The 144,179-nt window shown below is 40.2% G+C and overlaps 6 protein-coding genes across 8 annotated transcripts; 2 read left to right on the top strand and 4 right to left on the bottom strand.

The window, feature by feature from the left end:
• The first annotated feature begins 7,552 nt into the window (after positions 1 to 7,552).
• Positions 7,553 to 25,043, top strand: BEST3 (bestrophin 3). Its single transcript, XM_054276201.1, has 9 exons — positions 7,553 to 7,704; positions 9,376 to 9,470; positions 9,993 to 10,226; positions 15,386 to 15,540; positions 16,240 to 16,317; positions 16,735 to 16,887; positions 20,150 to 20,230; positions 21,526 to 21,677; positions 24,044 to 25,043. The coding sequence occupies exons 1-9, from the start codon at positions 7,553 to 7,555 to the stop codon at positions 24,948 to 24,950; spliced, it is 2,007 nt and encodes a 668-aa protein (XP_054132176.1). The 3' UTR covers positions 24,951 to 25,043.
• A 4,499-nt stretch (positions 25,044 to 29,542) lies between these two features.
• Positions 29,543 to 39,528, bottom strand: LOC128936238 (cathepsin E-like). The gene is made up of 9 exons (XM_054275005.1): positions 39,473 to 39,528; positions 39,121 to 39,298; positions 36,413 to 36,530; positions 35,788 to 35,906; positions 35,121 to 35,320; positions 34,329 to 34,451; positions 33,236 to 33,380; positions 30,715 to 30,813; positions 29,543 to 30,626 (listed from the first exon to the last, which is right to left on the bottom strand). The coding sequence occupies exons 1-9, from the start codon at positions 39,526 to 39,528 to the stop codon at positions 30,447 to 30,449; spliced, it is 1,218 nt and encodes a 405-aa protein (XP_054130980.1). The 3' UTR covers positions 29,543 to 30,446.
• Positions 39,529 to 43,261: 3,733 nt separating this feature from the next.
• LRRC10 (leucine rich repeat containing 10) lies at positions 43,262 to 45,106 on the top strand. Its single transcript, XM_054277910.1, has one exon. The coding sequence runs from the start codon at positions 44,072 to 44,074 to the stop codon at positions 44,906 to 44,908; it is 837 nt and encodes a 278-aa protein (XP_054133885.1). The 5' UTR covers positions 43,262 to 44,071; the 3' UTR covers positions 44,909 to 45,106.
• Positions 45,107 to 47,133: 2,027 nt separating this feature from the next.
• Positions 47,134 to 57,859, bottom strand: CCT2 (chaperonin containing TCP1 subunit 2). The gene is made up of 16 exons (XM_054274122.1): positions 57,757 to 57,859; positions 56,965 to 57,039; positions 56,449 to 56,514; positions 56,244 to 56,355; positions 55,346 to 55,422; positions 54,528 to 54,640; positions 53,776 to 53,978; positions 53,479 to 53,579; positions 53,271 to 53,398; positions 52,756 to 52,859; positions 51,121 to 51,240; positions 50,434 to 50,562; positions 50,246 to 50,349; positions 49,144 to 49,243; positions 48,308 to 48,449; positions 47,134 to 47,669 (listed from the first exon to the last, which is right to left on the bottom strand). Exons 1-16 carry the CDS (start codon positions 57,757 to 57,759, stop codon positions 47,639 to 47,641), a joined length of 1,608 nt encoding a protein of 535 aa, XP_054130097.1. The 5' UTR covers positions 57,760 to 57,859; the 3' UTR covers positions 47,134 to 47,638.
• Positions 57,860 to 61,027: 3,168 nt separating this feature from the next.
• FRS2 (fibroblast growth factor receptor substrate 2) lies at positions 61,028 to 108,774 on the bottom strand. 2 transcript variants are annotated; one of them, XM_054274437.1, is made up of 7 exons: positions 108,728 to 108,774; positions 78,117 to 78,222; positions 75,669 to 75,760; positions 73,670 to 73,856; positions 70,498 to 70,656; positions 69,537 to 69,700; positions 61,028 to 67,202 (listed from the first exon to the last, which is right to left on the bottom strand). In XM_054274437.1, exons 3-7 carry the CDS (start codon positions 75,732 to 75,734, stop codon positions 66,252 to 66,254), a joined length of 1,527 nt encoding a protein of 508 aa, XP_054130412.1. In that variant the 5' UTR covers positions 75,735 to 75,760; positions 78,117 to 78,222; positions 108,728 to 108,774; the 3' UTR covers positions 61,028 to 66,251. The 2 variants fall into 2 exon arrangements, with proteins under 2 accessions (XP_054130412.1, XP_054130421.1); XM_054274446.1 differs by lacking the exons at positions 75,669 to 75,760; positions 78,117 to 78,222; positions 108,728 to 108,774 and adding an exon at positions 71,324 to 71,355 and having other exon boundaries at positions 73,670 to 73,725.
• Positions 108,775 to 127,855: 19,081 nt separating this feature from the next.
• On the bottom strand, positions 127,856 to 133,159 carry YEATS4 (YEATS domain containing 4). Of its 2 annotated transcripts, XM_054273881.1 has the most exons (7): positions 133,075 to 133,159; positions 132,864 to 132,983; positions 132,234 to 132,300; positions 132,049 to 132,143; positions 130,560 to 130,652; positions 130,395 to 130,482; positions 127,856 to 128,436 (listed from the first exon to the last, which is right to left on the bottom strand). In XM_054273881.1, exons 1-7 carry the CDS (start codon positions 133,123 to 133,125, stop codon positions 128,267 to 128,269), a joined length of 684 nt encoding a protein of 227 aa, XP_054129856.1. In that variant the 5' UTR covers positions 133,126 to 133,159; the 3' UTR covers positions 127,856 to 128,266. The 2 variants fall into 2 exon arrangements, with proteins under 2 accessions (XP_054129856.1, XP_054129864.1); XM_054273889.1 differs by lacking the exons at positions 132,864 to 132,983; positions 133,075 to 133,159 and adding an exon at positions 132,722 to 132,833.
• Between the last annotated feature and the right edge of the window lie 11,020 nt (positions 133,160 to 144,179).

Below are 144,179 nucleotides of genomic sequence, written 5' to 3'. Positions count from 1 at the left end.
GAATTGCTCCGCAGTTTTGTATCACTCATCACTGCATGGTGTTATTATGTTAAATAGTGCACTAATCTGGATCATCATTCTTGTAGGTGGATTTTCATAAACATAAACCAAAATATAATCCTATGAAGAATTTCTCCAAATATGCAAGGCTGTCCTTGTCAAATGGTAGAAGCAGAATGTCTCAGTTGTAGTGTTATGTGTATTGTCCATTTTTACATACTATTTTTATTGTTGTTTTATTGTTGTTATTATATTTCCATGCAGGGTACATGGGTCATCATTTGCTATTCTGAGATGTAACATCTCTCACTGAAAACCTAGGCCATTAAGCCATAAAGAGCATGAGTTTATGTGGCTTCCAGTGATACCTCAAAAATCTTGACTAAGAGCACAGAAATGCCTATTGAGCAAACAATGATGCATTATTAACTCTAATATTAATATATTAGGTGAATATTTGTGGTGCAAAATAAACATTTAAATGGGAGAAAATATTTGTCTTTCTCTAATTTAACTCCCTTAGAAAGGCAAGAGATATAAGTATTAAGTGCATATTATGAAGCACAGACTATCAACTATCAGTACTCTTCAATGTCCACAACAATACAAAATTTTGTTAACATAAATTCTTCATTAAAAAGAAATTACAGTTTTGCAGCATCAGCATGTTAAAAAAAAGAATGATTATGCAAATGGCTGTGCAATCAGCTGCATTTTTAGGTAAGTAAAGAAATTGTCTAATATCTAACATTTGATAATGTGCAAGAAGTTTTAAAACCCTGGTTACATTGCAAAGTACACTGACACTTCAGAATAGCCAGTTCATAGAGCAAGATCAAGCACCTCTCCTTCTGTGATTGCCTTTTAACCATTTAGCTTTCACTTAAACTGTGCTAGCACGTATTAAATAACCTACCCAGATTGTTTCAGATGTACATGATATGGAGCACTTTGGACACGCAAGTCTAAAGTCATGAGAAAGCTCTCCCAGTCAATCCAGGCCCTGGCTTTTGAATCCAGTTTCTGGACACCTTATTCCTGGGTGCCTTGTTGATCTCATCTTCTGTCTGATGAGTCCCATGGTGACATCGTGTGTCTGTGCCTTTTGCCAATAAAAGGATTGTTGAGGCTGATAAGAGTCACAGTAATAATATTTCTAATAGCAAACTCAGCACTGCTGCATAACAAATGATGTTTATTTCATTACAAGGAAGTTGCAAAGCATAGTATTTTTGATTGCAGTTTTACAGTACTCAGAGAATTAATCTGTCAGGACAGCAGGCTTTATCCTGCAGACAAATTCATTTGTAATCCTCTCAAGTATTCTACCATGTGACTTCAGGAGATAAAAGAGCCGCCTTTAAAGTATATTTCCATAACCCACATTGAGTGATGCTAAGTACAGTGGTATCTCTCCCACTAGATTAACTTTTAATTATTGCAATTTCTCTCATGAAAGAGACTGTTAGATAGCACAGCAAGTCTCTACACAGTCATTCTATGGGCAGAGGACATTTTATGTTAATTTACTGATTTATTTAAGACAGGAATTCCAGCAGCAAGTGACAGTAAGTAGAAAAGTATAGCAAAACTGAATATATTCTCATTTGTGAAAATCTGACAGCGGATTCTTTAATGCTGCTCCCTTCCCAACACTTAAATTATTCACTTCCTTTCAATAAGAAAATTCTTTCATGTTGTTCAGATCATATTTTAGCCTATTTTTTATGGCATTTCTTTCGATATTGGCATTATGTGATGTTACAGATACTGAAGTGCTTGCTCGAAGCTTCACTAGCACATGATATGTATTGATGTCTCTTCCAGAAATCTTCCAGTATAAATGGGCACAAAAATCAAGAGAAAAGAGAAGTCAAAATCATAAATATATTAAATAAGTTTTATTTGCTAGATTTCTATCTGTTACACTCAGCTGTCTTGTTAAACATCCATGGATGATACTAGCAGAAACCTGTCTAGTTACACAGTGCTAAAATGTTTTTGTCTCTTGTGTGTGTTCAAAATACATCAAGAGAAAATGAATGCAAAATACACCATTATCAGTGATCATTAGTAGAACTGCATGTAGAAAGGGACTTCTGAAAACTTATTTTTGTAGATGAATGTAGATGAAACTACATTTCCCTAGAAGGAAACAGAGGAAGAGAGGTAAAAACATTGCCTATCTTTGGAAATATCCGACAAGGAAATAGGGACACCTTAGAGATAAAAAAAGGAGTACTTCCTACAGAACCAGTCCTGATGGAGCAACACAGATGGAAACCTGTATTTATTTCTGCCTCTGAAAACACGGGAGCTCTAAATCTCATGTCTTCTGCAAAACAGCTCAGAGCCAGTAGAGCCATCTCAGCCACTCCAATCTGCAGGAATACTGAAGAGTCGCCAGGAAAACCACCTGACACCCCCTGACACATAGAGGTGCTATTATTTACCGCTCAGTAAGACCAGCAAACTATTATGCTCAGCAAAGAAAAATGTTTTAGGTCTAAGTAATAATTTTCCCAGTGACCTTAAAATATCCCTGTTGTTAAGAATTTTCCTTGCGCAGGGCAGTCTCTGTAATAGGATCAGGCAGTATGTTTCTCCATGCCAAGTCACTGAATGCTAAAATGATTTGTCATCTTTCGCCACAGGCCACTGCCTGACACACACATGCCACAGTCTAATATCTCGCCTGCTTTGACATCAAAGTGTCTTTCTTCGGCCATTAACAACAAGAAGAAAGGTAAACAATGGCAGAAACTTCCATTCTTTCTGGGAGAGTTTTAATTAAATAAAAGGCCTCAAATAGCTTAATGTGACTAAGGCAGGGGGGGAAATGTTTCATCATAAAATGAATTAAATCTATAAATCTCGCTTATCCTCTTCCCCTGCATTTTTTTAAATTTACTTCACAGTCACATTATTTCATTCTCTGCTGAAGTTTATGACATTATATGGTATCTCCTGGGCTTTCGCAGTCTATCACCTTTTACAGCTCACTCTTAATGCCATAGGTCATAAAAGACAGAGCTCATCTCATTTTACAAAGGGGAAAAGGGAAAGAAGTTCTATGCAAAACCTCCAGTTGCAGAAGGATTTTCACGTGCTGAAATATACAGTTGTGAATAGGTCCACTGAGGCTTTTCCTAGCAGCAACTCTGCCTGTTTTGAGGGATGAGTGATTTCTACAGCATGCCCTAGAGACCTGATTTCCCAAATCAAATCAGCAAAGCAGAAATGCAACAAATGCTGTGGTCCACGGCGGGACCAAGGTGCAGCTGGGGAACATTTTCAGGTTTGGTGGGGTTGTCTCTGGTCTTCCTGTTTAGACGTAGGTAATCAGTGCTATTCATTGATGTGTCTTCACAGGGCCGTGTTAGAGACACGCCACTTTTCAAGACAAGTCTCAGAACAAAAAACTCACTTCTTGTCCATCCCATTTTGGAGGAAATAAAATGCAAAAAAACTGTATGTGCCAGCCAAAACCATTGCAAGATTCTTCATTCAAATGAAAGAGGTCCTTCCGATGGCAAGTGGCGTTATAATTATAGACTAGAAAAGAGCAAGATCAGCAGCTGCTGCTGCTGCTGCTGCTTGCGTTTGTTCCCTGTGTAACTGACAGGACAGAGTACTTGGCAAAAACAGACTTCCAGAAGTGGAAAGACATTTTAACCCCTGTTCTTGTCAGTCCACTCCTCTCAGGGCTCGGCAGCAGCAACCCCTTGCTTCAGGTTAAGGGAAGAGCAAGGTGATTTTTGCAGATCTGAAGGGGACTTGGTTAAGGACATCTGAGAAAGAGGAAGGGTCCAGGATTTGCCTTCGGGCTTGGATTGCTGAATCAAAATAGCAGGTCAGTGGATACAGCGTAAGCTTAATATGTTTTTATACTTGGCTTAACTCAAATCTCACTTTCTCTTCTATGCCGTAAACTAAAACGTAAGGTGAACAATGACAAGGGGTAAGTCTGCATAGAGGTACTATTTATTTATATATTCTGTAAAGAGCCTTTCATGGTCAGTTAGGAAACATTGATGGCTGTTATTTTGTATTGTGGTTTGTCTCTGAATCCTAATGCATCCAGAAGTTCTAAGCCAGGCAAAAATCACATTTACAATTGGGTTCAATATTGACAGAGAGGACACACTTATATTTTTAGCTGTTTATGTCCAAGGTCTTCTAATGATCTTTGCAAAAGTGGAATAATATATAACTCTCATTTCGTTTGTGCTTGAGAGAGTTTCAGAAAGGAAATAAACACTGAGTAAAAAAAAAAAGCAGCATCATAGATATTAGTCAAGGTCTCTGCAGGCATCAAATGGGCATAACTTGTGTTATGTCCTCAAAACTCACAAATCCATACCAGCAAAAAGCCTAACCCTATATCTGCTAATGAATTTAAGGGCAGCATGATAATTAGGAATGTTTTTCATTACACTGGTGCCTGTGGTATCTGATCTAATGTACTCTGTCCTTCTTCAGCCCTGGCCAAAAGAGTGCTTAGGAAGGAATGTGCTGGGGGGCATCATTATGCTTTGCTCTTCCTGTCCATCTCAGTTTTAGCTTTTTAATTTCCTGTGGCCATAAGTAATGTAGGAAGGACTCTCTGCCAACATGCTGCCCATGAACCAAGGGCTTGGGACCACTCTGCAAGAGCCAGAGTCAGCCCAAGGCTTTACTCCAAAACCTCCTGTTGCAAGGGGAGGCCATACCTAAATGGTTGTTGTTGTCAGAAAAAAAAAATAATAAACCACAAATGCAGATTTAAATTTGTGTTTCCTGTGTTGAGAAATCTAACCAGACAAAAGCAAAGCTGTCTTTCATAGCTTTGTATAGTCAAAACTGTTCTGCAATTACCTAATCTGACCTAATGTATACTTTAAAACTTTGAATTATGTTATCCTGAAGTCCCTATATGAACCCAATGATAAATGTTTAGGAAAGCATTTACTTAGCAAGAGGATAAAACAGAGCATACAATAGGCAAGGAAAGGAAACCAAGGCACCAAATTTCTGTAACAGTCCCACTTTTCTTTGCCCCATTTCAGAGGAAGAAAGAATAAGAAGGGGCATCTAGTGTCTTCCAAGAATTTCTGTTCAGAGTCAAGGGCATTGAGTAAGGTGCTAAGAGATGGCTGGACTGTGATTAAATGAAATATAGTTGCTACAAGCAGACAAATTGCATTTGGTGGATAAAAATGTTCTCCCAGTCTAATGCATGTGGAAATATTCCTTATCTTGATTCCTGTTATTACTACAGCACTGCATTTGTGGCCAAAACCAATCTACTAGGCCTTGCAAGACAGGATTTGCTTCAGGTCTGTAGGGAAGGTAGACCCACTTTGTCCAGCTTAGCTACTGACCAGTTTTTGGCACTTTCCACTTTCTGATAGCTGGGAGACGGAATCTTTCCTGAACCTCCAATGCAGAAACTGAGAGTCATGTTTTTGACACTAATGGCTGCCTTTCTGCAGAGCTCCAGAAGCTCCAAGGGCGTTGCAAGCAATCTTTTTTCATCTGTGGCCCACAACAGATGCCCAGATACCAGGAGAGAGCAGCAGAACCCCTCAGCCCCTGCCTGTCTCAGTTATGTGAATTCTTCCCAAAGGTCATCTTCTGTACTACAATTTGCCCTCAGCTTAAAGATCCTAAACAAGAGGGTGACTGTCTAGTCCCCTGTTCTGATATTTGGCTGCCCCTACAGTTAGCAGGCTATGTTTTGTTTCATCCTGCATTTGTCTAACTTCATCCTCTGATTGTAGCCCTGTGTTGTGCTGAGGGTCTGGGTTCCTGCCAAGCTACAAGCCCTCCCACTATCAGACATCTTTCCTAGATCCAAGTCCCTGCTGGAGATTTCCTACTGGCGATTTCCATTACAAAGTGGATATTAATGGGGAGATAGAGGCACACTTGTTGGTGGCATGGCTTAGGCACATACTCCACACATCAATGGGCAAGATCTAAAGGCTCCTACAATAGTTCCAGGAAACACAGTATATTTTTAAGCATATCCTTTTTCCCCATTCCTCCCAGCCACAGATTTCTTTCATTGTTCATAAAGTCCCACTTTTGCGGGAGAATGGACATCTTTGCCTCCATTTTCTTAAGTATTGCATCCTAGTCATAAGATTTTTAGCAGACAGGACTGCATTTCCATGCATGCCAGTCAGACAAGTTGGCTCTTGCATTGAACTTCTTAGAGTACAACAATGACAACAAAAAATTTAAAGGTCTGTGCCAAGGCTCAGGAAAAGAAAAAGTACCATCTGGATTCTAAAGACCAAAACCCATGCTTTTTTTTTTTAAGAAAGAAAAAAAAAACCAACACAAAAAATAATCTTCATCTCCATGCTGTCAAATATCGAGCAATCGTTCTGCAGAGGAAAAGAGGCAGCCTGTCAGCAATACAAGGCTTATAGTGTCTTTTCCCTGCTGAGTCCCTTGGTGACTAAAATAAAAACTGGCACATTTACAGGTGAATTTTAATGGCTTACATTATGCTCTGCATCAGAGACACAGCCAAGATGCACAAAATATTTTCATCTATTAACTAGGAGTTCAGGTTTTTCTCCCCCATCCCCCCAATAAATTTGCTACAGTGGCATCACAAAAATATAGACAAGAATAATATTTGTGATACACAGTAACTTTCTTGAGATTTTGTGATTGTCTTAATTACTCTCTTTCTCGCATGCTGTATAAAACTGTTTTCATTCGCATTTGGAGCTAGGATTTGTTTTGTAAGCATATGAAAGTTCCTGCAGCATCTCCCTGCACTGGGTGAGCAAGTACCAAAACCAGCACAAAGTATTTACCTGTGTATTTTCAGTTGTACTTTAATTACACTGTGTCTCACACTACCTACCTGAGCAGCCTTAGGGCTTGTTTTGCATGGCCATGCAATGCTGAAGTATTGAGGAGCAGTCTAGCTGCCAAGGGGAGAAATAACAGCATTCCCCAGCTGAGTTCAGCTGCTGTCATAACTGTTAATGAAAGAGGCAGTCCCCAAACCTCATTTGTTTTTTCAATGATTATAATTACCACGGCCAACTAAAAATACTGGCTGGGGATGTACCTGCATTTGTGGAATTTAGCTTCACTGCTGTAACCAAGAAGTTGAAAATTTTGAAAAAAATGTCAAGCAAATTTGTTCCCTATTCTTTGCTCACACTAGAGTGGAGCAAACTGAGTGTAAGCAGAGACTGCAGAGGTGTAATATGTCCCAGCCACTGCCACCCAGAAAAGTGGCCACATTCAGTGCTAGCTGCTGGGTTTGGGTGGTCATTGACATAAAGCCCAAATACAGCCTCGCACCAGTCAATCTGCAGGTCTCAACAGGGCTTGTAACTGCAAGATTTTTATTTTTCCCTCTCTCTAGATATATGAATACAAACACCACGTATTTATGTATACATATTTTATATGTTTAAATTTACATGTATATCCATGTATCTATCTATACAAGGGTGCATTCAGGTTAGGATACGCTGTCTAAAATGCTGTTGGTGTCCTGCTTCTCTTCTACTGTTTCTAGGCCCAGCCTACCACGACGATGACAGTCACTTATTCCAGCAAAGTAGCAAATGCCACTTTCTTTGGATTTCACAGATTACTCCTAAGGTGGAAAGGCAGCATCTACAAATTGCTGTACAGAGAATTTATTGTTTTTGCTACTCTTTACACAGCGATAAGTGTATTATACAGGTACACTCTTTCCAATTCACATCTCATTAAATGTTATGCTGAAGTTTCAGACTTCCTGGAGTTAGGCTGATGAATGATGGGGGGAGGTTACTCTTTACTTATTATCTTTTCCTTGGACATTTTCCAATGTGCTTACCTTTCCATGTTTACTTTAAGGTTCCAGAGGAAATGCGTAGCGTGTCAATACCATTTATCATATTCAGCTGATTGTACTTTTAACCTAGCATTGAGCAACCATCCTACTGAAGTTAGACTAAATAAAAATTAAGAGCAAGCTTAGGTTATATAGCTTTTGTCATTCTGACATTGAGCTGTCAGTTGTGAGAGCGCCTCCCTGCCTTAGATCAAAGGTATAGACCTTTTGTTCTCCCTGCAGAACTCTGTCTTTGGTTGCTCAGTGAGAATTTAACAACACTGAGAGAATCATTTTGGAGTGAAGTTATATAGCCAAGAAAAGCAAAGTTTTTCTTCAAGCTAGGAAGGCATGCAAACTTGATTTTTAAGCTTGCAAAGAACCAAGTAAAACTGCATGGAAGCCAGACACTGTTATTATCTGCGTGTCACCCAGCACCTGGCACGAACATATTACAAGAATAATTGCTTTTTTCACCAAGGTGTGAATTATACTCCGTATGACAGATGCAATGCATCAATTAGTACAGTGAAACTTTTAATTGATGAAGTACATTACACAGAAGTATCAAAATTATGGTTCAGTTCTTACTGTGATCTCTAATTAGATCCCTGGTTTTTATTGGAAGCAAGGAGAAAATGAGCTTCAGTTTTTCTCTGATTAATCGCTATTTTTTGTTCAGTAATCTATACCTGTAAACAAAGAAAGAAAATTATAGCATTAATATGTAAAGGAACACCAAAGTCTCACAGATATTTAAATTAATCTAGTTTAATTGAAATGTCAGGCAATTGAAGACCATGGTAAATACACCACAGAAAGCTTTCTACATGTGCTCCAGTTTATTGCACAATTGTAAGCAAAACCCACCAAATATTTGTTATATGTTCCATTTATAAGAAGTCAAAAAATAACTCACCTATACAAATAAAAAAAAATTATACTGAAGCTCATTGTATGTCATTAGACTCCTTTTCCTGTGGGCAGAATCTACTACTGTGGCCCACTTGGTATCATTTGGTGAATATTTTCCTGATTGCAAAATACAGTTGTATTTTAATCTTGTGGAAAAGAAAAATGTCATAGGAGTAAGAATTAAAAAACTGTTGCAACAATGTAACATTTTCAAATCAGAGGAATTTTATTGGTAATCTTTTGCAATTCAAGCAGACCTGAGCATTTCCATTAAGTACCACTCTGGAAAAGGAGATTAAGCTCTGCTTGCAGACTTAGAGCTTGCTGTCATCTTTGGTCTGTATGGGACAGCAAAATTTTCCAGACATATTGATCTAATTAGTAGTACCATTCAGATTAGTCCTGAGAAAAAAACTACAAAAACCAGGGAATAATACTGTTGCTTCCTCCAGCTTCTTTAATACTTGCCAAAAGTGTTCGGACCTTTCCCTTTAAGAATTTGCTTGAAGGCATTAGCCAAGGTTGCTCCCCAGTGTACATATCTGATTATTTATACATGCTTGCACTTAGTAGCTAGTGCCAGAATATTGTGGAAGGACAGATACATTTTATTTTTGCTGCAGATTTTTTCTTACAGGTAGCCAAAAACGGTTCTTTGAAAAATTATCAATTTACTGTGACAAATATGCTGAACAAATCCCAGTAACTTTTGTGCTTGGTAAGTACCAGTTAAATGTGAAATTATTCTTCAACTATGTCTCTGTTCAGGCATTTTGTGAATGTTGGTGCATGGAAGCATTTCAGAGCTGAGGGGCATGTGGGAGGTTAGAGGTTCACAATTGTCATCTGTTTCCAACAGCAACAGGACTTCTCAAGTTCAAATTGCTTTTGTCACATCAACGTTTAAGCTCATGTTTTTAATATACTAACAAAAAAGGTTTCCATATATCTAGATCATGCCCACTTACACTGATACCTTGTACGTGATCTCCCAATGAAATAAATTTTCCCTGAGTTTCACTACACAAGAGGAAATTTGGAAATTCATGGGTATGAGATACTCAGCTGGAATGTACTGTTACATTGCAATGTCCATTAAATAATTAGTATTTATTGCATCCTGGGTTTTGACATGGGTTACTGCATTTATTCTGGGAAATATAGCAGCTTAGTGATATGAACAACACTCTGCAAACTAAAATTAAAGTAACTGGACTTTTTTTTCCCTTTTAACCCTCAGGGTTCTATGTAACTTTGGTGGTGAATCGCTGGTGGAACCAGTTTGTGAACTTGCCTTGGCCAGATCGCCTGATGCTGCTCATCTCCAGCTGCGTGCAGGGCAGAGATGAGTACGGGCGCTTGCTGAGGAGGACTCTCATGCGTTATGTGAATTTAACATCCCTGCTGATCTTTCGCTCTGTCAGCACAGCTGTGTACAAAAGGTTCCCCACCATGGACCATGTGGTTGGAGCAGGTACTGCCCTTTGCCTCCCCAAAATTGCTTTCCTTTCTCTCACAAGTGGGGGCTCAGGGAGGGAAGGAGCCAGCCTCATTTTTTCTTTCCTGTGGCCCCATGTATGCCTTGTACTAACCCACCTCAGAGCAACCACCTTTTTGTTAGTGATTTAGATGATATAACCCTAAGAGTGCATCTTTAATGTTCTTAAAGTCTTTAGCAACACTATAGAAATCAAACTAGTTTGACAGTCTTATGTGAATCTGCTTTCAGACTCCATGGAGGGGCCTGCCTCAAACACTCAGGCATATGGAACATCCTCTAAAGTACAAAAAACTCAAAGTTGCAATATAGTATGATGTAGTACGACAAATGGTGACTTGTTATATGGCATTGCCCCAATGTCTGGGGTATAACTTGGTCTGGTGTATGAGAGGCTGATCTCTGTAGGCACTTCACAAGTACAGCTTTATCCCAATTTTTATTCAAGTAGACTGCATTTTTAATAGATTGCACATTTTAAGTGTTGTGATTTACTTAAAAAACTCCTCAGCCCCAAGGGTTTTTTCTTTGTATTGAAAAACTTACTTTAAACTTAGTTTTTTCAATGATAACTAAACTAAGTATTAAATATGTCTTTGCTTTCTGTTTCTTTCAATAACACAGTGAGTGTAATGATGGTGAAGAGAGCTCAGTCGTGTAACACTTTAATTGTCTCTCAAGAACTGAATGCTCAGTATTTAAAGGCAAGGTGTGGCACTGTGCCTTCTGACTGGCATGGTCAGTGGCAGAGGCAGAACAGCAATGCAAAGACGTGGGGATCTGTTCCAAATAGAAGTCATGTTTTCTACTTACTGTCTTGAATTTCTTAAAATTATTTCTTTGGCAGAGATTAGTAAGCAAAGTTTTAGCAAGTTAAAATATGCAGTGTACTATACATATACACATTTCAAATATGTGAGAGAAGCTTTAGATATTAAAAAAAATGCCAGGCAGAATGCACCAATCTTACTTAAAAAAAACCCCAAACCATTTAGTAGAATTCATTGAATTTTAAAGCTCTCCTCCTTGTGCAGTGCAACAAAACTGTTTACCTGAGCCAGTGAGAGGTCAAGGAAGTTTCTGTCACTGTCCCCAGCAATCTGCTTCTATTATGCACTGGAAAATTACAACATTTCCAGGCAGCTAATCCAGCTCTGCCTCCCTATTGCTAAAGACAATCTGTTCCAAAGAGACAGAATGTCACAGCATCGTACCAAAATTGTAGACTGGAAAGCAAGTTTTGATTGTTGGTTTTTTTAACAGTGAAAAATCTTCTACTATAAACTGTGTATATAAGTATAGACAGTGGAGTCAGCTCTGCATTCTGGCACTTTTTTTTGGTAGGTTTTAATTCATATTGTGCTACAGAGCTTTTATTGATGCAGTATTGAGCTTTTCAGGGTACATTTTGCTCCTGTTAATATCCATGACTTAGACAATACTCTGCAATCATCCCCTCCCTAGCTCCCTGTGGCATGGCATATCAGACTGCATGGGAAGGAGACATTTAATATGAATATGAGCAGCACAAACCTGATACTTACAGCACAGTCATCATTGAAACAACTTATGATGATTTTGCATTTTGCTGTCAAACTGTGAACTGCTGTGACATAACTATTGCTACACACTTCTCTTTTCAGCAAATGAACTGCTTAAATTCATAGATTTTAAATTTGAGAACAGTGCCACAATGATCTAGTCTGACTCATCCATAACACAAAGCACAGAAGCAGCATCCTTTATCATGCTGCAGTTTCTGACTGAGCTGTAATACCTTCTAGGAATGTAATCAGCCTAGATTTAAAATTTGGATGCATGTACTGAAGACTACACTGCATCCTAGGTGACCAGACATTCACAACAGTAAACTTGCTGTTGAAGAGTGACAACTTATTCTCAGCCTGAACTTACACAGTGCTATCTTCTATTCACTGGACTTTGTAAAAGTTTGGGTCCTTCTTTATTTTTAATTAGAAGAAAGCATATTGTTTCCCTCAATAGCTACCTGTTAGCAGACTGCATAAAGGCTTGAATGAAACTGAGGAGCTGCACCAACTGCAGGCTCTTTCTATAGGATACAGTCTTGAGTGCTGGACCTTCCCTCTGACTCTTTTTCATGTTTTAACACTCTTTGTGGAGCTGTAGACAGTAGGTCCATGTGGATTCACTCCTTTATGGTGCTGACTGCTGGTGCACACATGCTGTAAGTGTCAAATGCCCAGCAGCTGTCCTGAGCACAGCAATCGTGTTGGCTGCAAGGTGCAAGGGGCAAGCTGGAACTGTTAAAAACAGAGTAATGAGTGAGCAGCTGAACAGAGAGCACCCCAAAAGAGCTGATGGGAAACACTGAAGAGAAACATGAGGTGCGAGCTCAGCAACAGGAGTATCTATGGGTGGCTGAAGAGTGCAGCCCCAAATCCTCTACTGGAAGGAAGCACCTGAATTAATCCTTCCCCACATAACACAGAAGCAGAAAATGAAACTTTTATCTACTTGATCATGATCCTTCTTTTCAAACCACTAGTATTAAAAATATTTAATATGAATTACCTGAACCAGTCTTGTCTCAAGCCATTGAGTTTTGACAGGGGAACTGAATACTCTTTGAATCACTCAAGGGAGAGCATGAGTGATTTTGTCCCAGTCAGGCTTGTGTTCTCATCAATAATTTTCCTGTAATATCTCTTTGGCTGACAATGTGATACTGCTCACATTAGTATCCTTTGATTGTTTATTGATTGCTGTCCATGTCACTCTTCTGAAACTTTCACAAGGATTCAGTGCCCTGTCATTCCTTAGGTCATCCTTCTCATGGTCCTGGCACAATGTTTGACAAATATTTCCCATTTTCTGGAGCTACTTCAGTCTTCCAATGCTTGTCAAAACCAGTATTCTTGTTTATAGAGTTTCTTGGTTAATTCTTTGAATACTTCTAAATAAGAATAGAATGACCATATTTAGAAACCATGTAATTTTAATAACTGAAATTTTATATCCTCCCTTATATTTAATGGAATATAAAGTGTTTCCTTACCACTGCAATAACAGTGAGCTATTCTTAAGTGCATGTTGTCTGTATTGCCAGCAGTAAGAGCAATCCAGAATTAGTATTTTCTGCAATAAGAATAGTAGACATTATTAATATTAATAAAATAGAATATTTAATCAATATTAACACAAAACTTCAATGCCAATTTGAACTTTATAATTTAAAAAATCAGATTTTGTTGAGCTTTCTGAACAGAAGGTGCCCAATTTCAGTGGAAAGCTGAACTGATCCTTGCTGTTCTTTGTGACCCATTCAGGCTGAGTCTTTCCAGAGCCTCCAAGTGACTTGCATCCAGTGTTTACTCCAGACTCAATTTTTTGTTTTTCTGTCTATCTGTTTCAGCCTGACAGACGTTTTCCTGTCCTGTAATAAGCAGACTGGCTGGACAAAAACTAAAAGCAGCCTGAAAGACTGAGTTTTAGGAATCAGGAGCCATGATTAGCAGGTTAATTTGTCTGGTTGCCTGATTATTTCAGTGAAGTTAATTATGAGAAATGCAAAATGCCCAGGGAACTTTAAAAAGCTTTATCTTATTCTGTTCTGAAATTCTATGATACTGCATGAGTACTGTCTCTTGCTGCTGTATATTTCCTCTTCCACAGTGTTTTCTGTCCTGTCCTTGCCTTTCTTCTCAGTAGTTGCAGTATTTCATACCTCCTGTGTAGTCTTGTTCCAACTGTACAATAGTGACATTTTCCTCAAAAAGAGAATATTTAAGATCACTGTATTTAGCAAATCTCCTTTTACTTAATTCACATTTCTATGCACCCCAATTGAGTTTATAATATTTATTTGTTTGCTGTGTCATGTGTCATTAGCAATGTTAGCCATAATGGACATATTCTTAGTTACTCATTGGAGTCTACTGTCAATTCTCTTACTGAATTTTCAGCATTCAGACTTGTAATTGGTTGGCTGGGCCCCCTGTTTTGGGGCTGTCATGTTACTAACTTTGTCTTGTTTCAGAGCTAATGTCAATACAACAAAAGAAGCTTTATACCCACATGATAGATGTCACATACCTGAGCAAAAACTAAGATCCTTCAAACATGACAATTGCCCCGATGCCAGAAAATACAGGATTTGGAGAAAGGAAAATGTGAATTTTCTGAGGTTGTTTTTGTCAAAGCCTGGGTGGGAGGAGGACAGCAGAGCAGAGCTTTCTTCCCCAGAGGGGTAGAGGTGCTGCTCCAAAAGGCAGCTGCTCCCTTGCCAGTCCCAGGCAGAGATTGGCTCTGGTGCAGGATTTGTCACACACAGCCCCGGCTCCCTGGTTATGTGACCTTGGACTTGCTTGCAGCGGGGGGAAGCAGGGCTTCACAAGGCAGGAGAGCTCTTCAGGAAACCTAAAACCTTCCCAGCTCCCCAGCAAGGCAAATTGCCAGGCAGAGAGCATCTTCAGCTTGCAGCCCCACAGCATGTCACCTGGCCCAGTGTCCCCTTAGCAGCGGGATTTCTGTGCTTGATTCCCTCTTCATCACTTTGCATGCCTTCATAGCCCCAAAGAAAACATCAAACCATCTGTCAGGGAAGTGTTTCACTGGCAGAAGGCACACACTCTGTTGAGCTTTGTTTCATGCATGCACTTGTATCCTCTGTTGCTTGCTCACTGCTTTGCAGATGCAACAAAAAATTATCAGAATCAGAAGGTCATGTAACTGCCCTTACAATATGTCCAAATGCTTCTGAAAGCTATCATTGGTGAAAAATGTGTCTTGACTGATATGTCCAGTTCCTTATTTTTCTGAAAGAAGCATATGAAACTAGAGAGTAATTTGTACAATTCTTAGTATTCTATGTATCTACTATCTGTCAGCAGTTAGATATAAGAACACAATAATAATAAATTATTGCCCATATTGGCAAAGAGGAATTTAGCATAGGTAATTAATGCAAAAAGAAGTTCTTTCAAGCAAGATCTGTCCTGAATTTTTTTAAGAGGAGGTTACTAGTTGAATTATAAGTTGTGTTTATCAGAGTTCTTTGCAAATAATACATAAACAGATAAAAACATATTCCAAATGTATAGAATCATGGAATAGCATAGAATAAATGAAGGTTGCTTTGTTTTTTTGGTAAATAGGTTTTATGACAAAATATGAAAGAAAACTTTTTGATGATCTTAAGTCTCCCCACCTGAAATACTGGGTCCCATTTGTCTGGTTTGGAAATTTGGCATCAAAGGCACGAAAGGAGGGAAGAATTCGAGACAGTGTGGATCTGCAGACACTGATGAATGTAAGTAAAAAAAGGAAATCTAGAAAAAACTAATCTATTGTTTTTGAAATTGCTATGGTGCGTTTCACTTACATAATTGGTTTTATTTAGTATGCACAGATCTCCTGTGTCATCTAAATGACCTTACTCAGGATTTATCCCGCTTTTCTTTGTGTACCAATGCACACTTAAACACACAGCAGCATTCACTGGGATTCTTTTTAATATGACTAAGAAGGTATTGCAAAAAGCAAAAAATTGATAAGTAAAAAATTATTGTAACATCACTCTAAATTTATACTTTTCCCATTGCTTAAAATATGAGAAATGAGAATAATTTGGCATTTTGAAGATTTTATTATCAGCTTCAGAGAAGATAATCTCCCTGAATATTTCATTATGTGGTAAAATATCATTTTTATGATGTAATATAATCTCTTTCATGTATCACTACACTGTGAATAAAACAGAAGCAGAAGATGAATTGTGAAGAAATACGAAGCATACTAAGCACTTCAACTCCATAAAGTCAATATTCAAATGGGGTGCTGGGTACAGTTATAGTATCAATTTATATATACTTTACCTTCTTTTCTCCCTGTCCTTTTATATGTGCAAAAATAAACTGCAACAAAATATTTACAATTCAGAATTGTATCCCATGCAATTTAATTTGTTGTGGTTTCTTGTTGGTTGGGTTTTTTTCTTTTTGCCTTTTAGGAGATGAATAAGTACCGGTCTTGGTGTAGCCTTTTGTTTGGTTATGACTGGGTTGGAATTCCACTGGTCTATACCCAGGTACTGAGCTATTATCCTGTAGAAAGTTCAAACCACAATTTCCATAAAAGGGGGGTTGTTACAAAACATTCATTATATAAAACATTCATAATCCCAGCCTGAGTCTCTGAGATACTGAGCACTGGTTCACTTGCACAGGATCATGGAGGCCTGGCTAACTGTTTAAGGCATATTTAATGCAGAGATGTTTTGAAGATCTTGCGTAATTTGGAAGAGGGGAGGGAAGCACTGAAACGTTCTTCTGTTTCCTGAGTGTTCTTCCTGGCCGTAATTATTCCTGTGGCCTCTGTACTTGCAATATCTCCTACAGGTTTATAAATTAGATGGCAAAAGGCAGACAAAGGCCTTTGGGTGTGGGTTGCCCTGTGCATAAGGTTGTATTGGTTCATTATTTCAATGAAGTTCTGTTCTTTGCAGGTTGTTACTCTTGCAGTCTATACCTTTTTCTTTGCCTGCCTGATAGGGCGTCAATTTTTGGATACTGACCAAGGGTACCAGGGACATGACTTAGATATTTACATTCCAATCTTCACACTGCTGCAGTTCTTCTTCTATGCAGGATGGCTCAAGGTAAGCTGGCTTTCTCCCTGGGGGGCAGGTCAAGGTGTCAGATCTGTGACACACGTGTAAAATCCCCAATGAATACTGAAGTTACACTAGAGGTGAACTCAGCCTGAAGTGCTCTGTGGTCATATAGAAATATCATGCAATGCATTTTTAATTCCACCTGACAGACCATATGGTAAGAAATGGTGGTGAATCTGAAAGAGCCCATTTTAGTAGCACCAATGCCACCACAACTCCAAGGGAGTATTACTCCCACAAGGTCTCAGGACTTGAATTATATAGTGACAGAAAAGAGAATTAAAAAACCCTTTCTCCCACTCCATTCTGCAGTGGGAAACTATGGCTGCAGACTTGGCATCACCTGAAAGGGACTGAATGATAATTTCTTTTTATGATCAAAGCTGGAAGTATCTGCTGTTAACCTCATCAGATGCAGGCAATTGAAGGTCCCCAGTTCCAGAAGGCTATGAAAGAGTGTCAGACAATATTGGCTAGAAACCCACTGCATAAAAATGTTCATTAAGAAGAAGAGTTGTAGAGGAATTGGATGCTGCCCATCAGCCTGTTGATGACTGCTAGCTAACATATCACAGTCAATCTGATCGTTGAGTAATTAAGCCACATACCTCAAGGTGGTTCTCTCCTCTGAAACAGACTTGCTGGAAAAAAATTTTCATTGGGGTCCATGTCCATTAGATTTCCTTCTGTGTTTATCAATCATGGATAGAAACATAGAGCTAACTTTTCTGTTAGAATATAATTTTTCTGTTAGAATATAGATTGAACACAGTTGGTCATATACATGCCTTCCCACAGCCAACTCTGAAGGGCAGAGTGGAGAAAACAGCACACCAAGCTGGCAGATTGTGAGGAAAAGTAAAGTGTGTGCAGGACAAGCTACTCTAGTGTTGTGTCCTAGGAAATGAGGGGGAAAGGGATTTTGCTGCATAGGGACCAGCCTGGATGGGAGCAGGACAAAGAAGAAGGGAGGCTGTACAGTGAAAGCAGCAACTTCTGAAGAAAAGTGAGGCTTTATCTGTAGGCAGTGTCTTCCCATTAAGCTAGAGGGTTAAAAACTGTAAGCTGTTCCTCTTGACTGCCCTGCTGGTGCCCCTGAAATGGGTTTTCCTTCTTCAGCACCCAAGGATGTTTATAGCATCTCCTCCTATAGTTAGGCTCAGAGCTTCCAGCCAACTCCTGACTGTGGCAGGTATGAGATGCCATTGTAACTGAAAAATATTCTGCATAAGGAAATGAAAGAGAGAAGAAGAAGTTTTTGAATGTTAATTTAATATCAGCAGAATTTCCTCAGACTGGGGGTTCATCCAAACCTTCAGTGCCCCGAGTCAGGATATTTTTGTCTTGAAGGTTACAGCCAGTTTCCTGCTGAGAGTGTTGGACTTTGGCTGCCAGGCACCAAAAAGGGCCCTGAGGTATTGACTTCCAGTAACTTGGCAATTCCTCAGAAATAATGGGTAAGCTGAGCTCATTCCTTGGCCTCAAGCCTGGTCTGTTATACCTATAATAAAGGGCCAAAGTTTCCCATTACATGAGACCCTTCTAAATCCCCATTTTCTTTACAGGGACAGATGAACTGCCCAAATACAGAGTTTAGTTGTCCATCACTATGTTATTTTCTGGAGAATAAAGTCATGTCTCACATGCCAGGATGAGGTCAGCAAAAAAAAAAAAACCACCACCACTATTTGCTCTGTCCCAGTCCTCACTTTTTTAAGCTCATTTGATAGGTTTTATGGTGGACTTTTAGGTGGTGGTCCACTGGCATACATGAAGCTGATCCATGTCTTCCCTGGAGAGCCACAACACAGACTGTGTTCTGGTTCCTCCCTTTTGCAGCACTTTCATAGCTGTACCCAGAATTTAACGCCATGTGAATGAGTGTGAGCAGAGGTGACCCCTGTGTCCTTTCGTTGCTCCCACCTTACAGGTGCTTTTGTAGTGTTAATCTACTCAGCAGTTCTTTTGTTGTGTGCCCATGCTGGCCTGGGAGGTGATGGCCTCAGAGAGCCAGCAAGTGCTTATCCACAGGTACAGCCTAGAGGCACACAGGGGAAATATGCAGGGAGCAGCTGCCTGACAGCTGTAAGTTATTTAGACATAGCTGTCCATGGTGAGGTTAATGAACAGGACTGTTTAATCATACAGTTGCTTTACCCATATCCACATTAAACCAAGGACCTACTGCTGCTCCTGTGCATGGCCCTGGTGATCACAAGGAAGTCTTGGAAGGGTTATCAAGAATGCCATCAGCTTCAAAACCAGGGCTTAAAAAGATAAAAAGAAGGAGAAAAGAATGGAGGGGAGAGGATATTTAATGTCAGTGTACCAAGAAACTAGGAAATAGAGAAGCACTCTGAATTTCCTAAACTTTTTTTTTTCTATTTAACCTTTTTTTTCCCCCTCCATCAGCAGTATGGTGCTTACTCTACACACAATGTACTTTAGTAATCATGGAGTGGGGGGCAGTCTCTGTGGACTTTTTCACTGGATTTGGGGAGCCAGAGAGAGTACCTTTCCAGACTAGCTCCCAGACTAAGATACCTCACCACAAATGTGTCTGAGCTCACTGTTTGATTGTGTCCTCCATGGGATGAGCTTCTGCCCTGCAGTTTAACCACTTCAGGTACACAAACCCAAGCCAGCAGGCTGAATTAAAGACAGGTTCTGTCTCTGGGATTTGGCTAGCATGATGCAGAGTTAACTTGAGTCAAGTTTTTTGTATGCTGCTTTTCCTCAAAAGCCCTGGAAGGTTGCCATTGGGGTTAATGCTGATAAAGAAGTAGGGGCTGAGGGCTGAGGTGGAGAGATGAGCCCTGCTCCCTCCAGCAGACTCCAGCTGCAAGGCTTGGGAATACTGACCCCATGGACTGGTGGACTGTTGCAGACAACAGCTCAATAACAGAGCCTCTAGCTGCTAAACCATTCCTTTAAATGAGCCAAAGCCAACAGTAAGGAAAGGTAATGACTATTGGATGTGACAATTACCTTGGCCCAGACATGTCTCAGTTCCCAGCAGGCCAGCAGTGACAATTGTGATTGACACACCAGCGAGGCACAGAGATATGAATCTATAGTGAAAGCAAGCTGCTCCTTGGCTAGGCTGGCAGAACAATCACACAGGAGCTCAAGCTGTGATTGCAAGTGACAGGCAGGGAGAGAGAGAAAAATCCAACCCTACTTTCTCTGCAGCAGTAGTCCTGACATGGCATGCCAACCTCTCTTCACTGTCTCGTTTTCTTTCCAGGTTGCTGAACAACTCATTAATCCGTTTGGAGAAGATGATGATGATTTTGAAACTAACTGGTGCATCGATAGAAATTTACAGGTTGCTGTTGTTTTTTCTCCTTCTAGCTTTACTCTACCATAGGTTATCATTACATCTAATGCTATGTCTTAAACTGAGGAATAAATCAGGGCAACAAGTGCTAGCAAAACATATTCTTTCCCTGAAGGATCACCTGTGGCTGTGATCCACAGAGTTTGCTTTCACAACCTAATTCATTGTGATTTTGGTATTTGGCCTTTACAATGCCTGACTAAACATGCAAACAGCTGACCTTAAATTATAAAACCACTCTGCTTGGAAAAACATGTAATGTAGGTCAATCCTGCAAAATCCAAAATTCATTCCCACATAGATAAGAACAAATTTTGGTAATCTGAATGTCTCGTGATTAAAATATTGTATATGAACCTTCCTTTAAAGAGAAAGGCAGCAAAAATAGTAAAAACACTAAGCAGGGCCCTGAACTAATAAGCAGGGCCAGTAGTGTGACTCATGTTGGGATATTGCTGTCACCCACAGCAGTATCTGTGGTCAGCACAGGAGCCAGTGTCCCCAGTCACAGGGGCTGTGAGATGACAAGGGTACAGTTTTACCCCTGATTCCCAAAGAGCCCTGGCTGTTTTGCTGTCAAGGAGCTCAGAGACATGAGGAGGTCCCACAGCACCTTGCTGCTCCCCCTGCACAGAGCCAAGCACAGGGCTGGCTGAGCTGCTGTCGGACTCCAGGAAACCACATCCCAGAGTTAGGGGGAGCAAGGGCCACATAAACCACCAAACTAAGCAAAGGAACCAGAGTAAGCCATGCAGGTATGTGCAAGAATGGGAAAGGACTTCACATGGACAAAGATGCTCTCTGGCTTAGCACCATGTCAGGATACTCATGCTACTGTGCCTTAGAGCCTGTTGTGTAAAATTTATTAGAAGAGTGTTCACATACTTCATTTGGAATGTCTTAAAACAGCAACGAAGCCTATCAGAAAGATTCTTGACCTCTGGACACTCCAAGGAGCACATGTGTAATACTTTACACAGATTTTCCATAGCACATAAGGATCCCATCTAACTCATTATACGTGTGGGAGGGACTTCAATCTGGCACAAATATCTTTGCAGTCCAGAAGATTCAAGTTATGATAAAATTTATTCTCTTAGGAGTATAGGCAGATATAGGGGGTTTATTTTGTAATACTGAGTCTCTCCTGATGCCCAGGCCATCATACACAGCTTATGTTAAAGGGTTTCTGAAAGAAATGTTGACCCAGGGAGTATAAAGTAGACTATTTCATATACTCCACTATGTTGAAAGTGATATGATTTATGCAAAAAAAATTTAAGGTTTCACTTCTGGCTGTGGATGAGATGCACATGAACTTGCCAAGGATGGAGAAAGATATTTACTGGAATGATACCTCTGCCCGCCCACCCTACACAAAAGCAGCTGCTGATTACTGTATTCCTTCCTTTCTTGGATCAACTATTGAAATGGGGTGAGTGGCACTAAGGGTCCTTAATGCCATCAGAAAGGTCACCACCCCCACAGCCTGCATTGGCTGGCAGACAGCCAGTGCAGGGATGTGGGCTCTGATGATACTTCCAGCGGAAAAGGTGGAAATGAGAAAAGCAATTAAGAGGGAGTGGACAGGCTGGTGATGGTGGGAGGGTGTCTCCAGTGGTCCATGTGTTCATCCAAGCTGTGCATGCATATCTTAAATTGTATAATCAATAAATAGAGTGTATTTGCAGGGAGAGTTTGTTGATAGTCTCTGAATATGTATGTTGATAGTCTCTGAGCACAGGATGATACCTGAAGACAGTGACTGGCTTATCTTAAAGATACTTGCTTTTCTACTGCTTCTTCATGCATCCCCAATTAGCAAAGCAGCTATTCCTTTGCTCATTTGGTTAGCAGATGACACTTGAAATCAGTCCAGATTTTTGTGAAGATCAACAACAAATCATCTTAAATATTTTATGACTTTTTATTGACTAATAATCCTGGCATGGAAGTTGAAATGGTCCGATTTTGTGAAGGTATTTATTTGCAGAGATCAGCAAAGAACAATGGTTACAAAGAATAGAGGGTACGGGATTGCCCCCTGTTGTCAGGATCTATATGAGGAATCTGTGACAGGCCAGTTAGCTTGGAAGCTGTTAGTTTAAATACTTGTGACATGCTGTAATACAGACTGATCAATAAGCGTAAATACCATCCTGACTGACAAAATACCAGGCAAGTAGATGTTCTCATGTGAAAACCTTTTTAAAAACTTTACAGAAGACATTTTTTTAACTTTAAAAAATATCTCAAGATATTTATAATTTTCCCATCGTTTCCCACCTTTATAAAAATAAAATGTCTTTAATTTTTTGTTTAATTTGGCTTTAAAATTGTGGTTTTCTCATTTTTTTTCTTCTTATTTTTTCATTTTTGCATGCATTCTACTACAAAGGACAATGGTTTTATCACACACAGCCTTTTTAGAGGTTATTTCCTTCTGGAAAAAATATAAAATGGCAAAAAGAAAGGTAAAGAAGGAAATAAAAAACTAAAGGAGAAAAATTCATAGAATATAATTTATTTTAAGGTAATTTCTAGGGGGAACAGGTGGCAAAGAAGAAACATCATTAAGTCTGCAAACAATTTTTTAATAAAAAAGTACTTCACACAAAAAACTTAAGGAAGGAGAAAATGAGAAATAGCTCCCTGATAGCTCCTGTGGAATGCAAACAGCTCTGATGTGTTGACTTTTTATTAATTATCTTCTCATGTGAACCGTTTCTTTGTTCATATTTCAAAAAATTATGGATAACTCTTATGCAAACTTCAAAAACAAGCTCTAAAAATTCTTCCAAGTCCAAAGCAATTATATAAAACTTGAGCCAAAACCCAAAGTCTTCTCCAGCCACCTCAAGCTAACATCTGGAACAAGTTGCCTAAAGAGGTGGCAGGTGTCCCATTCCTGTAAACACTCAAGGCCAGGCTGGATGGGGCCATGAGTGACCTGATCTAGTTGAAGGTGTCCCTGCTCATCACAGGGAGGCTGGATTAGCTGCCTTTAAAGGTCCCTTCCAACATAAACTATTCTATGATAATCACAAATGATAGATGAAGTTCCTCTGTCCCTCCAGGTTGGAGCTGCCTGCCTGTGCTCCATGCCTCAGATTTGGCCCACGCCCCTTTGCCATTCTTGTCCTTAGGACAAGTAACTGGGCCAGTTTGGCTTGCCCAGACTGCACTGTCAGTGACGTGCACTGAATTCACTGGCATGTGCAGCAATAGTTGCTCTCATGAAGCACCAAGCCTGTGCAGGAGAAGAGTACCAGGTACAAGTGAGACCTTCAGACACACTGTCATGCCCCAGAAGTAAGTGAGATTTGGCCATCTGAGTAATTTCAACCTTTTTTGAAACTGTTGTCCTCTGCTTCCAGCAGTAGCTTTTTCACTGTTGCTATTTTTCTTGAAGGATTCTCCTGAAAAAGTAACTACAGCACTGAGTAGGGTTCCTTTCTCCCCTTTCCCTCACCCTGAGCACAAGCCTAACCGTGTTAGAAGGTTAGGCCTAAGAAGGCTGCAGCTCAAATATGAAATGGTGCCAGATGCCTGGCTGGATGCCCTCCCAGCCTGTCTGTAGGGGAAGAGACATCTGGATGTGGGGAGTTCTTTGTGTGATCTGACTGATTTAAAGGCACAGACACTCTTTCCTGGCATCCTCATCTTTTTCTTCCTTCTCTTTAGGGACACACCCGGGCCTTGGTTCCTATGTCTTGGGTCCTATGTCTGAGACAGAGGGATAAATGTGTATTGATGCTTCCTATATTTAAGTGACATGTACTACCTGGCTTTACTTGGCAGGCTGGCTGATACCGAGTTTCTCTATGGGGAAGAGTGGCCTTGGGAAGAGGAGAAACACCAGAGACAGTATTCAGTCTTGAGAAGAGTCAAGAGGTTTCTCAGTGTCCATGAGGGTCCTTCATACCCCACTCACCAGCGCTACAGCCGGCAGACGAGTGAGAATTCGGTGTTTTTCCCAGCAGACGAAAAAGGGCACATCAGACGGCTGCAGGAGATGCACACAAGAGGGAGGCACTCCACCTTAAGCTTCAAGAGGAAACATGAAGGAGTTAGCAGAAGTAACAGACTTCATGGTAGCCGAGAGCTAGGACCCATAACAGAAACCTCCAGGAGCGAGGCACAGTTTGGTGACAGTGACACCTCATCTGACACAGCCAGGCCAGTTCCTGAGGTCATTGTTTCTGAAGCCCAGGAGATTAAACCTGATGTGCTGGACAAACCAGAGCTCCCAACAGAGCGCTCTGCAAGCATGCCAGAAGAGAAGCTCCAAAGGATCATAGCTGAGACAAATGTGGCTCTTCTGAACCAACACTTTTTCCCCCCAGAAATGACTCCATACCTCTCAAGTTCAGAGGTGCATCAGTCACTTCCTAGTGTGATAGGAGAGCCCAAACATGAGCCCCAGGTTAGTAACATAGCTGGTCTCATAACAGACCATGAGAGAAACCTTCAGCGATGGAGTTTACCAAGCTTCCATAGTCCTAGTACAGCATCAAATGCTGATGATGATCCACCTTCAACAGATTCTGGGACAACTTCACCACAAAGGACATTGAGTGATGGAAAAAATGGTACTTCTGCTTGTGCTCCACAAACATTTGAGATGCAGGACTTATGGGAAAACCTGGACAGTAAAGAAACAGCCATAGTAGAATTTTCTAATGAGGAGAGTGAAAGAAAACTTTGACCATTCTTCCTCTGGGTTTGACTGAACTTTTTGTCTTCTCTTGAACGTGGTTCTCACACAAATTTGCTGAAAGTGCAGAAGGGCAGACTCAGTACTCAGACAAGTTATGAACAAAATGCAACAGAGGATTTGGGCACCTAAATAGGAGGCCTTGTGGTGACATATTTTAAGCCTCTTGGTCACTGGCTTGAAATCTGTGACCCTGTGGGAAATACATTTACAGAGAGTACTGGGAGCCTCAGGATGTATATGGCAGTGAGCTGTGCAGACACAACTAGAGGAAACACTAAGGTTTTCAGAAGAGTGGGTATGGTTCTGTCTACTTTGGATATACACTGAACTCTGCTGCCTTTGTCTGCTCCGTCAGCTTAAAGTTCATGACATCCCAGTAAGATCCACCAACAGTTTTGGTTTCTACTCAGGTGGCTCAAAGGCAAGATGTGGGCTCAGTTCCTCTCTCAGCCTGGAGAGATTCAGCCCATCATCTCTCACTGCCTGGAGGAACACTTGAAAAATCAGGCCTCACATTTGTGTAGGACAGTATTCTGCCCCACGCCTGATGAAGCTATGCCACTAAAGAGTAGATAAAAGGATTAAATGTTTAATTTCATTTTAAGTAATGGAAGGTGCAAAATAGCTGATGAGCTGGGCATGGTATGTCTGAGCCCTGGAGCACATATGTGGCATGCCCAGTGACAGTTCATTGTAAAATGAGGCTCCCAGGCAGCTTCCCTAGGGATGACAGGGCAGCAGCACTCTCTCAAGAGGTGATGGAGCTGAAGGTGCAACTAAGCCTAAGACTCCACTCTTGTGGCACTCTTCAGCTGGAAGTGCACAGGCTGTAGTCATCCCAGGCAGACAACAGTGACCCATGACTCCTACCAAAACTGGTCTCCACTTCCGAAACCTCTCCCTCATTCCCATGCTAACCAGATGTACCACACACTTTCTTAATTAACCCAAACCTAAGTCAGCATTAGGTGGCTCCTGCTGCTCCAGAGATGACCAAGCCACCTCCCCAAACCTGCTGGTAGTAACCTGGCCTTTCAGCTATCACTCCTGCAAAAGAAGTCTCAAAGAAGGCCAGGAAAGCAGCCACAGCTCCTTGGGTTTAGCTCTCAGCCATGTTTACAAAAGTGCAGTCTGGAGCGTGTTGCCAGCGTTCTCCCATCAGTGAGTAGAGGACAGACAAGGGAGAGACAAGGTAGCTCAGGGACTGAAAGGACAGAGAAGGGGTGACCAAAAGTTATGAGTCTGCAACAACCAGCAAAAGCAGTATGGACTGCATGGACAGCAAGTCCACCAGCTCTCTTGCTCAGAAGGCTGCGCTTCAAAAAACAAACCAGCCTCTCTGCCATAGTAACTGGTAACACCAGTGGCTCCTGGGAGACTTTAGGACTCTCTGGACCTGGGAAGGGAATGAACAGACCTGCGGGCTCCTGCTCCTACAGCCAACAGCTTAGGTGAGGAGCCCTTCTAGCTGGTATCACATCCAGCAGCACCCTATCTCATCTGGGTAGGCTTTGAAAAAAAATCAACTGCCCTCCCCACTTGTACTTCTTCCAGCTTTATTTCAGCCTGGAAATTGGCTCCTGCTGCTGTTTGTTAGGCACAGTCTGAGCAGAGCCATGCTCTCAAACCCTCCAAAGACACTAGACAACAACACGTTTGTTTGTCCCGTCAGTTCAGGAAGCAGAGGACACCTGGCCCAAGGAAGCACTGTTTAAACTCATATTATGTGAATTCCAGCTATGCAGGAAAGCCATGCACAGATTTGCCAGGCACCTATGGAAGGACTTCTTCACACCATGAGATGAGGTGACACTGGTGTCTGACAGCAGCTTATTGAAATTTGATCACAGTTTGGAGTCAGGCGTTCCGGTGCAACCTCACACTTGCCACTCCACAAGTCTTCAGGCAATTAAGGTTGCTATGTTTAGGTTTGACCAACAAAATGAGAAACTCTGTGGAGTGAAATTATACAGCAATAAACAGCACCTTAGCCTAGCAGTCCAATTTTCTGAATGGCCCTTATGCAGGTTGTGGAAGCATTCCCTTTTTTGCTCCTGATTCCCTCTTTCTTGTAGCTGAAGCCACACTTTTCAATTCAATGTTTCTCAATCTAATTGCCTCTGCAGCTGTCAAGGAACTTAATTTACCAATGTGCTTAAATAATAATAAATGACTAATTTTAAGTACAAATAATAAATTTTAAGGACAGCCAGACAGCTCCAGTCACACAGTTACAAAGAAAGTAAAAGTAACTGCTGCTTTCCTCTATAGCACTTTTGTCAGAAGAGCAGTACAAGTTTCTGGGGAGTTTGGCCAGACATGTGTAAGAAGGGTTTTCAGCAGCTGTGAAGGAAGCCTGGCCCACAATCTAACTCTCTCCTCACAGTACATCAGCTTGAGGAGCTGTGCTTCACTCTGTACAGGAACTTAAACCAGAAATTAGAGATGACTCTCAAGTGTCCACCACAAATCTGCACTGAGAGTCCTGTCCCACCATACCTGCTCTCTCCAATCCTTCACACAGCTTTCACCAGGGCTTAAGGTATTGGACCAAAATGCTCTTTGTTCCCAACTCAGACATCAGCTTGTTTCATCCCAGCACTGCTAAGCGTGAAAAGCCTTCCCAGCTTCTCATCATCAAGCTCTGCTCATCTTCTTCTCAGCCTGGCTGCTGCCCAGGAGGCACACTGCTGCTTTCCACCAGAACATCATCACACCTCTAATCAGCAATGATTTTGCTACCTCTCCCACTCGCTCTGCCAGCACTCCCCAGCCCTGCAACAGTGTTCATTATTTGATGGAGGCTGAGGGTGCCACACAGCAGCCATTAGGTAGGTAAGAGCTTAATTAGAAATTACAGCTCTGAAGTCATGCAATGCAATCTATAACACAACCCAGTGGGGCAGCTCCAGGTCAGCTACAGCATTCTGTTCATTGCTTCTAAAGAAGCTAGCGCTGGGATGAGTTACCAGAAAAATTTCCTCTTGTCATTTAGCCTGTTATCTCATTTTGGCAAACATCAGCGTAATCTGATTTGTATTAAACTGTCTTTTGGGATTATGTGCTCTCTTACGCACTTCTCTCAGTAAGCTGTTTGCCTTAGCATGGTAAATGGAGTATTTTGGCAAACCCAACAATCTGCAATCCATGTTCACAGGTATTAGCAATCCTGAATTATTGCATGAATAAAGGCACTTTGAGACACACCATCGTCCTGGTTTTACTGAACTCAAGAAGAGTTTGACCTGACATGCAAATCAACTTGATGTCTACCAGGAACAGCAAGGCACAGAAGCTGGCAAAGTTGGACAAGGATAGCACAGGGCCAGGATAGATGAGTAGGTCAGGGCAACAGTTTGCTCCAATCAGATGGTGTTAATCTTGAGCAAGATCAGATATATCAGAACAAAGAGAGGACTAACCCCTGTGCATGCTGCCTGACTTTCCACCTGTTTCTAGGATGTGTTCCCACTCTGTGCTGGAATTCATAGAGCCAAGATGTCAGTGCTGGGAATGACTGGCTGTGGGGACATGTCCCAACACCCTGAAAATCTTCTGTTGTAAATAACAGATCTCTAACTCTGCAAACTCATATTTATGGAACACATACATACTGTATGTACAATGGAAATGTACCAGAGTGTTAAGTATGCTGCGTAGTAGAGAAAACAAAAATACCCTGCTGCTGTTAAATGGGGGATGGGGCTTTATAGATGTTTGTTTGTCTTGGCTCATGACCAAACAAATGACATTTTCTAGACAAATAAGTTAGCTCATGGTCAATCCACTGTTTAAGAGTGACATGGACAAAGGGGAATCAAGGCAAGATTGGCCTGAAATACAGGTTAACTTCACACAGCTCAGTCTCATCTGCAGAAAGAGACAGCTGGCAGCAGAGTCTCTTTTGCTAGAGGTTGATAGCCTGGATGCCAAATGTGTAACACAATGTGGCTACAAATAGAGAGTCATGGAAACAGGCACCAGGGAGAAAGATTATTTCATATTGGAAGGCAAGATCAGTATTTAGAGATACCTGCAGGAAAACCGTCCTGTTTTTGTAATACTTATTGAGTCTTACAACTGAAAACTTAAAATCTAGGGGCTGTGATTCCACCAAGGCCAACAACGGATATTGCCTTTGGTCTGTGCCAGGCACATCCAGACAGACAGACAGCAGAAAGTGCCTAGGGCCACCAACCTCTGTTCCAGGGACCACCCTGGGGTCAGTCTCCACCTGCCCATGGCTCTGCCCTGCTGGGAAGGTGCCCATGCCCATGGCTGGGACTGCAGACATTTGCAGGCTTTAGGAAGATACAAGCAGCCCCAACATGCCAACACACTTCTTATCCTCCAGGACAGAGAGCAACCTGAATTTTCAATTGTTGTTCCACCCTCGACTCCCCTTCCTCCCAGCACTGGAACCACTGTAAAGAAACAGAAAATGTAACTGAAACAGCACTAAGGTAAAGCAGATTTTGTTTGGACAAGTTTTATTCATGTGTATGGGGTTTAGCAAACAAATAACTCAATGGGTAGAATTTAGGTGACTCTTTTGCCAAATCAGCACAGCTACCTGTGGCTGTTCCATCTGAAACTCCTGCCACTGCTGACAAGAAGTGGCTGAGCAAGGGGCAGTAGATGTGTAGTGCTGGTGAGCGGGTCCCATAACTCATCTGAGGGGGAGGAACACTGGTATCCCTTTGCACAGGCTGCACTCTGGGTTTCTAATGTGAATGGATGCTGCTCCAGCTGCTCACACTGCCCAGGGGGAGAGGAGTCAGGCACTAAATGCAGCATCTGACCTAAGGCACAGACATCAAATGCTGAGACCCAAAAAGGAGAATTATCAAGGTATTATGAATCCCAGGGGAAAAGCAGGTCTGAGAGGTGGCGTAAGGAGCAGGAAACTGTGCAAGGAACAGTAGCTGAAATTAGTGGTGATGCCACACAGGCATCAGTCAAATTCCCTTTCATATAAGCTGGTTGGAGCAAGCTAATTTAAAGAGAATTTCCATGGCACTCAGGAAATAAAGTTGAACAAAACCTAAACCATGGAAAATCCTGATGGAAAGGAAAGCTGTAGGAAATGAGGTGGAAACTAGTGCACAAGAAGAAAAAAAGCCAGACCAGGCACGATTAGGATTAGTTTTGCCCACACACAGCTGCTGTCTTTTCAGCCTGGCACAGTTCAGCATTTTTATTCTTCCTGATCTTTTGCAAATCTGAGTGCTGACTGGCTCTGCTGCTTTATCCTGAGAGCTGTAGTGTCCATGAGTTACTCAGGAAAAATTGTTTCACTGATGTAAACATATAAATATTTAACCAAACTATATCATCTGGGACAAGGATCACTGCAAAGTCCTTAAAACTTAGAGAGGAACAACACAATGTGCATTTAGGTCCAGAGTTGCAGTAAAAGCTCTTCTTCACACATGTGTTAAAGATCATTACATTAACTTAAGACAGAATAAATGCTATTACAGCTTAGTAGTAATCCTTTCTGTGAACAGCTTTTGCAAATCCCACTCTGTCATTCCCACGGTCAAAAATACAGTAAAACGCAGACATGAAGACATCTCCTAAAATCCAGAGCGAGCCCGTGCGAGTGGGGATGTCGAGAGACTGAAAGCCACTCATGCAGAAGGTTTGGTCATCAATAGACTCCTGGAAGGGAAAGCACATGTGCCTGCAGCAGCCTGCTCCATGCCCAGCTCAGGGAGTGAGTGAGGAGCAGGCTGCTGCTGACACTCACCTTTATGATGTACTGCTCTGCTGCCAGCCTGTACTCGCGGTGTCCGATCGTGAAGCTTATGTGAGGCAAGCTCGACAGCCTTCTGCAGTCTACGAGAAACTGGACACAATGCACTGACTGAGATGGGATTGCTTTGTCTTTCTTCAAGTATTGCTCTTGGATTCAAGGCTTTTGGAGTAGGTAATAGTGAATTTACTACAGAGAAACAGCATCAGGCTGGCTTACAGCCTAACAGTGCCCTCCAGCTTTCGTGTACTCGGTCAAACCAGCCCAGCACCCCAGACCACTGCACCCTAGGGACCCCGGGCTGATGAAAATCCTTGCAAGTCCCAAAAGAAAGGAGGTGAAGGGGCTCTGATATCCTCCCTGTGCAACTCAAAGGCAAAACTAAGCATGTGAACCCCAGCCAGCCTACATCAGCAAGGTCTGCTGAGCAAAAGTTCTCCAATGCTCTGGCCTTGACAGGGCAGAGGGAGCTGCTCAAGCCACAGAGGGAGCACCCTGTGGGTGCAGTTCACCCCAGGTCCTCCCACATACCATCACTTTAGGGGGAAAATAGCTAGTGAGGAACACAGCGCTTTGTGCTTTTACTTTGCCCTGGAGTGGGATTTAAAGAGTTGAAGGACTAAACTCTGGCACGATCATTAATGTACATAAATAACATATTCAGTTACAGTAACAGAGAACATAATGTCCTGGCCTTTCTAGTTATTTCATAAAACAACTGTTGTGGGAAACAGAACTGTAGAATGCTCCAAGTCCCAGAGGAACCTTTGTTGTAAACTGTAGTTTTTTAAGTCACTTTTTAGAGGCTTCCTAGAAGGAAAAACCTGCTTTTTGCTGTTTTTCAATCTATTTTATGAAAACATAACCCTACATCTTGTGCACACTTACCAACTGTCATACCATTAGAACAAAACAAATCATGGGACAAGGGTACAAAAAGCCAGTAAAATGATTTGTAGGATACAAGAAGCAAGACATAATTCTTTTACATAGCTATTACAGAATAGTACATCCAGAACAAATCAATCCTTGCTGAAAAGAGATAGAAGTTCTGGTAAAACCCAGGGTGGATACACTCACTTTTACTGGGATAAATTTGAGTCAATATGTGCAGTCTGTCTGTGATTGCTAAAAATCTGTCTCAGAAACTCCTATTTTCAGGATGTTTTTTTGTGAAATCTGAGATACCAGATGAATGTTCTCAGGTCAGCACTGGTGTATATATGAACCTACACAGCAATGACCCATTCCTTGTTTGTATTAGGCTGGTATAAGTACATTGGAAATACATATTTTATCTGTGTTCATTAGCATGAACCACTATAAAATCAACTTGTTATCACAGCATACTCTTTGGCACGTATCTAAAAAGTTGAACAAAATCAAGATTAAAGGTTTGATTGAGAAACAATCAGGAGCCTCAGGAGCTACACAGAGGTCACTGCAAGTCCTCCTCTTAAAAATGAAAGTGAGTTAAGAGTCCACTTTAGTCTGCCCTTTGTCCAGTGCACTGGGCACTTGCAATACTCTTTATTTTCTTCCAAGAGTAGCTTTGGGTCAGGATCAAGACAAACTGAGATTAGCTCAGTTGGTTTGAACATGATGCTAAAAACATCAAGGCCATGGGTTGCATTCCTGTACAAGCCACTCCTGAGAGATGGACTTGATGATCCTTGTGGGTCTCTTCCAATTCAGAATATTCTGTGAAATGCAAAGTTAACAAAAGCCACACAGGGTTTGTTAAAAAAGTTAACAAAAACTCAGTTTTGCTTGAGCACTGGAGCTGTGGCAATGTGCTGGTGACCTGTGGGAGCCAGCCAAGGGCCAGCAATAGGCATGGTAAAATAAACTGGGTGTAAAATAAACTGCTCTTTCCCTGAAGGCAGGACAGGAAGGAGTGGGGAGGAGTGTCAGCAAGGGAGATGCAGGAGGCAGCAGCAGGGAAGAAAGGAAAACCAGGAAAGGGTCAGTGGGGTAAGGTTCAGGAGAAAGAGTAAGAGCCAGCAAGACTTGTCCTGTACCCTGCAAGGAGCCAGCATTGTGAGTGACACTGACGTGCATCTCTCCCAGGAGCTCTGGCATGACACCAACTGCTGACAGTGAGGGGCCCTGTCAGTGAAGCCACTGTGGGGCTGTCATTAAAATACCATTCCTGACATGGCGGGCCATCAGCACCAAATCCCTCCTGGCTTGGGAGAGCCAACAGCTAGAGCTGGGACCTCAAAAAGACTCCAAGCTTCCAAAAGAAAATTATCTCTCATGCAGAGTACAGATCCATTCCTCAGTTCCCATTATTTCCTTACACACCAGTATAGAAGATAAAGTGAACGTTTAGGAAAAGGACTGGGACAAGGCATATAGGTCAAAAGCAGCTTGGCTCAGAGCTCAGTGCTGTCCTGGAAACAAGGCCTTCGCTGGCACCTGTCCAAGCCATCATTTCTGTTATTTTTCAACCCTTTGCATCATGTACCAGTTTCTCTTCCTCTCTAGCTGTTTTCTGCTGCACAGTTTTTACCTCTCCAGTATTTGATGGGCTTGCCCCAATATATGCCTGCAATCGCCTGATTTGTGAAGAGGGGCCGGTGATAAGAGAAGTGCCCGAGTCAACGATGGCCTCGCAGCCATGGGAGCAAAATGCCACCCGGCCCTGGATCTTTATACTGCAAATGAAAAAAGAAAAAAGAGCAGCTTTAAGCAAATGGCATGTACACTGTGACTGAAACACTGTATTATTGCTAGCTAAAGTATCAGAATATGACTGCAGTTAATCCCAGACAACAAGTGACAGGACAAGAGGAAATGGCCTCAAGTTGCACCACGGTAGATTTAGATTTGATATTAGGAAAAATTTCTTCACAGTAAGCATTGTAAAGTGTTGGAACAGGCTGCCCAGGGAAGTGGTAGGGTCACCATCCCTGGAAGCTTTCAAAAGATGTGTGAATGTGGTGCTGGACGACATGGTTTAGTGATGTACTTGGTTGTGGTGCTGGATTGACAGTTGTACTCAATGATCTTAAAGATCTTTTCCAATCCTAATGATTCTGTGTTTCTGTAATTAAAACTAGCTGCCAACCTTTGCTAAAGACAAGAATGTCTGTGGATCCACTTTTCTCTCTTGAGAATCCTACAACTCTAACCATGTTCTTCCTGCTGATGAATTTGTCCTCACCCCCAGGTATGTGTTCTCATCAATTTAGGCAGAGTGCTAGAGGTGGGACAAAGGAACACTGGCTACTTTGACCAAAGTTAGCAGGACAGATGAAAGCAGGACCCAGAGCTGGATTCTATTCCTGGGTGCCTTAACCTCTTAACTGAACAGTCCACCAAGACTCACCTTGACCACTGGTGTATCATATTAAAACATACTAACATGCTCTCCCAGATACCAGCCACCCAGGTCACAGCAGGTTTACAGAACTAACAAACCCCAATCTCATCCTAGTGAACCCCTCTTTCAGGGGCTAGAACGCTGCAGCTGAGCCCTCCTGCTCCTGTGCCACCAGGTGTTTCTGTCTCTGGGGGTTTAGCTAGGGAGGTGAATTTCACCAGGTTTTTTATACATACATACATACATACATACAGACAGACAGACAGACATACATACATACTTGTTCATGTGTATTTGCCAGTAGCTTTTCTCAGTGACTGGGACCCAGTGGATTGAACCTTTGTAGAGAGAATGGTCTATTCCCCCCAGAATCAACTCACCGCCGTTCTCGGTGTCGTCTCCTCTGAAAGCAGAAAACAGGTTAACACAGGCATGGGAGCGTGCCAGTATGCACAATGAGATCACACTTAAAAAGCAGAAGTCAAATCACAGCCCTTTCTCAATTCAGATATGATGGCTGAAAGGGATTACTACTAAATTGTCACTGTATGTTTTCCAACTCATACCCTCCAAAAAACCTCTGAGAAGACTTAATGTGTACACCAAGGTAGGCATGGGGAGCAAGCTGAGCCAGTTGCTGCTCTCAGCTCAGAGGAAACACTAAAGAAATAGGTGGAGTTGCAGCTGGGTCCAGATTAGGGAACAGTATTTTTCTGAACTGTGGCTATTTGCGTGTAGCACAGCACTTCTGCTCATCTGCTTGGGCCAGAGGGAAACCTCTGGCAACTGACATGGTGAGTCTGAGCCGAGAACTTTTCTTTTATTTATGACCCGCTCCAACAAGAATAAATCTCTGTCCAAAAAGTCGTGGTCTTCTTCATAACATTTTTTTTTTCTTTTCATGCTATAATCTTCAATGTCAAATTGAAAACAAAGAAACAACACAAAGAATCAAAAAAATTGGGGGGAATGTCTTTCTAGGGTTGAAGCTTTATACAGATGCACAGTTGTTTCTATCAACAGTTAAAATAGATTTACTTCTTTTTTTAGCAGTGTTATTTTAAAGACAGACCTTTTCAGATAGAAAGAGAAGACTGGTTCCTCTACCAGCTGCTGGTTCATGATGCTGTCAAACACAGGCAGAGCGTTGCCCACTGCTAAGGAGGGGTAGCCTAAGCCCAGAACACCATCAAAGTGGGCAAGGACAAAAGTTGTTCCTGGCTCGAACACTGACTCGCCAAAGTCCTGTCCCTTGATGGAGATGTTACTTATCTGTTTAGTAAAAAAAAAGAGAAAACCATCAACCAAGCAAAGAAAAACCACAACTGACAGTAATGACACCACCAATAACAAGAAATTAGCCATATTTCTGATCCATATCAATGCATTCATTCAGTTTATAAAGCCTGGCTATCTTTGTGTGGCTTGCATCAACATAGCACCTGTCCATTTGGCAGGTAGGCAGCACTGATTCCTTAGAATGCCTTAATTATGTGGCTGCTTCTTCATTAGCCCAGAAGAGGATCCAAGAAGACAAGCAGAAATGAAAAATAAAATGTGATGCATTTGTGTTAGTAGCCCAAAGCTGAAGCAGAACCCACACCTCTCAGCTTGGTGGGACCTCACCCTGCCCTTGCCTAAACCAGGGAAGGTTTTCCGTGGTAAGGAAACTGAAGTGCCCTGCAAACAGCTGATGTGGAGGCTGACAGCCATTTTTGGTGGCTCACCTGGACACTCACCTGCAGTGTGTCTCTGCCAGCAATGCCCAGAAGCTGTCCTGAGCCATACTGCAGGGAGAAGGCTTCCCCTCCATGCTCATATGAATCTGACTTGAAGGACTTAAATTTCTGGTGTACCCCTACACAAAAAAAAATGACATCTCTTCACTGAGGGGAGGTCCTGGCAACCCACCCACTCCCCAATGCAGAACAAGATGAGATGTAGGAGAATGAGATTTTTCCTTCTCTCAAGAGAAAAGTGCTGAAGAAGTACTGCAGGCACCTCAGTTCCCCTGCAGACATACCAGTTTTTCTGTACCTGAGAGGTAATTTTGCATTTTAGAGAAAAACTAGAACAGAAATGGGCATTTCCACCTTTGTTGGCAGGTCTCCCAGGTCTATTTTCACACCTTTTACCTCGTGGTGAGTGCAGAGGGACTCTGGGCTGTTGCAGCCGCTGCCTGCCCTGGCTGCAGAGTGCCATGAGGGACAGAGCAGCAAACTGCGGAGAGGAGAGGAGCTGTGAGGGATGCTCTAAACCCTCCCTTGCAGATCCCTGCTGCAGGCAAGCATTTGGGAAAGGAGAACTGGGGAAGGTCTCTGCAGCCACGTCAAGAGAGGGGCCAGGGAGAGCACCATTTCTTACGGCAGGCCTCGCTGATGCAGTAGGCGGACGGGACCCAGAAGTTGGAGGAGCCGGTGTCGAAGACGACGGTGAAGCTCTGTGGCGGTGTCCCCACGCTCACCACCCCGTAGTACTGAGCCTGCGGGAGGAATGAGGCCCTAAGCCCCCGCAGCCTCCCGCCGGCTGCTCTGAGGAAGAGCCGGGATCAGGAGCATCCCACAGCGCTCCCTCAGGGCCTTCTGTGCAATTCCATTGAAACGGGAAGGCAGTCACACGGAGCGTGTCTGGAGCATGATGGAGTCATTCCCCTCTTAGCCCTCACAGCAACCACCTTCATAGGATATGTCCTACCATGAGGCCAAATGTCATTCTGAGGAGCTATAGTAATGACCAACCTATTCTCAGCAATCACCTACATTGGACAAACACTAGTTGAATGAGCCTGAGGTGGATTCTCTGTTGATAACCCCACATTAACTCGATTCTTTGCCCTTTGCTTCCTCCTCCCATTCGTCATCGTAGGCCTCACACTCGTCCATCTCACCTTCCTCCACGAAACAGGATCAAACAACCACTAGGCATCCCCTCAGACTGCGACAAAATCCTGGCAGATCCTAGGGGGTCAAATCCGTATTCGTATGGGGGTAGTTTTTCTGAGTCGGGTGTTATTTGGGCGAGTCAAAAGTTTAGTGCAGTTAAGAGGATGCTTAGGGTTAGTGATAGGGCCAGTATGAATAGGATTATGTTTATTACACTTCTCTGGGTTTAAACCAGATTCTAAGGACTGGAAGTCAAACGTAATTAGTGTACTAGAAGAGTAAGATCCTCATCAGTAGACAGAAATGTAGAGGAATAATCATACGACGTCTACGCAGCAGCTTTGAGCAGCAGGTTTTACTGCAGCTGAATGAATGTGTGGCATTTGTAAAGCCTTTTAAGCAAATATTCAGCTGGGTTCCCTATGGAGTCAGCAAATCCTCTTGCGCTGGCTTCAGAGGTGGCAAGGTCACCCTCAAGATGAAACTCTCACATGACCACACAGACTTTCAGGCTATTCCTTACTGATGTCAATAAGAAAACAATGTTGCAAAGTCAGGACGGCCTGACTCTGCCAGCTTCAGAGGGCTCTGACCAGGGGCACAAACACTGTCTTATGTGGCTGCCCTTTTTCCTTGTAATTAGCAACTATTGTAGCAAGTCAAAAACTATTGTGCTGCACAAACTGTGCCTGATGTACTGGACAAAGTTCAGCCAGCAGATGAAGAAACCACTGACCATCCCTGGATACCAATTGAGACTGAGATAATCTGTGAACACGTGAATGCTGGAGTGAAGTGCTTATCCACATCCCGAATACAAGTGTCTGAGTGCTCCTATCTGGCCCTGGAAGAGCACTTCAGCATTAAGAGACCTATTTTTAGGAAGAGGTATTTCTGGAATTCAACCACAGATAGAAAAGCAATAGCTAGTGCCAAACTTTTTTCAGTAATACAAGTATTTGAATATGTACCTTCAAGTGCACAGTTGTTAATTAATAAACTGATGTTTCTGACCCCAGAATAAGCAGTCTGAATGACACAATCTTGAAAGGGCAAGCAAGCATGCCATTTAAGAGAATATCCAACTATACAGTAGGATTCTATTTCTTCCTGCATTAAACAAACCTAAGTGATGTTCATCAAAAAAAAAAACAAAACACATACAACCAGAAACGCCACATACACACTGCAATAAAACCTTTCCTGGTGCTACCTGAATATGCTGGGGAAGTGGGATTTGCTTTGCTGTTTTGAGATTCTCATTTATCCCTCTTTGAAATAAGCTTTAGAGCAGGTTGAAGTGTTTCAGTGTCCTTTGTTCATTTTCACATACTTGTTTCTTTATTCTTTATGGCCTTCAAGTGTCAGTAAGTTCTTGCTGAATGAATTTGGCCTTCCCTTTGATTCCATTCCCTGTTCAGGTGAAGACTTCACAACATTTCTGCAGCTTAGTTTCCCTTCAGATAAGCATAGCAGAAAAACCAAATGAAACAGAAAACAGAGACCATCCAAATGGACAAAATTCTAAAACCAGGAAAGACAGCTTACAAAATGGTACACCTGCTGACTTGCCTGTCTGATATCCAGAGAAATTAACATTTTTTCCTTTTTCAGTTTAGATGGTAAATCCTCCAAGGTCAGTCTCCAATATTTAATACATATTAAACTCCAGAGATAAAAGCAGAAAAAAAACCAAACCTCTACTTAAGTCTTTGTCATCACCGATTTTTGATTCCACCTGATCAAATAAATGAGATTTGGGGGATTTTTTTATAAGACAGCAGCATCCAAGAGTCTGGTAAATAGAACATGACTAATGAAGCAATCAGATTCTGTTGTGAAAAACCCTGTAGTTTGCCAAGACTGATACAGGCAAACCTCCCATATTTCTTTGGGGACCCAACCAAGTCCACTACAGACCTGTAAAAAAGTAAAACTTGTCACAGGACTACCACTGCTACTCTACATCAGCTTTCTACTCAGGTCCCATGCTATCCTAGATCTAGACATGCTTTATTTTGCAGATTGCAACCTGTTTTTTTATGATCTAATATTTATAGCATAAAGCAACAAGACACCACAAGCTCTATAATTTCATTGACAGACTAGATTTGAAATGTGCTGGGAAAAGAACCCTGCCTCCAATAGAATGATGAGTCCTAATGATTGCATTACCAAAACTGTACTTACATTCATGTAATCATACAGCCTTTCTGAAGCAGTTCCTACTGATAAAGCAATATCTGCAGGGAAACAATGCAGATACCTCCGGGCAAAAACATCAGGGTGGTGATTCCTCCAAAATTCCTCTAATTCTCCCTTTTCCTTCAGCTGTTTCTTGATAGATTTGAATCGAATCAAAGGGATTCTATGCAAATAAAATAAACACACAAAAAAACCTGATTGTCCTTTCTAGAACTGTCATATACTCCATCTATTAAAAAAAAAGGTTTCTTTTTTGAGACCTCAAGTAGCAACAAGCACATGTAACCCATGAAGCCAGCTGAGATGTGTGCCAGTGAAGGCAAAAGAGTTTTCTTACCGTTCCACAGCCACGATGAGCGGGATGTAAACCACTGCCAACAGTATTGTCCTCATGGCTCCAAGAGGTTCAGAGTCTAATGACTCCTTTGCTCACAAATCCCTTTTTTATGGCCTGCTGTCAGCTGAGGGCTGCTCGCCAGGTCAATCAATCGCAGGAGGTCAGTGCTTTGGCAGAAAACTGATTCATTTACCCTCAGACTGGTTTGTGCAAATAGTGATGTCCAGTGGAGCTACTCAGATAACCAGGGCACAGTCTAGACCAAACAGACATTTAATCAACAATCCTTGATGTCTTTTACATAAATATCATTCATGGGTTGAGCTTGGTTCCTGCTAGAATGAGAAAGAGGAAGCTGTCCAAGCACTTGCTGCTTTTCAAGCTTGCTTTAGTGAGATGTTGCTCAGAAGTGCTCAATGCAGAGAAAGAGGACAAAATATACTATACATCCATTTCCCTTTTGCAGGAGACATTTCAGCAAGGCCGAGAAGACATTTGGTGGGCTTGTGACAAGTCACCTCCTAACAGCTGAAGTTTAATTCCCTATCTGTGAGAGAGTTCCAGTCTAAACAAAAATGTGCCATGCCATAAAATGGATCTTCAAAGTAAAAAACACAACAGTACAATACAGCAACATACAGTAAACACCAGCAATAATTTTGCACACATTTCAGCAAGACATTTGGAAGAGCTCTCTTGGATTTATTTTTGGGCAAATTTCCTGGGGTTAGTGGCTCCCACCCCTGCAGGCGGGTTCAAGTCTAGCCTGCAGAGAAATAATGGTGTCAAAAAGGGGCTGATTTGGCAGAGCACAACCCCCAGCCTGTCAGCTGCCCAGGAGGAAGCAGAGCACTTGCAAGACTTTTTGAAACTTTCCTCTGCAGAAGAAAGAGCAGTAAGCAACCACATACTGCAGCCTAGCATATACTAAAGCTAACTTTGAATAATCAGCCATTTTTGTTCAAAAGGCTGTGGTAGGATGCTGGGAAAAGAGCAACCACTTTTTTTTCTTCACAACACACCATGTATTTAAAATAAACTGCTCAGTATGCAAAGGTGAACTGGAACTAAGGAATTCTCCCAAAAGAGAGCAGATGTGCAACAGCACAGCAAGGAGTGAATGTCAAAGGACACAGAGGAGGCAGGAGTTATCATCTTCTGCTCCAGCAGCAATGTCAAGAAAAAATAGCAGAAAAACCCAATCACACAGCATTTGTGAGCCAAGAAGGGGTCTAAATGTCCATCACAGACTTCAAATAAATACAAAGCAAACAAAAATTGCTCCTTTAAGTCAGTTCCCTTGCTATGTCAGACTGAGTATGGGGTATGAAAGCCTTAAAATCATTACGTTTAGAGCTCTATTTATTAGTTGCCCCAGATTTTGAAATACAGTTTGCTTTTTCCAGCGTACATCCAAAATTGTAAGGACTAAAAAAACACAGCAAAGGCTGAGCCTGGTGTCATTACACAGCAGCAGGCAGAGCTTTGGAACTGAAAAAGCACCAGCATCTCTATTATAATATCTTGCTTCAAAACATAACAGAATCTCAAAAATGCTTATTTTCTGTTGATTTCTATTTTATTCTAATTTTTTTTCAATTATATATCTCTGAGTAATATTCCCCACTTCTCCTGAACTCAGAGGTTTTACACAAGTTATCAGCAAATGATCACATTTTCCGCCCCACAGTCATGCCAGCCACTGAGCTGCAAGAGCTGGGTGCTGGAAATGGGAATGGTGAGCAAAGATTTGTGAAATCTAGAAAGAAAAGGCATTTCTCAAGGAGCCCCCACCTGTCACTTGATGCACAGCAGAGCAGATGTCATGCCCTTGGGTAGGGCAGTGCTGCTTTGACAAGAGCAAGACAATGTCTGTGCCGAGTGCCTTTATCACTTGAACTTTTCCTCAAATGCTACAAATGCTTCTGGGAAGTCGATCATGTTCCTGTTGGAGGGCACCACGGTGACTTTGAAGACATGAAGCTTTCAAAACACCGCCTGGGTCTACTGTGAGGACTGCCTTTGCCTTAGTGGCTGATTCTCAGAAAGAACACAATTGTTCATTTTACTGCAAGTGTAGTCCTTTATTAATCCATACAGAGGTTATTCTTTCCCAAATTCTCTGATCTCACTCTATGTTCCAAGCAGACATTAATTTAGCTAACAGAGGTACAAAATGCAGCAACAAAAGGTCATTGTGACCTTTTTTGATAAGCTGGAATAATGATTAAACTACAGTGCAGAGGATCCCTAAGAAATAGTTATGTGCAGCTTAAAAGTTCCATTAAGGAGAAATAATTCAAGTAGGAAAAAAAAATCCATATCCATATCTGCAGACTTAGTACTTTGCTAAGTTATTTGTCTACATATGGATTATTGAGAAAAAATATGCCTAAACTATACCATTAATATATTCTTAGCTATGCTCTTGTGTTATTATGATTAGTAGGTTATCTGAAAAAATCTGTCTAAAAGACAAGGCTTTGCTGTGGATGTCTATTCATTATTAATTATGCCAAATGCATTTGGTTTTCCACAGCTTTATTCTATAGTGCCTTAAGGGGAGGGACACTCGCCTTCAAAAGGTGCCACGGCTGTTTAGAAATGAAAACAAATACAACAATCTGCTGACACATTCCCCACAGTGGTCCTCTGACAGGCCACAGAGCATCAAAGCAGTAAAGAAGTGTCTAAAAGGAGATTCTGATGCAGTGCAAACTGGCTTCTTGCTTCTGGGATGCCACAGACAGCACATCCCACCATCAGAGAGGGAACTTTCAGGCCCTCTATTCCACAGCACCACCACAGATGACTGTGCCATCATCTTTGTTCTCCAGGCTTGATGCCCTGCCCAGCTTCTCCATCTAAAACTGATTTTATGGCACTCAGGTCCCAGCACTGACTGCTCTCTGTCCTGTTGCAGTACTGTTCCCCAGGTGCCCTATTGTTCTCCTCCATACATTTCATAGCATCACTGCTGCATAGCACAGCCACTCATCTTGTGGGGAAAAGGCTCATAAACATCCTATAGCCTATACCCAATTGATAGCTAAGAGCTGCTTTACATTTGAAAGCAAGTGATAGTAGAAAGCTCTACATAACTAGATTTGACCAGAAATCCAGAGGCCACCTTAAGTGGTTCTTCAATTTTCTGTTGGCTCTGCTTTTCGTTTTTCAAGAGTGTGTGGCTCTCAGCAGTCACAGATTCTGGCAGTATAGCACCTAATACCCCAAAACCAATTGCAGATTGTTCAAAGAAAGTATACTCCCTAAATAATGGTAAGTGTGGGAAATTACAGCAGTGAGCTGTAGATATCAAAGCAAAGAGCCAAGTGGTGAAAAGGCTATTTTACCTTAAAACACTCTGCCAGCTTTCACAACCAAAGTTCACGGCAGAGCTATGGCCAACACACGGGCAGAACAACCACAGAATAGGTTGGGTTGGAAGGAATATTAAGGATCATATAGTTCTAACCTCCCTGACGTGGGTAGAGACAAATGAGTACCCTGGGAAAATAGCAGAAGCTCAGCATTTCAAACTATGCAGAGGTTCCTATACATGGGTATGCTCCCAGAAATTAGTACTGAACAGCAAAATGGATGATGATGCGACTAGAGCAGTTTACACTGTCACATCTAAATAGCCATAACTTTTCAAAATCAGACTTACTTCATTCATAACAAGTGAGAATCTTGATGGAATCCATGGGAGTTTCTTGACAGGTTTTGGTACAGACACAGGAACTGCAGTAGCACAGTTGGAAAGCAGAGGGAGAACAACCTTGGCAATTTGTGATAGCATATTACACTGAGATTCAGACAAGGAGTAAAACAATGTAATGAAAAAGGCCCTACAGACAAGAAGTAAAATGTAATGAAAAAGGCCCTACACAATCAAGAGTGCCAGAGGCTATAATAAATACCATTAAATTAGGAACATAAACAGTAGAACTGCTCAAGATAGCAGTTTGCCAAGTATTTGTGTTAAAGCTTTAAGGTAAGTACTGGGGTGGCAAATTACACTCTGAAATCCATGTACTTGGTGCCTTTCAAAATACATGCCTGAAAATGCCACCCATCTTGAAAGTCAGTCAAGTCTTAACAGGTATTTTAAACAACAATTTGATTATATGCAATATCTCTGCTGAAAGTTTCATGAAAGTTAAATATCTAAGCTTAAAACTTCAATCTGCTGTGGTGTTTGCTTTCTCAAGCCCATCCTTGCTGCCTGCATTGGCTACACAGACAGCACAGCTGCAGCAAGAAGTGAGGGACCAGGTGTGACCCTAATTTTGTCTGGGGCAAAATCAGAGAACATTTACAGTGTGCGAGAGGAGGAAAGAAGGAATGCTTTCAGGGGGAGGGCGAGCATGTGGGAGTGTGGGTGAGAGAGGGAGACCTGGGCCCTGAGTCGTCCTGCCTATAATCCCCGTCACCAAACACTCATTCAGTTATCAGAAGCATTTCAGAGCCCTCGAGATTAATGGCTGGTGCCATGTAAACAGAGCCTTATATTGGGAAGAACGAGTTACCAACAAGCCAGTGTGCAGAGGGAGACCGAGGCAGCCTCCTGTCCCTCGCAGTCCCAGCCATCCCGAGATGGGCAACAGTTTGAAAGCCATACTTGCTTTTGTGCCCTCTAACAAGTGCCAGAAGTACCTCCTAGAAGACCTAGAAGAGATGCCAGTGGATAAAATGGTCGATCTGAGTGGCAGGCAGATGAGACGGCTGCCTGTGCACATCTGCTCTTTTAGGGAATTGGTTAAGCTGTACCTGAGTGACAACAACCTGAACCATCTGCCCCCCGAGCTGGAGCAGCTGCAGAACCTGCAGATCTTGGCACTGGACTTCAACAACTTCAAAGCACTGCCCCTAGTTGTGTGCACGCTGAAGCAGCTGTGCATCCTCTACCTGGGCAACAACAAGCTGTGCAGCCTGCCCCTGGAGCTCCGACTCCTGCAGAACCTGAAGACGCTGTGGATCGAGTCCAACTGCCTGCAGTACCTGCCCGAGGTGGTGTGCGAGCTCAGCCTGCTCAAGACGCTGCACGCGGGCTCCAACGCCCTGCGTGGGCTCCCCCGGCAGCTGCAGGGCCTGCAGGAGCTGCGCACCATCTGGCTCTCGGGGAACCTGCTGTCCGAGTTCCCGCCCGTGCTCCTGGACATGCCCTTCCTCGAGGTCATCGACGTGGATCGCAATTCCATCCGCTTCTTCCCCAGCCTCGCTCACCTGCCCGGCCTGAAGCTGGTGATCTACGACCACAACCCCTGCAGGAACGCGCCCAAGGTGGCCAAAGGGGTGCGCAGGGTGGGCAGATGGTCAGAGGAGAGCCCGGAGCCCCGCAAGCGATCGGGGGCGGTGATAGATATCGCGCTGGACGAGAAGCCATTGCTACCTCCTGCCGCCAAGGCCGAGCCCGACGCCGAGCCCTGCTGACGCTCAGCTGCCCCTTCTGGCCAAGGTGGCAGCGCACTCCCGCCGCCGCCCAACCTCTACCTCTCCCTTGCTTGCTGGTGTCCAGGGAGCACCACACCGCACGGCAATCTCAGGAGTACGTGCACCAGCTTGGAGATAATGTGACAGCACAACTCTTGTACAGACACCTCTTTGTCTTTGTGCAGCACCCAGCACCCTCCCTAGAACAGACTCCTGTGTCCCACACTGGGACCACACAGAGTTCACAACAGAGATAAGACTCAGTTTAGATGTTTGCCATGGGCGGATTGCATGGAGCACATACGGACTTGCTGCTCCTCACCCATGGGCTCACTCTTCTCCCTGCCACCTTCTTGAGGTGTCCCAGCTCAGCTGAAACCCGCTGCTCAATGTGATCCCCACAGCTCTAAAGCAGCACTGGTCTCAAATTACTTTATCTGAAACACAGCAATACCTTGAAGGCTTCCCTGTCTGCTGAGTGGGAAGTGGTAGCAGAGTCCCGGCTGCACTATCAAGAAAACAGCACATACGTACAGGGGGCTCTCCTCTTTCTTCCTGCAAAATTTGTGACAACTGTTTCATCATTGCTGAGCAGTATTCAAATGATAGTGAGGAAAGCTGTAGGCTTTGGTGCTGGGTTTTGTTACTGACAGCACTGCCTCTAAGGACAGCTGTAAAGGAAAAGTTTTCATGCAGGAGCAAAGAAGAAAATCAAAGCCTGACTAAAAAGGAAAAGCCACAGGAGCTGCAAAGGTAAAGTTGCATGAATAAAATCCAGGCCTGTGAGCTGTCACTATAAGCTTGCACATAATCTGACGAGACAAACTTTACTCAGATGATTTCAGCTGGGTATTTCTCAAGCTTGCAACTTGGAGCAGTTCAGATCCCCTAAAAATGCACTTTTTTCCTAAGCTTTGCTTTAAGTGAGTAACAGAAATCTGGCTCAAAGTGACATTTTAAACTTTAGACTCCATAGCATGGTTGAATTAGGTGACAGGTTTTTTAACAAGGATGGAAAGCCCTTGGTGGCACACTCTTTGAGTCTGTCTCACCAGCACAGCCCGCAGAAGCAGCAGTTGACTTCCCAGAAAAGGTCTGATTCCATGCCAGTTCGTGACTGTTTAACGTCATCTACATGCTTGAAAAATTATCTGGAAATACACAGACTCTGCTAGCACTTGTTGTCTTGTAAAATGAAGTCCCAAATTTGCATCTGGCTGGCACCCACGTAGTGTGCTCCTGGTGAAATTAAATAAAAGTATACTAGCAGCTTGCCAAGTTAAAAAGTCCTTCTTTGGAATTAACAGCAAATTCTTTATCTAATCTTGTTCCAACAATTTCTTCCTACAAAAAGGAAAGCAGGACATGAGTTAGGGGTGCTATTCTAATATCCAAAGTCAATATTTTATACCCCACGGAACTGAGCTGGTACTGTATTTATCTGAGGGGATGGGGAAGAGCATGCTTTCACTGGCTTATCAATGGTCTGTGTTTCACAAAGCACTCACCACACAGCACTGTCACTTCTGGAGAGCTGAAGTCTCTGTCAAGAGTTAGGGGAGGATTCTGTAAGCATCTCATTTTAAGAAATCTAAGGCAGAAAAACCTTTGCACACATATTTGCTTACTTCAGCTTAATCTTTCTGCTTTGGCAGACTTGCCCTGCTGTTTGTACATTTGCAAGGGCCAGAAGGTCACAAGGCCTGTGGGCACCATTCTGGGCCCCCACACAGACAGGGCCCCTGCCTGTCTGTGCTCACACTCCTCACAGGTCTGCATGCAGACAGCTGCAGGCATCACAGGCTTCCTTCCAGCCTAGTCACAAAGAAACCTGCCCAGTCGAGAAACACGTTGCCTTTGCAGCAACTAATAGAATAGGAAAGTGAATATGAAGACAGGATTCAACAGACATGAAAGGGGTGGGGCAGAGGGCAGGATGTGAACATTATGGAGCCTGGCCTATTTTCTGCTAAGTGTCCACAATTTTAGGTGTTTGTCAAGTCAGCCCAATACTTTACAGATCAACACGCAGACTGTTTAGTCCAGAATGTTGCTCTCTCTCCCAAACTGCATGATCCTCTCAACTCTCCTGAGCAAAATGTAAAATTTGTGGTGTAAAAAGCTGTAAGATCACTTAGTCATAGTTCTGGGCATTGACTGAGGTTCCTTGTCCCCTCACTCTCTTCCATCATGAAAAAAAAGAGTAATGCTCTGTATCACTGGAAAAAGATACCATCTAACTGCAGAGCCTATTTCTAGGACCCCAGCTCAAAACCTATGCAGCCAGGACTGGAACACACCACTCATACTAACACAGCAGGTCAACACAAACCAGCAAGCCACAAGGGCTTAGTCACACCCGAAGCAGCCGAGGCCTGAGGCTGTGCACCACAGCTCTCCTCATGGATCTGCCCTTCCTGGTTCTACACAAAGAAATACAACTTTGGGGAATCTGAATTTTTCTTTTTTTATTACTGTGTATTTTAAGTGGAACCTGGAAGGAACAGAATGAATAGGGTTGTATAAAACCCCTGGTTTATACACCCCTGAAAGTGAATTCTTCCACACAACACACAAAAGCTCCAGTAAGTAAAAACCAACTGAAGACAGTGCCATTGATGGAGATCTGTTTGTCTCAAGCTTCTGTTCCATAACCTCACAAAAACTAGACCATTAAAAAAAATTACTAGGTGAGATCTGGTCCACACATCCTCAGGTACTGAAGAAAATTTAACAGGGGCGATGGTCTGGTACACGTTTTCTGGGGAGAAAAAGAAAAATCAGAAAATTCCCACCACACTGATGCCTATCAGCCCCTCCTCACCCACTCCCATTTTTAATCTTTAGTTACTGTTTCATGTTCAGGGACAGCTTTATCTCACAGCACAAAAAACAGTACCACCTCAAAGCTAACACACCACCCATGACCATGCTAAAAAAAAATCTTTTGATTCAAAAAGCAGTGAAAACTACCTGGTAGCAGGCCCACCTGCCTATGAGTGGCAATTCTTCTCAAACCTTTTAAGAAACATGTTTCTGTTTTAGCTGCAGATTCTACCTCGGGAGCAGCTGGACATTTCACTATAATTCTTGCCAAAAGCAAAAAGAAAGCATGATCCCTTACATTTTGGTCAGCCACTTGTGCAGATGTTTAGTGGTGACCCAGGATTAACTAGGCATTACTCAGGCACGGCAATTTAAGTTTGCTGATGGCTCTAAAGGCCTGATGATACTGCCAATGCAGTAAAATTATCTAATATGAACACCAGCATGTCACATGTCAGGTTCCCTTTCAAGTACAGCATTTTTAGACCAAGACTTTTCTGCACCCTTCCTCTTCCACAGAAGGAGGTTTACTTTACACCCCTGTGACTGACCATGCAGATACTCTGCCCATACCTTGGTGCTGCTTTAATGATGTCATCTACGCGAAGAATCATTTCTGCTGCTTCAGCGGCACTCAGCAACACTTGTCTCTTGACCTGGAAACTTTCTGTTACTCCCAAAACTGACATGTCCCCAATGACACCCTCTTTCATATCTGGAAGAAGAAACACATTAGGAGGCGTTTTTTTGGTTTTTTTAACTCAGCTTTTTTTTAAGGAAATTACAAGAAGCTGAGAGCACAGTAACTTACCTGCTCAAATGAACTACACTGATAGTTAGGGAAGTATTAAATAAAGTCTTCTACCTCAAGAGTCCTGATCAAAGTCTAATGTTGCAATTACATATGAGCACTTGATGATAATAACTTTATACACTGTGATGAGGAGACAAGATCCCAAGAGGACTCTCAGCACTATGTCCTTAGGTACATTAACTTCAGGGTTCTTCTCTACCACTCTGTGGTGGTTGTTCAGTTGGCTTTTTTGCGGGGGTGGGGGAAGGGGCAAAAGGAAGGATGTTTGGTTCTTCTGGGTTTTTAACTGGTTGCTGGTTTTAAAACAATGACTTTATTTTTAAGCTTCCTATAACTAGACTCAGTGTAAGGGAAGTGTTTTTTAGAGGTGAAAACCATGCATTTAAGAAATGAAGGTTTTCACTCTACTGTCAAAAGCCTGGTAGAACAAAAGGAATATCGTGCTGTACACAAAGTTCTATGCAAGGCAAACAAACCAACATACTCGGCTCTCCTTGCTGAATATATGTGACAGACATACATGAACAACTTTAATGAGCCCAAAGGACCTGGCCAAACAGCAATTCAAACACAGAAGTAAAACTCATCCCCTTACCCAGTCCATAAGTAGTCTTCCCTTCACTATGAGCAGCTCTGAGCTGAGCAACCAAATCAGCACTGTCATAGCCAGCATTATCAGCTATTATTGTTGGGATCTAAGGGGATAAACACAGGTTGTTTTTCATTAACATATGATTGTTAGCAAACATGAAACATACTTGGATGTTATCAGTTTACAACTGAATTTCAAGAAGATGCTTCAGAAACATGCCAGATGATCTGTTTACTGTGATAACTAAAAGACCCAAACTACCTCTCTAAGAATTTCAAGACTCTGTTGTAAGGAAGTACCTATGAGGACAGAAGCATGTTAGCAATTTGTACGCTCATTTTACATGGACAGAAGTAAAAAACCAATCTTGTCATTTTATCATTTCAGACTACAACTGGAGAAATGTTTTCATTTAAAAAGCACAAGTCTGCTGGTAAGCATTAGCCACCTGACCATTCTGTTCACTGTTTCCATGACAGCAGTGCAAACTCACATGCACTGACTGAAGAGATAATGCCAAGTGTTACTATGCACTTGAATTTATTTTTCTTGGGAGAAAGGTTTTCCCTAATTCAAATTGCAGAAAGTAATTTTTTTCTCAAACTGACAGTCTGTTTTCACAATTCTATTAATGTTTCTTGTGACACACTCATTTCCTACTAAGATGCAATCTCCAATGCAAGACCAGAAATTTGTAGCAAGTACTAGAGTATGAATACACTCAAACAGCACTAGAGCATCAATGGAACAAAAGGGCTGCTCTTTTCTAAATCAGCTGTCAGCTACCTAAGATGAGACTTTTATGTGCTATTTCTGCAGCACTTCTAACCAGCAGGTAAGGTGAGCAATAACCATTTAGAGGAGGGTTAGCATATGAACATGTACAAGCCTGTAACATGCAGAATTATTAAAACACCAGTACTTTTTTCCTAAGATAAAAAACCAATTTCTCCCTTTGTTTATCCAAGATGTGCTGCTAAAACTTTACTTCTTTACTTTGGACAACCAAAATTTTTTTAAAGTGAAGCAAATATCTGATGTCACAAGTTAGTAAACTTCATGAAACTTTGTGTCTTAGCCCAGCAATATGATTAAATAAACCTACCATTCGTAAAGCCTTAGCAAAGGACTCCATTGCAACAGACTCTTTGCCAGGTGTTCTGACAGCAAGTTCTGCAACAGCGTTAGCCATCAGCATCTCTGAACAACCTATTCAGTGAAGACACACAGATGTTACACATCCAACCTTCAGTAATACCAAAGTATGACAGGTACAAAGAGTCTGATATTCACCTCCACCATACACAGTTCTTGTGTCCTTCACAGTCTGGGCCAGGACACAGAGAGCATCATGCAGAGACCTCTCTGCTTCATCCAGAATCTGCTGGGTGGCTCCACGCAAAACTATGGTGCAAGCTTCACCTAGAAAGCACACATGTAAAAGGATTAAAAAGAGAAACCAGGACACAAAATGGGCTATCACAAAGCATTTACAATGGTTCTGCTATCACTGGAGTCAAGTTCTGTATTACTTAATTTTGGGAACAAAAGCAAACACGATGACATTTCAAAGACAGAATGAAATTATGTGCACAGTGCTATTGCTTTGGTTCCACAACACCTTATTTAATTTAAGAGAAAATTAATATTGTCTCAAAACTCCTTAGAAATTAGAGCATTGGCATTTACTAGAACAAGCTCTTTAAGTATGACACATTGCTACTTTTCTTGTCAACTGAATTTCCAAAAGCAGAAACCTGGGTTCCCATCCTTAAAAATGATTATATGTTCGTTTATGTAACACAAAACGTCCACAGTTTCAACCATGAAATTGTGCAGGACTTTTACTGAAAAGCAAGGCTTTAATAGAAACAGTTACATAAATCATTACAGAATTCCTATGCATTACTGGCAACTGAACAGCACTAGCAGAGGGTTAACATAAATGTTACAATACACCATTAGTGATAAAACACTTACCCATTGCTACTCCAGAGAAATGAATGAGTTTATCTTCTCCAATCATGACTTCTTCAATGAGCTTGCAGCTTCCTAGTTTTACTAGCTCAGGGTGATCAAAGGTTGAAGCAATTTCACCACCTGCAAGTGTAAGATCATAAAGAAATCAGAGCTCACAATGAAAGCATCCTTCCAGGCAAAGTCTCACCAAGGGCAGGGGGCGGGGGGGTTAGAAAAAAAGTCTTCATAATTGCCCCCAAATAAATTTAAACTAAAATTACTGATAAGCCAAGACTGTCTCATGTCAGCATGTGGTACCAGAAAATATCAACCAATGCTGATAAATCCTTAACACACCTGTTTTGTTTCACATCACATGGACTAAAATGCTTGTGAGCTGTGTCTGATAACAGAATAAACACTCATTTTTGCTAGCATTAAAATATCAGTATGTTTCAAGTTTTCACAGTATTTACTGATTATTTATAAAATACTAAATGAAGTCTCTTATGCTTTAAAACTTGAGCTTGTGACAGTATTCCTTTTGCCTGCCTGATGATGGCTGAGAACCACCATTCTCCTGCATGGCAAGTCTCATTCCATGCTGCAGCAGCAATACTGTGCAGGATCTGTAAACTGCTGTATCATAAACAAAACAAGCACTACAACGACCAAAATGTCTTTGAACACAACATCATTCTAGTTCTTGTTCCAGTTCTTTCCTCTTCCTATTAGAAAACTCTTTACATGCATGCATTCCCCATGTGTGCTCAATAAGCCCACAGTAGCTTGCAGCACTGTGTAGTTGCAGCATCACAAGAAAAACCAAGACTTGGAGCAGAGTTTGTGTATATTAAAAATCGTCCTTTTTTCAGCTATACTATTCAAGCCAGAGTGGTCTGATAAGGCCCATTTGCTCTGCATACAAGTCTGCTTTCAATTTGTTCCAGAATGTAAGCAGTGTTCTCAATCACACGTTTCCAGGGTCAATGTGCCTATTGACACTTATATGCAGTCACTACTTCAGTTTTGCTAAGATAAGCAAGTCAGTGTCTTTTCCTTTCTCCTGCAAAGCAAATTCATCCTCCTGATCACTTTCAAAATCACCTATGATGTCCCAGTTAACTATCTATTACTTCAGCAATGAGAATTATCTGTAGCATTCCAGAGGTCTCATTTCCATTAGTTACGAAAATCACATTTATGCTGACCACTACCCAAAATATCCAGGTTGTTGAGGTTATTTGAGATCCACCTCAATTCAAAAACCCAGGCCCACATTTTTAACAAAGGATGACTCCTTAGTCTTCTCTATCATTACAGTCAAACAACAGCCACTTAAACCAATTGTTATCACAGAATAAAGTACTGTTAGTATTAACTTGTGGAATTATTCTTTCTGTTGCTAAATTTCATCTTTTCTTTAGAAAACAAACATCAAAATCTTATCAAGCAGGAACTTAACTGAAAATATTTTTAAAATATGAAAGAAGGTTACCAACTGGCACTAACTTGCTAAATTGTTTCCCATGTTTTGCATTATGATCCTTTATTCACAGATGCTGAGGAAGTATGTTTAAGTAAGTTTAATGTTTACTAATGATCAGACAAATAATGTGCCCCTCCAAGTTTCATACAACCAAATACTCTGCACACCTGTGACAAGAGCCAGACGTTCTACACCTGCAAAGTCTGCATGTTCAATAGCCATGACACCAGCAGCTCCAAAGAGATGTTCAGGGTAGTTGTAGATCAGCTGCCTAAAATTACAACACATCCCACCATCACACACAGAACAAACCTTTGAAAATAACACAGTAACAAAAGACACCAGCTTCTCAGTAGCATGGACACAGGACAGATTTCTGAAAGCTACCAAAGCAGTCAATGGATGAGGCATCTGCCACACATGGAGTTTTACACAACACAGAAGCAAACGTAGGGACAGGAAAACATGCAAAGCTAAGGAAAAAAAAAATCAAACTATGTTTTTTGAAATATCCTTTCTCTGAAGAAACACTATCACACTAAGCACAGGCAGCCATATGCTTTAAGGTCTTAGTCCTTTGATCCTAAGTGCCTGCTGGGCACTTAACTGCCTATTCTAGCAGAATGAACTAGAACAACATGGAAAGTAATGTAACTCTCCCTTTTTCCTAAGGAATACATACCTGTTAATAAAGCAATTTATTCCATGTTTAAGAATACGATCCACTTTCTCCTTCATCTTTTCTTTTTCTGCCTGTTCTATTTCTGCCACTTTTGCTGTGGAGTCCACTCTAACACGAGAGCCAAAAATCTATATCAAAGAGAAAAGAGCTCAGTCTCAAAATTCCATTTACAAAAACACAGTTTCTCAACAGTAGTTCTGTCACATACCTTAATCTTGTCTGTATCCATACCAGTATTTGCAATAAGAATCTTTGCATTTTCAATTCTTTTTGGCTGATTTACACCAATCTTCTTGTCAAGCAGAAAGCCTGTAGTAACAGAAAGGCCTTGTAAAACTTCAAATTAAAAAAGGAGAGCAATTACTAGTTATTACAAAATCCCCCATCTTTAGTATTCAATTTAATAATAACATAACAGTGTTTCATACAACACATTTACATAGATATGCAACCTTTAGCAGCTTTGTTTCCCAAGTGCATACACAATCAACTCTCAAAGACTTACCTTCATCTAAGTAGGAATCAGCCAAACTTCCACCAAGTTTCTTAATGACATGGATAGCCTCCAAATTACCAGAACCTTTCAACCTAAGAACAGCTTCTACAGCTAGCTTGACAAAGTGATCCTTGTGGTGAGTAAGTAATTTTGAAGAAAGAGTTGTTCCCGCGATGTTCATCAAATCTTCACGGAACTTCACTTCATCATTACTAAAATAAAGACAGCTCAGTTAAAGTGGAGAGTCTGAAAGCCTTAACTACCACCAGCTCCCACCATGAGTCTTTGCCCACTTCTTCAAGCCTGTATCTCTATATGTACCATATTTTCTTTTGAGGAATGCTGCACAGAATCCCTCCACTGTCCCAGAACACAATCTTCCACTTGAAATACAAATTTTGTTAGGAGAATTTTTGCATTCAGCTTTAGAAAGTTTGTGCTCTCAAAGTGCTGGGCATGGGAAATAGTTATATTTAAAATGTGAGTACAAAATCTGAAGTAACAGCTCAGATCTTTGTTCCAGGGAGCAAATTACAGCTTATATTTCATTTCTGCACAAAATTACATAAGTAATTTTGAAGCTTCTTTAACTCATCAGAAAAAATACCCAATATTTTTTTCTCAACTGTTAAAATTCAGGAACTCAGCCTTCACACTGCTTTAAAAAGAGTGAAGAATTTACCAATGGACTGTAATTTGCACTGATGTTTTGATCTTGAGTAGTTTTTTATATAAAGTTACAGCAAATGGGCATTACTAACCCATGATCCACAGCTGCTTTCAAAAGCGCCTCTCTTGAAGCCTTTGTGGCTGCTCTCCAGCCTGCAATGATGGTCTGAGGATGAATCTTCCTTGCAATCAGTAATTCTGCCTCCTATTTAAATGAAATCAATAATTATTTCCCCCCCTAAAAAGTATAGTGACACTAACTAGAAAAGACATGTTCATTTATGGATGCAATTTAAAATGTAATTGAAAAAAGCTATCTTTATTTTTCTGTGGAACTTGGCAAGCTGATAGATCATTCCTTAAGATGCTCTTGATCCCAGTTACTGGCCCTGAGATGATCAGACTTTCTGACACAGCTCTGCAAGGAAGAATTATTCATTTCTCAAATCTCTTTCACAGTAATTTCAGGTTTAGAATTTGGCAGTGTAAATTCTTCCACAAGCATAAAATCCATACAGAGTTTAAATGAACAGTATGAATTCAGGCCTTGAGCAAAGAACAGAATTTAGCAGATTTTTTTCCTATGGAAATGGATTTCAGAGGACTGAGATTCAGAACTAAGCAGTGCTTTAGACTGCTCAGTGCAATAACCAGAAAGTGAGCAGTAAGAGTCAACTTAAAATACTTGAGAGTTTATAAAAAATAATATAAGGAGTAGTAGTCCAAAATACCGCTAAAAAAAATGATGTAGGAGGCTGGTTTTTTTGCCCCCTATCAATTTCACCAGCAACAGAGCAAGCTACTCCTTTCTATGCTATGGGAGCCCTTTACAAAGACAGGATAACACCCCTCCTACTGGAGGCACCACAGAAGTACAGTGACAAACATCTGAAAAAACAGAACACATCACCCTCAGTAATTCAGCTGCCAACACTGTGACAGATGTAGTTCCATCGCCCACTTCGTCATCTTGAACCTTTGACATATCTGAAGAAGGAAAAGACATTATTAATGCTATTTTTCTCATCCATTAATTTGGACAAAGAAACAGATCTTACTCTTTGTGTAAAGAGGGAACTCTAAAAAAACCCCAGAAAAACAAGAGATGCAAACAAAACTTGGCATCCTCCAAACTCCTGCTCTTTATTTGTAACCAGTTTCAGCCTGGTGATGGTCAGGATGCTGCCCTGTGTTCCCCATCCTAACACTGGTTATCAAAAGGACAGCTGGATAGAAGCTCTAAGGTACAGATACAGGATCAGAGACCATCATAACCAGGTCTGCTGCATGAACTGCTGATAAACTGGGCCACAGCAAACACAGAATCATTAGGAAACCTGACACCAAATAGATCAGGCTCCTGCTTGTCACCAGCAGTGGACCAGTGGCACAGTAGGACAGTCACTCACAACAGTAAACTCTGTACAGAAGTACAGTGCCCACTGAGTGCCAGAGATTTAAATCTGGGAGAAACACAGTGAACCTCTGCTGCTGCACAGAATTCTGTTCCAAATTTTCCCACTGCAAAACGAGGGGTATACAGCTGTCTTTTGTCCCTTCTGACTCCTGGGACAAAGCAGGGTTAAGGGAAAAGAAGATAAAAAAACAGTTTTGAAGAGCAGCACACACCGTAATTTTACTTTTGCAGAATGCCACACCTCTTGCAGTACCCTGCCCTTCTTACTTCAGGATTTCTGCTCCCCCTCCCTTCAATTTTTCACAGTATTTCAACAACACTTTTCTAAGAACAAATAAAAACACCACAACAGAGTTACAAATTAAGAAATATTGAGCCTTTAAGAACTCACCAACCAAGACCTTGGCAGCAGGATTATCAACTCCAATGGCTTTCAGGATGGTTGCACCATCGTTGGTAACTGTGACAGAGCTGTCTCTCCCGGTACTTAAAAGAATCTTGTCCTACAAGATGTGAGATTTAGCATACTGCTTGAAAAGGCACTGTGACTATTAAAGCTAAATTAATGGGCATGACTACCCATGCAGGTGTCTTACCATGCCTTTAGGGCCCAGGGTGCTCTTGACTAGGTCACCAATGGCAATGGCACCAACAAAGGATGACTGAAATGAAAATAAATATACCGCAGGGAACAATTTATTTCTACTCTAGTACAAGAATTACACACTATCACATAGCTTTCAATATTTTAACCAACCCTTCCACCTCTTTCATGGAGGCTTAACTGAACTTAAGGCAAGTTTCTTAACTGCTAAATTTTGATAACCAGCTCAAATATACCTAAACCTCCCAGAAACCATAAATCTGTCTCAAAGCCAGAAGAAATGCCACCAATCTTCTGAGCTCCAGTAAAGTACTTTGATTTTGACAATGAAGAGTTTCTCTAATTTTTAATATTAACAAAACTCCCTTCTGATCACAGACATGCAACAAGAAAAGTCAGTTACAGACAGAAGTTCCATATCACAATATAGTGAAAGTATTTTTAGTAATAGAAAAGACAAAGTTTAATTACCTCAAGTATTACCAGGTTCTTAGAGAATTAAACTTACCAACCGAGCTGTTTCTGCCTTCTCTTCATCTGCACCTGCCTTGAAAATGTTCACAGGAGCAAGGGAAATGGATGCCTAAAACACAGTTAATGTAAGAATATTGTTTTAGCTTCAATAAAACTATGTGTTCTAAAAGCAAATCCCCAACCCTAACAGCTTAAACAATGTTTTTTTATATAAAATTACTTCCATACCCCATTTTGTTGTGATAACAGATATATTTAAGAAATAGCCATGTCGCAGCGCAGTGCAGGACTCCAAGGCCGAGCGCAGCCGCGGGCACGCTGCAGCGCACACCAGGCCGGACCAGCCCATCCCTTCATGGCCGTGCGAGCGCTGCTGCTCTGCCCGCCCGCCAGCCGGCCCTTCCCCACAGCAGCCACAGCCAGCAGAGCCAGAACAAGTCTATTTACTGCCCAATGCCTTCAGCGTTTTGATACCTGAGCCGAACCCGCCCTTTTTTTTTTTCTTTTTTTTTCATATCAATGCAAATTAATCATAGCGGTAACCACTACACGCCTTTAAGGACCAATATCTGCAGAGCCCGCAAGGCCTTAAATGAAGAAGGATCAAATACCCGCACACAGCTACCACAGCTCTCAGAGTCGCCCCGCCCCGGCTCCAGAACCTTCGGGGCCGCCCCAGCCCCCGGCACAGCGCGGGGAAACGCAGGGCGCGGCCTCCAGGCCTCGCCATCCATCCCGCCCGCCCGCCCGCCCGCCCGCGTGGAGCGCAGCCCCGCCGGCCCCGCCGCACCCCGGCCCGGCCCGGCCGCCGCCGCCCGCCGCTCACCATGGTGCCGGTGCCGCCGGGAGCCGCCCGCCCTCCTTCAGCACAGAGCCACCGCCGCGCCGCAGCCCCACGAGCTCCCCCGGAATGGCGTCACTGCGGCCGCCACTTCCGGCGCGCGCGGCCTGCTGGGAGCCGCAGTCCGGCCCCGCGCCCGCCGCCCTCAGCGGCTGCGCCTCCGCCCCTCGGGCCGGACTGGGCTCTGCGCCCCAGAGCCCTGAGGGAGGGAAATTCCGTACGCTGGAACGGGCTGCCCGCAGAAAGCGTGCGTGCCCCATCCCTGGCAGTGCCCAGGGCCAGGCTGGATGGGACCCTGAGCATCCTGGCCGAGGGGAAGGTGTCCCCGCCCATGGCAGGGGGTTTGGAGCTAGGGGATTGTTCAGGTCCCTTCCAACCCAAAGCCATTCTATGATGCTGCGGTTCTGTGATACTCCTGGAGGTCAGTTCTCAGGTCAAAAGCATTTTTAGTCACTGCTTGTGGCCTCTAGCGCGCTTGCCAGCCCATCCCCGATGGCGGCTGTTAGGCCTCGGCTCCAGTGACAAGTCATGAACAGGAGATGCCCAGCACAATCCCACTCCATACGCTGCAATTCATACGGAAAAATTGGTGACTGTTCCCCTGGCAGCTTTGCCAGTGTGAGACTACACTTAAACTTTGCTTTGTCGCTGCTTTTCCTCTACACAAAGCCTGTTACCTGGTCATACAAAGAAAAAAACCCAAACCCAACCTGTATTATTTTGTATGACTCATCCTCAAGAATTGATTCCAGCTCATATCTCTCTTCTTGCTGCTAGGTACTAAACTCTTGGGATACATGGAACGTTGTTTGTTGTAGATTCAAACTGGCCAGAGACAGAAATCCATCCCAATGGAGACAGCAAAAAAAGAACATGACTAAAACTCTGCCAACTCTCACCTGTATTGCTAATTTTGTCAATACCTGGTTAGTATTAGTTCTTGAGTATGTTAGGCCTTTCATCCTGTTTTCTTCACAGAGTTAGATACACTTCCCTCCACAACCCTGTTCTAAAACTAGACTACTAATTTAATTTAAATACCTAATTTTCATCATAGTTACACCAAAAACTATTTCAGTGTTGGCAAGGGCAAATAATACAACTAAAACAATGGAAGCAGCTTCTCTCAGAATCACAGCTTTCATAAAGATGTGCACTGACGTAATAATTCATTTTAATTCACGTTTGCTGCTACTGTGGTGAGTTGGGAAAAAAAATATTATAAAATGCTTCAGACTTATCCAAGTTATGGCCTTTGAAAGATCCAATGCTCACAGAAAAACTACAGCAAATTAGTGAATTGGGTTTAAGGGGCTTTTGACCATTGCTAAGTCATGCTTTACAAAGTGTAAAGGCAGTGACACCAGACTAGGAAGAACACAGCAGCAGTGCTGGTTCTCCTCTCCCAGCTGTGCCATGCCCTCACCCCTCTTGGGCCAAGGGCAATTTTCCAAGCTGCACCGTATGTGAAGAAAAAAAGGCCTCGTTTAAAAAAAAAAAAAAATCACAATCTGCACGCATGACAAAGGTGTGACAGAAAACCAGCAGAAATGAAACAAAGTCTTGGAGATGAATTTACAGACTTCAGAGCACTGTGATCTGTTTTGGGGTTTTTTTTACTACTGAGCAATGAGTGGAATAGGGAGGCAGGGAGGAGAGCAGAAAGAGGTACATGAAGCAACGATTTAAAGAAAAGCAAAAAAGATTATACAAACAAAACAACACAGTGACACTAACACTGCAAACTACTGAAGTAACCCACAGACAACTTTTAATGTAAAATCAATAGTTTATTGCCATGCTACAATTTTTTTTTTCCAAATGAAGTTGGCACTGGTAAGGGGAAAAATGTACATAACACATTTTTTAAAAATGCACATTTGGTAAGCTTTCTCTATAACAACAGTTTAAAAGAAGTGAAATTATTATTTTTTTAAGATTAATGTGGAATGGCATAAAAATACACTCTTTCTGCATAGTATAAGAAATACGGAATGTTTGTAAAAACAAATTCACTGAACAGGGAAAATTACTTGAAATTTTATAAACAATTTGGCAATGGTACTCCCACTGTTTAGACTTTTTTATATAAAAGAAATAAAAATCTAGAAAGCTACCTTTATACAAAGTTGCTATATTTATGCCTTTAAGTAGGAAAAAACATTTTATAATGCAAATTAGGACATACAATAATCTTACAATATGATACAATGTAATGACAAGAAAGGAACATACAACATAAGATTTTGGCCTTTGTAGAAATGTCTATTTCTGCATTTAATAAATGCATTTGTGGCACACTGGTGACTACTGTATCACTCCTACCAGTCAGCTTGGACGCTAGTGCGGTGCGTTTGGCCGGGACACAGACGCTTGCCAGGAGACCAAAGGTGATGCTGCAGTGAAGCCAGATGTGAGAAAGGCAACGTGCCTGCTGGTCCAGCCATCTGGACTGTGGGACACCATACAACACTCTTTCCTCTCATACCAGAGCATTTCTTATACATTCAGGTATTACGTACCAAAGTCTTACAAGTGAGAACATCCGTGTTTGTGATTTGGCAAAATTTCAAAATACAAAGTTAGTACCAAATATATAATATATTATATATAAAATGTGGGTGTATGATATACACACATATTCCAATGCAAAAAAAACCTGCATTATTATGGAGTTAAATTCGCTGACATCCATTCCTAAATAACATTACCATTAAAAAACAGGTGTAATCATCATCTTTCACATGTTTTAGAATCACTTCCTCTTTCATACACAACAGTTAAAGCAATATATATGCAACTATGACTAAGAAATCAAAATTCCCATAATTATCTGAACTCTGACCACAACAAATAGGATTTGGTTTTCAGTACATGTAATTAAATATATTTATACTTTTACATCCTTTTAGACCATTCCTGAAGAACTTGACCAAGCAGGTCCTCAGGTGTAACAGAGCTGTTACACCAGCAGTACTTGATCTTGCAGGAGCATATCCAGTGGCCCTTGAAGTCAACAGGAATCATTTCTTTGTCTTCAAAGGACACTGCATGCAGACCGAACAAGCTCTGGAAGGGTCACCCCACTAACAAGGAAGATTTCCTGATGACATCAAAGCTCCTTGTCAGACTTCCTTTCCAGGTGCCAAGGGGCAGGAGCGGAGCAAAGGATGCTCTGGGCTCCCTGGGTCACTTGGCAGGCAGTGCTGGGGACAGCCATGCACAGCCCCAGCACCAGGGACTGGCAGGGGCACCTTTCACACTAAGGCTTCTCAGGGAAAGCAGGGAGCTGCTTCCCACACTCCTCACTTGGCAATTCGGTCACTACAGGTCTCAGACAGGAGCTCTGGCTGGGACCCCAAGGCATTTAGTACTTTGTAGACACAGAGGAAGATGGTCCCTGTTCTGAAGGGCTTGAGCATATTTTTTTTTGATAATTTTTACATAATCTCCTTTCTATATACACATATTTGCTACATAAAATAGAATTACGCCAAAGTAATGGATATAGCGGAAAACATTGTCACAATATATGTGTATTACCACACTAAATAATTACTAAAACTGCAAGAAAAATTTCAAAAATGCCCTTCATAACGTATAAAAATATAGAAATGTCCAACACTTGTTTCATCGACCTTATTTCTCATATTCTATTTCTACCTGTACACCTACATACTTCCAAACAAAATACTGCGTTAATCTGGAGTAAACACCGTGTTAGGAAAATATCCTCATAAGACATCTGACAGACTTACTCACATACCTTACAGCGCAGCACAAGAAATAATGTATACATGGTCAGAGTTGCAGATGCTAAGTTGCTCTTTTTTTTTCTTCTGATTCACTCATCTTGTCCAAAAGAGGAAGTAATTCCTAAAGATTGTGAAAGAACCTCAACATGACTTCCTTTTTCATAATCTTCTGTAAGAAGGACATCAGCAAACCTGACTCCAACTTAACGCAGTTTTTTGTGGTGGAATTTCTTCTGGATTTTTTTTTTCCTGGAGTGTATATGAATTAAAAATAAAGATATAATAAATGAACTTAAGTTTATATTAAGTAAATACTGTCAAATATAAATGCCTGAATTGCTACCTCAAGGAAGAGATGGGAAAGATCATATCATTAAATTCCAAAAACACCTAACTCTATCTATCACAATGAAGGACCAGACTCCTCTAGGGAAATAGGAGAATTTCAGATTTAAGTCCACTACTAGTTTCTACTCCATTAGTTTCATCTTCTTTGCAGCCATTAAATAAATTAGTACAGTGCAGAAATGGAATTTCACCATGGATCTCACCTTGCATGAAGCAAGGAATACTGCTTAAAAACAGACGTCCAAATCAGATACATCATTGTATGCTCAAACTACTAACATGAAGCAGAATTTCCACTCTTACTTCACCCACAGTGAATAAGAACAATCTGTTCTCTCTTGAATCCCTCTCATTGAGAAGCGGGTAAATATAAAACAAAAACAAGAACAACCAGATTTTGAGCCAATGCACAGTGTTATAAAACCAGCAAAATCAACTGCTGATCTGTCACTTATAAAAAGCAGCCCTGTTTTGACATTGGTTTGGAATTTGTACACTTTACACATTTCCATGATCCTTTTTACACCCAAGCCCTAGTCAGAGGTGCAAACACACACAAATATCCAGACATCAAGTGGGGGGGAGCGGTGGGGGGAAGGACATTTTATCAATTTATTATATGAAACTTCTACTTCAACACTTACATTTTCTATAAAAGCTCTGAAGACATTAATAGGAATAGTGCTTCAATGCACATCATCAGATTCAACCCCTGTTAAATTCAGAACATACTTATTGGGGGAAACAAAAGATGTTCTAATGAGTGTCATGGTTTTCAAAATGGCCTTTTTCAATATTGTTTTAGGAAGTTAGCAAAAAACACCACAAAAATTAAAACAATTGGTCCTCCTTCTGGCATGATTTTGAGGGAAAGTTTATTTTCCTGACATAACAATGGAATAAATTCTCATTCCCTGTATTTCTAGCACAGTATTATGTACTTTTGGTCACTTTTCTGTTTTCTTTAACAACTCAGCTTCCTTGTTTAAAAGATACAGTAACGTATGTCTTTCTCAAATCATTGCACTAAAGGAATACCCACAGTTAAAGGTTTCCCCTTGTTAAATGTGTTTGAAGGGCAGCAATGGACTGCACATTATGGATGAAAAGTAGAATTGGATGGAAATGCTACCATTTTTACAGGACCTAGTTTATGTAAACTTAACATGCCACATTTACTAAAGAAAATGGTTACATATTTCTAGTTTCTCAGTCTATACACCTGTGGGCCCAAAATAAATATGATCTAAATACCATGGAGAGATTTCAGCTGAAACCTGAATCCTAGATTACAGACACTAAATCTAACATCACAGCCTTTAAAAGAGACTGAATTGAAAAAATATTTACCAAGTCTCAAAGGGTAAAGTGCATTGCAACTGCATCTACTTCAAGGGGCAGAAAATAAGGAATGCTAAAGATGAGTAGTGTGGGTGACAGGGACTACCCAGCATGTTTGGAGTGTACACAAAACAAGAAAGCATTATCCCACCTGTGAAACCTAACAGGTTAAAAAGTAGTTCTGGAAAATATGTCATCAGACTTCTTAATATAATTAAGGCTACAGACAGTTGAAATTTCAGTATGTTCTCCATTCTGGGAACCAGAGCTAAGAAAACATTGTGAAACTTGCAACAATGTAAAAAATTTGCTCAGACCATTCTTTTTAGCTGAGACTACTCAGAATAATGCATAGGACAGTGCACTGGAACTAAGGAGGGATATGGCTGGTTGTTGAAACTTCAGCAGGTCACTTATGATCTACCCAAAGCCTCTGCTTCCCTATTTAGTAGTTAAGAATATTATTACTTCCCTGCCTCACAGGTGTGTTTTAAGGGTCCAGTTAATTAGTCCAAACTATACAGATGAGGACCATATATTGCTAAGCAGCTAGCTAGATCAAACAGGTTTGCCTCAAAACACATGCAGCTCACAAATTTAAGTGAGCTATATGCTAAGAACAATAATCACACCAATATTATTAACCCAGCAAGTGTTTTGCAATACATGGTAATTTCTCTTCGGTACAGACCAGGAGGTCCATAAGGTGAGGCAATGGCAAAGATGTGAGGGAGCAGTTACAGAATCACAGAATCAGCAGGCTTGGAAAAGACCCCTGAGATCACTGAAGCCAACCTATGGCCAAACACCACCTTGTCAACAAGACCACAGCACCAACTGCCATGTCCAGTCTTTCCTTAAACACCTCCAGGGACAGTGACTCCACCACCTCCCAGGGCAGCATATTCCAATGCCTAATGAGCCTTTCTGTGAAGAAGTTCTTGCTAACATCTACCTGGCACAGCTTAAGCCTATGTCCTCTTGTCCTGTTGCTGGCTGACTGGGAGAAGAGACCACTGCCCTACCAGGCTACAACCTTTAAAATGCCTGGCTCTAGGTAGTCTTTACCTTCTTCAGTACCAAGGTCTCCTCACAAGTCAGTGAGTCTATCACAAGAGTATGCAGAAGCTGACCATTAAATAATTAATAAGGTTTTTTCTAAAAAAATCTCTTTTAAGTTCCTCACAATGGTCTCAATGACTCTCATCTTTTACTTCAGCAAATTATGTTTTTTGTCCATCTGGTATTTCAGTACCATACAGTTTGTAAAGAATAATGAAAGCCAGAGTGAAAAGGTGGCCTGATGCCACCTATTGGTACGGCAAGAGACATATTTCAGGTGCTGCTACTACTGCTGCCACTACTAAATGAGAGAAGACCAAAGAAAAACGTTGTAGGAACAGAAATACACACCAATTTAAAAGACAGAAAATAATTGTAGTTCGATTTTTATAAAACTTCAATTCAAATATTGCATGGAGACCCTTAAAGCTTTTTCAGATCTCCAAATGGCTTTTCTTGCACGTTTTTCCTCACAGTTCAAGGGTTATTTTACATCATACCAGCTCACACAAGTGTCAGTTCCTTTGCAATCACAGGCTCAAGAGCAATCTCTTCTGCTGCTAGTACCAAGGTGCATCTGCAATACTGCCAGAATTCTAAGATTATTCAGACTATTAATAAACAAAACAGAAAAAAAAAAGTCTAAGGGTGCCTCTGGCATATTCAACAAACAACATTCTACCTGGATGTACCTGTAACACTGAGCAGCCATCATTGTAACCAAATTCACCAACTGCAAAAGGAAAACAAGTATGCTCACAGATAATACTACCTTCAGATAATTTACTACGTATCTTTTTAAATTAAAGTACATTATCACCTATGGATGCACATTGCTAGAACGTACAACCTCCTATAAAGAACTATCAAGTCCAGTACCCTGCCTCCTATGTAACCTGTGTTTGATGCTTTAGAGGAAGACAATAACTGCATAATAAACCTTTCCAGTTGTGCAATAATGCATGCTGCTGGAGAGCTGGGATATTTCTGTCAGGCATAAAAAAGTAGAACACTGGACGAAGACAACCATTTGACCTTCAAGAGTCTTGCTTTGTCAAAGGCAGAGAGTAAGACAAACACATAGATGATCATGGACAATTAAAGCTATGTACAAAATTTTGAATTTTAAAACAAGACATTATGGAACAAAAAAAAAGGAAACACACAAATGCAAAGAAAAGAAGGCACACTGAACCAAGAAATGACAAGAGAGCCTTAATTCATACAGCCCACCTGTGAATTCCTTCACAAAAACCCCCAAAACTCTAATGAGATAAAATTTTCAGATTTCAGAGGGAATTTGATATGTCACTTGTAATTCTATTCCAACGGAAGGAGCTTAAGGTTGGTTTTTGATGTGTTTATAGCTCTGATCAACAACCATCAATGGGACCTCTCAAATATCACACAAGTTAAGAAAACTGTCAGGAATCAGAGGCCTTCTTGCCCACAGACAAAAAAGGTGTAGTGTTTATATTCCTTGAGATGAACCAATATATCTTGTGTATGTCAAACTGAGTGAATTAACATATTACACACAATTCATTCTGGAGGAACCACTTCAAGGAGGAATGAACGTCAGATATGTATATTGAAAGATTAGGTTTACCTGCTAATAATGCACATATCAAGAGGCTTTAAAAAATGTTATAAATGCCATTAATGAGTATAGGCACCAGACCAGAATATTTATAAATTCAAAACTGGCATGTCACTCAGACTCTAATCAATTAAAGAGGCACTGTGAAAGGTGGTGATGCTGCTATGCAGTAATTACTTCTACTGTAGAATGAAATAGTTACCTAAAATGATACTTGCTCTACATTAATTCCCTTTAGTAAGACAAGTACATGAAGTATGCAGAAAAAGTTCTATTAGTCTATAAAAGGCGTTAGTGTTAAGAAATGCAAAGTACTCGCATCTTCAATTTTATAAACTTCACAAAAGGTGCAAATGATTCAATGCTCCCCAGGCTCACATGGGCAGGTCAGTACTGTTATGTCTAGTTTTCCTAGAAGTACCGTCATCTCGGGGCAGTGCTTTTTGCAAGCTCGACATAGCAGCAGTTCTTTCAATGTCTATCACAGCATACAGCTCTGTGCGCCTGGTTGGAGTCTGCGGAAGTGGAGTGGTGGGGGTTTTTGGAGTCTGAGGGTTGTCAGAGTCACTACCACCTTCCAAGTCAACCTGTATGTAGTTGAGCTGCCTGTGTTCTAAACTTGGACGCCTAATGTCAAAGTTAAAGACTGTTGGGGTGCAGTCCCGACGTCGTGTAAATTCTACTTTATGAGCACTTGCTGGTACTGTTACATTCTCTGTATTGACATAGTTATGCATTAGATCTAGGTTATTGTGGTAGCCATTCAGAGACGGGGTCTTTGGTCCTAAACTGTCATCTTCATCTCTGCTCAGCTTCCGGGCTTCCCAAACAGGAGGCAAGGATGGCAAGTTCTCGTAGTTCAGCAGCGCAGTTCTCCTCTGAGCAGAGTTGTTAATGTTCTGGGTGTCTGAGGTACTGGTTGATGTCAAGCGACCTCTCCTGACCCCTGAGGCACTAGGGATTGATAACCTATTTATATTTTCATACACCAATTTATTACCAGATGGCGTCTCTCTACGTTCATCACTGTCGTACCCAGTGTCCCATTCAGTGTTGTTTGTGCTGCTGCCACTGACTTGATCTCTCCCAAGTTGTTCCAGTTTCTCTCTTTCCATTAACTGCCTTTGAACAGGTGTTGGTCCTAAAACAAACTTCACTCCTTCGGGCTCCAGGAGAACCTGAGCATCTCTGTCATCGGTACACATCTGATCTTCTTTCGCTTTAGTTGTTTCAGTGTTTGAAAGCTTTGATTCCAGTGGCACATGCACACTTGATCGATTTTTTCTTTCCTCTTGTACACCAGTAGTGTTTACGTAAGTGTGCACCTAAAAGGCAAAGAAAAAAGAAGAAATTCAAACACTATTGTGCCTTCCCCTCCCCCTCCAAATTTATTAGCTTCTTAACTCCCAACTCTTCTAATCTAAATACCTGAAAAGCAAAACTTGTGTTGGCAGGTGTTTAAGAGCAAAAGTCACCTCTCCTGCATTTTGCTGAACTGTAGTCAGTCTTAGGTTTTTTCCCTGAAATTTTGTTATTATTTATGTTAATGTTCCTCTAATGAAAAAAACAGAATTTATATCTTACACTGATAATTATTTTTATTTGATGTTTTATCTCAATTGTGCTCTAGTTCTAGAGTTTGGCTCTAATCAAGGCCACCTTGGCTGCTCCAGCCTAGCTCATAACTATACCTGGGCAGATCACCGAGAGGTCTACTTTGTTGTCCCTTACCAGTGACCAGCAATTACTTTAGCTAAGTTTATGTTCATAACTTCCACACTGCAAGGAAATCTACTGTCCATACAAGGAAAAAAAAACCAAACAAAAAGAAAACCACAGAGAGACCTAAGAAAACCCTCGGTCTCCTGCCTTGTGTACTATTCCAGGAACAAAAAGAGAGGTCGAGGTCTACAGGAAGAACTATCCATTTTTTCTTCAAGAGCCAACAGCCTCCTAAGAACAGGGACTCGTAGAAAAATATACAATTCCATATGAAGTGTGGCACTCAAAGCTAAAAAGAAGGAGGAGTTGGCACCGTATGTCACTAAGAAAGGCAGAGATACCCTCCTAGATTATATCCCTCCAATTTCCACAGTGGATCGATACAAGGCTGAATAGAAAAGACTGGATTCCTTCTCTAAATTTTAATTCTGTCTGGATATCCAAACAGCAAAAGTAGTACTTTACAGCAGCAGTCTTGTAGCTTGCCAACCTCTCTGTCAAGCTCCGCTAGCTGAAGTGTCATTTACCAGATCACCTGACTCCGCCACTGTTTTTTTAAACTCCCTGACTATTCAGTAACTCCAACGATAACACCTGAGCTCTTCTGTGAGGGCTCCTCACAAATCCTTTCCCACAAGACAGTTCACAGCCCTCTGCTCTGGCAACCTTCTCTGGTTTCCAAAACTGTTTCTTGTCACACATGAAAGTCTTCCTAAACCACATAACATTTATAAATTTGACTGTCATTTTCATCAGCAACCTGAATGATGAGAGAAGTTTTCAGTTGCCAGTTTTCAGTCTTTCCAGACTGGCAGGGTTTTCACTGAGAGGGATCTCTAGAGCCTAGAGAACCAACCTCATAGAAACCTTATGAAGTTCAGCAACAGCAATTAGAAGATCCAGTGCTTGGTATGAAACAATACCAACAGTACAGGCCAGATACCAACTGATTGAAAACAGCCTTGCAGCAAAACTTCAGGGATCCAGGTGGATGGTAAGCTGAATATGAGTCATCAGTCTGCTCTTGGAGCAATCAAAACCAAACATACACTGGTTTGTGCTAGCAATAGCACAGCCAGTAAGTTAAGGAAAGTCACTATTACCATCAATTCAGCTCTCACAAGACTGAACCTGAGCTCCAGAGTACACGACGGACAGCACCAATCTGAGGCTGGTGCATTGGAGGGCCATGACTAGAGCTGGAGCACATGACATACAAGGAGAAGCTGAGGACACCATCTTAGTTCCATTTTAAGAGAATGCAGGGAACCACCTAATAGCTATTTTCAACTACCTAAAAGAGAAAGCAAAAACATAGCCAGACCTTTTTTGGGGATGTTTAGCAAAAGGCCAACATTAGATGTAACAGGCAAAAATCTGATAACATTAGAGAGACATTAGAGAGAAATGATTTCACAACAGCAGTGGTGAAACACTGGAACACATGGCTCAGATTCTGTGGAATCCCCTTGCCCATAGTATTCAAAATATGGCCAGGACAATGGTCTGTGCAGCTTTCTCTAACTTAAAACTTTGATATAGAGACTGGAGGTCCCTTCTAATGCAAATTATTCCATGACTTCTATTTGGCAAATAGAAGACTTACATATAAAGAAGCTTTTTGACCAGGATCTCTCATTATAATGTACAATTACCCATGTTTAAAAATAGTTACTGAAATTTTTGGAAAGAGTATATATAATGCAAATGCATACCTTCTCTATCTTTTTTTAATATAAAATATAAATTCCTCAGCAAGCCATTCTACAAAGTATCATTTTGAAGAGGCAAGGCAAACACTTTTCTGAGGCAGTTAAAATACTGTAGGAATACTTTACACCTGATACTGAAACGCAAGTGAAAGCCAACAGAACAATCATTAGGAAAATCTGAAGGAATGTAGAAGCTCAGTTGTACAAAGGGAAAAGAACACCCACTTGCTCCTCTGCTACAAGTAAAGGATGCGTTGATTCTTCACCGACAGAGGGCAGGCGTGCGCTGCCGACAGAAGGGTGTCTGCTGGAAGGGTGTGATGAAGCATCTCCAAAAGATGGGTATCTGGGATAGCCGTTGGGTAAACTTTGTGCATTGAATCCAGGAGCTGGTTCAATTAGAAAACAGCCAAAACCATATTAAAATAGAACATTTTACTGTATATGAATAAGATACTTTACATCTTAAGTTTAATTTTCAAAAGAAAAAGTAAAATATGTAAAACAATATTAAGTATTCACAAAGCTCAATTTTGCTTGGAGGAAGGAAATGGAAAACAGAACAGCATCCCAGTATTTACCAGAACACATTTATGAAGCAGCCACTGAAAACTAGGTGTATTACACACCCAGTAAACTCCCTCCAACTTCTCTTTCCACAACTAACATCTCCCCCTGACAAACAGAGACTCCTTTATCTAAGCTTCCATTTCTCTGAAATCATCAATAAACTGGAATTCCTAGTTTCAAATATCAAGCCATCTCCCTGAGATTTCAAAAATACCAGAAAATTTTAGATAAATACTTCACTCATCCCACTCAGAGCAGAAGAAAGATTCCAAACCAACTGCACATGTGATTTAAACAGTATTTTTTCCCCTAATCAAAAATTTGAAATCTTGCCCAGCATTAACATTTCTCTGAAATGCTACAGAGAAAGCATGTTGACATATCGTAAAGCAATTCAATAGGTGTATTCATAAGTGTTCTTATGCAACAATTAAGTTCCCAAAACTTACTTCTTGAAGATAATCCTCAGCAAGTACCTTGAGAGAATGCATTACTACCTCTTAGCTTTAAATTAGCCTTCTTTTTAATTACTTAAAGATTAAATTCAAATCAAATGCTATTTTCAGCTAACTAAATTACATTCAGGTATGTCATCTGACAGTAGGACCATACTTACTGGTAGGTGTTCGAGGGGTTCTTGGTACTTCCAACTCAGTTTGATGATTATTCCTTTCTACTACTGGTTCTTCTACCACATTTATGCTGTTATTCTGCATTATCTCTTGTAACATGTTAAATAACTCTTCTGCCCGGGCGCACTTAAAGGCAAAGATTCCTATAAATACATCCAAAAGAAAAATCAAAACCCTGTAACTCAGAAACAGGCCTTACAATATATATAACTTGCAAGGAATAGAACTGGAATCCTCATAATGAAAACCTGTTAAAGAAGCAAAAGTGTTACAAAATTTTTATTGCACCAAAACACACAAAATTACTGTGACAACCTTTAAGGTGGTAATCTAATAGAAGAATAAGGTTCCCATGCACCAAAAGTTAAATAAGAACAGAAAACCAATTCAGTTAGGAGCAAAAATAAGTTTTGAGTGCTAAATGAGGAGAAAAAACCAAGTTGGTTTTTGGGTTTTTTTTAAAGCTAATAAAAAGGATACCTGTTAAATAAATATGCATTGAAATACATTAAATGAAACTACAGAGGTGCTACAAAGTTGTATTTCCTAAATCAGATTTCTATTAAACTACCACAAAAATAAGATACCTGCACAACAGAAAAAGGATTTAAACACTGGATATAAATTCAGTTTCTTTAAGAAGACTAAAATGAAAAGCTAGTAAGACAAACTGTGTGAAACAGACAGTAACAAACTAATTGCTTTAGGCTAAAGGATAGACACAGAACACAAAGTTAGCAGCAATACCGTGTATTTTGCGTGTGTATTGTGCCACTTTGCCTTTGAACAGCAGGGAGTGTCCCAACTTACCCTCACCAGCAAAGGCGCAGCTTTGGATTATTCTTCCATTGAAAGCATGAAGTTAAAGTTGACACGCTTGTTAAACGTGGGTGCAGGTGCTCATTTTTTAAAGTGAGTATTACAATCTTAAAACACTCTTTACTGAAAAGTACCTACCTATATAGCCACTTCTGCAAGTGCAGTTATGTGAATATGCTGGCAATCACTACCGTCATATATTTATCTAGGGATGCAGAGCTGTGACAGATCAGAACCACCAGAAATGCTTCACATGGCAGAAGTTCACAAAACCCCAGCTGGGAATACACCAAATGGGCTACGAGGAACAATGCTCAGCTATTAATATGCAGCTGCTGCACTGAATAAGCTTCATGTTTGCAACACTGCAGCTACAGAACTTCTACTACTCTATGTCCCTGACCCCTAATCCAGCCATGTACAATAGATCATGTGTAATATTTTGTATATTTCTGAACATTCACACTGGATATTTGAATCTTAATGAACAAAATCCAGAATTTTTTAAAACTCTAGGTTCACAAACTTTAAAAAGTTTCTGAGAAATTCAGCTGCCTTTAAATACATTCATATTAAATACAATGTGAACTGTCACACAACATGGTGACATACCAACTTCTCCAGGTTTTAAATCCTGAATTATCTGTTAGATGTGGTCCAAAGACATGTCTGCAAGGTTTTTAATACCTAGCACAAACTCAATGTTTCACCATCATTGCTGCTCACAGCTTAACAACAGAAATAACTTGATATTAAAGGAAAAACAGAAACAAGAATACTGACTAATGTAAGAAGTTGCTGGGCAGTATTCAGGGAATTCTCAAATGAAAACCTTGGTCATCCCATGAAGTGAAGATGAAGTTTCGCAACTGTGCCCACAAAACCCACTGTAGGTCTCAGGAACAATGTTCCATTGCAAAAGGGCAGCAGAGAACATTTTCTGCCAGATTTCTTTCTTCCCAATATTCACAAGATTTTAGTATTACATAAGGTAGGCAAGAAACAAAAGAGGGAGGAAAGGGTTGCAGCTTACACAGCCTGCTTAATCTTGTTTATAAAAAAAAAGGAAAAAATTAGAAGGAAAGTGGAGAAGTCAATTAGACTTGGTGTAAGATTTTGCAGACTTGCTAATAGACTGTAGAGAACAACCTTCAAATTAGTATTTCAATTAAGTATTTTAAGTATCTGTTTTCAATGTTCAGAAGAAACAGTAAATTCAACTGCAAAACACATTAAAGTTATTATCTTCAAAACAAAGTTTATTACTAAGAATTATGAAAATTTAGTTTAGTATGGAGTATATTTCAATGTTTGAAAATATCTCCATTTCTCATTAGGAGATGAACTGAGAGTGCCTTTTAAACTCCCATTAAAAAAAAAAACTTTTCTTCCTTTACCTTTGCTTGGACAATGAATATTGACTAGGTTTATATGTGATCCAATTCTTTAATCTTTCTGACTTTTTAACAGTAAAATTAAAAAACAAAACCTGTGATTTCTCAATGTCTAAAATTATTGATAAGAACACTGGTAAATGCCAAAAATCCAGAAGAACATTGGAACTTAACTTCACAACATATGAATGCATAAGAATCCCAAGCACACACAGCTATTTCACAGTACGAAGATGCAAAACAAGGCTGAGAGCTCAACAGAAACAGCTCAGTCCCTCAGGGACTGCTGCAGGGAAGAGAGAAATATTCTCAGAGGGAGCCAACCTTGGCCAAGGCAGGCATGCTCTGGCTACTGGAAAGGTAACCATCTTTTTCTGACGAAAGCCACTCAAAAAATAACTGAGCATAGCTGAAGTATACACACCTCATACAAAACCATCAAAATTTGAGAATTATGTCACTGATATTAATGAAAGTGGTATTTGCTTTAGGAAGAGGATGAAACACCAGTGCATTACTGAAGACAATAATAAGCTGGGGCCATCCTGTTCATATCAGTGCTCCAGGCTCTTAAAACCTTAAAAATAGAGAATTTGTTGAATTCTGAGGGCATTCCTTCAGAGTTTCAGATTCTACTGCCTCTCCCAGAGGTCAAGTCAACCTCTGAGGCAGGAGAATTTCCCTGTCAAACCCACCTCCTAAGTTGACCAAAAGAATACTCACATAGAACCTTGAAGTCCTCCAGACCTACAAATGCCAAAAAACACGTGCAACTCAAATCCTAATTTTACCAGAAGACCATTCCTCATAAGGTAATTTTTGTTCAATAAACCACATTCACATACAGAACTATAGCCTTTATAACTCTTGCCAAAGGACTGGAAAATATCTTCCAACATCAAATAAACTTGCAAGAAGCTTTATATACAAAATTTCCACATACCTTGTCCAGTTTGACACCTTCGACCGCTTTCAAAAGAGAAAAGATTTGAGTCATAGCCGTAGCGACGGAGACAGAGGTAGTGCCATTTGACAGAGTCCCTTTTACGGGTGTACAAAACTAGTTCTGTATCTGTAAGTTCCATTATGCCAGAACCCAGTTCATTACCATCATCATCCACATTAATAACCTATAAAAAAGAAGTTAAAAAGCATTAGGTAATTACTCTTTTGAGAAACAACACCATTTTTAATAATCTTAATGCCTGGCTGGTAGACTTCATCTGTGCTATCGTATTAGTTACAATCCTTGAAGTGAATGTTTAAAAAAAACAAAAAAACAACTTCATATACTAGTTTCTGTGCTATCCTAACCCAGAATTTAGAAAATTAAAATAATACTCATTTAAAAACAATACAAATGAGGCTGCCTAACATTACTGTAAAATCTGATGAGAAATTTAAAGTAGAAGAGATTTGTAAGTTAAATATTTTTTTAAACTGGCTTTATGTACATATTCTAGTATTCCCACGTGGATAAGGCATACCTCAGATAATGGAATCTTTCAGAGCCCCATTTCTGAAAAAAAATATTTGCTTTGTCATATAACTCTGCTTACAGTTGGGAAAAGGAATGAGAAAGGGTAAGTGGCTCCAAGATAAAGCTTCCCTCACATACATGTATAGCCTCGCACTGCGATGAATCAGCCAACAGTTTTAGACATTTTGTTGCCTTTTTAAAGTCAACAAATAATTCAAATACCTTATAGTTATCTTGTGTGAAAAAATGTATATAAAGCTAAACTCCTACTCTTTCTGCTTTTAGGCCAGTTTTGAGGTCATCTGCATCCTTTAGAGAATTTGGACAATATATATGTCCCCTCTATTTTACCTTACAATGCTGCTTTTAGTAGGATTCTTTCTTAATCAATAAAAAAGTTACTGAAAAAATCCCTACGGAATTAATGTGACTCCTTAAAAAATACATTTTCAACTTGAAATCTAGTTAATTGAAAAGAATTAGGAATCATTTCATCTGCCTGTGAGGCTTATGCCCATTTTCCTCATTTTGCAGATTACATTCCTTCATCTCTCCCTCCCCTACCCCCCCGCTATACAAACAATAGAGAAATTCTACAAGGAGAAAAATAGGAACTAGTTACATAAAGTGATGCATAAAGAGCAAGAAAACAGAAATATATTTTATCCTTCAGCTTTCTTAACTGATAATATTAAATATTTCCAGAAATTCCCATGGCTTTAAAGCTCATTTTATGGTTGCCCTAAGGCAACACATGAATCAGTTTTCACTATGGAAGCATTACATTCCTTTGTCAACTCACAGAGACAGTTTGGAGCACAGAAGCAAATCTGACTTGTGTGACCTATGCAAAGGCATGTTGACTTACAGTCACTGACTTCAGCTGCTTCATGCTCAACATGTCAAGCACATGAACGAGTGTTCACAGGCTTATAAATTCCAGAGATTTTTGAGACAAAAGGGCACCTAGAAATAACATTTCTCCACATAAAGGACAAAAGTTTTCAAAATGTATAATCAGTAGCGACCTTCAAGTCAAATCAGCAGTCCTAAAATTTTCTATTGATGATTCCACATTCAGGTTCATAATCACACTTCCCCAAAAGCTACTGATTCCCTTATGCTAAAGACTCCTTTCCTAATGTAACCTTCCATAGGCAACACTCCTTACTTGGGCTCTACCAACTGAAATGGAGACGGATGAAAATCACAAGCTTCTTCTCTTTCCTGAAGATCCAAACTGTCCTAACAAGCCTACCCTGTCTAGGGAATTCCTGTCACTGCTGAGAAGAGAGGGTTTCTCAAAGGCACAAGAGAAACCTGTAGCCACAGGCACCTGCAACTGCAGTGTTTCAGGTGTTCAGAAATTTGCACTCCATTTTCATTACTTTTTTTTTAATCACAGACGTGGTCTGTAAGAAAACAGCAAAGTAGTTCACAGCACATCACACCAGCTGCATACCTTAAACTTGTTTCGGTGGTTATCTGGGACAGTTTCTTTATCTGGACAGCTACAACAGCTACCCATGACTTCTTCAGAAGACCATCTGATCTCTAAAGTGAAAAAAAAACCAACAAAATTATCATTTAGTTGAAGTAAAAAACGAAGTATCATCAACAAACAAGCCAATGCAAATTACTCTGACATACAAGTCTTCATGATGAATCTTCCAGTCGCATTTAATAAAAAAGTCAATGTAGATACTACAGATATGATGGTTAATTTGGATTTGACAGTAAGGAGTGGCAACACAAAGCTGTTAAAGTCCTACCAGTAACTCACCTTGAGGTTACTACCAAACAGACTCATTTGATTTGTCACCTTAATTCCCATGGCAGCAGCTTGGGGGAAAACAAAAACCCAACCACTTACTGTGCAAGATTTTAATTTCCTAAACCAGGCAGCTCCCTAGGTTCCAGTTCCACCTAAATGAGCACTCCCTGGCTCAGGAGCACAGCACTAGAGACACCCCTAGAAGCCCTGGGCTGTAGCAGGTTACCAAGCACCAGCAAAGCCCATATGGCTGCCCAGGCTTTGGCAGCCCCGGGTTCCAGGAGGGGTTCCAGGCCTGCAGGCAGCCCTCTGCTGGCAGCTATGCAGTGAGGCTCTGTGCTTCCAATTCAGAATTTCCCATATGGCAGTGTATATCAAAGACATGCGAAGGAAAAAAACCCACATTCAACACAAATATTTTAAAACTTGGGGTTTCTTTCCTTATTTCTGTTAAGTTCTATTTGGATTAAATTGTGTTACACATTCGTTTTAAAACAGTAAAAGGTGGTAACACTGAAGAGCATGGCTAAAGTAATGAAACAAAAAAACCACCTCGGTATTTTTGGTATTTTCATTTAAAGACTTCTGTGTGTATGGCAAAACTTTCACAAAACAGTTTAATAAAATGTTCACAGAACAAAGTCTCGCAACTTGCTGTTTCATCCTCTACCACCATGAAAAAGGGGTTAAGTCTCACATTTCTTAAATACAAGAAAGTCTGACAAAAGAAAACTTAACCCATATACATAATTTTTATACTGGATAAGAATTAAAATTTCCACTACACAAATGAAAAATCCTGGAAGAGAACTATATTAAGTCAACAAGAGATACAACACTAGAAATCGAGAAGAATGAAGACAGTATGGACTGATAAGTTTTCCTGACTAGAGGGAAAAAAATCCTATGTTATCATCTTAAGAAAATCATGACTTGGTTTCTAGATAGACATTTGTATTAGCATGCAGCAGTAGTATTCATGTAGCTCCTTACTCTGAAAAGGGGTAAGATGCAAAGAATACAATGAAGAGCAGTTAACTTTTCCACTTTGTTTTCATCAGAAAAGCCACTCAAAAGAGACTCCTACTCTAGAGACTGTATAAATCAGCCACCAAGAATCCCCTGCAGAGGTAACAATACTGCTCCAATTAATCCAGTGATAAAGAGGCAAAGTACCAGACACCTATTCAAAATCATGATTCTTTAATGTCATTTCTGTCCATAACATGAAAACATGCATTATATTGACAAAGATTTTTTTCCCCAACTCAAAATAAAACCAGGCATTGCTCGTTTGCTTCTACTGCTGCAGAGAGAAGCTATGCTACACACAAACTTTTTTTTTTCTTTTTCCATTGTGAAGTTTTGAAAATTTTATAGTGGTAGTAAGAGCAGTAGTAGTTGTTCTTTCTTTTCTGCTGAGAAAGGGAGATACAGGTAGTAACACCAGATCCTGGTTCCTTCCCTGGCACCCCTCAGTGCCTCACTACAGCAATGTTCAGATGTCCTTGTCAGCCTGCTGCCACGGTGCTGTTTACCCTGGGAATCCCCTGCTATGAGGAGCAACAGGTGACAACAGCCTCAGGGCAGATTAACAGGGAATACTCTGCTCCATACAATGTAGTGGCATATGCCTCAAGCAGCCTTAATAAATATGCATGCACTTAATAAAGCCCAGACTTAGACCTCCTCAAATGTTTTTTGTAGTGAAAACAGAACTACATAGCTGCATGCTGTTAGTATCAGACTTTCTATGCATTCAGCATGAAACAACTGACCAAGTCTGTTGAATACAGGTGCTGGTCCTTTAAAAAAACTTAAAAAAAAACCAACCCAGAACTTAAAATGCAAAGCACTTTGGAGAAAAAAAAAAAATCACTAGAGTTGCAAGAAGAAAGCTGTAGTATATTGTGTATATCAAGATTTTTGAAGCACAGCCTCTGTACCTCAGGAACAACAAAGAAAGGGTATGTAATCAATAATCATACAAGCTTGTTATTTTGTCTCAAGTATGCTCTAATATTAATATTTCAGAAAACCAAGAACTGAAATGCTGCTTCAAAGGAGAGATGTGAACAAAGGCTAGGAGGAAGAAATTAAACAGCTAGGGAACTGGCAGAATTAAAAATCACTCACCTAGATTTGGCCATTAATATTCCCAGCCTCTGCTGCAGCATCAGGGCTTCTGTCATACTCAAAGTGTCATGCTGTCTTGTCACAGAACTAATCATTGGACCTAGAACTAGAAGGGTAAATAAAAATAACATTTTTTCTCTTGTTTTTGAGATGACAGTTAGTAAACTAAGAAAAAGACATGCTTTTGTTTATAATTATTCTGCAAGTATTATGTCAAGCAAGGTCATCACGATGTTTTAGATAAGACTGAGCTCAGAGTTGCCCTGACATTTCAATGCTATGGAAGAAATTAATCCGGCACTCCTTTCTGCAATGCAGCCTGTCACACTGGGGAGTCCATTCATTCTCCACTCACTGCACAGCCAGTTCAGTGTGGAAATGACAGATGTGAAGCTCCCGTTATCCTCAGTGCATACCAACCCAACCCAAACCACAGCAGACAAACAGAAGAACATGTACAACACACTCTATTTAACTCCCTCCTGCTTATCCTACTGAACATACACAAATGCTGACTTGTATGGCTAACACATCACCCTTTCTCTGCTTCCCTCATGATTCTTGCTCCATGACACTAACCATAAATTGCTTGCTTTTACTTCCCCACCCCCTGGATTATTCTCACACTAGCTATCCACTCACATCTAAGACTTAAAGCTAACTGCTTCTTCCATCATGCTAACAGCTGGCAGTCTCTCTTCTCAGTTTGTAAAATTGCCAAACAAGCACTTGATGTTTCCTTTGATGCTGCTTATTAAACTCAATAAAAGGGCTAATTTCTCACAATAATACTTGATTATTATGTCTATGCAAACTTCTTTCAGACCACTGCAGCTTTGCTTACACATTTTTTACTGCAATTCTTTGCATTCATCAGCTGTCCCCAGTCTTGCCCCTGGATTAAAAGCATCTTGGCAAACCAAAGCTCTCTGCGTTTTTGCATAACATCACATGTAATGTAGTCCTAATTTCCTTCCAGGTCCTAGGCATGATTCCATCAGTTGCAGAACTCTCTTACTTGTGAAGGGATTGTGCAAGAGATTACCAGAAATTCAACACTGGCAAATGCAAAAATAACACTCCTAGCAAAGGAGCTCTATCTGTTAGGAAAGATCAGTCACATAATCATGCTGTCCAATGGAAACTCTAGCTGGACAGCTATCATAAAGCAAATGAAACATAACTGTTTGGAAAGACTTAAAAGTGCCAAAGCAAAAATACAATTCTACTGTGTGAATCCATAGTAGTAATGTATGCCATCAGGGCTCCCCTGTCAAAAAACACAGAGTAAAAGCAGAAATATGCTACTTAGACAACTCAGCCTGAAAAAAGGAGCACACAGAGCATGAGTACAGAATTATAGGTGACAAACAGAAGATAAATAAAGCACAACTATTTTCCAAATGTAACTATTAGGGAACAGCAGTTGACATTATTAAGGGGGGGTTCAAACACATAAAAGTTCTTTCTTGCACTGTAGCTAAGCAGATCTGCAATGTCTTGTGGGAATGAGTTCCAAAATGTTAAAGATTCAGAAAGTAAATAGGATAGATGCAAGCTCCACAAAGAACTTTTAAACTCACGGATGTCATATCTTGCTCAAAAAGTCTCTAAGGTACAGATGCTTAGAAGGGTCTTAAGGAACAATCATAAAATGTTCCTTCTTACTACTCCCTTCCCTATAGATTTACTATTGGCTCTCAGAATTTACTATATACTGTCAGAAATAAGACACTGGACAAACTGATACTTCAAGTGCGACCCAATAAAGCCATTCTGATTAACATATATGGATGATCAACTCAAATTTGTGAGTGCTCTGCAATAAGACATTAAAAAAAGGAAATCATTAACAACTTATACTTAACTTGAAACTAAACCCTAGATTTCACAAAGGTACCAAAAGGTAAAGTTATTGAACTGCTTGACAGAGATGTATTTTTGCATATAGTTGTGTACCTATCCCTCTGCAAGGTCAAGTTTTGGTTATGGGATGACCCTACCCAATCTAGCTGGTATTATTAAACTGTGGTTTCAGTCAGGTTAGATTTCTGCTGGCTTAGCATACCAAACCAGCTAGCAGAGTGTACAGCACGTGCCAGAGCCAGCTGGGGACAGAATCACAGCCTTAGTCACATCCACCCAGTTTTCAGAAAAATTAGCCACTTTACTAACTACTGGGATTGAAGTTTACCAAATCCCCTACTAAAATTTTCAGAAGAAGCAAATGGAAAGAGGGGGCAGAAAACCTGACCCACTCACTCCAGTGAAATCTTAGGAGGTAGTCATTAGAAAAATAATTAAAATAAAATGTTCATAGGCAAGCTATCCTAATGCAGGTATGTTTGCACTGGTCTTTACCTTGGTATTTTTCTAGCACAGTTTTAAACCTTTTACATGGTTTGGCTACCTAAAGCAGAGTAGCCTATTTCAGTTACCTAAGAATGATTCTTAAACAATCTAAACAGAGTTTTGTAATTGATTAAATAAAGCACACAAACTTGCAGCACCTAACTTCTTTTAAATGTAAAGCAATAACAAAATTCTCCAAACAGTTGCTTCCAAGTTGGCTGTTTATTCAGTTCGGGACTTTTTAAAATTTTCCCAGATTGCAAAATATTTACCCAAACTTAAATATACAAGAAGTAGACATTTCCACAGTCACAACCCTAAGTTATGTCTACAATGTCAAATTTAGTAGCTGTAATTTCCCACTCACAAAGCATGAGTGATGGCTGGGTGCAGTTCTGCAAGGAGGGGGAAAGGCATGGAGGGTATCTTCTGCTTATCCCTAACACATTCATTACTGCATTGCCAGGTAAAAATCCCAGGCAAGAGAAACCAGGACCAACACTCATCTCAACCTTGTTAATGGGAGTGAAAGGAAGGAACTGCTGTAACTTCACTAAGATTTATTACTTGGCTTTGTGAAGTAAAACGTGGCTCTTTCCCTCACAGATTAAGCAAGGCCAACAAGTTATGCTAATCTCTCACAAGTCGAGGAAGACAAGGCATCAGTGTAAACAAGAGTAGATACTTTAAAAAGAACAACACAGTCAAAAGCTTGCAGATATTCTAACACTTGCAATTCTGCAGTCTCTCCAGGCTGGCAATGATGAGAACAAGGCATGTATTCCCCTCGCACAAGAAAGGCCACACGGACATGCTGCTATCCTACTCCTCATTTGCTCAAAGTCACTCCATTCAAGTCAGCTCATGGTTGCAAAGCTGATCTAAAAGCTGATTTCAACTTAGTCCTGAGTTCTCTGGTTGCAGAATCGAACATTACCTTCAGGAGATATTTTCTGTACGCATAAATTCCTCTCACAAACCTCCTAAAAATCAGGCAGAGAAAAAACCCCAAACCACAGCACACCTCAGAAGAGGCAGGGAGAAGCAAGGGTGCCTTGTCTATTAACCCATCTTTTGCACAGTCTTTTCAAATGAAAAAGCGACCTTCCAAAGCACTAGCTTGCCACAGTGCTAGGCCCTCTGCTATGTCTTTCCATTTAGTCATGTCATATGTCATTCCATTTAGAGTCCAAACATTGGCTGTCTAAACTACATCTAAACTAGACAATAGGAGTAAATATCACAAATAATGTGCTAGACAATTGAACACACTGAAAGAGGCAAAACTAACTTGGATAACTTCCTCCCAAAGTTCAAAATTCCTGGCCCTCAAGAATTTGGATGTTGACGTTTCTAGAGGGATTCAGAAAAGTATCCCAAATTTAGTATTACAGCAAGCATCAGCACACCTGCCCATCCTGCAATCTCACATTCAAATTGCAAATACTTGAAGAAATCACAGCCAAATCCCTACAGATACATTCTAACTCATTTTCTCATCTCCAGTTCTGAGCAATTGTTGATGTCAATGGTTTTTCTACAGCAGGTGACAATTTCACCTGGAAAGTGTTGTCTCAGAGATTAAATTGAAACTGAGAGTATAAATCTGAATATTTCAGGTTATTGATAGAAAATTTCTAAGTAACTCATTACATGCTCTCCTCATGAAGCAGAGTAGTCACTACAGCAAAGCGCCTTTCAGCTTTCCACACAAAAGAAACTTTGCATAAAAGTGTAAGACAGCAGACAAATAAGATAAACCAATTTCACATATAAGAAAGATGTTATTTAGCAAGACAATTACTGTTTTATTGACATGCTATTCGTTTCAGAATATAGATGAAGGATGCTGAATGATAGTGCAGTCAGTCTTTTGAATTTTGCTGGTAGCTGAAAACTGCCCATTTCACAACTGGCTAATGCAACCAACTAAATGGATAACCTCTGTACCAAATGTGATATACCCTAGGTCTTTAGAGTTGTGATGTAATCCATGCTGGCAAATTCTAGATGATTTAAGAAACCTGGTGTCCTACTCAGACTTAAAATAACCTATACTTTGACCTTCTGTTTATTTTGGCTAGCACATCTTCACTGCCACGAAGCCAAGTTTTTCAATTGGAAACAAAATGTTTCTGGTACACGGGACTCCCACGTAGCAGACCTCACATGTACATAAAAGATGAAGCACCAAAATAATGCTAGTAATTATTGAGTGTGGCCTTAAAATCCAAGAGCTTTATTTCCCCAATGGTCAAAATAAGAACTTCTTGGCTTTATAATTACCAAAAAGAAAAAAAGTAACATCTGTACATCAGCAAAGATTGACTTGAATGTTTGGAGTCACAACAGACAAAAGAGGTGCCAAAGCTGGAATGCTGGCCCATGGAAACACAGGGGTTTAATGGCATATGAATGTTCAGAAGAGCAGGGAGAAACTCCATGAGAAATACAGCAAAATAAGCACAAAATGTTCTCCTTGCCTGCCCACCATCATTCAAATCTACTCATCTTCTTTCAGGTGTTCTGGAAGGCTCTTGCCTTGCACAGTCTAACAAACATTGCAGCAATGTAACAACAATTCACACCCAAGAAGCAAATGCGTTTTGGGGAGAAGGAGGTTTAAAAGTAAAGCAAACTGAACCAGGGTCAGACATAGTCCTTGCCCTTCATCCACCTGGCAACAATTACTAAGAAAATTAATATTGAAGGTGCCTCAGTACCTTAGAAGGATGAAAAAAGCAGTACTAACAAACCATAGCAGAGTTAAAAACTACAATGAAGGAGATCCAAGAAGAAACTAAACATGCTGAGAAATAGTTTGGTGCCGCTGGCTGCAATTAGGAAAAACAAAGTACTAAGGGTTGAGGTGAAGCAGCAAAATCTAGTTTATAACTTTGCTTATGCTAACAGGTGGAGTTTTCACTCAATATTTTCATTAAATGAGCATGTTGTCAGACTTATGATCAAAACACAGCAATAAATGTACACCCCTTTTCTCTCTTTAGCCCTTTCCAAAAAAAAAAAAAAAAAAAACAAAAAAACAAAAACAAAACAACAAAACTGACATAACCCAAGCTAAACTGTAAAAGCTTTCTGGCTCCAATGAAAACAAAATTATTGCAACCACACACCAGCTTGAGCAGACCAGCTTGCCATTTCAGTGCAGTGCCCTCAGAGCCTCTTTGAACACGCCCTGAGGAGGCTGATGCAGGATCTCGCCCTCTCAGCAGCAGAACTCGCCCTCTCAGCAGCATTCCTTTGCAGCACCTTCTGCTGCTGCCAACTGCCTGCTCCTCAAACTCACAGGAGACTTTTTTTTTCTTACTCCTGCTTTTCAACACTCAGATCACCTCACAACTTGACCTATTTTGCTGTGTATGTTTCCATATATTTGGATTCAAAATGAACAACTTTTTATTTCATATTTATTAGAGCCATATAAAAATAGCCAATATCATTTAATAAAACTAAAATTGAATAAAATGAAACACTGGAGCCTTGTTGTTTGTTTAAATACAGAACTAGCAACTGATCTTGAAGAGTCATTATGCAAAAATTTGAAATGGTATGCTACTATTAAATTAATTCTTTACAGTTCTCTTTAAAAGTGATCATTTCAGCAAAATGCTCAAATTTAGGTGAGATAGTTAAACGTTTGCAGGAACACTGGTCAACAGTAATTCCTTTAAAAAACCACATGCTCATTCTGACAGAAAAGCTTTTATATTCACCACAATTACCACAGAAGTGAAGATTAAAGACCAGGTCAAGTAGCTGAGCTCAGATGAGCAGAGAGAGAACTGCAGCAGGCAGCAATGTTGTGCCAACCCTAAATACTTCATGGCGCTTAAGACCAATTTACATAACACCAATCCTACACCTCTCCACTTTGCTCTAGCATCACATTCTAAGAACTGCTTTCCCTAATCCTGAGATGTGGTACCCCCATACTTAGGCCTGTCCCAATGCAATATAAAGGGTAATCACACATTTCATTCAGGTACTAGGTTGGTACAAGTGCTCTATTCAACAAGTGCACACAGACACACATAGCCTTAAAAAGGAGTTTCAAATTTTCACCTCAGTGCATTTTGAAAACTCTAGGTTTTTAATGATCATGAACAACCTCAGTGCATTTTGAAAACTCTAGGTCTTTAATGAACATGAATCTTGAACAGGAGCACAAACGCTGTTTGCTTCACCATCCCCATTTGTCCCTCTGAGGATGTGGGACATCGTTGCTTGTTCTACTCTTTAATCACACTCCAAAAAATGATCCTCTTACAACAAACTTCCAGAGAAACAAGACTTATGTTTTACTTGGTATCATTTTTAAAACAACTTACACACATGCAAATATTTTCCCATTTCCTAGTAAAACAATTTCTCCAGATCCACACCACCATACTGTTTCCTGTGAATGTCTGTCAAATTAACTGCATCCTTTTAAAAGAAATACCAGAACACCAAACTCCAAACCATGACATTAGGTTAAACAGGCAAGCATTATAAATTATTTTATTCTTGGAAAATCTGAATCTCTTTTAAAACATCCTCTAAGAAATAGCATATACTGAAAGCATCATTTTTACACAACAATAAACCCGCAGAAATGGGACTGAAGTTTTAAGAGCTGTGCTATGGAAATGCTTTTTGGATACAGGATCAAGGAGTAAGGCAAGGAGATGGGAAAATACAGTGGAAGGCTACAATAATTAAGTAATGGGGCCAAGGAAGAAGAGAGAATCTAGCTTAATTCTTGAAAAGGAAGCCTGACTTGAAATTGTTTAAATAGTGAGTCAGTTCTCCAATATTTAACCACAAATGCCTTGTACAACTTGAGGCCTGCTACTCTTGCCAAGTCTTCAAAAGCCAGTGAAGTGCCAAATCTTGTCATTAAGTAAATGGCATTGAGTTTATATTTTGCCATATTTTAATCCTTGAAATATTGTTTGTTCAAACATTTCAGGAAGGGTTAAGTTCTGCTTTCATGTTTTTGACATGTTTTACACACAATTTTCTAATACATTAATAGAAACTACTCTGGAAAGCCTATGAGGTCTTTGTTACCGAAATCTTAAGCAGATTCAGCAAGAAGTTATCAAAGGTGAGACCATGCCACTGTGTTTTATTAAAATAAATAAATAAACAAACACAGTTTGTATATCGTTTTAGTACGTATTCTCCATACATGCCCTTCTTCCTCTATCCATTGCTTCCACCATCAGCAAGTTCTTAGCACTTGGATACAGGGAATCTGGCCTTACCTGAACATCAAGCTTTTATATATGGTTTTTATTTCTTGGAAAACTTACAACCGAATCCTCCCAAGATCTCATTAAAGCTATTAAAAAATAGCTTGCCTTCTTTAATGACCACTTTTCCATTTTCCACACAGAACTCTTCCCATCACTTCTGAAAGGCTCACAATTTTCTTAGTTCTGTTTACATATCTCCTCATGTGCTTCTCATACATTTTTTTCTTCCCACTTTAAGGAGACACTCTAATAATCATTTAAACTTACCTACCCTGTGGCCCCATATCACTACATAAAAGGGAAAGATTAACAACAGCTAGTCAAATCTCTAAATCAAAACTATGCAGGTTGGTCACTGAAACAAAATCCACAGTCTTAGGATATCTTTTGTCACCACTGAAATGCATCTGCCAAAAAGCAAGTTTAATTTAAATTTATTTTCTTTGTATTCACAGTGAGGAAGAGCATAAAAACATTTAGTTAATGTAGCTGATTTGCTACATCATGGTAACTTGATTGAGTAGATGTCTGTCTGTGCTTTGGGCTACACCAACTCATTAAAATTCTGATTATTAGGATGTGCATGGCAGATTTAAGTAAAACCCAATTATAATCACATTTTTGAATCCACACTAAAACTCCAAATCCTTTTGCATATGGAAAATAAACTGATTTATAGCTAGCATGAACAAGCTTGCCCTTGCCCATCCATTTTGTTAGCATCTGATGGCTATATTGAATGCCCATTTTCTCTCATAAAGAATTAATTCTAGAAACTGCTGAAGATGCCAAAACTTTACTACCATTACTAACCATGACATCATCAAAGCAAAACCCACAGCACTCTTTGAAAATGCTATCTATAAATTACACAACAGGGTCTTGTCTTTACTTGGGACTGAAGTCTCCAAAAGGAAGTCTCCTTCCACAGTGGAAAACATATACATTTGAAGCTAGGGGGGCCAGCATGTGTACAGTATTCTACATTAATTCTTCATATTTATATGATTCTCTCACAAATCACTACTGAAACTGATCACACTCTGTGACAGCATATGCCAGCCATGCTATTTAATGGATAATGAAGTAATACCACTTGGCAGAGATCATTAGCTTATAAGGTCCAAACAGTAGCTCTGCTGGTAATTTTCTATTATTAAACTTCAAAAAGGCCTTGCAAGCAAGAAACTAAAACAAATGGAATTCTGAAGCTCTGAAAACCCTGCAGACCTGCATGAGAGTTGTTGATTCTGAGGCAGTATTGGCTAAAGCAGACAAGTTGTCTCCTTTATGAAGAGTCCCTATTCATAAGTCAGCCACCATCTCCTAAACCAGCAACCCTCAAAATGAAGCTCACAATCTCAAGGTTCATTTCATCTTCCCATCCCTCTTTTTCTCTCCTGCAGTTCAAGCAGCTCTTTGCAGGAGGCAACGGAGAATTGCAATGGGATAAATTGACTTATGTTCCTCCTCCAGCTAATACATCTCTACCTATATGTACGTAAAATACCATTTATTTCTACTGAGAAATAAAATACAAAATAATAACAAAATCCCATAGCCGCCTGAATTCCAGCTGTCTCAGGTTTTCCTTTACAGAAATATTTTTTCAGTTATCCATCACTTCCAAACATCAGCAGGTCACTCATAACTACTCATTGTTTTCCTTGCTCAGCTATTTTTTTTAACCTGGACCAGCTTCCTGATCAGGTTCACCACATGAACAGTCAAACACAAGTCAGGGGCTGGCACTGTTTACACCGACAGCACCACAAAGAGAAATGCTCTTTGAAACCCTGCCTACAGATACATCTTTGTAGTTACTTATTCCATGTTCCAGTTAAGTAATCAGCCAAATCTTACTGTCCATTAAAAGTCACAGAAAACCTGAAACAAAGGGCAGAATAAAGAAGAATTCAGATTTAGGCAGGTTCTGTTAAACAGAATAATTAAAAGTTATGGTTCTGACCAATCCACGGGACATGGAACTTAATTCTAAAGCAGTTCCAGCAAGCAAAATGGATACCACTCCAGTACAACAATTTTCCAGAAGAGGACAGGTAAGTTTAGTTAGATAGTTCATTCAGCCAACTTGCTGTTTCAGAGTATTAGAAGTCTGCCCAAAAAGGACACAAAATCCAGCCATCTGCAGATGCTGAAAGTACAGCCCTTTGTGGGTAAAAACTCTGCAGTCTCTAGCAAACCAGCACCACTTGTTTAAAAACATGAAATGTAATATGACTTGGCACAAATCCCATTTAAATAGCAAACCCATAAAGCTTGCTGGCACTTACTTAGAAAGGAGTGGAAAGAAAACAAAATCTATTCTAATTCCCTCAATTCTAAGAACTAGATTCGTATTTTAAATGTAGTATTTATACATGACTCAACATCTTAAACTAGACTTCAAGTACAGAGGAATGCAAGCTGAAAACCAAATCCAACAGATAACTGGCTCACTAAGCCCCTTCTAAATTGACTCTCTAGGTGAAAACTCAAAGCAGCAACATATATAAGTACTGATTTCCTTTGTTATATTTCTCTACTCCAGCTTATTAGCACTTCTGCAGTGAATATATATTTTACCAGCTTTTTTTGAAATAAGGGAAATTGCTTCTTACCATTGTTAATATTCAAAATTGTGTAAAGTAGTTACAGCATCTTCTCATTCCCTATAGCACATTTCAACTGCTCAGAGAAGTCCAAGGAATGATACACAAAAAGCCTAAACCAGCTAAACTGAACTACCACTGTCCACAGAAGAGATTGGCTTTCACTAGTATAAGTAGTAAGTAGTTGTTATAGTACTATAACAAAATACAGTTTTATTGTGTGAAGAAATGCAGTTATTTTTCAGGTGCTCTCTTGTGTGTAAGAGACATGGGATATTTCCAGATTCCTGAGCTGTTTTGTCTTAAACAAGTTCTATGATTAGAAGTTACAGTTAATAAATATTTACACAAAAAATTATTGGCTACATGGAAAAAAAAAGTTTACACTTTAGTAAACTTAGTTTACGCTCAAGATGAGATAACTTGATAGAATGTTTGAAAATGAAAAAACCTTTTAAACCATTAATTAGAGAAACTACCAAATAATTAAACACAGAATAAATACATGATAATTAATGTCTGCAGTAAGATGACAAGAAAACTGGTGGAGCTTTGATGTCTTGAGCTCCAAGATCAAGGTTAAAAAACTTTCTGGAATACATAATTAGGTAGAAAGTTAACAGGTTGCAATAAACGGGTGAGATGTAGTATCCTATCAGAACACAAAGGAGTCAAGATAGGTTCATGCATGCTAGTCTTAAGCAACTTATAATAAAGAATAAACACTGGCATTAAAAAATCCAACCAAACAAGAAAAAACCCCTTTCTCCAATACTTATTGATTTTCAAAAGCAGTTTCAGAATAAAAGCTACATTTGAACTTTGTGCTGAAATATTCCTGGCAAGAGCTAAATTCTAGCATAACACCATGTGACATACTAGACTAACATAAATTACAGAAGCAATTACTGAGGACCTTAAAAAAATGGAACCATGGAAATAAAACCAATAAACACCAATATTTTGAAAGTATGTGGATGTTTGGATGAAAATGACAATGTTTGCTACGTAGCAAAGCTACAAAGTCTGAAATGTAAACTTTAAGGTTTCATTAATGTAACTGGTACTGTTAATTTTTTATAATTACTTACTTTGGTATATTTTATAATGACTTTCACATATTCATTAAAGGAGAAAATGCCACTGGACTCTCTAAGAGAAGGTTTTCCAATAGCAAACAGTACAGGTAAGATTTTTATATGACAACTGATTCATAAAACATGATTACTGAACAGAGTGTTCGTTCCTTTTCTGTCTACCTCAGTTACTTTTTCCTGTCTTTTCTATAGCATTTCATCTCCACATACACCTCTGCTGGAAAACACCCTGAAAATAACAACTGACCCTTTTGTACCAACCTAAGGGGATTCAGTAAATCAGAAGGGTGATCAGTATTAATCACCACACTGCCAGTTATTTTGTCCAGTGGAGACAGCATGGGATGGAGCCAGGTGACAGGACCAGAGGCAACTAAGGCCAGGACTTTTTGTTTCCAGGACACCAAAAAGAATCTCTGTACAGCTCACTGATGGTCTTTCCTATGCTGTTGAGAGGTTTTCTTTCTGTTACAGTCCTCATCTCAATTCCTTGCACCCTCTCTTCTCAGGAAACCTCATCTCAAGTTATCTGCCTCTTCCTCCATTTCCTTTGTTCAGCTCATCCCTAGCTCATATTTGGGAATTTGCTAGCACCATTGCTGTCAATCTACAATCACTTATATAATGTAGTTTTCTTGTTTTGCATGCCTGTCTTACCCATTTAGACTGTACTCTAAAATACAGTCGGTAATACCTGCCCTAATATTTACACTGCAGCTACCACAGGAGATGTGACTGCAGCTGATCATTACACACAGTGTAATAGACACAAACACTCTCAAGTCCAGCATCAGCTCCTTTGCAGGAAAAGCTCTACCAGTCTAAACTGGTGCCCTTTTCATGGCACAGCTATCTTGCTTTTGTCTGTTCCCACACAATGAAAATATTCTGCATCCAAGAACTGGCAATGAGCAGATTCATTTCAACTCTGTTAAAGCTGGTATGCATATAACACAGTGTAAGTACCTTGTGCTTCATCCTATATTTGTGTACAAGTTATGAGGGGGTTTTGTGTGCAATTCCACACTTACAGAGGTATTACCTGATATTGTACTGCTTACAAGCTTTCTAATCCTAAACCATGAAGACACCAAACACAATTTGATTGCTACAGGCTTCTAAAAGGGAAAGTGTACAGTTTGTCAGTAAACTTAGCTTAAACAATGCTTCCTAAGAAACTACAGCAACACCTTATTTATGGTCAGCACAGTGATGACAAATCCACTTTTTAATTTTTATCTTTAAAAACTTTCTCTGCAATAGTTCAAGAGACAAGGGAAGAAAACATTATGGTGGAAGACCTTGAAATAAAGAAACTTTCAAGACATGCAGTACCAATTAGCTTACTTTTCTTACAAAAACTGTGTTCTTGGAGATAATACAGCTAGCAAGTCCAAAGGTCCATATTTAGGAAACACAAACATGTCCTCAACATTTTTAATGTTACATATTAATAGTATTTAAAATATTTTCTGTAACTATTTTTAGAGTCTTGCTTATACATACTAAGGTGACAGAGGCACCCTGTCACAAAGTTTCATCTTTCCCTTAAACTCTGAAAGCTGTATAAAAGAAAGCCTATGTGGCAAAGAGAAAAGGCGAGTGAATAGACCATGTACCCGTCAACATTTTTTGCCTGGCAAAAAAAGTTGAGCCCTTATCAGTATGGATTACACTGTAAATGACCAGTGAAAACTCTAATGAATAGTCTTTAGGAGGACTTATTTCTACCAAATGCACAAAAATTATCTCATCAATCTGCCCAAGTGGTCCAACAAACTTGCAATTTTGGATATAGGCATGTTTGGAAACACACTGGCAAGTATACTTGACTAGCTAAAAAAACTTTGATCATTACTTGTATTGAAATATCCATTAATTACCTACTCCCAAAACACACAGAATTACTCCATTTAACAGCCTCTAAAGCAAGAAGTTCAATCTTTACCCAAACTACACAATAAACTAGCAGAAGGATGTGATCATTTGTACTCATCAGCACGGTGATACAGATGCAGAGTCCCTGAGCATGTAGTTTCTCTTTTCCAAAGCTTTACTACACAGCAGAAGCCCAGGTTTCCAAGTGTCACTGGTTTTAATCAGGGCAGATTTTACATGTGGTCTCACCATACATAATCCAGTATTTGCTCTCCTAACTCTGGAATAGCTTGTTGGTCTTCACTTCATAAAAAGGAATAGCCCCTTTGAGTTTTCTATAAACTTCAAGGCACCAACTGCCCGCCTGTGCCTCCATCTCACCACTGCTACTGCTGCCTGTGCTAGCTAGATAAATCCTGCCACCTCTAGATATCAACATAGATCTCCAAAAGGTTGTACCAGATCTATGAGAGCTAAGAGAAAGATTTTGCACTAAGATACAGTTCCCTCAAACCACCACTTAAAAACAACCAGGCAAATTAACAACAGCTCAGCCATGTTTATCACACTCTGCATTTTCCCATAAAAAATTACATATGAACTACATATGAATTACAACATGAACTATTAAAGAATGCCATTAAAATTTAAATGTATTTTCCATGTCATCCCTTAAATTTATTCCTTAAAGTATTTTCCAAGTCATTCCTTAAATGCCACATCTTCAAATACCAGAAAATGATGCTTCCAAATTCAAAATACTGAAGTGGTCTTGCTTATTTAGTCTATCCAGAAAAAGACAGGAGTACAAATAGCAAAGCCAGCTGTTGTTAATAACATCTAATTAACACCACAAGGTTCCTACTGATTCACAGCAACCCCAGAAACCTGGAGTTTCTGGTGTTTCCATACAACAGGATAGATAGGATGTTTCTGGGAAGAACACAAAAAATAAGTGAACAGCTGTGTCTAATAACGTCACCCACAGTCAGTAAAGCTACAAGTTAACATTAAAAAATTAAGTTTCTTGTAGTAATGTTTCAATCATTCTGAATTTAAAAGTCAGGAGAAATCCCAAATAACTGTGCATTTTAATATATTCTGCACATCTAAGGACAATACTAATTTAGGCAAAATGTACCCAAAAGTCCAATTATTTTGCAGGTAGCAACAAGTACTTAACATGAAAAGGAAATACAAAGGTTAAAAGAAAAGTGTGTGTTTTCTACTCCTATAAGCTCATGTTAATAAGGGCCATCTTTTATGCCAAAGGTTTGAACATTACAATTTTCAAACAGTTGAAACTGTGAAAGCTCTTTGGACCTTATACTCAAGATTAAAGTTAAACTTCTACAAGTTTTGAGTTTCTTTTAAATATTCTCTTTCATAATTAAAAAAAGAAGATCCCACACATGACCTTAAATGTGTCCAAGAAGCCATATTTAAGTACATGTGATACAGGAATGAACAGGAGGTAGGAAGAAGGACATTAAAAAATTCCATAAACAGAAAAAATCAGTTGCATTCTACTGAATATAATTTTCATTATAAGAAGTACTTTAACCACAGTGCTTGATTTTAGTCACATAAAGAGAGTAACTTAGGGTGACAGTACAATTTTAAAAGGAGAAAAAAAAGGCCAAAATAGTAAATATTGGTAATCAAAAAGTTGTGTAACACTCACTAGAGATTAAGCTAGGCTGTTCTATAAATTTTTATACTGCCAACCTCTGCTTGCTTGCCTGAAAAAAACCCCTAGTTTCTTACTACTGTTGTGAAATCACAGGGAAGTCCAAATGACTCAATACTAATATTTACATACCTATGTCCTACTCCACTTCTTCTTTATATGTTGACACTGAAGCCCAAAAATGCCAAAAATAATTATTTTTAAAATTTGTAATTTTCTCTACTGCAGTTATGTCTACTAGAACTGACATAATAAGAAGTAAGAGGTAATAACAAAACCCATCTCTTTCAAAACCAGTTCTATGTTTCTAACAAGGGTGTATCATTTCCTCACATGCATAGAAAATAGCTGTATTTTTATGAAGTAGTGTCATTGTGAGGTGGAATTTATTAAATTAACTGCTTTTCTTTCTCAGAATGCTATTTTGTGTTTCCCTCAGCTAATCTAAAGGTGACAGCAGCTGAAAGACATGATCTTTCCTGCTCTGGCCATATTCTAATCAGCCAGACAAGCTTCAATCCCAACTCCTGCACTGGTCCTGCAGACCAAATGACCACACTGTGACCAGTGCCAACTAAAGGAAGGCTGGACCATGATGCCTAAGCAGAAATCAGATCCTTATTTTTTCACAGCAGGTCACACTTCAGCCATCTTAAAGCCCTCATGAAAATAAAGCTTCATTATAATCTAAGATGATACTATTGGAATTTGCTAAAATAAATTAACCTGTGTATCACTTCTACAGAGCCCTACAGAAAATCTAAGGGAAAAGGAACCGCTCTGTAGCCTCTGAAATTGCTCTCTTTTAACATAGGTTATGCAAAGCTAAGCTCATATAAAGGCAAAGTTATGTGCAAAGTGTAAATCTGTTTAAAATTTGGGAAGAGTTCTATACATACAAAGTACAGTATTTCAGTTGCAACATCATAAATTGTACTGATAAGGCTTATTAAATCTAGACTTACACATACAGCTTCTTGGTATTCTACAACTTCTAACAGTGCTATTTCTAACTTCCATTTACATTGTAAGTGTCAAAAATTCTGCACAAATACAGCTTCAAAAATTCCTAAATATTCAAGAAAAGGATTAGTAACAATTTAGCCAGTACAGATTTTGTTTTCTTACAGAAGTGCACTTAATTTTGCATTTTGTTTAACATAATAACACAAAACCTCACTTAAGTGCACAAGTTAAGATTAAGCTCCTGACAGTTAAGCTGTTTCAGCTGACTGATGGAAGTCATTCCCATCATTTCTCAAGAAGTCATATACGGATATCAAGTTTTAAATTATACTTTACATAAACACTTAGCATGAAACCTCTGGAAGTTTGTAATTTTCTAAACCTGATCACTAGAGTATTCAGCAAGCACAGCTACAAACTGAAAGATTTTTGTTCTCTCATCTGCAAAAGATAAATAGGAGAAAAATTAATTCAGAACAAGAAAAAACTTTAAGCCTTCACATTTCACATCTGATTTCTAATGACAGTGCAAGATAAATTATTTGCTTTCACCTTACACTTACTGCTGCCCTAGTTTACTGAATATCAGTTTAAAAACTTATTCTACTTGACTTTTAACTTTCAAGTTAAAAGGATATCTTTGAAATTATAACTATGTATTGTCTGAAAATATTTTGGCACTGGCACAGAATCTGCAAAGAATAGCCCAAGCTTTAACTTAATTATCCTTTTACAAGAACTGTGGTTTGAGAAAATACAACAACGTCGTAAACATAATAATCACTAAGAGTAATTGCCTTTGGCAGTAATGTCCCAAAGCAAGTTTGGATGTCCAAGATAAACCATGATTCCTATTCTTTCTCTATGTACTTTTCAGTTAATATAAAAATTCAAAAGCAAATGAAAATGGTGTGTCTAACACTGTATAAGCAAACAAAACACAAGTTTCTGTCAGAGCAACACATTACCATCAATAAATAATGAAATCAGTCAACAAGAGTATGTTACAGAAACTGCAACCCAACAATAAAATCTGCAAAAGTTACATTATTTTCTAGAACAGAAACAGAAAGGAACTGATGGAAGTTTAGATGTAGTTACAGAAGCAGTGTGAAATAATCATTATGCTACTTACAGTGTACTTTAATCCCAGACACACTATCCACTTACTGCAACCCCTTCATATATACTGGAAGACACCCAAAAGCACAAAAACCACTTATCCCTGCCTAAAAATATTGCAGGTATTTTGAAAGTAATTTAGAACTAAGAAACATGATAATTAGCTAATGTTAAGACCGTAGAACACCATAATTCAAATTCATTATGTAACAGGCAAGATTAGGATAAATTAAAGCAAGCACACAAAATTCCTGAAAAACAAGCTTCTTCCAACTGATTTCAAGTCTCTTTTCTTTATCAGTTCCCATACAATTCCCTGTGCTGATTCACTGCCTTACCTTATCTTGCCCAGCTCCTACAACTTCTGTTTTAACCCACCAACCTTTAGGCTGCTCACCTGTGCAAAACACTGCAAGTTTTCACAAGTCCAGTTCTACATCTGAATTGGATGTATTCCCTCTAATAGCTGATCATTAAAAGAAGTTAATTATTACTGTGTTTGTAAACATATGGGCTTTGATACCACTGTACAACAGCAAGTAAATTACTTGACTCTGAACATTTTCAATATTAGTAAACTAACATCCCTACACTCCTTTGTAAATTCCAACCCATTTATGTTGACTATCTGAATATGCAGCTCAATTTCTGTTACCCCCTAAACTACAGCAGGAGAAGACTGTTCAGTTTAGTTGGAAGTCAATACTGTTTAACAAGGGACTTTTAATCTATATTGTTTCAGTCATCCTATATACACCTGTAATGTCTCAAGTGAGAGGGATGCAAAATATAGTGCAGCAGGGAAAAGAAGCAGTTAGAGAACCACAACAAGATTATATTCATACCTTGCTTCTGCTGTGCCAGCAAGTAAAAGCCTGTAGTATGATGCAAGGAGGGCTGCTGTCAAACTCTGAAAGCTGCCTAGTGCTGCAGGCCGATACAAATTCTCCTACTGCAGCAGTGACTTTTGCAGGCAGCCCTATTACACCTTCAAACAGGACCACGAGCATGTTAACTCTGCCCTTTCTAGCAACCCCACACAACAGCAGCATGAATCAATTAACCCCAGTGGTGGAATTTTTCTGTTATTCAACCTAAATTGCATTAATACTTGACTGCTGAGGCAATACATTCTGCCTATTACATTCACCGAACTACGACCAAACTGGATAGGACAAATTTGTATGGGTGTGTTAATGCCATTTTTGTAACTTACTATGTATTGAAGCAAGAGCTGAGTAGTTTAACCTAGGCTTCCTTCATGGTCATCAGATAGCCTAGGGAACCAGAAGCAATCACAGGATTCTAAGAACTCAGTCTGCTACTTGTGTGGTACTGTACATGACTCATTTGAGAGTTTCCCTAGGGAATCTTCTAAAGTGGACACTTATCAGAAGTCTCATTACATTTTTAAGTGTTTAAAATCTCTGCCAAGTCACTACTATAGACTTATGCCATCAATTGTGAAATATGACCTTGGCTGAAGCACATCTAGTAGCTTGTTAGTTAAAAAAAAGTACTAAAATAGATTTATAAATAATGCTTAAAATCCATATGAAAAGCTGCAATGCACCAGAAAACCCGCTAGAACAACTCATTACATTAGGCACAGGTCTAATGTGTGCCTGTGAATGCATACACTTCATAAAGAAGCATTTACAGTTCTCTTAGAAATAAAATGAAGTTCTGGGAAGTAGCAACCACCATCACCAAAAAGCCAGCAGATAAATTCACTGTACTCACTGTGCCAGACCCCCACCAAAATCCCCACCTTATTCAGGAGACAAACACTGAGCCACTCACGAATCAGCTGCTAAACTGCTGCAGCTTACACACAGCCTCTTAAAGCAAACAAACAAAAAATACCATAAGGCCATACTGTAAACTCATTTACAGTTTAACCATGTGTGTGCAAGAGGATTGCAAAACAAACTACAGAAAAAAGTGCACTACCTGCCCCCAGATATGCCACCAATATTTCTGACTTAAAAATCCAAACCTACTGATTTCCAGTTTAACTGTTATCACTTCACCCTAGGGTACAGCTGCTGGGCAGAACTGTGCTATTCAAAAAAATTAAAAATATAGTTCAAGAAAGGGGAATGATCTACTCACTGTGCATCTGCACCAGTACAAAACTTTCAAATCTTGGAAATAAAGTCTTTCTATTAAATGTTAAAAAAAAAAAAGGCAAAGTATCTGGTCCCAAATTATACAATATTTAGCAATGATCAAAGGAAATACAGCTTCTAGATTTCTATGATGTTTGCCAAATTTCCATTTAACAATGGTTTTACTTTCACCACTAACATAAGAGTAATATATTCACAAATACAGTTTTGAAACCCAAAAAAAGTTTATTTGAACTCTGTTATTAGGATTAGTCTACCAGCAGCTTGGCAAATAGCTTTTAACATACAAAATTTAACATCAAACATTTTTGGTTACAATTTTTGGTAACAATTTTAATTGCATTTTATTCTTAACTCCAGACTTGTATTTCATAGACAACACTCCCTTATTCTTTCTAGTTTTATGTTCTTTTTACCTGTCACTATGTAGTCACAATTTCCTGCAACTACCCACTTCAAAACAGTTCATTCACACTGGAAGGTAATCAGAGATGTGACTCCACTGAAATAGTCTGGTATTGGAATTAATTCATAGAAAGCCCTTGCAATGAACGTCAACCAAGATCTCTCAGAAATCACTGTCAGACCACAATATTTACTGTTAGACATACTACGTAAATAATCCACTCTTAGTGTTCACCACTGCTGGACTTTATTATTCCATCATCAGAAGTTTTCTGTGATACTTCCTTGTTTGAAGTCATCATTATGGAAGGTACATTTCCCTGGTACAGCACACTCAATAAATGATATTTCATACAGAATAAACCTAAAGTGTAACTACTTTAAAAGCTCACTAATACAGTATGATAGGACACTGCTCACTTTAGAAGTCAGCACCAATGAAATAGTACCACTGCATCCAGTCACCAGTGCAAGAGCTGTCTGACACATCACATAACAACTGATTCCATCTCTAGATATCAGCATAAAGTATCTCCTGGTAGTCACCATTTAATCACTTATTTAGAGCTTTCCCCAGAGTACACCACTGATTATTAACTACCTTAGCCTGTCCTCAAGGCCTCAGCTGAACATGTTTCTTCTCTTCAGACATCATCCTACAACTTTAAAAAAAATGCTTCCTATGGAGAGCTAATAACCAGTAAAGCTAAACTGATATGGTAATGGCACAATGAAACCTTCAGAGAGGTAGTTTTAATTTGATACTACTGACAACGTTTAACTGCTTTTCACCTTGATATGAAACTATTTTAAAACCATACCATTTACAATTAGTAAGTTACAAATCAAATTCTATACTACAGCTGAAATAAGAAATACAAACGCTTCAAGAGGAGTAAATTTATATTTAGCAGACATACATGAAGTTGTGCTGTATGGGACTAGTGAATAGGGACTTAACAGAATAATGAACTCTAAAGCAGAAAGAAATAAATATTTATTAAGCAAATGTACTGACACTTAGGGACGAAAATCATTGTAAAAGAAAACACATTTGTGAAGGTCAGACGATAAACATAACACTGTAGGCAGAGAAAATCCAAGACAAATAACTTGAACTTTAGATTCTGAAGAGCACTTTGCTACACTTTACTAGTAGAAATATTTCAAGACCTAAGTGGCCATAAGTATCTAAAAATAAGAGTCATAATGTACACTTAAACCCGAAGAGTCCTACAGAAACTAGAAGCTTATCTAAGTTTCTGGTATATGTTGTACCTCTGAGACAACACACACATTGCTCTAGAACTAAAGAGCCACAGGACAAGCTGGAAATACCCTCCAAAGCTCTGTTATCAGAAAAAGTTCTGAAACTTAGGGAGGGAGAATCTAAGTGCTGCACAACAAAGGTTCACCTCTCTACTAGAAAAAAAAAAAAAAAAAAAAAAGGAGGAGAAGAAAATACAAAGAAACAAAATAGCTTGTCTGAGGTCTATGTAGCACCTTCCCTTTTTCATTTCCTCTATACATTCTTTTCTAGTCCAACAATTTTTAGGAATGGAGTAGCAGGACTGACCTATTGGCATGTATTACTCAGAATTTCTCTAACTACAGGGACAACAATATTGTTAATATAATACTAAAGAAATACCACAAAGTTCAAACTTAGGGAACAATTTATTGGAGTGGATTTAATATTAGCTTGTTTGCTCTTTTTAAGATCTAAAAAGTCTTAACTAAATACCTTTTAACAACAAAAATTAACATAATGGCATCCTTCCTAGCCAAACTGCAAGCACAGAAGAAGCTCTTTCAGGAACTGAATACCATCACCTAAAACCTGTACAGCAAATGAAGAAAGAGATAGCTATCAGAGAGATAAGAAGGCAAGCATTCACATTCATATTGAGATCTGAATATCTGTCAATTAAATGCTTTTTGTAGCCTAAAGCACTGGACAATTATTTAAGAATTTAAGTCTTTGTCCAGTCTGGCTGCACAAATACTGTATAGTCTGACAGGAAACATCCAGCTTACTTTAGTATTAACCTGAGAGAATTAACACTAACTCTCACTGTCCTAGTCCTTTCACATTTATGGCAAAACAAATTGATCACCAGCACTACATTCTCAATTTCAAGCTACAAAAGTCTACTCAGCAGATTTTAAGAGAAGAAAACATAAGGCAGCTGCCATGACACAGAAGAAATTCACAACAATTTAACTATACTATACTAAAACATCTCTAAAACACATACAGCAAGCTATACATTAAAATTTATTATTTTACCTACTATAACTTGTTTACTTTTTCATTATATTACCAGCCAAAAAGCCTCAAATTACAAGTAGCCATAGCAATTTACCTTTCTCCAAAATAAATCCCCAAAAAAAATCACAAGCAAAATGCAAAACACAAGCCACAGAAACCTTGGGACCAAAGTTTCATGACACATGAAAAAATATTTAAGAGTGACTTGGCTTTCCTTACTTACAAAAAAAAAAAGTATTACTTCTGTTAACACTTGCATTAGTTCTACAATAAGTCAAGTATATGACATAGCACTTAATACTACTCTGATTGCCAGTTTAATTCAATTCTTATATTATTTCAATAAAAGCTGCAGATTATATCTGCCTCACCAAAGAAACCTGCAAAGTGCAGAAAACAATATTTACTAACTGAAATCACATTTGATACTAAATGTCCACAAAATATGACACTGTATTTATTCACACAACAGATTCTAAAGCATGCCACTGGGGTACTTTACTCCAAAGTAAAATCACTGGCCAAATTAATCACATTTAAAAGACGTACAGCAATATACATTTCCCAAGTACCTATAAGAAAAGATCTACAGGTAACATGTATCCCTGCATGCTTACATAGTTTAAAATGTTATTTATCTGTATAAGCAAAGAGACAAGAAACTCTAATATCCAAGAAGAAAAGTCAGAGGCAGAGTCATTTTCTCTTGTAATAGTATTAACATGTATAATATCTCAGAAGTTTTGTAAATCAAAGTATATGACATGAAACATGCATAAAGACGGGGGGGGGGGGGTGGGGGGAAGAAAAATACAGATTCAAGTGCCAAAAGTAGCAAGGAAAAGGACTATGATGCAGAAATATGAGACATGGGTCTTCCAATCCAAAGACAATAAGCGAGCTTTAATTAGCTGAGGAAAGTAACAGACTACTGAAAAATTGTAGCAGCTGTATTTTGAACAGATTGCACAGATAGGAATATCAGCAGATGGAGAAGGGGCTTGAAGTACTCCAGATGGCAGATACAGAAACTTCATTTGCAAAGACAGAAAAAGAAAATGTGGTCTTGAAAATGTTATTTGGACAAGGAAGGAGTGTATTAATAAACATGACTGTGGACTCAAGGAAAAGGAGAAGAAGAAAGGGCTACTCCCAAACAAGTGCCTCCCTGGGTGAGGGAGGATTAGTACACTGTCAGTAGCATTGCAAATGGCAGGCAAATGAGTTAAGTTTGAGAGAGAAGATAAAGAGCTCTGAAACATTCAAAATATTTATGATGATTAAAAACACTTAAATGAAATGCAGGACTGAATGAAGACACATAAAGAGCCACAAAACTCTACAAACCTTACAGCAACCGAAATATATGAGATGCAGAGATTTCTAAGAATGTTGCACGCTTTGGGGTCAGTGGGAAGAGGGTACAGATGTGGGAAGATGCTTGCAGCAAGCAGCACCACAAAGGCAGGAGAGGGTCAAGGCTGTGACAGCCAGGCAAGTTTTCCTACATCACACATCCTCTCATTCCCACAAACCTAAAACAGCTTAGTTATGCATTTTATAAAAAGTCCAACTACACTTTGAAAATTTAAATAATTTTTAATTGTATTAATGGACCACCTGACAGATGTACAACAGCAACTACCTTCAATTACAATTTTTGTGGTGATTTAAAAGCAAGACTTTATTTTATTTAAACTAAAATTTGTGTTTTAACTACATGCTTCAATCAGTGTGGAGTTACTGAAAAATACAGACAGCTACAAAGTAGTCTAATACCCTCTACTTGTAATGGTTGCCTGAAAAGGCTAAACTTGTTGAGTGACATCAAAGGGAAAAAAGGTCCCCTTATGTTTCATTAAGATTTTTCTTAAAACAACAACTGTGCTTTAAAGGAGTAATTCAAATAGATTTTTAAAAAAGAAATAAATAACAAGCCCTACAACAAATGCTAAGATGTCAGAAGAATCTTAACATACTTCCCTGAAGAAGTAGCCCTCCCTGTGTTTGCTTGGTATCTTAATTTGCCTTGGGTTTCAAAACCCCGGGCTTGCCAAGAGCTATTCCATTCAAAACCTCAGGAATTCCATTACTAGTTTTCAGCTAAATTAAAGGAAAATAGAAGCATTCAATGCATGGCAAAAGTATGCACAAAGTGTTTGTTGATACTCATAAATAGACTGAAAAATTTAGCCATGTCTGAAGGATAACTGCTGCATAGTCAACTCAGTTAGGCTCTGCCATGCTGCTAAGCAAAAAGCTACTGCTGTCAGTTCAGACAAGCTCAGCATAAGATTGATACATTGCTACCAAGATTGAACACAGCACCAGATCATTCATTTCTCACTTCATGTTTAAACAGAAACCAAATTTGCATTTCTGCAGGAGAAAAAAAGGACAGAGTGAGAGTTCCCTCTTTAAAGCAACTGCTTCAACATCTCCATTAGGGAAAAAATGTCTCACTATCCTAAAGCATGGCAAAATCAGTCAGCTCTCCACCCTGTCAAACATCTTGCAAGTAATGAAATAAAGACATTTCATCTCAGAAATTCATCTAGTATTGTGCTGATTAATATCTTTCCAATGTCCACACAATTGGGCCTCTTTCAAGTCATGATATTTTATGATTCTCAGCAAGCAGTATTACTACAATCACATTTGCCCAATAAATAATGGTAAGAATGAAATGTCCCCACCTGCATATTGTGCCAGCTGTCAGTCATACTATCACACAAGAAAGTAATATCCCTGTGCAAAGCATTGAAGAAAACCTTCATGAAAGACAAATGCTTCACCTGTGTCAAGAAGTGCAATCCCAGCAGATACAAACCAGTATGCAGTTTAACTTCTCTGGCAGTAGTTACAGGAGAACAGTGAAAATATCAACACCCTATTTTAAACTGCAGCTCTCATGAGAGATCAAAGATCTGTATCTTGCATTAAAACACAGGAATCCGGGTATATGGGATAGAGAGTTTATTTTACCCTTCGAAAGGCAGGAAATTAAAGCAACTTTTGACCATTGAGTCAGCAGCACCCAGTTCAGATCAGGGTTTGCAGTAACCATCATCACTGCGAGAGTGGCAGCAGCACCTCAATCCTGCCAGGAACAAAATCACTACAAAGAAAAGCCAAGGAAAAGAGTCAGTTCTTCAGACTGACAACATGGGGCTCTAGTCTATCCTGCTTTGGGCATACATACAGGAAAACTATCACTGTCTCAGATATGCCAACTGCCCATAGTATTTCACATTTGCTACAAGCACACACAAAACGGTATTTGTGAATGAGATTTTTCTCAACAGAAAAATAACAAACACACATACAAGAAAAAGGTAAAGAGCAAGATATGCTTGAGCATCGTTTCTGTAAGATACACATTTATCATAAATAAGGGAAAGAAAAAGATAAGCTTAAAACCTACATTTGGGGTATTTTTTAAAATCCTGGTCCAAAAATGTACCAACACAGAGGTGTTTCTATCTACAGCCGAAACAGGACTTAAACATCTATTAAAAAAACCCAAAAAACACAAAACCAAACAATAGCAAAATAAAAATAAACAAATCCCCAGTTCTGTGAGAAGAAACAGCAGGTCTAGTAACTGGCTGATTCTAGAAGCTGAAGTAAATAAAGGCCACCTAGCATGGTCAGATATGATTGCAATGCCATGCAACCCAATGATTTTACATTTGCAGTGCCTGAGAGGAACACACTGCCTAACACAGATACTAGTACTACTTTGTTGACTGAGATTCAAGCAAAAAGTTCAGGGATTACCCCAGACTGCCTGAGAAGTCAGTGACAGATTGCATATCACTCCTGTGACAAGGAGCTTCTCATCTCACTACCCCACATATGGACATAAAAGCATTTTAGGAAAAGAACAAAATAAAACACGAAATTAAAGCACTCTAAGACATGAGAGGGAATCACAATGCCATTTCCACTAATTAGAAAAGAACGCATATAGTCAGTCCCAAGCATGCAATAATCATGAATTTTTATTGTATAAACATCAGAAATAAGTTATTAGTTCTTTTTATTTAAGCCAAGAGGTGATTATTTCTGTTGTCATTTGAAGCTTGAGGGGAAAAACCAAATTGTGGAGAATCCCATAGTTGCAGGAAGAGGGAACTCAAAAAAGAGTGAACTAAATTTGCCATCATGATTGTTGCCACCCTGCCAGATACAGGGAAGATGAAGCTTTGAAAAGTACCCTGTAGTTGGAGAATACATGACATACATAGTCAGACATTTGTATGCACACATATTTATATGAGAAAGCACCACACACCTGTTTATCACCAGTTCAAGTTAAAAAAAAATCATCACATCTAGCACTGATTACACAGAAGGGCCAACAACAAAAGATGATGTTTAAGAAGAGAAAACTGAAAGTCTATTACAACTGCTGTTCTACAACTCATACACAACCAAAATACCATTTGCATGCTCTACATGAAATTGCACATCTCTGAACAGCAGCTTTCAGCCAACAGTTCCTCAAATCCTTTTGATAAAAAACAGTAGCAGATAAAAATAAAACCTGTTACATTTTTACAGAAAATGTTACTTAGGAGCTGCAGATAGGTCATCTCTTCCAGCAGTAGCTACTGCTCAGTTAGTCATCACCACTGAGCAAAGAGAGACTACCACCCATACAGACTTGCAACAGAGTGAATCATGTAAGAGCACACTTATCCACTTTGGGAAAAATTAATCAAGGTAACTGACCAGTGAAGGTAGGCTGAGCTAATACTGTCCATTTAATGGCTGGTTATGCCTAAAGCATCTAACACTGCATTTGGCTTCTCTAGTGGAAAGGATTATTACACCTGGTAAACTACGGCACACAAGAGGAGACAAATGGATGGGGGACACTCTATCTACAATTTTCAAAGATATAGAGGAGAAGAAAAGAGATAAAAATCAATGCCTATCCATATCCTGAAACATTAACTACAAGCTCTATGATAGGCTGAACGAGACAGATTATGAAAACCACTAACCATTACAGTTACTTAGGAAGAGAAGTCACGGACTGCCACCCCAGAAACTGTGTGAGTTATAATTTCTATCTCACATCAGCCTCATAATTTTCATGGATTTATTCTGTCTCTTTAGCTACTTGTTATTGCAAACTACACTGCCATTTTCTTAGTGGACACTGATCACTAGCTCTCCTTATTTAACTCTTTTAAATTTAAAAATTCAATATACATGCCAAAGAAATTCATTTGTGCAGTAATTTGATGAGCACCAGTTGTATGAAACAATAGGTACCAAACAATTTTTTTTAATTGGTTACTATACAAAAGGCCATATTCCTCCAAAGCACAGAATGAAATCAGACACACACTACCCTGATTTAAGGGGTCTTAGATGCAAATATTCCCATGAACCATATCCAAATGATGTCTTGAAACCCTTAATGCTGTACCATCTTAACTTCACAGAATTAGGCCAGTATCAAATATACTTTAAACTGGCATCGTGTGTCACTGTCACCAAAAGAAACAGACACACCCTGCTCCCCTTACTGCTTGCTTCCATCCCCATCTCTGCACCAGCACAAATGTTTGTGCAGCAAACTGATCCAGCTCCAAGCGAACCCTTCCCTGCCCGCCCTTCCCCCAGGTTAGCTCAATCCTCAGCCCAGCTCACCACACAACCATACAAGTATTTCCTGCACAAAGGAGGAAGCAGCAGAGCAGGGTGGAAGCAAACAGGACCGTGTTTTTCAATGGTGGAGCTGGTCTGTGCCAGCTGTGTGCCAGTGCAAAGCAGCAGCAGCAGGTCGAAGGCTGGAGTCCTGCAACACCAACAGACCTGTCTGCACCAGCCTCCCAGCTCCTGCCCTTCCTCCCTGGGATCCCACTCCTCTGCTCACACAGCCACTGACAGCTGTGCAACTGCTGGGTGAGCTGGTTCAGGGTGCCAAGTCAACTGAAAAATAATTCTAACAAGAAAAAAAAAAGTTGCGAATTTTTAGCCAGTACAGGTTCGTGAACCAGCTCCCAGTGCAATCCTTACCAGCACAAGGAAGGAAGAGAAGGAAGGAGTGGGGAAGGTGGGAGGTCCAATTTTTGTCAGCTTGGGATGCTGTGGAAACACTCAGACACCACCACATTTTAAATTTCAACTTGCCTGCACAGCTGAACGTGACTATTTTAATCAAATTTTTCCAAAGATTAAACCTTATTCCAACCTTTGCAGGAGCCTAAGCAGCCACAGTCTCCTTGGGCACAAGAAGCAAGAAGTGAGGCCAGTTCACCACCACTTTTTAACCACTTTTACCCTTCATATTCAATACAACAAAGAGGGAGCATTCGTTCCTCTAACTTAATGATAGTTTTACCAGATAATTGTTTTAAACATCACTGATTAAGTGACCTCAGCTATTTGCATAAGAGCATACATGGAATAAAACAACTGCAGTCATGTTAAGTATTATCTTAACCACAGTTTAGTACTTACAAGGAATTTAAATGGTTCTGGTGATTTAAGTCATCTAACAAACCTCTCCACTCAGGAGTGAATTTCATCCATTGTTCAGAAAGTTGTTTTGGTTAAACTACAAGTCCCAGTGATCACAGAAATTAACAAAATCAATTTCAATGAGGGCATAATCAGACACCTAATAAACATGGATGTAGTTACTTTCAGGCTAACTTTTGAACGTAAGTAGGAATACAGACTGTTAGCAACAATCTTTTTAATTTATAAACAATGGGATTTATAACTGAATTGTTAAATTTAGCAGAGAACTATTTCCATGCAAAGTCAATGTACGTTTATGTTCATCCAGTTAACAAAGAAAAGAAATATAATCATATCAATTCAAGAGATAAGACCTAGCAACATTACAGCTCAAGAACTGAAGTGCAGAATCAGATGCTTTTTCCTGAAAACCAGTTTTCCCAACTGCCATACATTATATTTTCCCAGTTAATGAAACTCTCTTACAAAGCTAGATTCTTCCACAGACTACAGTAGCATTTTATAAAATAACTGATCTTCTCCTTAACAGAAATTTCTTGTATGACAAAAAAGTGTTCCAAAGTACTCTGCCTATAAAAATTTTAGAGAAGTAAGAACAGTTCATTTTTACTACAATTCACCACCAACACTTGAGAGAAGACACTGAACTGGAAAGTGAGCAAAAGCCTGAAAAGCTATTTAACCATATATTCATACAGCTGCTGGGACACTGTTTCAACATGCATTTTCAAAGCATTCTTGACATGGAAGTAAATAAACTCAGGGACTCTCTGTCAAGGAATAAGGTTCTTAATTTTGTTCCCTTCAGTGGAGCTAGAAGTTGGACCTGAACTGGTGACTTATACTAATACAGGTTTCCTTTCAAGCAGGCATAGACAGGTGTGCTGTTCAAATGCACTTGCTAACCAAGGAAAACAGACAATGGATTTCCCTGGCAGTTCTGCTGATTTCAACAAAAAACCAGAATGCTTATTTGATCTGAACCCATATATCTTAATACCAAGCCACTTTTAACAGAGTAATAAATCTTTAAAAATTAATTTTTCATTTTTCTAAATACAAATACACTGTAGAATTAGCAGAACAGATTAAATGACAGGTTCATGACGCAGAATTACTGCTAATGTTAACACCATCTAAGATACACTCGGAAAACTCGTTTTGCTCATTACGCTGAACATCACTTTGTCACTAAGCCTTAAAGTTAAACAGAATCCAGGAATATTTAAAAGTCACAAATAAAATGCTTGTTAAAAATATTAGTATCAAACCACAGTTGGCAATTTTTTCAAAAAACTTACTAAAATCTATCTTGATTTCTACACTATTTCTTCATTGCAATAATAACATTACTTTCAACTCACAATCCAACAACATCCCTAGGGACTTCTAATTATGATTATCACATCTTATGCAATGACTTTGAGCAAGATGCAGTGACCAGGAAGACAAAAAAATATGTATTTTTCTTCCAAAATTTCAAGTTTAGATGAGCACTCAAGCCAAATCAGCGCTGAGACACCTTTTGACGTCAGTGTGTCTTCAGATCCATCCTTGCTACATTTACAGGTGGCGATATGTCAGAGGAAGGGCAGTTTAAAACGCCGAGGAAGTGAGCTCGGTATGGCTTTCATTCATATGCACAGCACCCCTTCCAGAGCCGGCAGGATCCCCTCCCCTGGCAGGCTCTGTCTGCCGTCCCAAGCCCTGACCCGACTGAGCTCTCTGTTAGTCCCGGGGCTCGCACCTCGAACGCCCCCGGCTTTGCTCAGACGGGGAATAGCAAACGTACTTATCTTGGCAGGCATCTGACGGACACACCTGACCTAGAGGAAGGTGCGAGGGCTTGACAGGTGACACCAGATGGAACACCAGCATCAGACACGCCGAGCACCGAGGAGGCGGTCACGCAGCCGGGACCGCTCCCCGCGCCAGACCTGCCTCCAGACAGCCACAGCAGGGACAAATTTATCTCCTCCTCTTTTGTTTCTAAACTCGCACTCGGCTCGTCCACCTCCGCTCCCGCCCCAGCCCCAGAGCAAGGCAGCGATCCCCCTCCGTGCCCGGCCTTCCCCGCCCAGACACAGCCCCGGGCCGGAGCCCCCCGTGCCCGTGGGGGCCAAGCCGCCACCGAGCTCCCTCGCCCGGACTCGCAGGGGAGGAGAAGCGGCTCCTACCGCGGGGCACGTCCCAGCCCGGCTCCCGCGGGAGGAGCCCACACAAGGGGCTGCTCCGGGGCCCCACTGGGAGGGGGCGGCAGCGGAGCCGGCCGGGCACCCCGCTGGAAGGAGCCGGGGAAGGGGCGAGGAGCAGCACCCACCTGGGCCATGAGCCCCGCGCTGGCCGCCGCGCCGGGCCGCCTGTGACGGGCGAGACGGCGGCCCCGCGTCGGGCCGGGGCACGGCTGCGCCTCCGACCGCGGCAGCGACAGGGCCGCGCTCTGGGCCGGACCCTGCCCGGCTCCGCTTCCGGAGCGCGGCACGATCGCCTTCCGGGGCAGCGCCGGGGGAGCCGCGGGGCGGGCGGGGCGGCGGTGCTGGCAGCAGCACCAGCACCGGCGCCGGCATCGGCACCGGCACCGCCCGGGCGGCGGGGCGGCCGCGGGGCTGCGCCGGGAGCGGCGCGGGGGCCGGCGGAGGGAGGCGGCCGCGAAGCGTGTCTTACTGGTTCCTCAGGTTTTAAAAAAAACCATTAAAGCTGTAATTGCACGCAGAGCTCTGGGAAGAGTTGGCTCGGCTTGCCCTGACTGTCGTAGCACTCGGTATCACGCTGTTACTTTGGGCGCTGCCGCGGTGGCCCCTCACCTGCAGCCGTCGGAGCTGGGCTGCGTTAGTAGGGTTGCACTGCATGCCACTGAACGCAAGGGCTGGCTCTGTGCACATCAAAACAAAGATACGGCACAATTGATGCGGGAAACAGGAACCAGCGGAGATGCCACACCTGTGCAGGTGTGTGGAAACGCTTAACACTCCTGTCAGCCACTGCAGAAAAACCCACACGTTTGTTCGTGCTCTCGCTACCTCCGTGTCACCGTGTCTGTTCCCTCTTCACAGCCCGATGCCTGTGACAGGTCTTGGACCAGAAGACACTGTGATCTACAATGAATCTTGAATGTGTAGGTTTTGTCCCAACATACACAGAAACACACTGCTCACAGTCAGAGCAGCCTGCATGAAATTCAGCTTTGTCTCTTCTTGCTCTCCACCTCCTTTGGCCGTAGTCGAACTTCTGAACTCTTCACCAAACAATGCCTTGCTCCAAGTTGCTTCACAGAACAGTTCTGTCTATGTCTCTGACTTTCTCAGGAGTTGTGCACCTTCACTTTTGACTCTGTTTCAGTCAGCTCATGATAAGGAGAATAGAAAGTGTTGCTCTCACAGTTGCTCACTTTCTTCCCTTCCCTGGACAGTTACTGCTTTGTAGAAGAAATGTTGAAAGTAAATGGATCACAGTACTCCACCATCCTAAGATTCATTTAATCTGTAGGTTGTGTGAGAGCTGAAAAAGCTGAAGTCTATGCAGAAATTTTCTTCAGATGGACATGCTAGAAAGGTGATATAGTATATATAATACCTAGAAGGAAAAGGGTGGAGAGAGCACAACTGTGGTTTAGCATTTCTACCAATGCAGCTGTTGGCTCCTGTGCATGTGAGTCAGGGCCCAGAGGACGAGATGGATAAAGCAGAGCAAATGGGAATTTCCTATATCTGAGTCGTATCTATAATAGGTGAAGTCATGTAGCAAACACTGTCATCTAACATACAGTATGTGCTCATATGCCATGAACATGATATACAATGGGCTGCAAAGCAATAGGCTGTTCTTAAACATCTGCAGGATTCCTTGTGACCTTCAGGTCACAGGACTTGCCTTAAAGTCTGTTCAGATGCACTTGTTGATCCCCATCTGTGAGTGCACATAAGTATTGTGCCTTGCATTTAATCCCTAGTCTTTTCAGCAGTGTCTGGATGAGCAAGGAACAAAGTTTTGATGTGTCTCTTCTTCTGGGTCGTTTATTTATTTTCTCCTCTCTCTAGCCTTCACCACCCCTTCACCAGTTCATTTAAATTGCTGCGCTTAAATTATGTCAGGATTTGTATTAAATTAGGATAGCACAGTGTCTCTTTGACAGTCAAGTTCAACATCTTCATCAAAGGTGAAGTGCTGTGTTTGTTCATGTGTGAAATTGGTCATCCTTACTGTTTACCTGAGTGTTACTTTACCTAGCTCACTCAGATTTACTGACAGAGCAATTCAGTATTTCGATACTGGAGCTGCACTTGGTGGCTGTTCTAGATCTTTCTCCAGCATTTTCTTGCTTCTTGAGACCTTGCTGTGTTGCATTCGTGGTGGGAATTTTTGTTCTGTTGTTGCTCCTTCTCATTCTCACTACATAGATGTCTTGGATCCATGACATGTTTGTTGCTGCTGCTATCTAGAATCATTTCTGTCATCCCAAAATGAGATTATTGCAGCTCTGTCCAGATGCTGCATCAATTACAAGTCTTTCAAAGATTAGATAACTGCTTCCAGACTTCTGTAAATTATGAATTTTTATTGCTTTAAGTCCTTTGATAACATCGTCATTTCTATTAGATCTTGCTAAGCTTTCCTTATGTCAGCTTTGAAGTCAAAAGCTCTCTGTTGTTTCACTATAGCTCACTATTCTCTCTTTTTAAAAATTAGGTGCTTCTACCATCTTTAAAGCTTTTCCATAAATATTTCATCTGTAGATAAAATTTGTAAAATTATTATTTGGTAACTAAACTTTTCAAATTGTTTGCTTCAGCATTTCTTTATATGGTATTATACAGCTACTATAGGGTGTGCTAAATGCATGGCTTTTCTGAGGCAACAGAATTTTAAAATTAGGTTGTATAAGTATTTTTGAAAGATTCTTAGTCTTTTAAGAGGAAATAAATTTGAACTGCATCTGATATAAGATAGATTGTATTTCCAGAAGTTCTTATTGCACTGTCTTAATGTATTTCAGTGTTGATTCAGTGAGACCACTCTTGTTCCAGATCCTGAATTCTTACAAGATGATACCTGACATGTTTTGGTGCCTTTTATAATGAAATTTGGACTCTGCAGATCAAGTGCTTTTGCCCTTGGCCTGTGTTGATTTAGGCAGTATTCAATTCTGTAGGCAGGACCACAGTCCAGTCACATGCATTTTAACAACAGGTTTTTTCCCCTGCACTGGTGAGGCCTTGCCTTGAGTCCTGTGCCTGTTCTGGGCCCCTGACTGCAAGGAAGGCATTGAGGTGCTGGAGTTTGTCCAGAGAAGGGCAACGGAGCTGGGGAGTGCTCCAGAGGGTAAGTCATATGAGGGGCAGCTGAGGGAGCTGAGGGTGTTTAGCCTGGAAAAAAGGGGACTCAGGAGAGACCTTATTGTTCTCCACAGCTACCTGAAAAGAGGCTGTAGTAAGGTGGGAGTCATCCTCTTTTCCCATGCAGCTGGCAGCAGGACAAGAGGAAATGGCCTCAAGCTCCACCAGGGGAGGTTCAGGTTGGACATCAGGAAGAATTTTTTCATGGAAAGAGTTGCTAAACATTGGAATGGGCCAGCCAGGGAAGGTGGTGGAGTCACCAATGCTGGAGGTGTTCAAGAAGCAGCTGCTCTTTGTGCTATAGACAAGGTGGTGATTTGCTGCAGGTTGGACTCAGTGATCTTAGGGGTCTTTTCCAACCTAATTGAGTCTGTGATTTATCTGCTTAAAATAGCGTTTTCCTATTTATTTTATATTCTTTCTTAATATCTGTACCTGACAAAGAGAGGACTCTTGGGGAATGGAATGCCAGATTCTGCATACTGTTTCTGCAGTTTCCTTTCACATGCTGTTCAGAGATTCATGGCAACAAACTTCTCAAAGCCATGAAGTGGAGATTTATATCTCTTTTTTCCAAGAACTTTGGAACTTTTTGCGTTTCATGTGTAGCTTGTCTTATCCTCAGGGAAGTCTTTTCTGACCGGTATGAGACATGTCTACACCAGCACAAAGCCTGGATGTGTTTTTGGAGATGAATATGGACTCAGATCCTTAATTTTCAACTATAACTTCTACTCTTGCAGTGAATATAGGGGAGTATACAGTTTCTCTTAAAAATGAAATCATAGCAACAGCCTCATGACAAATCACAGAAGTTTGCAGTTGCTCTGTTTTGTAATACAGAAGGCCTTTGCTATTCCTGTAGGCACCACCTAACCCAGCTATAGGTGAGGGCTGTTCTATAAACACTCTTTCCTGGTTTATGGCTGCTGTGAAAGCATGTTTCTGGTTGAAATGCAGTGCAGAAGCTTGTGCACTTTCTCTGCTACCTACAGTAATTGTATTCTGACACACACTTTCCAAAATCCATTTGACACTAACAAACCCTTCTTTTTAAAAATTAAAACCCACACATTCAGACTATGAAAGCATTTCAGAAGCTGGAAAACAAATTTACAAAGGGAGAAAGTTGGACTTAGTGTGCTAGCTGAACAGAGTAACTCCAGTCACATCACATTCTGCGTCCCCTCATGTGTGGCATGTTAAATAGAATAACCCTTTGTATATCACATCAAGAAGTTTTTGTTTTCACAACCAAACAAACCCCCTGCATACAGTAAGGGCCATACGGGAGCTACTTATAGCCAGATCCTGCCCTTCTTATGAAAGCACACCTCTACAGTACAGTTAATATTTGGGGGTTTTTTTCAGAAGGAAGTGCAAGGTTGAGCTAGTTAAAACTAGTAGTTTACTGCTTCATTGAGTATTGTCATTAGTTCTGATTTCACTTAAAAGTGAAAAGAAAGTGTAAATCCAACAGTAAATAAAGGTGTCTTGCAGTTGAACATTCTAATTCCCATAGTGATTTTTTTCCTGAAATGACTGCTGGAATATGACAAACTTTCTGCTCTCACAGGGAAAAGTGGAGCAGACCTGGTCATTCAGGAGTTCTCCAGATGGCTGTTTGTATTGTAATTTGGTTTTCCTCAGTTTTATAAATTGTCTTGTCCTTGTACAAATAAACCATTGACAAGGTTAAAGGATCCATGTGTTCTAAGTAATATTCTATGAAGGACAGGGTGGTTGTGACAGTTGGTCAGTAAACTTTTAAAGATAATACAATGAGTTGCAAAAATGTAATTTTAAACTTAGGTATCTCCTCTGAAATACCTAGTCTGAGCTTGCTGTCTGAGGTACTATGTGGTTTATTCTTAGAGATGCTAGATGTTTGGTCCTTTATCATTTGAATATTGAGAGCCTGAAAAACATCATTGAAAGTGAAGCTGCTTTTTGGGCCTCACAGGTATATATACAGTATATATAATTCAGTTCTTCTCACAAGTTAATGTTCTGCGTAACCAAATTGAACTGGTTTCATTTTCCTAAAAAAGGCTGTCATATGCAGTTCCTGTAACTTCTTGGTGATTGTTTCCCTGGAGAACCATCAGTTTGTTGAATGTACACACGTCTGTTTCCAGGTTATTACGCCTGCAATAAACAAGTGGGATATAAATCTAATTAAGGGCCCCAGAACTGTGTACACTTGACTGTGTGCTATGTACAAAACAGTGTCCAAAGAACACCATCACAATGGCAGACTTTCACAAATAGGCAACTTGTGCAGCTGTGTTTTTGACTTCCTTGTGGGCACCAAGTATGATAGAATTAGGTTGCCTATCATACAGCATTTTTCTATTCTGTGCCTTTTGGGGGACAGAATAGAGGCCTCTCACAGGAGGAAACAGCTGGTTATTTTAAATCTCTGCATGCAGCAAGTGCCCTTTGCCTTATTCATTTAATGAGTAAATACTTAGATATTCTTAGGGCATTTGTCATTTTGTTAGTTGATACTTCATTATCATTAGTGGAATTATGTCTGTGCTTCTTTGGCAAGAGAAGCAATAGACTTTCATTTTGCTTACAAGGAAATGTGGGTTAAGTCTGCAGCAGGTCTTGGTACTGCACAGGTCAGATTTGTGGCAGTGAACATTGAATAACCTTGCTACTGGGTGAATTCAATTGCATCTGGTTCTCTGTTCTCCAGGTTTCCTATGTGGTATGTGAGGGAAGCAATTGCACAAACAGGATCACTAGGGATCCACTCTGAAAAGGATGCTGGCTAAACTTTTCACTGTGAAACGACATCTATGTGGCTGAAGTCACAGTGGCTGGGGAATAGTGCTGAATAATCTTGGCAAGTGCTGGGCTTGTGTCAGCTGTGCTCCATGAGCCAGTATTACAACTGCTATTGGAAAACTTGTGGGTGGACTGTGCACCTTTGTCTCAGCCATGACAGTGCTAATTCAGGAATGTTCAGTCAAGTCCACACTGCAAGTTCACAGCCAGGACACTGACAAACACTCCATTCTGCCAACACAGCAAGCATTTCAGCGTTTCAGTGCAGAGGCAGAGCAGGCAGGCAAGTACAGATGCAAAACTTACAAGTGTGTCCTTCAAAATCTTCAAAATAACAGAGTTGGAAGGACCTGCTTGCTCCACTTGGAGTTCATGTTAGTGAACTTTTTTTTGGTAGACACCTTTTATGCAGAATGTGCATATTCAAGGCTGAGAGAAGCCATCCTGTCCTTTTCCTGTAGTTCAGTGATTAGAAAGCCTGAAATTAACCTGTGGGAGATGGGGGTTTCATTTCATCCTCAATCTGTGAACTTATAAATTAGTGTTTTTCACACTAATTTATAAGTTCACAGATTTCCACAGAGTGTGCTACAGCCATTATAGAGTTATTATAGCTTCCTTCAGCTCTGAAATCAATCCACTGAAATTGTTTAATTGATCATGTGGGCTGGACTTTTAGGAATAGAATTAGCTTGCTGGAAGGTACATGTGAAAGTGGTCAGAGATGGTTTGGGAACATTACCAAAGAAAGAATTTATGGAATGCAAGCACCTTCATAGCTGGCAAACAACTGAGTGAGAATTTTTGAGACAGTCACTTCAGATTTAAGGAACATAAGTGTTCGTTTTCAGCATCTGAGCCCTCTTGTTGGAATAGTTAACAAGACTTGTCTCAGGTCATACAAGCTCACCACTGACAGAGAGGTGGAGTGAGGCTTTAGCATACAGACAAATACGTCAGACTGTGGAAAAGTCAACATAGGTTTTCGTAGATAGAGAAGCTTTGTCATAATTATGAAGTTCTTTGACAAAATCAACAAACTGATAAACCAGGGTGATACATTCATTGTAGTGATTTCAAAAGAGCCTCTGGCACCATCTCTCAGCCATGCTGCTAAGGAGTACTGGCTGTCACAGGCTAGGAAGGAAGCCTCTCCTGTGAATTAGTAACTACCTGAAAGAGAAGGGTTAACAAGGTAGCAATAAATAGTCATTTTTTACAATGTGGGAGAGTAGATTGTACTCCCACAGGGATTCATGCCGGGACCTGCACTAGTTAGCATACTCAGAAATGGTCTTGGAAAGAGACTTGAGTAAAAGCAGCAGCACAGTTTGCTGCTGATGCAAAATCCTGTGCAGTAGTCCACTACAAAGCTGACAGCAAGGAGCTTCAAAAGGATCTCCCTCTGCTGAACAGCGTAGGTGTTGGACTAGAAGTGGAAATTTGGTCTCTAAATGTAAAGTAATGCGAGCAAAACAGATAAAGGAAATAAAAGCAAAGCAGTGCATCACCAGCTAGTAAAATGAATGGAATACAGTGGCCTTTGGTTCTGGTTTTCCCTAGCCAATGATTTACAAAAAGCTGAATATGTATCAAAAATGATTGTGCTGTACTGACCTATTCTCTCTACCCTTCACTGTTTAGTCCTGGTCATTAAGTCCAGAAGTGATACTTGTGTAGCCTGATGCAGTATGGCCATTTGGCAGCTAATATAGGACAGACACACTGAGATGGTCAGAGGGCTGGGAAAATGGTGTATTGCTTCAAGGAGGCAGCTTGAAGCTCTCATGGAAAAATGTGCCAGATTCTTCTCAGAGGGGCACCGTGATAAGCTGAGAGAGAATGGACACATCCTGCTAAGTTCTGCTTAGATTCAGAGATTTATTTATTTCTCTTTATTGTTCTCTTTCTCCCTTTCAGTCTCTCTCTCTCTCTTTCTGTCTTTCTTTCTATCCTGAAGGTGGTCAAATATCGTAAGATGCTGCCAAGAGAGGCATGTGATCTCCTTGTAGAGAGATACCCAGAGTCTGACTAGACATGTTCCTGAGCAATCTGGGCTGGCTGGCCCCACTTTGGGCAGTAGCCTGTCCTAAGTGGCCTCCAGAGGCCCATTGCAACCTCTGGCTTCTGGCTTCTTCTGGTGGGTTCTTACCACGTGCTTGTGCCCTAACTATACATTACTTCAGATGGCATATTCATGACAGAAGTGGAATGTATTTGCTCCAGCTTAACAACTACATATTAAAACTCAGTTCAAGAACACTGTGGGGTTAAGACCCTTTGGATTTGGCATGAACAAAGCAAGAGTGAGCTATGGTGCTTTCTGTCTAGTGGCTTGACAAAGTATTAAAGTACTTTGTAAAATGTCAACAAGAGGAATTGATTGTCAGGGTGCAGCTATAGCAGGAGTCAATAAGTGGTACTGTTGTTTGTCCATTCTTAAGGTTTTTACTTCCAATGTCTTCTTTAAACAAATGACATAATTCATTTGTCAGACACTGAGTGATGGGGAAGAGTTAACCTGGCATAGCACGTGCTGCCATGTGACACAAAGTGTTTGTATAGGTACATATTCTCTGGATCAAACCTGTCTCCAGCAAGAGAGTCAGTAAAAAGATGTTCTTCACCCTGGTATGTCTAACTGGGGTCAGTGCTTCTTAGTACTCGGGCTAAGATCTTTGAAAGGTGAGATAATGCTGTTTGTGGCTGACTGCTTCTGTTCAACACCTGGAACGCGTGGCATGAACAAACAATTCAGACTACAGCAACAGCCAAAACTGCCAATCACTGTTTTCTCCTGTAATAAGAACTTTTATTTGTAAGCTGAAGATCCTGCCACAGCTCAGCGACTTAGCAACTGTGTATTCATCAGCAATACTTATGGAATAAGCTGAGTCCTATAGTTTTAAAGAACAAATGTACTTCAACTTAATTACAGTAAGGCCTGAATAAAAATTAAAGGGTTTGCATGTTTGTTAGTCTGTATGTGGGTAGAAAGACAGTGAGGTTAAGATAATAGTCTCAAAAATGTATTCTCAGAAAACATTTAAAACCACAGCAGGGTGTGATTGTATGCAAATAAGTATTTTTGCAATAGCAGATTAAACACCTTATGGAATTTGTATGGAAAATTGCATGCTTGTACTTGATGCAAAGTATGATTAAGCACCAGTGTGTGGAGTTTTTGCCTTTGGTCAAAAATTAAGGCAGATTTAAATCAATCAATGGTTTTTTCAGTCTTTTCACAGTGTATAAGTTATGAATGGTATCTACTAGAGAGAAAACACAACTTTCTCCTTGGGTCTGCATTGTTACAAGTATATATCCTACTATGGTTTCCAATCAGTAAATGCAGGGCAGTAGCAGAAAGTCTGGTGATAACATGGCAACATGGCAACAGGATCTGAGACAGTGAGGGAAGAAAACTGGCAAATGGATGTAAACTTTTATCTTACTGTATGTTTTTTGCATCAGCTTACAGACAGCTTTTCATGAATGGGTGAATGAAGCATTTCAGGTTCCAGGACTACATTTAAATAAACTTCTTTCATGTTCAAAGATTGTTAAAATGACGCTCAGGCAACCCAGTACCTTTAGGGGCAGCAGGTACCTTCTCAAAAAGATATCCTTAGCTGTAGTGGAAAGACCTGCATTGTCACAGATCATCTCTGCTCTACTTGGTCATTTGCATAGCTAAGGGACATTAAAATAGTCTTCAGTGTTAACTTCTAATCTACATTACATACCAGAGTTGTGTATCTGCCTTCCTGAAACTCCTTTCTCTTACACACAAATTAGCTGCAATGCAATGAGAGTGATACCATGGCTTTTCCTAGAAAATTGCCCTTTGCTATGCTCAGGAAGAAGTTTAAAGGAACATTTAAAATTGCAACCTGAATTTTGTTCTCCTAGAAGTGATAGAACTGATTTAGCAAAATCAGATACGATGGTGATTGTTTTAATCCTGTTTTTCCCATCTTAGTAGAAAAAATAAAATTCATTACTTCAAATTAACTTTTATATAAATAGTGACATAAATTGGACTCACTGCAGTTTCTCTGGGATGGATATAGTACTTCAGGAAAAACATAAAAGCTTCTCTGAAGAAGTCAAATTATCATGTTGAGAAACAGTAAAACACACTCTCTCTTTTCCAAAACAATTCTGCCTACTCAGCAGTAAATCTACAGAGGGAACTCAAGCTCACACTGGCAGGATTACGCTTCTGCCTCTTAATCATAATTTGTTAGTGAAAGCAGTGGTCAAAGGAAGTGCAAGGTCAGCTGTTCTGAGCACTGGTGGAGCAGGCTTCACTCTCCCTCATGCATGTGCTGTTATCCCACAGGCTCCAAAATCACATCTGGACGGGAGCAGATGAGTAGATAACTGAGCATTGTGATTTTTACAGACAGGTGACCACTGGAGCACTGAAAGGTATCACCTACCCTCCTCTGAAAGGGTCTCAGCCCTGCTTAGGGAAGGGCTCAGTTTTTGAAGCTGTTGCTGAAGTACTGGTCATACCCCGATGTTTTAAGAGAATAAAAGCATAAATGGCAGGGTTTTTTTAATTTCTCCCCATCATATTAGGAGTGGGCTTCTTCAGGAAAAAAAGAAACTAATTATCATGTGGGCAGAAACCACCAAGTGAAGGTAATGGGCCATCCAAAGTGATGAACCACTCCGAGCCCTTCAAAAAACAACTTGAAGTTAGAGTTGAGACAGCCAATGTAAAAGTCTGTGGAAATAACTTTGGGCATGTTCCCTCAGAAGAGGCAAAGAAGAAAAAAAGGTGACTTGTGGCAAAGCAGAATTATTGGTACTGAAATGTAAAGCTGTTTTTACACTGCCTCGTTTTGCAGCCAGCATATTATTTCTCTCTTTTAGGACTGCCTAAGTTCACACGTAAGCCAGTGGAAGCAAACTACATAATTTCTTGAAACAAGGGAAATAAAAGCAGACTTGTTAATGTAATGATATTTTAAGCAATAATTATTTCAAGCAGAAATAATTAGATTTCCCTTCAGTAGCATATAATAGCTTACATTTTAAGGCAATTTAGGGACAAAATCAAAATATATACCAACATTATTTCCTCATGCAGAAACAAGTACGGGGAAGAGTCTGAAGGACAGAGACCGAGGAAGCCTTGCTCATAAGATTTTTCCTGAAGCAGTTTGGTTCAGGTGGGACTAACTAACTCTATTAATAGAGATTTGCCCAGTTGTGTTTGTTATTCCCCACTGCTTCACTGCTTGTGGGAGGAGGGAATAATGACAGAACAGTTTTTTCTTTAATAAAGCATTTTTTAAAAAAGTTTTGTGTTTACATCAAAGAACCCCAAAGAAACAGGCCTTCAAGATGAAGTGAAAAGGTGAAGAACTTCCTGCCTCTTGGGGAAGTTCATTGCGCTGTTGAGGAAATTTCTGCCCCTTGTGTTAGAGAGCTTCATTATGTCAGGAGAGCCAAACTGGTAACTGTGGGCCATAGATGCTCTCTGGATGGGCTTTTCCTTCTCTCTCTGCCACACTCTTGGCCTTTCCTGAGATGTTCAATTGGTTGCTGTTTGTGTCAGAGCTCAGGGTAGACTGCATATCCTGGTTTTAAATGAGACCCACTCGTCAGTGCAGACCACTGTGAAGCAGCCTGAAGTATTTGGGGTTTTTGTTCTGCTTTCAGAATTGGTGGGTACGGAAATTTTGGCAAAGTATGAAGCAAGATGCTGAGAGTTTTTGTTCTTAAGGGTTTTTTTCTCAAGGCTACTTAATTCTGTAGCAAACGTGCACCCACTTCAACCTTCAAGTAGCCTTTTTGCTACACATTGCAAATTTTCAGAATATTTTTGCTCTTTTTCAATCTGTCCTTTTTTAAAGCCATAACAACATTTTTCATGCAAGTGACTTACTGGAATACTACTTTTAAAATAAAATAAGTCTGATTTGTTAAAGATGGTGAATTCATAGACAGCAGTTGCTTCTCTTACCCACCATAGTCAGACTGGGTTGTGCTGCCACAGGATGAGAACTGTACTGTCCTGAATGCTTCTTCAGATCAAAGTGGATGAAGGGTATAATTTTAGAGCTGAAAGACATTGCTTACATTTTGAGTAAAGAAGTGCAATTTATCATACCACCCATCCTATATTGCCCATTCAGATTGCAGGCCTTCAGGCCTGGAACTCTGCCTGTGCATTTTACATGTGCAATATTCTCAGGATACAACATAAATAATAATATATCATCAGTGAAGGGAATAGCCCAGTGGAGCAATCCACAACTGAGTGAACCTTTCAGATATTGTGGAACAGCGCCAGCATTACTTCAAAAACATTTCTTTTTTCACAAAGTCAGTCAAATGCCTAAATTAAAATCCCACTCAATTGCTTTGGTCTTATCAGATAAAGTATCTATGTGTTCATTTAATATGCCTCTCATGCATTTTATCTTTGTGCTTCATTTAAATATGAGAAGCAAACACATTTTATATAGTTGTTATTCTCCAATTACTACAAAAGCTTCTTGGAATCTTTGATCATGAGAATGTTATTTCAAATCCAGTTCTGCTTCACAATTACAAAGTGTCTTCACTGAAGTTAGTTTGGATGCAATTCTGACTCCAGTAGAGTAAACCACAGTCAGTCCTCAAAAAACCAGGTATGACTATGGAGCAGTAAAGAGATCAGAATGAACCCAAATAACTGAGTTGATTTATGGGGTGGTGGGGTTTTTTAGACAGAAATTCCAACCAAAGCTGTAATGGTAACAAGAATCTGATGTGAAACGCCAATGATTTAGCATTACATGGCATTTACAAAACACTATTATTAAAATACAGTAGATCAGCAAATTTTATTTTTTTGTATCATGGATACTAGGATAGAAGTTCAGCCCCAGAGTTTTGGTTTCTTAGGGGTATTTTTACACAAGGCCAGAGAGAAGAGATGCAGGTATATAATGGCTGCTAACCAAGCTCAACGCCCTGGAGTGCACATTCAATGATCACAATGTATTCTGAGCTGTCACACAAACTGTCTCTAGATTTAAGTAAGACTGAAGCCAGCACTCTACAGCATCAGTGTCAGATAAAGCTCAGGAAGCAGCAGCAGCAAAACAAATTACACTGCTTTTTGTCTTACAGATTGTTTCTCAGTTTTTATTGAGTGGTGAAGTAGCTGTAGCATAGAACTGAGGATGGAACTTACAGATGGCAAATCTTTTAGCAAATGTGTAAAATACAATGCAAAAAATATTTTTACTGCAAAGTCAACAATAGGGCATGCAGTAGCAATGGCTAGGTGACAAACTGACAAGTGTTTTGTTTAAATTGGTGTTTAAATTTGTGCATAGCGCGTCTTCAGATTTCCAAAAGCCTTAGCTTAATACCTGTAAAGTCTTAACTATCATGAAATATAAAACATCACTGAAGTGTCCTTTCTACTATTAAAATGAGGCTTTTTCATTTACTGATTTATTACCTTCATTCACCAGAGGTCCGATTGAAATTCAGTCACTTCACAGGGATCGAAGGTCAGGTTTATTTAGTGAAGGACCAAGCATTTCCATCTCCAAACACAGAGGCCCAGCAATTGCAAGTGTTTAGTACCATATGGAGTCAGATTCACAGAAAATACTGTGAACAAAGTATTTTCAGACAGTGAATCCATGAAGAGTTTTACTGCTTTTCCATTTTAAAATACACATACTCTGTTAGCCAGTTCCAAAAAGCAATGATTTTGTTTCTGTCTTTTATCCCTGAGGGAAAAATGAATACTGGAAAGAATTCACAGCCTTAGAAAAGTATCTTCTTTGTTCTCAGCAAAATGCACAAGGACTAGGACTAATTTCTTATTTACTAATAAAAACCAAGCAAAACTCCCAACACAGTTTAGTTTAAATTCAGCCAGACTGTGTTTGATATTTGAAGTTGTAGACTCCTGACTACTAAATCCAAGTGAATCTCTCAGGATGCAGCACTAGCAGACCCATCAGTGATGGGACACCCCAGGAGTACGAAGCACCACCCAAGAGGAGCAGCCTTGTGGCTGGTGACTTGCAGGCCTGGCAGCTGAGCACACACCAAATCAGCCGTGCCCTCTGACATGGCCCACGATTTTCTGTCCTGATCCCAGGCAATGCCCATCATTGATCTTCATCCAACACTGCACCTCCTGGCTGCTGCTGCTAAGGACTATGCAAAGAAGATTCAGAACAGCCACAAAGCTTTGCAAAGCAGCAGATGCTTGGTTCATTTTAAAAAATGTGCAGCGGGTGCTGGAGTTTGGTCTGTCTAGTTTAGTGCTGTGTCTTTCTTCACCATGCAAACATACTTAACCTGTAGCAAGAAGGAAAAGAAAAACCAGTTCCAGTTGTCCAATATATGTATATATACAGATATTTATTCTACAATCACTAAAAGGGTGTATAACTTCCAAAGGTAACAGGAAAATAATTCCATCTAATTTAGACTTATGTATTTACTAAGGATGCTACTCTTTCCTGAGATGATTTTTTTTTTCAGCTTGAAAAAAACCATTCCATTTGTTTCCTCTAATGCCCTAACCACTACATGAGGTTATGCTTTTTCTTGCCTGTTCCCTGCCCAGTCTCAGAGAAGTCCTGCAGGGCTGACTGTCCACAGCTCACTGAGGGCAGCAGCACAGCAGAGTACTCTCATGATCTCATGGTGAAGAACTAAAACTCAGTGATGCAGTTTTCCTCAGGAATATTTAGCTTACCAAGTAAATGCTTCACCTACTACATAATCTTCCATAAAGAAACCAGGAAATAACATCAAAAGTTAACTGCAAGCTCCTCAAACATAACTTCTCAACACTCTCCTTTTTACCTCCTCAGAGTTCAGGTGGATTGAGACCTGAATAGAGCTTTAGGTGGAACACAGTTATCACTCTACTCAGGACAGTAATAAAAACAAAATAACCTGGATTAATTCTTATTTTAAAAACACAGAGATGCTTTTTTAACATTCTAGATCAGAGATTAAATAAAATGTTCAATTTGAAAAATGCTGGTTTGTAGACTGAAAAAAAGTGAGATTTGCCTGACATTGCAGAATTAAGATATTAAGAAGAAAATAAGATATTGGTCCCTTCAGGTGAAAAATTTGCAAAGCAGAAGCCAGTAGTAGATCAGATTAAATTTGTTTTCTGTCCTAAAGTACAGAATTCCCCACAAGTGTGGGGGAATGAACACTAATATAACAAATGAACACCTTAAAAATACAGTCATTATTAGGGGCAGAGTAGGACAAATCCTGTATATTGCAATGAATGAAGTTATTTTTGTGGCCTAATCATTGACATTCAAGGGATTTTTCCTATGAAAATCAAGATGTAAATTTTAATTCTGGATATGTATTAGCTATTTGCGTGGGCAAGACTGTTTCACTAGAAACTTACATGACTTCACCTGCTAGCTTAAAACATTTTTAAATGGAAATAGTATGAATGTATCCTAAGTGAATGTTACATAAATCCCTACTGAATATATATAACACATTAATTTCTCATTGATGCTATTCTTTTCTGCCATCCTAATTCTCTTTTTTCCCCCCTCTTAGGTGAAACTCTTCTTCCCTGCAGTATGCAGGAAAATTAAAGTTCCAACACACTTGGAAGCCAAAGGTTCATTTGTAGTATTCATTAAGCAGTAAGCAGCCAAAGAAGTGTATTAACTTTATCAACATTGACTTGATAAAACAACAAAAGTAATTACTTTTACTGGTGTAAAATCCTGCAATTGAGTGCAAGCAAAGAATGCAGTCCAGTAGAGTGCCTGAGTTATGTTTCATGCACTCATATTGTCACACAATCTTGGCCTGAAAAAGAAAAAAAAAAAAAGAAAACAACTAAGAGCAACCCACTGCACACTTGGTTTGTTGACAAGGCTGCTGAACAGTTCTTTAACATGCAAGAGATCATTTGGTCACCTCTACAGAAACAAATACAGGTGTTCTCATCAGATGACCAAGTCTCAAAGCAAATGAGATTAACCAAAGATGTCACAGATCTACGAAAATCCCAGTAATTAAACTGTTGTAGAGACTGGAGAATATTTTGGGCATACCTGCCACCTGGTGTTTGGAAAACATCATGTCTGAAAACAACCTGAAATGCTCTTAAATCTGTATTCTCATTAAGACACAAACACACATTGATGTATTTTATATGGATGAAATGCATAAGCAGCAAAAGGTTGGTGTAATTACCAGCATCTATCTAGAAAGAAAATGAAGACAGTGCTTTAATGGTTCTTCCAGCTCCATCTCTACAAAAATTCTTTAACTGGATCTACACATCTCCTGTCAGATAATGGCACTCTGGTGAGAAACATCCTGAGCAACAGCCTTACAGTACTTCACAGTCTGACTGTAAACTGCAGCATGCCAAACCCAAAGAACTGACTTATATGAGATGGAGCTGGGTAGGAAAAGGGCTAGTGATATATAGTACTGGGTACTGAGTAATGAATCATTGTCTGAAATTACTGCGATGAGTATTAATTTGTCTTACCTAAAACAATTAAAATGCCCAAGTCTTAATAGTGGAAGTGGCAATGACACTAATAGTTTTGCATACTTGATATTGATGCTCACTGGTAAAACTCAAAACATTAAGCATGTAAACTGAGATAAACCATGTTTATCTTTACCTAGCAAAAGGTTACTTCAAGTGGTGGCTAAAACTTTAGAGCAGGCAACTGAACAAATCCCTGTGCAATTCAGTGATATCAAACTGTACTTATAGCACATTGAGATTTTTGTCTCCTCCTCTGCAAAGCAAGATTTAAATATAACTGTGTTTCCCAATGATAACTCAGGATGAAGCCACAGTCTAAGGTCAGTCTCAGCAATATAAACAGCATTTAAGTTTGCACCCTGGCAAGCACAAACTGGAACTATTTTTCTGGAATCACATCTTCGTAGGGCAGCCAAAAATGAAGCCAAGTGTAGCATTTGGGTTTGTCTTTTTCTTCAAGGCAATGGAGGTCAAATGCAACTGTGTCCTGAGGTGCCCCACTCCACCTCAGTTCTAATGACTTTGAAAATGATACGTACTAGAAGATCAGCACTGTAAATTTACTGTGTACACACACACTCCTGGCTGTTTGCATCAATAACTTTCAGCTGCAGCACACATGGGAACAAACATAACCTCTCAACTAGGTGGGATCCACGCAGCTCTTGAGGATGGCTGGGCATGGCCAGGAGCTGGATTCAATCCCTGTGGGTCCCATCCAACTCAGGATACTCTGTGACTGAGCCTATGATTAATTGCCATTAACTTCTCCTGGAATTTAGTTACTGTCTAATACATGGCTCAGTTGCTTTCTCAGCACCTGAAAAAAGTGTTTTCTAATGAAAACACAGATCCTAACACAGAACTTTGTAAAGCACAAGGTGCTCTTCCTGTTGTATATTGACTGACTACTCAGCAGACAGCTGTGTTAGCAAATTAGAACTATTTTCTTATTTTTGAGAGAGGAGTCTAATGACTCTTCTAGGATCTTTGCAGAGAGTGCAAAGGAGAAGAAAAAAAGATTACAAAAAGTTGAAAGAAAAACTGAAGAAAAAAAGACCACTAACTCCAAACAGAAATTACATCTGTGGTCTAGTATGCTGATGGCTACTAGCAGTGGAGCCAAGATCATTGCTCCTGTATCCTAGGAAACTAGGCTGTTTATTGGATGTAAACAAAAAAAAAAAAAAAAAAAAAAAAATTCAGGCTCCCACAAAGAGTTGGATTGAAAAGGTACATCTCCATTATTTTTTGGTCAGTTCAAGTCTGTTTGAGCAGACCTGTTCATGTTAGCCACAGCTTCTGCAGAACCTCCTTAATACTCCATTTGAGTTGGTCATCATTACTATTATTTTAACTATTATTTTAACTGACAAATATGAAAATAATAATGTTGTATACACCAAAAATTGTGCTTTCCATTCCCATTTTTATTTCAGCATGCACAACATACTGTGGCTCATGCAAGTCTTATTCTCAGTGCACAGCTCTGAACATGGCACTCTTCTTCAGCTGCTGCTTAAAAGGAAATTGGCTACTGAATAAAGAAACCAAAGCACTTAGGTAGCCAAAAATTGACAAATTTGGATATTCTGCACTGCTAGGAAGGATCTGTCTGGATACCACAGTACAAGGTGCTCCTCAACCTATGTGTATGCATAACACCATAAACCAAGAATGCCAAGTAGCTGTTCTTAATGAAAACCCTAAGTCTACATACTGAGTGATGAAACTTTCACTTTACCAAGCCATGTAAAAGCCCATCAATCATCAGTTGTTTCAAATATGAAGAAAGGAGTGCTTTTTTCTTAAAGGATTGATGAGATCAGGTAGATTTTTCGGGGAAACTCTTGCAAGTGACTTAAGAATTACGTGGCAAGGCTTTGGCAGTGAGGGGGCTGTAGGGGTGGCTTCTGTGAGGAGCTGCCAGGAGCTTCCCCTGTGTCCACCAGTGCCAGACAGCTCCAGGATGGACCTGCCACTGGCCACGGCTGAGCCCAACAGGTTGCTGATTTAAAAAGGGGAAAAAAAACCTGCTTGGGCAGGGGGAACAGGAGCAGAGAGAGTGAGAATGTGTGAGGAACAACTCTGCAGGCACCATGGACAGTGAGGAAGGAGATGCTCCAGGTGCTGGAGCAGAGATCCACCTGCAGCCTGCAGAACAGCACACACCAGAGCAAAGGGATGCCCAAAGGAGCCTCTGATCCCGTGGGAAGCCTGCATTGGACCAGCTCCTGTGGCCCCTTGGAAAGGAGCCCACACTGGAACAGGTTTGCTGGCAGGACTTGTGACCTCATGAGGGACTTCATGCTTTGTGAAGAAATGTAGCCTGTGAGGAGCTCTCCAATTGGAGGAATTAATGGAAGACTGCCTCTTGTGGGAGGGACACCAGGCTGGAACAGGGAAGAGTGAGAGGAGGAAGTGGCAGAGACAATATTTGATGAAGTGAGTGTAGTAGAGTACAAATACAAAACAAAATCCTACAAAACAGTACTGGAATAATTTGCTGCTTCTGAGCATAGCCGGTAGCATTGATACATTTGTATGTGTTAAAGCAGCTTTGGGGCTAGAAACTCCTACCTGTGGATATACAAGTTATTTAAAATCCTGTTTTCAGAAAGTGTTTTCATTGTGCTGTAACAGAGAGACATGCCAAAAATCTCTGTAACCACACTTAAATAACTTGCATACCTTTGTATTTCAACCTCTGCCTGAAATCAGAGTATGCTACTTACAGTAGCTTCCTTACAGATGTTGAAGCCCACAGCTGGACAGAGACAAAAAACATTAAAATAAAAAACTGCATATTTTATTTTTAGCTTTAAAGATGCATGTCTAAACAATCAGTAGAAAAAAAAAGTAAAAAAAGTAAACACCAGCATTTTGTAAAATCACATTGAACTAATACAAGACTTAATACAAAGTTTTCATACACGACTCAAATGCAGTTTTCAAAGAAAAAGTAGTCTGGTCTTCAAGACCACTTCCACTTGAAAAAAATCGTTAAGTACCCACAGATTTTAACTATAAAACAAGGATACATTCTTTCTTTTTTCTTCCATTTATGGAGTTGATTGCCACAAACTTCAATCATTTGTCAGTGAAATTCTCATAGTCTCAGTTACAGAACTGAAGAGAACTCATACAATTCCATGACTGAAATCTTTCCATTTTCAGTACACACTCAAGTCAGCACTTGTCACATATCCTTAGACTGATCATCTTCTTCAAGTTTTCTGATTTCATTCTTTAAACAGTTGATGGTTTCACGACTTGCTTTTAGTCTTTCTTTAAGCTCAGCAATTTCAAAACTAGTCTTCTTTTTGGCAGCTTCAAGCTTCTCCCTCGTTTTTACTTCAAGATCTGCAACTGTGGCAGTGATAAAGAAAAAAAGTATATTTTAAGTGCCATGAAATTTGCTTTTTTTTTTTTAACTGAAATAGTAATTTGGATAGCATTGGTCCTGAAAGGAAAAATCTGTTTCTGTTAGCTTTAGAAATTCAATGCTTGTAATCAAAATGGTATCCACATAAGAATCTGGATTTAAAAAAAAAAAAAAAAGTTCGTTTTGCAGCCTCATTCATCCCTCAGCCCATCAGTTTTGTAGATAGCTATACAATTAATAAAATAATTTTCTACATTCTTTTTTAAAGATTAGGTGAAGAAAATAAAATCCGACATGGTGACAGCAAATACATGGGAAATTATAGAGAACTATGAATACGTGGTGCCCAGCGACAGCACGCAAGGCCACAGGCACAAACAAACGTGGGAGGTTCCCTGTGAACATCAGGAAACTTTTCCTGTGAAAGTGACCAAGTGGTGGCACAGGTTGCCCAGAAAGGTTGTGGAATCCCCATCACTGGACACATTTAGAAGCCATCTGGATACAGTCCTGGGAAGCCAGCTGTAGGTGGCCCTGCTAGGGCAGGGGATGGACATGATGCACCCAGAGGTCCTTTCAAGCCTCCACTATTCTGGGTTTCCTTCTCCATGTAACTGTAATCATTTTCTATCTCTCACTGGAGTTTAATTCTACAGATCTGAAAGTTTCAGTTATGCTGCCCTGCTTTAATGAATATCTGACATCAAGTACCTATTTTTTACTATTTTTACATTCACAGGTTTTAGGACAAAGATGGTAAAGCCAACAAGTCAATGAAGGCTGTGGAATTCACTCATATCCCATACACTACATAGCTGTGGGCAGTGGTAAATATCTGCTTCATTACTACATCTTAAGGAAGTATTTATACAAAAAAACCACACTGAAAGTTTCTACCTACTGTCTGGAGAAATATCAAAAAAATTTAAATGAAAAAAGTTTAAATTTGGATGTTTTTATCCATCATATTATTAAACATTTTCTAAACAAAAACTGTAACATGTAACAATAACAAAAAGCCACCTCAAGCCTGGCTGAACTGAGGCAGGAAATACAAGTAGCTCACATATCCACAGAGCTAAGCAGACATAAGGCAAATAGCAACCCTAACTTTGAAGAGCTTCAAATTCATAATCACTCGCCATTCTTAGCTCTGCTGGCCAAAAACTACATGACATTTGTTGCTGGGTGAACAGAAGGCCAGGTGGGGTGGACTGCAATGGATTAATGTTTGTAATCAATAGGGCAGGATTTTGGCTCAATAAATACTACATCTTCTACTCTCAGAAAGCAAATAACAGATGAAATACAGAAGATCAGAACATAAATAATCACTAAATGCATTACAACTCAGGAACCAATGGATCTTTAATTTAGTTTCCTTAATTCCCTTAATATTTTTGCTTATATTTGGAAACAAATTGGATAAAAAGGACACAAAAACCATTACGCTGTACTTAAGGAGTATGTTTGAAATTACCTACATACATAGTTAAAGAAGTAGAAGGGAAAAAAGAGCTTTCAGACACTACTCTTTATCCACAAAGAGTTGCTGCTTTGACTGAAAAATCACTAACTGTTCTGTACTTCAGGCCTTCAAGTGTGACCTTTGCTTGCAGTGCTGAACAGAACTGTACCATAAGGTGGCCTTCATTTACCCTCTGTTTTAATTAATTTCAAAGATGTCAGACTAGGTGTAGTTCATGCCATCACTCTTCATACCAATTCTAATTCCTTTTTTTTTAGAGCCATAGGGATAAGAAAAGTTTTTAGGTAAATATTACTACCCTTGCAAAAGCTGAAGTTAAATTTAATGCAAAATTACCACCTTTTTGCAGCATGCAAATCCATTGTACTGTTACAGCCCCCCCAAAAAATACATTAAAAGCAAATCAAACTATTGTTATTTCTAAAGTTTAAAATATTTTAATTTTCAACTTACACTCTGTTTCATGTTTATAAGCACCTAGTGTTAGCTGACGAGACGTTGTTAACAGCTGCTGCATCATTGCAGTAGGATCTTGAAATATCTAATGAAGGAGAAAAATACATGGTATCACTAATACTCTTCAAAATAAAGTGAGGATTACATTAGAAATGTTCATACCATTTCATCATAGAATTCAGAAACTACAGTTTTCTTCCCCAGGATGGCATTGGTATCCGACTGAAAAAGCTTCAGCAAGTGATATAAAGTTACCTATTCAAAAGACAGAATTTTATTAGCTTAAAAATTGTAGCGAAATAAAAAACTTGTTCTACATATCAACAAGTAGTATTTGTTCCTACAAAATAACTGTATAAGACTTAAAAATGTTTTAGGAATGCAAATATAAATGTCATATAGCTTCAGCAGAATTGCTTTGAATTTAATGTTAACTTTTAAAACATGCCAACTATCTAAAGGTCTCTTGAGACTTTAAAAATGTCTGGGAAAGTGGTTTAGGACTGGTATATAAAAAATACTAATACCACCATTTCCAAATGGGTGATTTAATTCAAATTGACTTTCTCAATCAGTTAGAAAGTGCTTTCTGTGACCTTATCCTCTATTGTTGAGAAACTGAAGCACCAGGGAGGCTGTGAATCGCCTTTCACTGAAATCTCTCTTTCTGGGGTTACTCTTCCATCCTTGCCCTGCAAATGGCAGGGTGGGGAGAGGACTGGCACCCTCTGTGCAGCCCTGAGGAGCCACTGGCCACCTGGCCTGGGAAGGGCACACACAGCCCACGCTTCTCCCCTTCCACACACAGGCCCAGGAGCTGTGGTGGAACAGAGCAGCACCCGACTCCCCTTGGGACCTCCTGGAAAGGAAGGACGTGACAGGCTCCCAAACTGCCTTCCAAGAACAGCAGCAAAGAAAAACACCCAACCAACCTTAGGACAGCTTGGTCAAGCTGTGAATGGAATTAATAAAAGTCAGGGTGCTACCGAGCCCAACAGCACAGGAAACCTGTTGTTACCAATCGCCACACATTCCAGAAAAACATGAAATTCAGTTCCACTCTCATTCAGCAAAAAATGGATTAAAAAAAGGATTGTTCATGTGACAGAAGGAAGTCAATTATTCCCAAAATAAACATCCTTTTACCTAAAATAGAGTAATCAAGTTTCCTACTAGATCTGAATACACAAACCTACAAGATATGGCTAAAACACAGGAATGAAAGAAAGAAATTAATTCCAGCACTTTACACAACTACAGAGTTTTTTAACCTGGTCTTAGGCAGAGATTTATGCTAGTATAGTAGCCCTGCTGCTTTTTGACTGATTTTGATCTGACAGAAAAAAAAAATACTTAAATATCCTAGAACTTGGAAGCTCTGTGGAAGAGAAATCCTCAGTGTGTGCTCAACCCAGGTAATGTGCAATATGTGGTCACAAGTTAGTAAATATCAGAGAAGCCAAGCACAGGAAAAGCAGCCATGAATACCAGGAGTGTAGCATAGAAAGAAGAAAATGTGACCAATCCTTAAATTATCTTCTACAAGAAGAGACTTTTATTACAATAAGACTTATTTTGTCCAGCAATTTCCTAGAGCTGTCAGCCACCATAATTAATTATTTAAGCTTTGTTAAAACTTCAATGTACTTACAGGTCTTTCATTTGGATCAATGAAAAATATCTTAATGATTATTTCAAATTCACCCCAGCCTGTTTCGGTGATTTCATATGGTGGTTTGGTAACAACTGCAATAGGCAACACAGAAGTGTTAACACCATGATAAAGGCAGAACAAACACCCAATTCTAGGAACAACTGCTGAAATGCAAAACCCACCTCTTAAAGGATTACCGTAGCTTTCATGCAACTTGAACTGAATTTTTTTCACATATGCAGACATGTCCTAAAACAGAAACATTGTTATTTCTGATTATTATTATTTCAGCACACCAAGCTACTATTCAGTCATCTATCCTATGTGCCTACATTCTTTCTGATTTTAAATAGTATTTCTTCTGACTTTAAGCACAGAAGGAAAGCAAAGCGGTAAATCTAAAAATTAGTTCTTGCACACAGTTCTCTTTCAGTGTTTCATCCCCATGAATGTTCTCCAGTCTTCCCCTACACTGGAAAGATCACTCCAAAAAACGGAAGCATGCCTTTTCCATGGTTTTCCTTTTTGGAAACCCACCAGCCTCTGTGTTTTCTCAGCTTACAGCCAAAGACCCTCCTGCCCTTTCCTCTAATCCCGGCTTTTCAAACCCCCACGTCCCGGTGCTGCTCGGCAGGGAAAGATCTCTAACATCCCGGAGCGCAACCCTTACCCCAAGGCCATCACCACTAAGGCATGGCCCAGGTGCCACATCCACAGGCGTTTTGCACATTTCCGTGGATGGCAGCTCCCGCTTTCCCAGCCCGCCTGTTCCAAAACCGGGCCAGGCTTTCGGGGAAGCGGCTCTGCCGTACCTCGTTCCGGTACGGCTTCACGTACACCGTCCACTGGTGAGTGTGGCCATCCTCCTCTCTCTTCTTCCCAAAATACCGCGCGACGTTGCCGTACACGATCGGCTTCACGATGGTAACGCCCTAAAGAAAGGAGCACAAGCGGACAGGGCGCGTTGAGAGGCGCTGCCGTACCGCGCCGACCCCCGCGGCCCGAGCCCCGCCGCGGCCGCACCTTCACCCTGCCGCCGGAGTCAGGCCCGAACTCTGCCATTCTCTTGAACATATTGCCCGGGGGCGCCGCCCGCCGCCGCCGCCGCCCGCGCCCGCCCCGCCCGGCCCCGCCGCCGCTCCCGCCGCCGCCGCCGCCGCCGCCCCGCGACCGCCATCCCCCGCGGCTTCCGGGGCGGAGCCGCGCCGCTGCCGCCGCCGGCCGGGGCGGAACGGAGCGCCCAGGAGCGGGGCCGGCCTGCGCCGCGGGAAAGGCGCGCGTCCCTGGACGGGACCCCAAAGGCGCCCCGGTTCCACGCCCTGCACAGGGACACCTTCCGCTACACCGGGGGGCTCAAAGCCTCATCAGCCTGGCCTTGGAACGCTGCCAGTGATGGGGCATCCACGGCTGCCCCAGCAACCTTTTCTAGTGCCTCAGCACCCTCACAGGGAAGAATTTCTTCCCAATATCAATTTAAAATCTGTCCTCTTTCATTTTTAAATCATTCCCCTCGGCCTGCCACTACATGCCTTTGCAAAAAGTCCCCCTCCAGCTCTCTCACAGGCCCCCGTAGGTAGGGGAAGCCTGCTCCGAGGCCTCCTCCAGGCTGACCGCAGCTCTCTGAGGAGATGACTCTGAGGGGGTTGTTGCTTTGCGGAGCTGCTCCGCTCCTCAGCTGCACCCTCTGGTCAGCCCAGCTCTATCTGTCCCCGTGATGGACTGGAGAGCTCGCTGGACTCCTCTGGGGAGCAGCAGCCAGACCCTGCCTGCAAACCATTTTCCAGAGCATCCCCCTGCCCCTCCCGTGGCCATCCAATGCCTGTGACATGCTGGGACTCCTGGCAGACAAGAACACAGTGAACATCGTGCTTAACCCTCTCTCAGAAGGTAAAATTTCCTACCCTCTTGCTTGTATGAACTAGATTGTGTGAACAGCACTGCTCAGCTCTGAAATGTTACAGCTGTTTTCATTAAAGCAAGTTGGCAAGACTGGCAGCTGGGCCAGTCTTTTACAAGTGCTCAAGCTCTGTCTTCAAAGAAAAATTTTCTGAGGTTAATCTAACTTCTAATTGGCTTCTGTGGAAGACTCTTTATTCCAGTAACAAGATGAACAAGAAGGGGAATGGTGCAGTTCCTGATCTAAAGAAACCTTGTCCTTTCGACCATTTCTGCTTTAGTTTTTAAAGACAGAGGAGTAACCAACCTTTGTTAATGTGTCAGAAAGAGAACGGGATTTAAGAGCATCAAAAACTCAGAAGCTATCATACAAACCCTGTTAAGACCCCATCTGGAAAAGAGTGCACTTTTCTGTTACAAGTCTATACTAAAATGGGTTGGGTTGGGAGGAGCCTTAAAGACCATCTCGATCTCGCCCTCTCCCTGCTGTGGGCAGGGACACCTTCCACCAGAGCAGCCTGCTCAGAGTCCCATGCAACACTTCCAGGGCTGGGGCATCCAGAACTTCTCTGGGTAACCCATTCCAGTACCTTACCACCCTCATAGCAGAACATTTCTTAATACCTAGTGTTTCATCTCCTCTTATAGGAAAAAAAAAAACCAAACAAACCTGGAAGGCTAATACACAAGAACACGGCAAATTGGTGTCAACACCATGTGCCCTAAAGAAGGCTAGAGCCTCCTTAAACAAATTTGTCAAAATAAAGGTAGAGAAAATATTAACTAGCTGTTGCAAATGCCTTAGGGGGTTGGGGGTTAAGTAATATGGGAAGGGAAATAACAAGAGGGTGAGCAGTATCAGCACAAAAATGAGATTAATATAAACTAACCAAGAAACAACTCAGGCAGCAATTTGCTTTTGTAACCCCTGGAGCATGGGAGGAGCAGGACACTCGTCCTGTAAGAAGTGCAGGAGCAAACACCCCAGACAGACCCTATGAGATTTTAAGATAAAGCAAGGAAGAACTTAAATGATGCAGATGCCTGCCCCAGGACAAGACTGAGCTTCATATCTCAGGCAGCATTTTCCAGTTTTTCTTGCTATTTTGCTTTCTTGTGTGGCCTTGCAATGGAAGGCTAAAACACACCCACACCATTCCCAACCTATTTTTACTCTAAGTATGGCCAATCGTAGAGATATAGGTTGATTGAAATAATTAAATTCCTTTTTTAAACCTGATACAAAGATTTGTTCACCAAAAGAATGGTTAATGGATTTATTATCTAAACATTCACAGGCCTGAATGTTATTACCAAGATGGAAGCACATTTAAGAAAAGAAGTGGCAGAACTGGAGAAACTGGCACTGGACATGTACTCTGTGCCAACTGAAATAAAGGAAATAATCTCAAATGCAGAAAGTTTCAACACACTTACTGAATTTCAGAGTCAGATTGTGAGTGTGGAGGAAAACCTTTGTTAGAACATGTGGAATGAGAAGAATCTGCATAACAAGATGACATAGGAAAGACTGGAGATGGATGGGATTGTTTGAACTAGACCACGTTAAGCAGGTTCCTGGCTGTAGCAAAGGGCTGGCAGCACCCTGAAGAATCTAAGTGCTGAAATCTGCTTCTAGCAAGCTGGTTTTGGGAGCTGCTGTACATGATGTGCCTCCATGCTCTAACTGTTGAGCCCAGCCTGTGTCCAAGCGTGCAGCTTAGGTGAAGTTTTTTCATATGCTACTGTTGTGAAAGGAAAGAGCCACATACTGGGAGCTGGCTGCTCCTCAGAACTGAGCCCTTTACCTGCCAGCTGTCCTCAGATGGCACACACAACACTGTGATACTGGCATACACAACAAATAAATAAAGAACAACTTCCAACTCCAGATTCTCAGCAAAATTACCAGGTTCCTTGGCATCTTTACCCAGGTCAGGTCATTCCAAGATTTAATTCCAAAATTGTGAAGGTTTAATTTTCCTTTTTTTTTTCAAGTTCAAAAGACATGTTTACATTTTTATTCTTTGTAAGGGGATTACATACAATCTCACAGGAGTTGACCTTGCAGAAGTGTCACGTGGGACTTTGCTCAAACTTCTTCCAATCCTGGAAAGGACAAACTGTGTGGGCAAAAAGGCCACCTGTCCCAAGGATCAAGTGCTGCTGGAGGGAGCACAAACCTGGCTACAGTAAGGAATGATATACCATCATCTCTCTCACTAACCCTGTTTTAACAGACTATTAATTTAATTTGATGGTAATGTGGTTTTGACAAGTTGCTACTTTTTCCCCTAAATAAAGTTGCATTTTTAGAAACCTTCCCTTCTTCAGTACCCAAGTGCCCCACAATTAGAAATCTGAAGTAGCTATTGCTGTAATTATAACCAAAAAAGGGAGACGATATCGTAGAGGTTTTAATTTTCTTTCTAAATTCTTTTTGAGTAAAAGGCATAAAACTAATTTTAAAATATGATAAATTACATAACTAAATGGAACAGGCAGGGGATAACCAGGAATTAAGAGAGGCACAGTAGGAATCCTACATGAGAAGATAAGGTTGTTTTTTGAAGTATCATACTGTTACCACTGTGAAATTAACACCAGGAAAATTTTCCTGGACTCCTGCTGAGATGGAAGCCAGCAAGCAGATAGCTTTAATCTTATAGAGAATTTATTCTTACATAGAGAGGCTCAAAATGCAGCTTTTAAGAGCTGCTGATAAAACATTGGCCTTCTCTGACTTTTTTTTATTCAAAGTACTTTATGTACTCAAAAAAAGAACCCACCGAACACCTTAGACATTATTTTTAACAGTATCTTCTGCAGGGTTCTGTTAGCCATTCTACACTATTCACCATTTTCAATACCCTTACACTACAGGTCTTGGAGAAAGTAGGGGCTATGCTTCATCTTGCTAAATCCAGCCTAAATCACTTTCAGGAAAGTGAGAATTGCAGTTTTAATTACATAAAGGCTCCAATTAACTTTTTGAGGTGGGAGCCCAAGTTCCTTACAACTTGACCCATGAATAAGGATTCTGTTTGGCATGAATGGTCTCCTTTTCTATCCCCTCCCACCAGTGTGGAGCTATAACACATTCAAGCAGAGCCATATATTTTTTAAGAGAAGCACAGGCTGCAGATTGTAAAAGGTGGCAAAGGTAGCTGCCTGTCAAAAGAAGTAAATGGCTACAGGGAAATGGGACACCAGCAAGCCTCAGAAATCAGATTTAAGTATAAGAGTAACCATTCTGAAATGCAGCAGCTCCATAGAGCTCACTGCTCCTTCAGAGGCAAATGCTGCCTGCTCCACAGGGGAACCCACCCGTCTTCAGAAGGGTTTTAGAGATGCATTCCACTACAGGCAACATTTTATCTCCCTGTGTGGACAGTATCTTTTCCCAGTGTCTTAGCACCAAAGAAAGGCTTCTAAACCTTAAAGTATTTCAGTAGCAGTGCATCATATAGGGAAACACACAGAGGAAATTTAAAAACAGTGCACTCAAAAGGCATTCAGACAACAAACAGGGATTTGGATTTTTTTATGAGATGTCAAGGCAAGGAAAATAGAGGTTGTTTATTTTGTGGAAAAGCAAAGTAAAAAGTGACTGCTATCTTCTTAAATTTAGGACAGTTGAGGATTACTACACCTCGTTCTGCTGACAATGCAGACACAATTAATGAGATTATTAATTAAGTGAATAGAAGTGGGGGTTTTGTTGCCACTAGATGGCAGAAAGAACCCTTTTACACTCTGATCACATCTACACCATTTTGAACATACCCTTACAGGACACCTAGGGGCCTATCTTCACCACTAAGATGCCGGATAAAAGAAAAAATCTACTCAATGACTGCCAGTGCTAAGTAGATTAAAGTAGTTTTGGAAAAAATGTTCAACAATATATAATTTTTAAAACCCTGTATAATTTTAAAGACCCTGTTTACACTGGGTCCTTTCTGTAAAGCTGAGAAGCCTTGTTTGCAAAGAAATTAATTTTACTTCCCACTTACACCAAGTGCACAGGATTTACAAGACTTCCAGCAGTACGATGGGAAGCAAAGTGCTAAAAATTTTCTGCAAATTGTTCACAAGAGATGCATAAACAGGTTCAGATTGAATTAATTGAAAGGAATAGCAATCTTCTAACTGCAGCAAAGAGCTCTGTTTCTACTGGGCTGCATTTGTTTTTGACACTCTCTCGAGGAACAGAAAGAATGGAGAAAAAAGCTAGCATATTTTTGATCAGTTCCTTGAACACCATACACTTTTATGCTTCAGCATTAAGAGCATAAGCTGATCTGCATCTGTTTTCTATAATATTACACATTATGTTACACTGTGTCACTTCTCTGATTCACTTCAGGCTCAAACTTAGTAATTAAAAATCTGTCCAGCAGAAGAGCTGAACTGCACCAGCCCTACACTCTCACTCATCCCAAGGACAGCACTGCATCTCTCAAGCTTGCAACATCCTTGACATACGTGCTTCATTCCCCAGCTGTCACTCCACAGCACAGCTTCTACACCTTTCACAAAACCCTCCTTTCTCCTCCAGGCTAAGAAAGGAAATAGATTCCCATCTTGCTCTCACTTTGGTCTCTGTTGTCTCTTTTGTAGATCTCCCAGCAAGTTACTTTTCCTGGATGCAGAGCAGACTTATCATCTCCCCATTCCCAGCCATTTACTTACATTTTATAGAAGCCATCACTTGTTTTTGTATCTTCCAAGAGATAAAATAGCTAAAAATTCAATGTGACAGGTAAGTTTTCCTCCTTATGCAGTTCCAGTTCATCTGTCCATCTATTGTGTAACAAAGTCTCCTGAGCAGCTGCAGCCTTACCTATACTCATAGAACATGAATGTGCATTAAGTCATAAATTCTTCACTATGTCTGGAGTAATCTCTGTTGTTAGTCAAGATACATGCAGAAAGCAGTATCATGCTTTAAGAACTTTAGGATGTGCTAAAACCATTGTCAGAAGTGTTGAGTGTGCAGACTATATTCCTTTAACAAATATGCTATGCTGACCAGGAGGTTATCTTTACAAAAATGCTAACTGGGCAAAACTTTCTCAATTGACCACTTTATATCTAGGACCATGATACTGCAGGCCTTCCAGGGGACTCGGCTAAATCCCAATGCAAAACAGAGGTCCTGGCCCCTAAATTATTAAACCAGTTTTTCCTCACCTTGTGTGTTGTGATTTGTTTTAGTCATCCAGAATTTCGGGGTACAGACACTCGGGTGCCTGCACCCGAACTTCATGTAATAATGTTTGTAAAAAAGGCATCTTTGTGATCATGAACTACACACATACCTCTGTCTTCCTTTACTCAGTCTGCACTGAACAAATGTACCTTTTCTAGCTTCATAGACTTTGCTCTGCTAATTTGGGTGTTTGATTTGCTTTCTGCTGCTCCGCTCTTTTGCAGCTTACCATTTTTCCTGGACAAGCTGCAGTATTATTAAACTGTCTGAATGATGAACCAGGAGAAAATTAAAAGACAGAGAACAGCACTAATACTCCAAACCTGAGCATCTCTTTCCAGCCCAAACAAGGGTTAAAAAGACACTTCCAACTCCTTGCTCAGTGCTTGCTTCCCTGAAGGTGCTCAAGATGTCTCACTTCCATAGAGACAATATTTAAAACTAAAACCTCTCTCTGATCAGTAACTCCTGTACTGACAGTAAACAAAGCAAAATGCCAGCTTTGCAAGAGAAGAAACTTCAGTAGTGCTTTCAGTGAGGCTGGTGCAGAAGAGTCACAGCAGCAAAAGGGAAGACTTCTTTCTGTAAAAACATCTGGAGAACTCAGCTGTCCCACTGCCTGGGATGCAAAACCCTCAGCAGGTATGCACAGGAACTGCAGAGCTTCCTCACAGAAAAAGTTTCTACAGTCCAGTAGTCTCCCTTCAAATGCTGTTAGTGTAACAACAGAGGGCTCACAGAACTATTTTAGGCTCCCCTGCCAAACCTCACAAATGCCTTCCACCTCCCTCTCCTCCCACATAACTAACAGTCAATATAAGGGCCACACAGTGAGGTTACTCTGCTAACTGCTGCCATGTTCAGGAACAGGTTTATCCTGGTGCGGGTGATTTTGGGTTTTTGGCATTTTTATTTTGCTTCCAACTGTCAGAGGATGTAACAGATGGGAAGAATTAACTTTCTTTGCTGAGGTGGCAAAGAGGAGGCTTCTGCACCAGACTCCACATTGCTAAGCACTGGGGACTCTCCAGTCGGAGAGAAACAAGCAAAAACAATAATCTGAAGCCTGGATTCCACCAGGATCTCTCCCTCCAGCTCATCTAGGTCTCTGGGACTTTCAATCTGCAACAGTTATTAAGAAGATCCTGAAAGAAGTTGGAGGGAAGCTTCTTACAAGCAGAATTAAGCAAGAACATTTTCCTAGTCAGCATTATCAAATTATTTCTATGTCTACAACTCAAAGGATATTTTCCCTAGAGAACTCTCATGGAAGAAAACAAACCCCATACTAGTTACATTACTTTCCCCATTCTCCAATACCATTTCAAAGCATACCTTGATGGTCCTGCATCCTGGTTAGTTGACCTACGCTTGAACACCTCCACAATGAACTCGTCCACGTACTACTGAATCCTCACTGTGTTTACCTTAGAGTATACATCCCCTGTTTTGGGGGACAGGATGCTTTACACTTGTCTCACATTTCAGCAATAGGAACTGCTGAACACCCTAACCTGGAGGAAAATTGCAGGAAGATACTTTCAAAATCAAGAGTTCACAATGATTTCCCCCTCTGCTCTTAACCCAGAGGAAAGCCTGGAGTCCCCTAACCCCACCAGCCACAGCCCAACACCATTTCCATCTCTGTCCAAATTTTCACATGGTCATTGAAACCAGGCTACAACACATAATCACATTAAGAACTCAGGTTGTTACGGTGAATTCTGACACAGTACAGTAAACTCAGTGGCCAAGCTGGCTTTGCTATCCTATGGTTTGCTATTTGGACAAATAATGTCTGAGCCCTTTAGAGCAAGTGAATGCTCTTTCCATTACTGTCGGTTTGGAGCGATGCCCCAAAAAATTCAGGTTAATTTTCCAATGAACATTTTGTTTTCTCTAAAGAGACCTGTACAGTTCCACATTGGGTTTAAACACAGTCATGAACGTTTTGTTCTTCCAAGCCAATTAGATTAAAGTTTTTACCTTTTTTTTGAAACTCTGATTTTTTTCTGACAGGAACACCAGCGTTGTCACATAATCTTACCACTGTCAAATGAGAGAGTCCATGGCTCCAAACATTACTATACTGATGTTTGAGTCTGAAAATGTAATTTTAAGAGACTGAAATTGCTTTATGTACATGCTTATTTTATTCCCTTTAGTTACCAGACTTCATGTGGGGGCACTGTATTTTACAGAAAAATAAGGTTAGCCTAAAAAAAAAAGTCTGCACTACTCACTGGTTGTAAACTCTAAAAAGTCCAGATAAGGATAAGAGCTAGTATAAACTATTTCTAGATTCAGAAGTAATTACAGCATAGAATCTAGCTGTAAGTATCTTAGAATGTCCACCCTCCAAATTTTAATGTCTGAAAATTTGAGAAGTCTGACAATAATGAGAATTGTGAAGAAATTAGACAAGCTGAAATGAAGACAGACAAAAGTATTTTTTCATATAAAAATGGTCTTTATTTCTTCAATACAAGGTAAACTACTATTGCAGTTTAAGACCAACACAAAAGTTGGACAGCAAATTGCTTAACAGTCTCCTAAAGGCTGAAAAAAAGAAACCTATGAAAGCTAAAAGTTGTGCAATATTTCAAGTATAACATCTAAAAAAATGTAATTATCCCTAAATTTACAGATTATTTAAGTACCTCTGCTGAAAATGTATTGAAATCCACATTTGCTAGGATACCATCTTACCTTGCAGAGAAATAGAGGTCTCCAAAAACAGCAGTATTCAACAGACTCTTTGGCCTGCCAGCATCAGGGAACTGTTTACTATATATATAAAATCCTTTGGAGTCAGGCATTCTGACAGGCATCCATTTCCTTACATTTTGCAATGCAATTCTGCATTCCACCTTGGACAACCCCCTCCTGTATTTCAAACAATTTCTTGAATATTTACTCATATATCCTTGTGCAAAGCAGGAACCAGGAAATGGAATGGTACAGGAAGACAATACAGCCTTTTGTTTAGAAAGTCAGCAGTGCTGGTAATCATCATAAAAATGTTAGAGTTTACCAAATAGGAATGTATTTCACCTTCAAAACACTTGGCTTTTTTTTTTCCTTTCTGTATTATTTTAAAAAAGGACAACTGCAGTAGTAAGGAATATGAATTTGCAACCACTTGTATTTATAAAAGCACACACATTCCTCATTTTCTTACATATGAAGATCAAAGGAATGTCTGTTTCATAATGTGATAATAATATGCACAGTTTAAAATACTTTCTATTACAAAATACTGTGTAGAAGAGGGTGAGGCTGAAGTCTATTGAATATACTCTAAAATGTTATTACTGAAATTATGTAAAAATCACATTACATGGTACGAATAGATAGGAATTTTTACAACTTAAATGCTCCATTCCATCAGGATCAAAAGTATATGTTTACTATTTTCAAGAGACTTCTGTAAAATTAGTGTATTTTGAAGATTTAAGCACAGGCATATGCATCATCCCAGAACCCATTGCAATCACTGGGGCTACAGAAAGGGTTCATGAATTAACAAACGTATTATATATAAATGGAATAAGGAGCTTTATTGCATTTTGTCCAACATGGGGGAAAACAAATCCCATACGAACATCAAACTGATGAGCTTCTATAGCCCAAACTGCTCCTTAGTAAATTTATCCTCTATAGCTAAATGGGAATCTAAAAATACATGGGATGTCAGACCTTAATAGGGTATGGGGAAGAAAGGGGAGGAAGGCAAAACAAGTACAAAACCAAGAAAACCCCAACTCAACGCCCCCATCCACCCCAAGCTAGTCTGAAGTATTAATTGCAAGGCATCATAATTGCAAGAGACAGTATTTCTGCATAAACATCACGATTCATCAGCATGCTGCAACCATTATGTTCAAGACCTGTGCAGTCAATTACCAAAATAATTTGAATCTCAACTGAATCTACATTGTTTCTATATTACAATCCTTATTTTAGAAAGAATTCAAATTAATTCATATTTTTATATGGACACTGGCCTGCACTTTCCTTCTCTAAAATCTTGAAGAGTTTATATTTCAATGCAGAAGCAATTTAGTGTCTCAGATCTCTGAAGAGTACCAGTCCTAAATGTGCATGTGTTATATTTAAATCTACATGACTGACAGTATCTTAACGAGCATTGTATCAGGAAATTTAAGGCTGTATCTCAGTTCACACAAGAACCAAAGACAATTTTAACAGGCTATGTATAAAATTCTATAAATAAAAATGGGAGCAATGTCTGTTTAACCTGTACACAAAGAGCAAGTGGATAAGGAAAGAAAATCAGGAATTAGGTATTTCTACAAAGAATGCCATGTATTTTACTAGAAACACAGATGACAAGTATATACAACATTTAAATCTCCAATTATCCACATACAACTAGGAAAAAAAACCATTTACAAGGGTTTGGGTATGCAACTAAACAATCAGGTAAAAAAATACAGTTAGAAAAACTAAGCCTCACCAACTTCAAAGGAACAAAACGAGAAAGTACTCAGTCCATAAAGAAAAAAGCTAATTTCTAAACTTAATAAAAATATCTTGTTTAACACAAAAAACAACAGCTATCCAAGCTTATAAGCCACACTGTAAATAAAAATCTGAAGTTCTGACAAACATTTTCCAAAATGCCATCAGAACAAAAAATATTGGCACAGAAAGCAAAAAAGGAATGAGGGAAAAAAGAAAGACTGTACAGTTTTCAAAATGCTATGTTGTTCTTCTTAAGTACTTTGACCTGTCAAAATGCATAATCCTGTAAAAATTTTACTTTAAAAAAACCACCCTCTACTTCTAAAAAATAAACCACCAAAACAAAGTCTGTTGGTAAAGCACCACCACCCCTAAGTCACTACTTGTTAGTTTTGTCTTTCAAGATAAAGGACATGGCCTTTAGATAATATTTTCAATGTTACTTATAAACTCAATATTTGAAAAAAATTAAGTATTTCCTCAGAGATGATTTCATCCTTTCATCAGCAAAAGGAAATGAAATACAACT

This window comes from Melozone crissalis, unplaced genomic scaffold (assembly GCF_028551555.1).
Source record: "Melozone crissalis strain CALT ecotype California unplaced genomic scaffold, PUWL_Pcris_2 ptg000004l_1, whole genome shotgun sequence".
Lineage (NCBI taxonomy): Eukaryota > Metazoa > Chordata > Aves > Passeriformes > Passerellidae > Melozone > Melozone crissalis.
The sequence above is the reverse complement of the archived record's forward strand: the minus strand, read 5'-3'. Positions and strand labels throughout refer to the sequence as shown.

Coding starts and splice junctions, on each gene's coding strand:
- BEST3 (XM_054276201.1), top strand. CDS start 7,553: ATGACAGTCACTTATTCCAGCAAAGTAGCAAATGCCACTTTCTTTGGA. Junction 10,227..15,385: donor GGACCATGTGGTTGGAGCAG/GTACTGCCCTTT, acceptor TTTGGTAAATAG/GTTTTATGACAAAATATGAA. Junction 15,541..16,239: donor ATCTGCAGACACTGATGAAT/GTAAGTAAAAAA, acceptor TTTGCCTTTTAG/GAGATGAATAAGTACCGGTC.
- LOC128936238 (XM_054275005.1), bottom strand. CDS start 39,528: ATGAGGACAATACTGTTGGCAGTGGTTTACATCCCGCTCATCGTGGCT. Junction 35,321..35,787: donor CTGGCAGAGACACACTGCAG/GTGAGTGTCCAG, acceptor TTTACTAAACAG/ATAAGTAACATCTCCATCAA. Junction 33,381..34,328: donor TGGCAAATACACATGAACAA/GTATGTATGTAT, acceptor TTTCATTTGCAG/TATAAAGATCCAGGGCCGGG.
- LRRC10 (XM_054277910.1), top strand. CDS start 44,072: ATGGGCAACAGTTTGAAAGCCATACTTGCTTTTGTGCCCTCTAACAAG.
- CCT2 (XM_054274122.1), bottom strand. Junction 56,515..56,964: donor AGGCAGAAACAGCTCGGTTG/GTAAGTTTAATT, acceptor TTTTCATTTCAG/TCATCCTTTGTTGGTGCCAT. Junction 56,356..56,448: donor CCCTGGGCCCTAAAGGCATG/GTAAGACACCTG, acceptor CACATCTTGTAG/GACAAGATTCTTTTAAGTAC.
- FRS2 (XM_054274437.1), bottom strand. CDS start 75,734: ATGGGTAGCTGTTGTAGCTGTCCAGATAAAGAAACTGTCCCAGATAAC. Junction 70,657..73,669: donor AAGGTGTCAAACTGGACAAG/GTATGTGGAAAT, acceptor ATGTATTTATAG/GAATCTTTGCCTTTAAGTGC. Junction 69,701..70,497: donor AACCCCTCGAACACCTACCA/GTAAGTATGGTC, acceptor TAATTGAACCAG/CTCCTGGATTCAATGCACAA.
- YEATS4 (XM_054273881.1), bottom strand. CDS start 133,125: ATGTTCAAGAGAATGGCAGAGTTCGGGCCTGACTCCGGCGGCAGGGTG. Junction 130,653..132,048: donor TTGATCCAAATGAAAGACCT/GTAAGTACATTG, acceptor TCTTTTGAATAG/GTAACTTTATATCACTTGCT. Junction 130,483..130,559: donor CTGAATTCTATGATGAAATG/GTATGAACATTT, acceptor CTCCTTCATTAG/ATATTTCAAGATCCTACTGC.